General features: G+C 36.6%; 1 protein-coding gene and 1 long non-coding RNA gene across 3 annotated transcripts; one reads left to right on the top strand and one right to left on the bottom strand.

Annotated features, from left to right (window-relative positions):
* Window positions 1–44,104: 44,104 nt before the first annotated feature.
* LOC140164466 (uncharacterized) lies at window positions 44,105–83,101 on the bottom strand. The gene is made up of 4 exons (XR_011860530.1): window positions 82,564–83,101; window positions 66,169–66,273; window positions 46,617–46,778; window positions 44,105–45,632 (listed from the first exon to the last, which is right to left on the bottom strand). It is a non-coding gene; the product is annotated as an uncharacterized lncRNA (long non-coding RNA).
* Window positions 83,102–85,966: 2,865 nt separating this feature from the next.
* Window positions 85,967–139,270, top strand: LOC140164454 (uncharacterized). 2 transcript variants are annotated; one of them, XM_072187736.1, is made up of 10 exons: window positions 85,967–86,735; window positions 94,386–94,698; window positions 121,749–121,830; window positions 122,358–122,549; window positions 123,225–123,380; window positions 126,980–127,047; window positions 129,290–129,319; window positions 131,322–131,375; window positions 135,457–135,590; window positions 138,243–139,270. In XM_072187736.1, exons 1-10 carry the CDS (start codon window positions 86,519–86,521, stop codon window positions 138,653–138,655), a joined length of 1,659 nt encoding a protein of 552 aa, XP_072043837.1. In that variant the 5' UTR covers window positions 85,967–86,518; the 3' UTR covers window positions 138,656–139,270. The 2 variants fall into 2 exon arrangements, with proteins under 2 accessions (XP_072043837.1, XP_072043838.1); XM_072187737.1 differs by lacking the exon at window positions 129,290–129,319 and having other exon boundaries at window positions 85,968–86,735.
* The last annotated feature ends 4,909 nt before the right edge of the window (window positions 139,271–144,179 follow it).

Below are 144,179 nucleotides of genomic sequence, written 5' to 3'. Positions count from 1 at the left end.
GCTCATGGCCTTCTACTTGGTGGGACCAATATTGCTGTGTATTAATGTATAACACGCTCAGATTTCGACAGGGAAAAGTATTTTAATGCTGATAAACATTCTTTTTTGTAATGCAAAAGCAGGACGCAAGTAAAGGCTACTTTATCATGTTTATAGTCATGATACACATTATTTGCAAACTTGACCCAGCAAAGAGAATAGGAATTCCGGGATATGGGATACTGAACGCTCAGATGTAGGGTGCCACAAACTGACTTAATCGACATGATCAAAGGCCTGTGTATGGTCACATGCACACAGGCCGGCTTTTGCTCATCGTCTTCGTTTCTTCTTTCGAAGTAAATATCAAGATTTCAGAGGTTTAATATCCACGTTACTCATGTGTGACTTCTAACAATAGGCGCTGGTTCCCGTAGTATTCCTCATTCAAACCAATGTACGACCTCGGAGTTACTTGCATGACTTAGGCGGGCTATTTTGAAACAGTCATGGTTGCACATGCAGGTACTTCTTTGACAATCCTAAACAAGGTATATCAGTCGTTGATAGGATATGTAGAACACGGATAACCTCTATTCAGCATTTTTCCCGAATATATATAGGGTTCACAATACTGGTAGTACCGTACGTACATTTTTGAATATCCGACATTTCCCAGTCTCCGGAACTTTCGGATAGTACTGTTTTTAACGAAACTCCTGGTTGTAAATGTTTCGTTCAATAAATTAACATTTTGCATATAACCATGGCTGGTCGAAACAAGAACCTTTCAACTACTATTCACTAGCAGGATTTAACAAAATGTATACGCCTCATTTCAACGGAAATTAGTATTTTTTTCGCACATTTTAAACGTTACAATTTACAGATACCACACTCTTTTCTTGACAATTGAGCTGGATATTGAAAAGTACTTTTAATACAGCGACTGCAAAAGAATACGAAGTTAATTGTACTATGTGTAATGTTAAACATGTTGTAACATTTTCATACAAAATAGATTAGCATTTCTTTCCCGTAAAATGTTAGCTTTTACTGTAAGTTATGTCCCCTTTTAATTTAGAGCCGAACAAGTGAAGTAAAGCAAAGAAAATTGGAATTTACTACCAGCGCCAATGCGTGTTACTCCGGCGGTCGTAATACGCTACGATCCTTTGATGTGTGTGTATTACCGTCCCGTACGCCGTGTACGTACTGTGTTATGAACATCGCATACATGTTCGACTATTATTTCCATCGTAATAATAAACCGTCTTATTAAGACGGTTTATTCAAAGTCTCTGATTTTGACAAAACTGCGGCACCTAAAGTCTTTTTTACTAAAGTACATTAACCAGAATTTAAAAGATTTTTGAGGGCGTCCTCTACAGCTAATGTTAAAAAATATAGCTTTAAGAAAAGTTTTTATACACTAAGAAATTTGTGTGATTGACTAGCTAAACCATTATTTATAGAGACCTAATCATCCTGAGACCTATAAAACAATTAACCCTTTGGGATACTGTTGCCAATTTTACAACATCTATTCCAACTGGCTGACGTATTACCTGCGTGCAGACAACCAACAAAATTTCCCGCGTTTTTTATCTTCTGTACTTTGCAGTTTTGCCATTGGCAATGGGATTCCCTCGTGGCGTTAGACTCTTCCTAAATCACCCGAGGGCTACCTGTGTTAGACAGCAGTTCAAGGTGTACAAACACGGAGACTAGACTGATTACAATCACAAATGAATATGCAAACAACGATAAGGTATAAAATTGGAAGCAGAACAGGAATATGATAGACAGGAGAACAGACAGGAAGTCACGTGATATGCATATCAAACCACCTTTACAAGGTATTGATGGATCTGGAGATGTCAGAAGTGACTTCACACTAAGATCCACAACATGCTCATCAATCAGGGCACAATTCTTTGACCCCAATACATTTGTACATTCATTGAATGACCTTTGGAAATTTGGGATCAAAAACTCATACTCTGCAACTTGAGGTCAAATTTTGTACTATGATTGTTTAATTGAGGTTATTGAACTACGCCATTGGGATGAGGCCATTGTGGTCCATAGTGTTAGATTGGGCCATCAATGGAGACACATTGACCTGCGAATACCTACAGGAAGTACCTTCTGACAGACGAATCCTGAAAATGTAAAATTTTTAAAATGAAATCATTTTGTGGAAAATGTAATGAGGGTTATTGGCATTTTTTAATTATTCCGTGTTCTCTTTCACTATTCATACCACTTCGACGTTCCTTCTCGAGGATGGGGTAATATTGATTGTACTCGACTTTTGTTCACTTCATAGGCGACATGGTCATTGTATCTGAGTTTCTCTGGTAAAGAAAAGATAAATTTACACTTATACTTTGTATCGATCACAAGTTCATCATGAATGTTCTAGTATTGATAATACATGATTTATGGTTTGAATTACCTTTCTTTGATCGTAAGCTTTGCTCATTAGGCAAAAAAGTAATTTCTGCAGTTTCCGAAAATACTTCTATATCGGTAATTGCTTTGACGACTGCATTAGAATAAAATGAATGATTCACTGCACAATTAAATGATGAACCCATCATAAAACAGTGTGCATAATGGGGTACACCTTTCCAGACATACTCTAACCGCAACCAGTATTTTGCCCCTTAGGGCAGGGTTACTAGGTTTACCCCATCCCACTCTGGTGCCATATTTGCTGACCATTGGTACGCAACATTCTTTGTATACCAAGTCGAACCTCTTCTTACTATGGACCACAGTGGCCTCATTCCAGTGGCATAGTTCAATAACCTCAATTATACAATCAGAGTGCAAAATTTGACCTCAAGTTGCAGGTATGAGTTTTTGTACAAAGGTCATTCAATGAGTGTACAAATGTATTTGGGGTTAAAGAACTGTGCCCTGATAGATGAGCATATGTTGTGGATCCTAGTGTCAGTTTTAGATAGCAAGCCCAGTCTATATTCAGCACGGGTTTCTGCAAGGCTGAATTGTTTTCTGATGGATGTGTTATCCAATGATGCGAAACGGTCAGGAAACCCCGTTGAATTCTGGGGAAACCTTATGGCAGAGGGCGACGCCCGATAAGCTTAGTCTATCTACGGCACTCTCATTCAACCATGGTATTATTCCGCCCTTTCCACATTCCTGCGGAAGAGATTAATTAACATTTTACGAACGTGATTTGGAAACAGTGATAGGTTACCATGGTTACCAGGTAAATAAATTTCATGTAAGTTGTTACAAAAATGGCAAGAATGAGAAACGATGGATATGTTTTGAAACGTTTTGGTTGAGCGAATTTGTGATAAATTATTTTGGCGGGAAGATTGTGGCGCGTCACGACAGATGTGTAATTTAACAGTTGTTTTAAAAGACCCGTACTTGTCAATTTCTTTGAGGGAATCTTTTGCTACTCAATATTTCTTACAGAGTATTGCAACAATCATTAATCATATACGATTATTATATTATACTTGGATAAAATTTCGTCCGAATCTGCAGCGTCAGGATGAACAGACGTTTCGTCTTCGTCCTCATAGTCCTCATACAAAAGTTTTTCATTTTCAATGGCATTTGTTTAACCAGTTGGTCCAGGTGGATACACACTTGGGTCCTGATGGGATTATAGTTATATAAGCATGCTGACCTATATGAAAAGAAAACTAGAAACAGAATAAAGAAGAAGAGCAAGAAAAAATCAATACAAGTGTACTGTTAGCCCTTTGGTCGAGAAATAAGAAATTGCGAATTCTTATTCCGTGCCCCGAAACAAATTAATGCTGTAATTTATTGGCATAGTTCATGAATCTCCTTCCCAACATTCTTAAACACATGAGAAAGTTCCTGCAATCTTATTGATTCACAGCTGTGTTATATGAGACGATATACCACGGTTCAGAGCGTGCGCGTCGACGCGATACGCGTAAGCGCTTTTTGAACCAGTCGGAGGCGCACAACAGGAATGCACTGATAATCGATTCAAAGCGCTAGGTAAGTCCTTGTCAAATGTAGGATTTTAATTTCATTAAAATTAGGTATGCTTATGATTAATAGTCTTATTTAAGGCTACATGCTCTTTTTGGTTGAAATTTTTGGCGGGATTTTTAAAGTAATCTTTTCCCAAAACTAAATATCATAGTCAGGAAATTAATGATGCATCTGGTAGCTTAGATCCTAACTTTCATTATACTTAGTTGCAATAATCCCAGATAATTCTTGATTTGTTTTGACAGAGTCTTGAATTGTCGATGTTTTTGATCAAAAACATCGGTATTTTGAAACTCGAGGCATTAACTCTTCTCAAATTAGCCCCAAATCATAATTTATTATATGCACGTGTAGCAAACACCAATGGGAATAATTGGACGTTGTTTGCGGAGCCTAAATTTGATTTGATTTTATTTCACAATAATTCTAAGGTGAGAATTTTGACCTGACATTTCCTTTTTGGATTTCCAATTTAAATTCATTGATATGTGATATTTTGAATAAATAAAGAGTACGCTTACCTTTCTGCAATACTTCCCGGTATCATTGAGCATCTGCTGATAGCCAACATTTTAGCTGAAAACAGTCCCTTCCTATCATTTTTGAACAAAATATGGTTCAAAAGTACGTACACTGCGCGTATATTCTGGCACAACGAGGTAATGAAGAGAGCTATTTACGGTGGGGTATCTATTGTAAGCTATTAGGGTAGGCCTATAGTACATGTATATCGTCCCGCAAGTGACAAGATGTGTCAAGTAGGTGCATACATAAGGGCGGTTTATTCAAACGGTATTGTCTGGATCACTGAGTATCGATTGCGCACGTATACACGGATGTGTGTGGTCCTCCCCAGGTTTTGACATGAATTACAAATGACGTCGTGAATGACCCAGCGTTTTCATTTTATTATTACAAAATTAATCGTCGTTTATCACGAGTCCTAAGAGTCGTACCAGTTCAATTCATCAAAATTAATTTGTATTAAATGAAAAGCAAACATACACGTAGAGTCATATGTCTTTCTATGACTGTATTCCTACCAAAATCTGATTTTCAATACACTAGAAACGTGTTGATATGTATATCTTTGAAAATCGCCGAATGTTAAGCACAGTCACCGTGGCACAATAGGCATCTTTAGCAGTCCTGTACAATGATTTTATATAGTCGATAATATATTATCGAGTAGCGCTCATGGAGGCAGCCATTAGCAGACCACCCATTGTCAGATGGCTGGATGATTTTCAGCTGCACACACAAATGAATAGAGAATTTTGAAAATGAATCATGACTTTTTGATAAACCGCTTACGGCAAACATTTTGAGCACTGGGCGATTCTAAGTTTCACATACAATGCACAAAACAATATTTGTAAAATCTTTGTCGAGAGATTAAAATAGTTATCGAGAGAATTTTCTGTAATATTGTTTTAAGTTAGCACAAAATACAATTTTCAAAGCAGAAAAATGGCCACAGTTCCTATCTTGCCATTGAAAACTACAGGAAGACCACCCGCAGAGCTTCAAGCACATGCCAGACAACCTGGCGCCAACTGCAAATGGCTGCGCCCATGTGATGTAAGTCGATAATATAATATATAATAATATTATTATCGACTTCATAAAATCATTGTACAGGACTGTTTAGTATTCATAGTGCCTTGGCAGTGGTTCGAACCCTGGTGAAAATTTTACCATTTTTTATTCTTTTTACTAATGCGCCGTGCCGTTTTTCAAACACGCCCCTGAATGAAATTGATGGGCAAGTACCCTTAAAGTGAAATGTTTAAGAATGAAAAAGCAATTCTTTTTAGCGCTTTTTGAGTAAAACAACTGGGCTTCAGCGGCTTAACACAATACCGTTATTCTCATTATCTCAACATGTGAGAGTATGAATTTGCGTTCCCTAATACAAGCAGAGGTCAATCTATGATATAAGAACTGTTGAGCATATTTTGAGATCTCAATGATACACGGAACCAATGCCCAACCAGGGCAGAATTTCGGCGTGAATCAGATAATCGATTCTCGCAAAGATTCTCGTAAACAGATTTGCATGAATCGCAGTTCATCCCCGCAAACGTTTGTAGTTTACACAGAAGTTGATTTGCGAGAATCAAATGATTCCCGCAGATTTATTCTGCAAGAATCAAGATTGATTCTCGCACTGTGAAACGAAATTCCGACCCTGCCAACGATAACTTGAACGAAAACTGAGAATATGCACAATTCAGGAGTTTTTTCTGCAGAGATTTTGTAACACTCTGAGGGAAATTCAATTTATCGCCATGAGAGTGGAAGGAAAATGGTATCCTGAAAAAGTGAGCATTTTTCCACCTGTGGTCTCATTTATTTTATCACCCATGGGTCCAGGTTTCCGAAGCCACGCTAACACTTTAAATCCCAAGTTGTGTTGAGAATGATTATTTTCCAGCAGGGTAATTTATTATAAGAGGCTTAAATGTCGAGTTAAGGGAGGTATATTATAGCATCATTATATTAGTCGACTGCGGAGCAGGTGACAACAAATTTCCTCCGACTGCGATCTAATCGGGTCCATTGAAATAACTTGGTCCGGTTGTAGGATTCCATGTTCCATCACCCAAACAGGCGCTGAACATACTGTAAAAAACAGTGTGCGCAGTCATCCAAATTTGCTCCTCTCGTGTGGTGGAATATAAAGGTAAAATCCCTCATAAACCTATTGTCCGACGGGCTAAGTACAAGGTACAGGAGTTTTGAGTTGATGTGACCATAACTGGATGGTAGTGTTGGTCAGATTGTAAATGATTTCATTTGGATTACGGTCCACCTGCTTCATGTTAGTGGTCCGATAGCTGGATGTACCAAAAGCACTGATTTTGCTTTCCATGTCTTTGGTGATAACCCACAAGATTCACAATCATAAACATAATAAAGGGGCACTGATACACAAGTGCTCTCAAACAGCTTTAGGGATGAAATCAAAACACCGGTGGTTACCGGCGGTTGAACCGCGTTCCATTGTTTAGAACAATATAAACCGCTCCAACCGGACGGAACCGCTCACACCCGGCGGTGGACCGCTGGTCGACTTTGATTTTATTCCTTAATTTATTGGTGATTGGTGGGTAAGGACTGGCTCAGTTTCCAAAATGCTGCATATGCTAAGGCTTTGTGACTCTTAAAATCAGCGATGCTGAAACCCTTCATAGAATCCAAGTAATTGAAGCCAGAAACATGGTTGATGGGACTATCGTAACTTCATGTACAGGCCCAGGATGACAGTTTAAAGTCACATAGGCCTATTCCGTCTTTAGTGCCGCAGTGATTCGCCGCTTCTACTGTAGCCCTAGAAAGCTGACTGGGCCAGGAGAATTGGAGATTCTAAGCGGGCGGTGTCATCATCAAAGTCCAAGTCATTTAACATCTTTGCTGGATATCTTCATAATCATCGTGAGTGGGTTGACTCCATGTCAACCCAAGAAGAGGATCTCTTCAGCAGGTATATTACAATGATAATAAAGAAAAACGGAGGCAGCGCAGCCCCCGGGTCGCAGCCTCACTCTGGCGAACTCCAGTTGTTACTTGGAAAGGTGCGGAGATATTTTCGTCAACCAATACAGCATTGTTAGAGTTTGGTTTGGGGGCAACAGGGGGGGCAAGAGTTCTGACTGGGCATTTGCCCCCCACACATGCCCCCCGTGACGCCGCCACTGGCTAGTATATTCGCGAGAGGGATGATCACATTAACCCATAGAAGTGTTGGCGACACTCCTGTTGAAGCGTTGGCGACACTCCTGCAAACACTTCTATATACAAATACCGTGAATGATATCAATTAATCTTTGTTTCTAGATGCCTATGGGATGTCCTAACCCGGCTGACTCTAATCCCAACTCTGACCCTGACCCTATCCCTAACCCTTACCCTAATGAATAACCCTAACTCTAACATTAACCTTAACCTTAACAAGTTAACCTTAACCCTAACTCCAACCCTAACTCTCAATGCTCTCAACTCTAACTTAAACCATTTTAGGACTTATGGCCTGTTCCCGTACATAACATTATTGTGTGTCAATGTTTCGTTACAGATCGCCCAATTTGTAGGTACATATATATTACATAGTTACAAAAGCTGCAACTATTGCACTTGGACAACATTCCATCTATAGCAGCTCATACCTAGGAGATTTTATTGTAATTCTTGTGTCGCAGATGGATTGGACGTTAAGGCACACACGAGGTATACAACAGTATCACCTGTTGCACATGGGCAACATTCCATCCATTGCAGCTCGTACCCAGGCGATATATTGTAATTCTGGTATTCAGATCGATTCAACGCTGAGGCACATGCAATGGTTTCACCTGTTGCACTTGTGCAACATTCCATCAATTGCAGCTCAAACCCATGTGAATGTATTGTAATTCTTGTATTCAGATCGATTCAACGCTGAGGCACATGCAATGGTTTCACCTGTTGCACATGGGCAACATTACATCTATTGCAGCGCAAACCCATGTGAATGCATTGTAATTCTGGCCCGGGAATTCTGGTATTCAGATCGATTCAACGCTGAGGCACATACAATGGTTTCACCTGTTGCACATGGGCAACATTCCATCTATTGCAGCTCAAACCCATGTGAATGTATTGTAATTCTGGCCCGGGAATTCTGGTATTCAGATCGAATCAACGCTGAGGCACATGCAATGGTTTCACCTGTTGCACATGGGCAACATTCCATCTATTGCAGCTCAAACCCATGTGAATGTATTGTAATTCTGGCCCGGGAATTCTGGTATTCAGATCGATTCAACGCTGAGGCACATGCAATGGTTTCACCTGTTGCACACAGTGGCGTAGATTTCGTTTTGACATTGGGGGGATGGGGTTGGAAAAAAGCAGCACTTTTTGGCGACAGATTAAGTTTACTGAACAAATGGTCGCGAAGCGCGCGAAAAATTTTGCCATTTTGAAGCTAAATTGATGAAATATGGTGCAAAAGTGGGATAAATTCGCGCGTAGCGCGGAAAGTATTGCAATTTTAGGGCTAAAATGGCCAAATATGAGGTTACTATGGGCAGAAACCTACAGGTCTCAACATTGGGGGGGATGATTGCATGGACCATCCCCTGGCAAAATATTGGGGGATTTATCCCCCCCAGGGATCTACGCCTATGGTTGCACATGGGCAACATTCCATCTATTGCAGCTCATACCAAAGTGAACATATTGTAATTCTGGTATTCAGATCGATTGCACGCTGAGGCAGGAATACCAGGAATACAATGGTTTCCCCTGTTACACCTGCACAACATTCCACCCATTGCAGCTCATACCCCGGGCTCATACCCAAGTAAATATATTGTACTTATAATATTCATACAGGCACATACAATGCTTTCACCTGTTGCACATGGACAACATTCCGTCCATTGCAGCTCAAACTCATGTGAATGTATTGTAATTCTGGTAGCAATATCGATTAGTGCTATAGGTACACTACAGAAATACAATGGTTTCATCTGTTGCACATAGACAATATTCCATCCATAAGCAGCTCATAAATGAATATAATTGTAATTCTGGTATTCAGATCGATTGGACGATAAAGGTCCGTTCATACTATGCCGCAATTGCGGCGCGTTGCAGATATATCGATTACTTTTTACCGCAACTCAACGCAACTCGTCGCATTTCCAAGTTTAAAAGTTTTTAACTTTATTGTGATATCGCAATGTAGTAGTTTGCAGTACGATGCAGTGCGGCAAGTCGCCAGCAACGCACCGCAACGCAAAGCAATTGCGGCGTAGTGTGAACGGACCTTTTTATGTGTCTTAAAAGACACATACCAGGAATACAATAGTTTGAACTGTTGCACCTGTACCGTCAACATTCCATCTATAGCACCGCATGCCCAGGTGAATATATTATTATTCTGGTATTCAGATCGATTGGACGCTGGGGCACATACCAGGAAATTATTAAAAGTCAGTATGGGGTATTAGTCTCCCGTAGCCAGTACCTCGGGAAAAATAGTTTGCCCTCCACACAGAGAAAAATGTTTTAGTATAGGTTATAATTTACCTCATACTAAATCATGTAAAAGTTTAATTAAGTAAAATAAAATTCTACATTATATTAGTAAATAATAGTTTTGAGGTTTTTTACTTAATTATTATGAGGTTCTATACTTACATAACGTTATGTAAAAATTTATCTGTGTGTATTAGTTCCCCTCTACATGTCTACCATTATTATTATTATTGTATAGTACTTCTTCGCCTATATGCTGCATTACGCGTACACGAGGAGGTTAGTAGTCAAAATACGCGGATTTAGGGCTTTTCTACCGTATAACAAAGAATCTTGTTTAACCTCCGAACTGTATCTATTGTTATGCAAAACGCTTACTGCATTGGCATGATTGGGGGAAGGAATTTCGGCACAAATTGACTTCCGGTAGAGAAACCCTAAATCCGCGTATTGACCAAGAAGATGTTGGGATTGCCTAATGTCGATTTAAGTCCCATGGGAATGAGATGTAAATCTCATAAGCCTTTGCGAGTAGACCTGAGATGTCGTCATCTGACGTCACGCCCATTGTTTAGTGAACATTGTTACTGCGCATTTCAAAGCCATGAAGTCAAATGACGACATCTCAGGTCTACTCGCAAAGGCTTATGGAATTTCAAAGGTCAATTGTGTGGCTGAATACTGAATATGAAAGACTGTTTTGAGTTTTTCCTTGTAATCATGTTTACGTCTATATCACACTCAATACGTAACGCGGTTATTAGGTTATACCGTGGGTCTGGCGCTCTGCTGTTTTAAAGCTTGGTCTCAATCAATGACCATTATTTTCCTCATCATGTCCTTTGAAACAACTAATAACATTACAAAGTTTGAAATTATTTTCATAATTGCAATACCATTCCTATTAGCAAGCCGTGACATGCCGTATAATCAGCCGCATCGTCAATTGATGAACTGCCACTTATATCATGCATATTGTAATAGTACTGTTTTACACGTAACACTTCAACACGTTTATATGGGTAGATAATAACAATTATTAACACTCCAACATAAGAAGAACGTAATTTACATTGGCGGAGCAATGCAAGCCAAGTAATTTTTCCAGAAAATCCAGAAAAATTAGAAACGGTTATCCCAGCAAACACGAAACGTTTTCGACATCATTCGCAAAAGGTTATAAAAGGTTGTCAGAAAACGTTTAAATGTCGGGTTATATAAAGGGTATAAAAACGTTTTAATAACATTCCAAAAACATTCTTGAAAACTTGATACAAAACTTTCTAAACAGATGTTATTTTGGGTTTGAAAAAATGTTTTGCAAAAAAGTTTGCCCAAAATATTTGCAATAACGTTTTAAAAACGTTTTCATGACCTTTTTATAACCCGACATTTAAATGTTATTAGAAGGTTTTGAAAAAAACATTTTAAGAACATTTCTGTGTTTGCTGGGTTCAAATATTTTAACATAATGTTATTTAAGTATTGATAAAATATTTGGCAAAACTGTTTGCAAAAAACGTTATAAAACGTTATCATGACCTTTATATAACCCGACATTTTAATGTTATTAAAACGTTTTTACCTAAACCAAAAGCCAAAATATAACTTATTTAAAACGTTTTTAAAACGTTATTGTGTTTGCTGGGATTGTCCTTAATGAAGATTCTAATGCTATATCAAAAGCTCAGTCCATTTTAGCTCGCACTATTTTAAACGCTTTTTGTAACTCTAGTATGCAATAATTGTATGGCTTAATTTTAGGTTATCGCAAAAGGTGCCGAAATGAAGGATCAAGAAGAATACTATGTCATCTTAGCTTAATGCATTTATTTTGCAAGAATCTCGTGACTGTACTGTACGACGTGAAGGACAGGGAAAAGAATCCTGTACGCTGCTAATAATGTCATGAAGACCAAATACTGCTTTATCACCCGACGATATATATAGGGCGTATTGAATGACTTTCTTATTGTTGATACTCAAATTCAAGGCAAAACGTGTGAAATTATTGTTATTAGTCATAATTTACTTACTACAGATCACCCTAATTTGCTGAAAGTCGTCTATACACAGATCAGCAAATCCTGCCAAGAAAAGCTTTCATCATTGAAGGTCTTAAACAACGGTAATCAGAGCTGCTTTCAAGTTGATAGAACCTTTTCCTGCCAATGCGAAGGTGTAAATCAGCTACAACAGATAACAGGAAGAGTCTAGTGTCATCACGGGGTAAATAGGACACGCTATAGCTTGAAGAAGATCGCTGAGTAACCAAAGGGATATCAAACAATCCAAATGGCATCACTCGATACTGCTTTAACCACGCCTATTGTTTAGCAATGCAATCATTCAGCTATCATTCAGACATTGCTCATCCTTGCTGATACTCTTATTAGTATACTAAAGTTTTACGTACACCTGTCCGAAAAGCAGGAAAACTTTGCGCAGATCACTTCTGCAAACATGAAAGATTTGATTACGGTAATGTCACATTCAGGAGCAGCAGATGCAAGGTGATTTCCTACCTCGTAATCGAGTCTAATTTGCAAGCGAAATGTTCTTTCATGATAATAATTGTAGGTACCAGGGTATTGTTACTGTACTGCTAAGTTCAATACACTGTATTACACTGTGTTAATATCTGGTTAACTTGCTAAACAAACATGATAATTTGTAAGCATGAGGCCAGCATAGTGTGTATAACAATTGGAATTATGTTGTCCTGACTTCAAGCTTTCAACTACATTTTGCTATGACACAAAGTGTTATAATGCATCTTGCTTTTGAACACAATTTGAGTAAGTTATCTAACAAGAGAAAGCCAAAATCACACATCGATGTGGTATTGCGACCTGAAATACCATTGATTTATACATGATTGAACTTGGTCTAGTCGTCAGGCCTGATCAACCTGGAGATATGACAATAATGACAATGCACAATCAGCTACAATCCTATATTCATGAAGATCGACAAAATGTGTCACTTTTCAACTCTACTAGGTGCATACTTTGAATTGCAAAACAAAAGATGAACTTAACAAAATACATGTATTCAATATATTGTTGGCTTAATTCAAGAGGGAGATGAGAAGCGAATCGTAAAGAGGAATTATGAAAGAAGTGGAGATGAGAGGAGAAGAGTAGAGAGGAGCGGGGATTGGAGAGGAAGAGGGGAGGAGGGGACTTGAGAGGAGAGGACATGAGAGGAAAGGAGAGGACAGGAAATGGGATGAGAGGAGAAGAAGGGAGAGAAAATGAGAAGGATCGAGAAGGGAGAACAGTGGATGAGAGCACAAGGAGCTGAGATTGAGAGGAGAGAAGATTGGGAGGAGACTGGGGAGGAGAGGGGCCGGAGATGAGATGGTTTGGAGAGAAGTACTCTTCCTTTTGAGATATTTTCAGCAAATTGACATGAAATTTATAACAAAATTTATTTAAAACCATTAACATAATAGACATTGATCCTTTGCGGACCCTAATCATTGCTCATCCTTATTGACACTCTTATTAGTGTTTACTAAAGTTTTACGCACACCTGTCCGTAGCAGGAAAAACTTTGCGCAGATCACTTATGGAAACATGAAAGATTTGATTACTGTAATGTCACATTCATGAGCAGCAGATGCAAGGTGATTTCCTACCTCGTAATCGAGGCTAATTTGCAAGCGAAATGATCTTTCAAGAACACCGATTCGTAATAATTGTAGGTAGCAGGGTATTGTTAATGTACTGCTATAAAGTTCAATATACTGTATTACACTGTGTTAATAGCTGGTTAACTTGCTAAACAAACATGATAATTTGTAAGCATGAGGCCAGCAGTGTGTATTTCAATAAATTGGAATTAGTTTGTCCAAGCTTTCAACTACATTTTGCTTATGATGACACAGTGTGTTTATTAATGTATCTTACTTTTGAACACAATTTGAGTAAGATATCTAACAACAGAAAGCCAAAAACGTACATCGATATGGTATTGCGACCTGAAATACCGTTAACTTATACATGATTGAATTTGGTCTAGTCGTGTTGAAGGCCACACTCTACATTCCTCAGTAAACATCTAAAGAGAAGATAGCTGTAAATTTGTGTAATGAGCCATTGCCCTGTTTGCCAAATATGGGCATTATAGCCAAAATTTATGAATATTGCAATTTGGTCGATACTATCGAGTGAGTTTGATATTTCTATGAATGAACTGTAGTATGAATGGTAGCAATGGCATTATCGGGCCTTGATTCACTACAACACAGTAAAAATGCTTGGTTTAAATTACACCGGTACGTGAGTCGGTTTTTAAAGTTTTTTTCATGAAATATGAAGATAGCATAATTATTCAAATCAATATTAATTGTGATATTTTGGCCTAAATACATTTGTTTAGCAAGATACGGCTTTCAAAGTGGATACGTGTAGCTGGCCTATACCCTTAAGTGTATGATTATTACGTAGTCAATTCACCACAGACGGGTGAATGGGAGATGTACTCCAACTTTCTCTAATGATTTCAATTGGAATTATTATGTCTTGACTTCTACTCAGGCTTTAACTACATTTTGCTGCGACAGAGTGTATTTATTAAATAGGAGAGGAGATGAGAGGAGAGGAGAGAGGAGAGGAGAGGAGAGGAGAGGAGAGGAGAGAGAGGAGAGAGAGGAGAGGAGTTAACGAGTTTCACTTTAAATTATGTACAATATCTTCTACACAACCTATGTAATTATTTCTAAAAGTGTAATATCAAAAATTAAACTTGAAAACGTGAAAATAAGATGACGTAAAATGCAAATAGTACTTTAACATTTAAAAGCACGTGGTGATTAGTTTATTTCTGAAATCAAAGTGTTGTTAGATTGTCGAGTAAATCCAACTGAGCCTGCAGGCCTGGAGTGAAGACAGAAAGAAAACCCCAAATGGTGCTATGCGAATGAAATTTAATAACACACTTCGTGCTATGTTTCATTACAATCTAAACGAACCAATCTTGTAAAGCAAGTGGTCACTTCTGATAGCAAATTTGTTGGTGTTTAGTGACTTAAAGCCATAATGTACGATTCTACCACTCTACAATATGAAATTGGTGGGTTTTTTCAAACATAATTCAAGTTTTTTGGCATATTTGTAATGTTTACATATGTCCCAACTTACACCTAATTGTGTTTTAGGACAACATATCAAGTTCGCATGAAGGTGGTACTACAACCCTTGATAAATTTGTGACTATTTTTACATTTTTCTCAAAACCTAATAAAACGCCGGTAAAAAAAGTTATGTATATTATAGGGGCAAGGAATCCAGTTACTACATTGGAATTTCAGTGACTCAAGACAAGTAGTTATTGATTTATTGATCAAATATTGATTTTCCTCATTTTTGACTGTAACTCCACAACTGTTGTCTGTGCTGAAATAAAATTTTCTGTGCAGTAGTTGTAGTCCTTGCCCTATAATATACATATCTTACTTGTCACCAATGCGCTTTAATTTTTGAGAATTAAAAATGCAAAAATAGGCACAAAAATTGGCCAGGGGTGTAGTACCACCTTAAAGCTATAATTCTGAATTTAAATCTCCCATAGATTACCACAGTGAGTTCCCTTTCATTTTACCTCATTAGTTTGGCTTCAAATGACCAAAAATAATTCCTAATGGTTGTTACTAATAATATTTTATAATATTTGGCAAATAATGACCAAATTATAAAATTTGACCGAAATCGTACATTAATTAAGGCTTTAACTTGTGTTTCAAAACCAAATCAATCTAAAAGAGGCCATATAACACACAACCGTAGCCAGGGGTGGGGTTGTGCGTACCCCTATCTGACAAAAGTCCACTCTTTCGGTAAAAGACTGTTGAAAATCAGCCTTTTTTTTGCCACAAAACTGTTTAGGCCTCCAGCACACCCAATTAATCCTGGCTACGGGCCAGCTCATACATATACCAAAGTATAATTTGCATAATACACACTCATAACCCACTGAATTTTACAAATAAACAAAACAACACTTCATATATTAGGGAGCTGTATGCAGCACATCATCAGAATTGCGAAATCGACATAATTATAGCCTACTTGATGCTGAAATATTATTGTGTGTTTTCCAATCAATATGGATGGACTCTTCAGATAATGTCATATTCACAAACGCAACATGACAAAGAGAGTTAATGGATAAATCATAGAATGGTTCATTAAAATCAAAAAGAGAGTCAGACACGGCTGTATCGTGTAACCTACACTTTTTATTGAATATTCTGAAATAATTGTAAGAAATTACATCTGTATTTACATCAGTACTTGATGTAATGATGGCAGACTACGTTGCAAATGTGACTGCGATACGAGGAAGTATAGAGGTTATCCACTTTACTCATGTGTAACTTCTAACAAAAGGCGCTGGTTCCCGTAGTATTCCTCATTCAAACCAATTCAATGCACGACCTCGGAGTTACCTGCATGACTTTGGCGGGTTATTCATGATGCAGTCATGTCTACAGTAGAATTCATCTCGACCTTTGCAGGACTTAACCCCATTAAAAGCTATTAAACCAAGATAACACTCATTGAAACAGCTCAACTGATTAAATCGGATCTTCTCTGGTTGTGCACAAGTGACTGTTTTCATGTGCGATATCGCAATAAATCTGGTATTCATAGCTTCAGTTGGGTAACCGATTATAAAGGAAACGAAAGGAAACAATGTTATGTGTGGCTTTGTTCACGAAATCAGACAATGTCGTGCTTTTTGTAAACCAGCATTCTTGAAAATGAGCAACATAATGATTTTTGACTTAACACGGTTTAGAAATAATTTCTTCATATTTTGGTGTTATCTGTCGTTTACATATCCTTCCTAAAACACCAAAGTACGAGTATTTCCAAACATCTAAATTTGCTAAAATTTAGGACATGTTACAAAACTATATTGTCTAGAATTTTAGAAGAGTACTTTTAATATTGGCCGGTTATTTTTCACACAGCGACGTTAACTAGGCAATGTACTATTACCTATAACATTAACTAAAACACCAAAGTACGAATATTTCCAAACATCTAAATTAGCTAAAAATTTAGGACATGTTAAAAACTATATTTTCTAGAACTTTAGAAGAGTACTTTTAATATTGGCCGGTTATTTTTCACACAGCGACGTTAACTAGTCATATCCCCATACTGTTAACGTAGGGCTATTTGTAAAGGTCACGCGTCAATGGGAAAGAGCACTGTGTATTGTGTATAGGAAAACGGACAGTAACTGCAGTATGTTTGAAACAGTCATGGTTGCACATGTAGGTACTTCTTTTTAAAGTCCTAAACAAGGTATAGCAGTCGCTGATAGGATATATAAAACACGGATAACCTCTATTAAAATTACACAAAGGAGATATTTAAACAACAAAAGGATGAATCGGTTTATACCGCTACAGTTGGTGCATTTGTTTTCTGAAGAATGCAGACATTGTGAGAATGGTAAGTGCGCAAAAGCAGACACCATTTTAGCAAATGCAAAGTCAATCACATAAATATTGTAAAAATTAAAATTAAATGTGTTTGATGCTATAAGTATCATTGTTTGGTTAAAATATTGAGGTGCTCATGCAGCAGAAACAATATTTTTGTAAATTCAACAGAAACATGGTCTTTCAAGGTCAATTTCCACCCTGTTTCTCGCCTTTTTTGCATTCTTAGATTTTACTTAGATCGTACTTAGCTTACTTTATATTTTCTTTCTGATACCGACACGCTCAATTACCCGGTTAAATTGGTCAAAATTACCAATTAAATTTTGATACGTTTCCGATGATTTGACAATTCTAGTGTTAATCAAAACAAGATCTAACCCTAATACCTGATAATTTTTCAACTAAATCACCATTGCAATTTTCGCCTTAATAGTTAGCCTAAAAATTAATGCGACAATTGTATCGTTGATTGCTAATTGTACTAACAAATTACTAACAAAATATCTTCGGTATTATCGAGGTCATTTCTTATAGACAAGACACGCCAACGTGTGACTACACTTCCTTTCGAGTTAAGCTTAAGTTTCATCAAAATCAGTTCTGTTTAACCGTACCATCTAAATACCGGTGCAGCTAGCCATTTGTTCTCACCAATAGTATGAATAGAATTATCACTGAGGCTACGGTTTTCCATTCCTGTCATCGTACAACAAATTATGTGGAAAGGGATAGCTTACAATATTAACGCCCCAGATATTTGTGCCAAAATCTCAATTAAAATAATCTTCATTCATATGCTAAGGTTTCTAGTTAAATCGTATCTTCTCTCTCGGTGATACTGCTACCCCTGGACTGCTACTAGGAACAGGTGATGAAACACACTTAATGGCATTAAAGCGATGAACCCCTATCTATCCAGATGGACTAAGGCGCCGACTTTTAAGCCCTTAAAGAAAATTTTGAAAAGGGGCTGGCTATCAGCTCAAGGTGTTGAAATTCACAGTAATACGATTCTACTTGAGTCTGAAGTGCGATATTGTACTATAGCTCGTTTCCCGCGTTTTCTTAAGTTTCGACGACAACAGACCTTCAGCAGATGTTGTCTACTTCACTAGGCTTGGCTTCATCTTTAGCCTCAGCTTTTGGCGAGTGATGAGGAGCACTTGGAAAGACGGTATATTGTAGATGAAGAACATGCGATTGGAAACATTTTGTATCCAACCACGTGTCGAAACCATAGATATAACAATTAGATGACGAGCATCACTTGGATTTGGCCGAGCTAGCTGGAAGAATTCGGCTATATGCAAATTAGGATATTGATGTTTATGTCCGTGACGTCATTTTTTGCCAAAATCATTTGTGCCGAATACGATAGGAAATATTTTTCCTGACGACCCCATGTTGACATTAGCTAACTAAGCTGTATTTTGACTCGCAAGAATGTCAGTCTACCCAGTTCTTCAAAATTTCGCAATTTTTATTTTTCACAAACGGCTTGACCTTTTGAGGTCATTTAGTAGACTTTATTACCAGTCGTTTTTGTCATCGTAACTAAAGTTCGCTCTTTGAAAAGTGAACTTTGACGTACGCTGTCATGACGCCAGATATTGCGTATTTCTGTTCCATATTTTGCAATTGTATAAATTTAAAAAAAGATACATGTAGTTTCAATATATATTTCAATATCATTTAGCCTATATCTTATAGGTATGCTAGGTGAATTCAAATTTGCCATCAAACTGCATCATTTTATATATCAAATTAAAGCCCTTGAGTAAACAAAGCCAAAACTGAAAACCCTTTTTTCATAGCACTTTCCGTAGCAAAGTTACATCTTGTCAAAGATTGACTTTCATCAAACAATGTCAAAAAGATTCAGCTAGCAAAATTCCCCAAAACGGCATTTCAGGGGTGTTTCTAGATCTTTTGTCTCATTATGATAGCAGGTTTTTTAATGGAACTGCTATCAAAATCCTCTAAAATTCCATGAGCGAGTGTCTTATCACCATAAAAAATCATATATTTGGGTCAAGTGAAGTATAGAAAACATATTTATGTAGGTTTCCTTCTTCGGCCAGTTGTTTTAAATTTATATGTAAAAATGCATTGACATTTTCGGCGAATTTGGCTGACTAGCAAATGTGTTTGCCTGGCATACCTATATCTTATATGTGTAGTGGTTCAAATCATTGGGAATATTAATGAAATGCAGTCCAAAAATAGTTGACGCAAGTGAGATAAAAAAACGAAATCTTCATAAACAGTCGTACAGGTTGGAATCACAGATATTCCAATATCTGTGTTGGAATACTATATCGCTCCTTGCCGGCAGCAGTATGTGATGAAACATGGTCTGATTACTTAAGTATTAGTATTTGGAAGTAAACTCCGATGATTGTATGTGTGACGATGCGTGCTCGAGCCACACACGTGTTCCAATATCTGTTTACACGTACGGAAATCACCTGGGAAAGCTGATCCAGGTTGCGATAACGATTCGTTTTTATGTAGGCTGATTAGGATACTGCGCCCGAATGATATTGAATGGATATCGTGGACCACGTCAGCATCTCTTTATAAAGAACAATGATCTTCTATGATTGCGCTTTACAAAGTCGCTGTGGTCGGATGTAATTTCATACAAACAAAGGGTGAAGTCAGGTATCAGTCGATCCACACTAGGATCCACAACACTAGTGCTCATCTATCAGGGCACAGTTCTTTAATCCCAATACATTTGCACATTCGTTGAATGTGACCTTTGACAATTTGGGTACAAAAACGCATAATCTGCAACTTGAGGTCAAATTTTGCACCATGATTGTTTAATTGAGGTTATTGAACTATGCCATTGGGATGAGGCCATTGTGGTTCATAGTGTCGGTAAAACTTTCCTTAGTCACTTTGAGTGAGTGAAACACTTAACCTTATACATCTAAGCTAACACTATGGACTACAATGGCCTCATTCCAATGGCATATTGGCAAAACCTCAATTATACAATCATACTGCAAAATTTGACCTCAAGTTGCAGAGTATGAGTTTTAGTACCCAACTTTTCAAAGGTCACTCAATGAATGTACAAATGTATTGAGGTTAAAGAACTGTGCTACTGATAAATGAGCACGTTGCGGATCCTAGTGCAAGTCAGGTTACAGGAATCATTCACTCAAATAACACCCATCTATTGGGAACATTTGTGTATATCTAAATAGGCCAATTATGCAGCCGTCTGATAAGGGTATCAAAGAGTATCTGCTTAAAGGTGTCGGCTTTACTGGGACTTACCACGGGTACATAAGGGAATGGGGTGATTACACATAGAAGCACAGGACGTCCGTGGACATGATGTGAAACATAGACTAGAAAGTGCTTAGAATACTTTACATAATGTTTAATATATTGAGTATGTTAAATGGGTCATGTCATAAAATGGGAATTAAGAGAAAGGATTGACGTATAAACCGAAATGATATTGGTTTCAACAGATTGTTTTGTGTGAACCCTTTGCTCATGTATTCGATATGACTGGGGTGCAACCTTAAATTAATAACACACAGATTGGAATATTCCATGTCTGTGCTCTCTAAGGGTACTTGAATTCAGCTGACGCCGGTACAGCGTTCAGACCTTGCGTCAACGCTCATCTCACGCGCAAAATTTCTTTTGTGTATACGCTGGCGCTATTTTTGAGTTCGCACACGCAAACCTGAATTAGCTTCGAGCCCCATAGGAAACATGCCATGCTTCCGCAGTATGGGTGCAACAATATGTTTTGACTTACAATTCTCATCTGTTCTAGACTCTCTAATTATTCGGCAATAATGATGCCATGCCAATCATGTTGCAAGAGAGGAGTCTAGACAGTAGAAGTTTACGCAAAGAGGGTATTTGTTTGTTTTTCACCAGTTATGGGCGTAGCCTTGGGGCCCATGTACAAGAGGCAGTACGGGCCCCTTAAGGTTACACGAAGAAACGTATAAAAAACGTATAAAAGACGTATAAAGTTGTTCTCTAAAACCGCGTTTTCTCAGCAATCAAATATCGCAGTGAGTCAAATGTTGGTGCATGGATGTATCTTAACATTATTTTTGTGTGTTTATACACATTTTAGAATCCGTTTGAAAATCCTTCGTTTAAATCATTTTTACGCACCATGTTCACAAGATCAAAAACACGTTCCATGCAGTTTTTTTTCAAATATTCGCTCCGTATAAAACTACGCCGAGTGATTGTTTTCTCCTTTTTTGTATTGTGCTACAAATCGACCAAAGAAATAATGTTGCCATGGGGAAGAACCAAAAACAGTACCGATTAAATTTTATTAGCCCGTTTTTGGGAACAATTTTCGAGAATCTTGTACCACAAAACACTGTTATGTTACATTATCGATATCTGGATTGTGCAACATTGATTTTGATTTCTAACTGCCTACATTATTTCTCAAAAGTATGTCGATTCCTTTACCATTTGAATTTCACTCCAAATTTAAGCTACGTTTGCAAAAATCGAGGTTTTTCGCCATCGATACCTCCGACATTTACAGCGGTGATGAGATTGTTTATCATAAGAGCCTGGTATGCACTATTCCATAATAGTCAGTTGTTTGAGATCAATCGATTTCACAGATCACTCTGTAGCTCAATCGGTTAGCGCGCTCAGACTCACGTTCGACTATATAATACTACAGTTTTGAGCTGGAAAACTTTGGTACGTGTTCGAGTCCCTCTGTGGTCCATTCCATCTATTTTATTTTATTTTATTTTTCTCTCACTTTTTTCTTGTTCGTTTCTTTCTTTCTGACTGCAGCGATTGATTGTTTTTGCCTTTTTTTTTCATGATATAATTCAGAAATTTTTAGGCTTTTCTAGTTTAATAGGCGCGGCATATGAATATATTTTTTTTTTTTTAGATTAACAAAATATTGGTTGTTGGTTTTGTTACTGTTGTTGTAGTTATTGTTGTAGGCCTATATATTGCATAATCAGGGTATAAATAGGCATACTAGGCCTATTATAGCCTATAGAAGCAAGTTGATTTATTTCACGACAGATATCATCCAGGATAATTTTAAAATTGAAAATTTAGAAAATCCAAAGGAAAATTGCCGAAAACGGCTGCCCACAATCACACCCCCTCCCCATCAGCCCATATGGTCCTATCATGGTCGCCCCTGCCCTATCCCTGCAACATATAGGATGACTCACGAGCCGCGGTTTGTCCGTGGCCCTAGTTCAGATTGAAACACTATTGTACGCGTGAGTTCATTCTTTTCTGCATGGCTGTTTCCATTATTAACTTACGCCCCTCTGGAATCAAGCCTTGAAAATCAATTGTATTTAACCTTAAACATCTCCTTTATCAGCCCTATCCCAAACACAGCTGTGTTAGGGATAGGGCTCCTCGGGCCCCTGGACTTTGTCCATTCGCTTACTGCGCCATTGAGCATGTTCAGTATACCCTGGCCAATATCCAATATACATCACATTATTTTGTAATGCGCATAATCTCAATTTCATGTTACTCATCCATCTGCCCATGTACCATGATTGAATGACGTCTAAGCATAGATTCTATTTGAATACCTAAGTGGAAGAAGGGCCCAACTCCATTTTTTTTACTTAATGAATTTTATTGCCAGCAGACTGTTCTTCAGTGTGTGTGAAAGATGAGCCAAAATCCACTCTTTAAGGTAGTTTTCCATCATCACTTTATCATGGTTTTCATGAAAGAAAGGCCCAACTCCATGGAGTTGGGCCCTTCTTCCACAAATATTAGGTTAGAACTAGCCACACCCAATAAGGTATCACTGTAATATACCGGAGACATTAGATTAATAAAAACACAGACTCGAATTCAGCTGACGCCGGCGCGCCGGTACAGCGTTCAGACCTGGCGACATCGCTCATCTTACGCGCGAAGTTTCTTTTATGTACGCTCGCGCTATTTGCGCTATTTTTGAGTTTGTTCACGCGCTACCTGACTTAGCGTTGATCCCCATAGGCAACATGCCATGATTCCGCGGTATGCCTGAGCCTATCATAGAGATGATAATTATTCTGTCCTCTGGAGTACACCATCCCATGCGTTTATTCGGTAGAGAATACGAGAGGATATTCTTGCGTGTTCCTACACAGGAAATGTTGCACAACATACCATTCATGTTCAATAATATACAAGTCTACTTCAATGCAGCCACTTTCAATTTTATGATCTCGTTCAAATGCCCATCCATATAGCTATTTACACTGTCGGCCCGTCATTCTGAACTGAGCAAAACGTGCGTTATTTCGAAAATTTATGTTAGGGGACGGGTTAGGGTACGGATACGAGTTAGGGTTATGCTTAGGTTTTGCTCAATTCAGTATAAAGACCCTTTTGCTCAATCTGGAATCATGTCCCTCGGACAAAACTGGTATAGGAGCCTTAGAAAGATGAGCAAGGAAATATTGGAGGCACGAGACCGGCACACGAAGCAAAACGTTGGCTTGTCATCAGCTAGTTCTCTAGAATTTGTAACTGTTTATGGTAGTTCGTACGTCACACATGCACCTATGCTGTCGATGATGTATAGCAAAGAAAACTAGCTAGAAGCATTCCACAGATAAATAGGTTTAAACACACACTGGTCATGAGTGAAAGCATACAACAAATAGGCCAAGGCAAAACTGTGAACGCATTCAACAACGACAGACGATCGGCTGACAATGTGAATAACGCATTCATGTACTTTTGCGTCATGCCATTCATTTGCTTTCTAACTTCACGCATAAAAGAGGTAGATTTGTACCTTTGGTAGTGATGCTTATGTTTCATCATAATCAGGATATTTGTACATAGCAATAGTTCAAAATTAATAAAGATGAAAGCAAAATGCGTATAGTCCATTTTGCTTATTCGAGTACGTGACGTCAGTGCGTGACCCAGTGCGCGAATAGTATTAAATCGCTCAAAGAACTGGCGTGTTTCACACTCGATATCAAAGGATGTACATCTGTACACGAGCGAAGTAACTGCGACAGAGTACTGACGTCATTCTCTCGAGATTCAAAACGGACTACAGAATTGCATGAAACACGTGCAAAAAAGTTTGCCACAGTTACCATTGCGTTAAAATTAGAATATGTCATGGGGATTGCACGGAGCTCTGAGAAAATTAGACTAAAAGAATTGCTAGAGTCTCTCTTCTCAACCAACAAACGTTAATTGACGGCTTTAAGTATAGTGCAATAAATTATTTTGTTTTCTGACAAAATGGTGGCTCTGAAAAGAGCATTTTCACAGTTACCAATTAAATGACGATTTTGCGTCACAACCATGACAAGTGGTCTCGTTGGGAATGAACCGGAGATATTATGCACCAATAGTTAGTACCCTACACTAGGGTCCACAACATGCTCACCCATCAGGGCACAGTTCTTTAACCTCAATACATTTGTATATTCATTGAATGACCTTTGAAAATATGGGTACTAAAACTCATACTCTGCAACATGAGGTCAAATTTTGCACTATGATTGTTTAATTGAGGTTATTGAACCATGCCATTGGGATGAGGCTATTGTGGTCCATAGTGCTAACGATGACTGCGCGATGCTCTCGAATACCAAGGCCCGTTATTTTCTTGCTTTGAATATCATCTTGTTATGTTGTCTCACATATTATTAATTCGTTCTCTTTTCTGTCATTACTTTAACAGTAATCTACCAGAAAGAGGACACACAAGGTTGTGGCCTGAAATGAAGGGATCAAAAAACAATTGGATTAATCCTGATGATAGTGTAGCAATCACAACCATTCGACAACGACTCATCATGCAACTTCATTTCAACATTAGTAATGATTGGTATAGAAGCTATCGAGGTGATGCATACGAGGAGTTTGAGACTGGTTTGATGTAGATTCATGTTAGTATGCATTGGTGTACATGATCTTAAACTTCAGGATATAAATGTGGAAGCGAACTTAGAACGTTCTAGATAAGGTAACATGGCCCGTTCCAATATGAAGAACTTTAATACTTTGGCAGGTTGGGTTATGTAAGACCATTAAAAACTTCCTTTACTTTTCAGTCAGTGTTTAACGTTAGTCTTAAAAGAACCGAATTTTTTTTATAGCTTCTGCTCACTACATAAGCTTACATAGAAACGATAGCTCTTCCAATCTCAAAAAATATTTATCACTACGCATATGATAAATTTGCTTTTCAATGCAGATAAACCATGTTTTCAGAAAGAAAAAACAAACAAACAAACAAACAAACAAACTTCATTTACTGTTCGAAAAACATGACGCTTTTTCAAGAAAATACCCCAATCAATTGAATATTAGTTTTACAACCTATGTGATACAAGCTACAAAAAATTGTTTTTCAATAATGACAAACCAATCAGAGGACATGTGTTTTCGAGAAGCAAAATCCAAAAGTTTCGACGACCAGCGAATATGCCGATTACTCGAATTATACTACCGAAACGAGTACCGAATGTGGTGAGTCAGTATGGCGGTCCAGTTCTGAACTGTGAAACATCGTCTTAATAATAGCCACATAATGACCATTATTGCCAACCATTGGCGCTCACTATAACATTCTTTCTGATGAACTACGGATAAACACGAGGGACAGGTGGAGATTTAAATGTCTGATTAACAAGCCAAAAAAAGTGAATCACATGGCTTCTGATATCTTTATCATCACATTATGGAAAAAAAGAGAGAAAAGGTTTAAACCTTAAACTCAGACAAATGGTCTTACATCATGTAAAGGAAACTAAAGTGGAAGAATATTTCAACTAATGATCAGAGTTTCGAATTGCTACCAAAATTTAGATGATGATGTCAGATTATTATTCCTTTAATTGTATTGTGATGTAATTTCATTTCATTAATTCACTTTGTTTATAATTTAAAGCCATTTCATGAGAGATGGGAATCCCCTTGCAAGTAATCATGCAAGAGTGTGTGTATAAAGACATTGGGGAAACCCGCTTTGAGCATAAAAACAAATTCAATCCTCATATCTATTTTGGATCCTGGAAATCCCCATGTGTCTCAATGTAGCCATTGCATTGAATCATATAGGGAAAGCAGAGGTGGTAATTTCCAGTTTTACCACTTTCATATAATAAGAGAGTTTTTCTTGAGAATGTGAAGGTAGGCTTTCTTATGTGTTTTATAGTTTTTGTGCCTTTAAAAGAGGTACCTGTGAGCCAGTCAATTTGCATAGCAAATAATGTGCTATCAATCCAGTAATTACGAAGGAGATTTCGAATGCAAAAAAGTGCGTTTCTCTTCCCAATATTCTTCTGTCGACTTCCTGAAATCTGGTTTATGAAACAATACATAATTAGGTCAATACAGTGGATCAGTGCAAGAAAAACATGTTTCCTGATTGGCGGTGAAAGCAGCACCATTCGGAAATTGCCATCTGTGCAAGGATTTTGTACACAAAGGATATATACACTCAGGTCTTCAGTGGACTTCGCTGAACAGTCATCTTCGCAAGACAGTTTGAATCAGGATTACATACCAGTCGTGTCCGAAACAGTGAGTGCAACACAACTTTGTAATTAACAAGAAGTTAAGTGTGATCTATATTAAAAGTGTATGCTTTTATCATTGTCAATCATAATTATACTTTTCACTGAAGATTCAGATATTGTTAACTTAATCAAACAGTGTGTTTTGTTGTGCATCCTGAAGTGAATTTGAGTAAAAGGTGTTGTGGCCTTGAGTCATTTACGACTCGTAACTGTATTAATATAATTCGATTTGGTATGTTAAAATAGCTGAATTCATTCTTGATATGCGATATCTGGTTGGTTCGAGCTTCGAGAATTCGGCCCCTAGCATGCCTAGTGTCTTGGGTAGTGTATATTGGAAAAAAGTACTTTATGGACAACTTAGTTATATATGTGTTGCTGCTTTAAATGAATGTTACGCCAATGCAATCAGGATCGCATCTTATTTGTCCACCCATAATGTTTATAGATCATCGTCAAGGTGTATTAATTCTTGGTGGCAGGCATGGATGTGATACACATCAAGATATACCAGACGAGACGTGTTAATCCGAAAGTGATTTGAAATCGACTCAATTTGGTGTTTAAACCATCAGCTCCAATAATAATAAGCTCATCATTTATTCCGACGCCTGTTCTGTGTAGCTTGAATAGTTCATTCGTATTCTGTCTCGATAATGAAAATGAATTAGTAAAGAAATGTATTTACAAAAAGGAACTGATAAAAAGGGTGTGTTGTGAGGAACCTTGCCCAAAGAAGAAAAGAAGAAAAAGAAGAATAAATGCAAATAAAGGACACATGATAGAATGAATGATAATAGACAAAGAAAAAAACAACGAAATGAACGAGTGAATGAATGGATGAGTAAATGAATAAATGAATGAATGAATGAATGAAAGCCTTGAATGAATAAATAAACTAAAAAATGAATGAATAAACGAATAAATGAATGAATGAATGAATGAATGATTGGATGAATGAATGAACGAATGAATAAAAGGATAAGGATGAATGTACGTAGGCAAGAAAACGTACCAAACAAAAGCCTTATCCAGGAGACACGTAAAACTGAATAATTAGCATAACAAAGATACACAAAAATGCATAGTGAAAAAAAACCCAGAGAAAAATTATTTTTCAGACACAAGGCATATCAGAAGCACTTTGGACCACGGCCCCATCCCAATGCCATAGTTCAATAACCTCAATTAAACAATCATATAGCAAAATTTGACCTCAAGTTGCGGAGTATGAGTTTGTGTAATCCAAAATTTCAAAGGTCATTCAACATGAATGTGCAAATGTATTGGGGTAAATAACTGTGTCCTGATAGATGAGCATGTTGTGGATCCTATTCCTAGTGTCATATCAGAAGCCTGTTCGATTGCAACTTCCTTACAACTACCCAGCAAACACAAAAACGTTTTAAAAACATTTTAAATAAGGTATATTTTGGCTTTTGGTTTAGGTAAAAACGTTTTAATAACATTAAAATGTCGGGTTATATAAAGGTCATGATAACGTTTTAAAACGTTTTTATGAAAATACACTACAACAATATTTTTTAATGTTTTCAAAAATGTTATTGTAAACTATTTTTGCAAACATTTTTGCCAAATATTGTGTCAATACTTAAATAACATTATGTTAAAATATTTTAACCCGGCAAACACAGAAATGTTCTGAAAATGTTTTATCAAAACCTTTTATAACATTTAAATGTCGGGTTATATAAAGGTCATGAAAACGTTTTTAAAACGTTATTGAAAATATTTTGGGCAAACATTTTTCGCAAAATATATTTCCAACTCCCAAAATAACATTCTGTTTAGAATGTTTTGTATCAAGTTTTCAAGAATGTTTTTGGAATGTTATTAAAACGTTTTTATACCCTTTATATAACCCGACATTTAAACGTTTTCTGTAAAACATTTTTGTTTGCTGAGCAATAGATTATCAAAAAATGTTTTTTAAGGATATAAAAATGTTTTATACTCTTAATATACCCTTTATATAACCCGACATTTAAACGTTTTCTGACAACCTTTTATAACCTTTTGCGAATGATGTCAAAAACGTTTTGTGTTTGCTGGGTACATATCATTTGCACTTAGTTTTATACCTTTTGATACCACATGAAATCATTAACACCCTAATCCCTCTCATAATCCTATCATTTCGTTTCAAATTAACCACATTTTCAACTGTGATTTTAATTTATTTGACAAAACCAAAACGCTGTCTAATGACTCTATGAGATTGACGGATTTGGTAAGCAACGGTATTTGACAATTATAGGCAAGTCTGCCTTCATGCTTGAACACCTAAGCACGGCTTGATAGCAATACCAGCGATCTGTACTTTCCTCATCATGCCGTTTCTATCTATAAGTATACGACATTTATGCTTTCAAGTATATTATTATCTTCAATGAGCTCACATGCAGGGGCGTAAGCGGGTGGAGAGAGTGGACAAAGTCCATGGGTCCGAGGGTTCGGGGCCCCGAGCATAAGCGAAAATGAAATAGGGCTGATAAAGGAGATAATAAAAGGGCCCTGTATTGCTTATTGTCCATGGGCCCCGAAGCTCTTGCTAGGTCCCTGGGAAATATTAGCGAATTATGTTTCCTTGAAAAGCAAAAACGTTGACCCCCCCCCCCCAAGCTCATGGGGCAAGTTGAAGCCATGAAAATCGAAAATCTTACACAAGAAGCCTAAATTTCATACCTAAGTTTAACACCAGGGTTTTAAAAAAAAATATATAGTACCAAACATTATAGTTTTGGCCGAGAAAGTTAATTTTACAGGAAAAAGGTGTAACTCAAAATTTTGCTCATTTCAACACCAAATTCGATCGTTTGTATGGCCTCATATAACAATAGCCATCGATTCACTAGCGTTCTGAGTGTATGCAAATATATTTGAAACTATTCACGAGTATTAGTATAGTTTTGAATATGTAGGTATTATACTCTCTGTTATATTTTCTTGTGCATATCAAAATACAGCTGTTCTGTGGTTTTCTAAGAACATAATTGTGGAAATCGCCGATATACTATTATTTCAACACCAACATGTAATTTTTAAGAACAATATCACCATGATTAATGCCAAAGTCCCGTGATTTATTTGCATATTTTTCATTTTGTTTCTTATTATACGTCGCACTTTTTCAAAAGTTTAACGCTCTGTAATCAAGTAATATGTAGGGAGCATTTTACTGGCACCGGATTTTGGTATTTCCAAAGCATTACAAAGACCTTAACTAAGGAATTAAATCGCATATCGTTTCTCTCATTACTGTTGTTGCGATTTTATCCACATTTATGTCATGTCACTGTTACGACATGAAAACGAATTAAATGTTACAAAAATAAAGTATTTTATTTTATACAGGTCTTCGAAAAATGAAAGTAACTGATGCATATTTGGGTGTTGCTTTTACTTAAGGGCTGGGGTATGAACGTTTGGACAGTATTTATTTTGGGACATTAGAGCACAGCAGACATATCGAATTGCATTCTGAATACGAAGAATGTCATTCTGATATCAAATAATTTTGATTTTTGAAATTCGCAATTTAATACACATTTTATGGCAAATCATTAAAATTGATATTTTTGATATTTAACAGTACTTGAAGTAAACTTTATAAATCTGATGATTTATACTTAAAGTGTATGTAGGTGGGATGAAAAGCCGACGATCAATTGAAAATTTTGACCTTTCGTATTGAAGATATGGATTTTTTTCCCAAAACACCAAAACAAATTAGGTCTTTTTGGGAAAAAAAAGGTTAAAATTTTCAATTGACCGTCGGCTTTTCCTCCCTGCTACATACACTTTAAGAATATATCATTAGATTTATATAATTTACTTCGAGGACTGTTATATATCAAAATTTGAAAAATATCAAATTTTTATAATTTGTCATAAAATTTGTATTATATTGTGATTTAAAAAAATGAAAATTATTTGATATCAGAAAGACATGCTTCGTATTCAGAATGCAATTCGATAGGTCTGAGGTGCTCTCATGTCCCACAAAAAATACTGTCGAAACGCAATAAACGCTCATTTTGGATCCCTTAAGATTGACTGGAAGATCCAAATGGACCTATCCTCATGTTTCAACAAAGGCGCTCTTAATGGACATGCATTTTGGTGCATAACTTCCGGTACAACGTCTTTATATCATCTGGACGATTATGCAATATTCTACTAGAACCTGTTAAATAATGTGCGAATAATATTGTTCTATAAACGATAAAGTATAAGGCTTGTGATGGTTTGGTTGGCCATGATGGTTCCTTTAAATGAACCTAAGAATGATCAAGCTTTGTACCAGAATTGAAATGCAAAATTAAGATTAAGCTTCTGTAGAACAACGGATTAGCCTTACCCTAAATCCCGGCGCACTTACCCAGACGATGGTAGTCTACCACATTTTAAAGCGGCAACAGTCAAATCGTATAAAACAAAAACAGACATGTGACGGAAACATACTGCCTGGACGTTTATGACGTGCGATCGCTGCCATAAATGGACAAATTGATTATGTCAATTTCTTTCAGTGAAATCGACATATGTTGATTTCATCCAATAGCAGAACTTGTAATTGACATAAGTAAGCTAATTTTCGTAAAATGTACATATGTCAATTACCTTAGGAGAAATCGACATATGTTCATTATTTAAAAACTAGTGTCGAATTTATTAATGTTTATTGGTTGCTGCAACCGGCCTTCATTCTCATTGGCTGAAATAACCACCAGAAAGATTTAAACTGTAATCGACATATGCCAATTTAGAAATTGACATATGTCAATTTCCAAATCGCTATAGGCCTACTACGAATGCGCCCAAAATACACTTTGGAGTACGAGCTCTATCACCGTTTATGATCGACCCTCTTGTCATCGTTATATGTGTACAACCGGTCGTTTGTTGCAATTTTTACATCATTCTGTAACTAATTCAACATGAATTCCGTTCTAGAATGCGTAAATATCGTTTCCCATTGAGTATTAGCTTAGAAAGTAAATGATGGCCTAAATAGAAGGCCTGCTTTTAAAAATACAATGTACGACATAACGTGTTTATGGTGTAAGACTCTACATGGATTTCCTGAGCAGGTCTTGGGAGTGGTGCAATAATGATGGGTACCCCGGGGTAGGGATTTAAGGGGGTGTAGGTGGTCAAGATTTTTAGGCAGGGCAAAAGCGGTCAACGTATATGAGCCCTTAGGATTATGCATCGAATTCAGTTGGGCGTATTGGATATCTTTTCGGGTGTATTCTTTTCTGCAACAAATCACATATCTTCAAATTGACATATGTCGATTTATACCATAAAAATGATTGTGAACAATTTCAACCAATCAGATATGCAGAAGCAGTACGCAGCTATAATTACACTACGTAAAGTTGACGCACACAGCACAAGTGGTTTTAAATAATGGACATATGTCAATTTCCATCCTTGGAAATGACATGTCGATTTTATGTAAATTAGCTTACTTATGTCAATTACAAGTTCTCCTATTGGACAAAATCAACATATGTCATTTTCTTTCAGGACATGTTGGACCAATATTTTCCCCGAGGTGCGTTTTTGGCTCCATTTGCCCCGTTACAGAAAGAAAGTGCACACAGCCACACAATATACATGTATTTCCCATTGCAATGTATACATTTTCACATAAAAATAAACAATTTTGGATTAAAAATGAACAGGAAACAAAAAAGTTAAAAATTATTAATTATGCCAATACTGGGTTTGAATCCCGCTTGGTAGTCTAGAGCTCTAACCGTTGCAAAGATGTGCAATTGTTCACCTTTTTGCATTTAACTGAAATCAAAATCATCAATCAGGAGGCCCCATCATCATCATCATCCTCAACATCATTATCATCATCATCATCATCATCATCATCATCGCGTCATAACATTTTTTTTATCACAGCTTGAGTAAGGAAAGGTATATAACCTATAGCCTATACCATGATACAGCCAATAATTATGCAAACATCCTAAAAGTTAAAACTCGAAAATTATTTATAATTTTCTAACATTTGTAGTATTAATCACATTTGTGTGTTGGGAATTTCTAGCACAAATCCAGCCTAAATATGTCTGTAGGTGTATTGATACAATATAGAAATCAAATCACCCTTCGATGACAGCCCACGTCTTAGTATTAAGACCGCTTATGATCTTTTCGTACTTTTTCCCGCCATATTTGGAAAACACGGAGCCGGATTTAAACTAGAGAACGTCACAAGAACGGAAACTAAATAAAACTTAAGAAAACAAAATTATCCGTCAAGAAATATTAGATTTGACAGGGTGATATTATTTATGAAATAAAATGTAACCAAATTAATTTGGAAAGAAGTTTGCACTTTTCTTTTTCTGTACAAATGATTTAAAATTTGCAACTTGTGATGTCAATGATTTTGTTAATGGATTACTACCGACTTTCATTAATTTGTTTTCTTCAAAACTTAATTTCAACTGAACATTCTGAAACCTGTTTTGAACCATGTCGGAAATAAACCGCAGAGGGCTCTTTCTTCGTCAACTGAATGCAGAAGTCCGAGATATATATAAGCCATGAAGTTATGAACAAGATAACGCATAACGAGCAGATGTGATTTTGATACATGTCAAGCGAGAATACGATGATACCTCGCGATTGTTTGATGGCGTGTAAGATTGTAATCATTTCATTTTAAAGTAAAGTTGAACAATGATGGCGCTATTTATCTTAAATCTTGTTTGCATCATTACAAGGGGTAAACGCTTATTTAATGGTATTAGAACATCAGAAACAAGACTAACAAATGGCAAGGAAATTTTCCAAAAACTTTTTATCATGAAATGTACAGAATAACATATAATATTTTGCTAATTTAAATTAAAAATATATGTAAATAGCGCCCTCAATGTGCACACAAATGTACATTTTATTCAACAAAATTACCCCAAAAAGACAGAAAAATTTGAATAATTTGATATATAGAAATGAAAATCTACGTTACAAATAGCTAGAAAATATTTGTGTATATTGTGTGATAACTGTTAATATTGTCCAGGTCTATAATTATATATACGTTATATAATATTTTGTTAGAAAAAATAATAAATGACCCACATCAAACAACCGTGACCTCTCCCCCAATGTTATGGGTCATTCCACGATTTTAGGACAAAATGTACATGATACATGAGTAACCAAAACTTTTTCCTCTATCTCATACACAGGATATTATAATAATGTAGCACGTAGTAAGAATTCTTTAATACCATGCCAATGTTGAGACTCAAAGTATTGACCGTGATACAGGTATGATATTAATAAAAATTCCCTTTAAAAGGGAAAGCCAGCCTCAATGTAGAAGAGGTCTTGTAATTAGTTTTGGTCAATGTGAAAGGCATTTTAGGATCACGGCTTACTACATCCATGTTACATGACAGTCCACCAAACCATCAACGGTGAGAAGATGTACACTGAAACTGCAGAAAACATTAACTCCTAATCTCCTGTCAACTCTTTAATTCATTATTGTTCATTATTATTAATTCATTATTGTTCTGTGTGACTTGTTTCATGTGCAAGAAGGAGGACCCAGTGTTGGTTACTCAAGTTACCTACCTTTGTCCCAAACTGTGGAATGCCCGTGTGACGATGTATGGAATTAACATGAACAAACCTGTAAAAGGGGAATAACTTTGGCATACAGGGATAACTTTGGCAGGTTTTTTACCAGTCAACTCCGGCAAAGCTGATCGCTTATTGAGTAACCCTAATGTGAACCCTAACCCTAAACCACCCTAACCTCTAACGCTAACGCTAACCCATTGACTTATACGTTTCACATTTCGCACTTGCCCATGTGGTGAACATGGTGAAAGGCTGCCAAAGTTACCCCCTTTTACCATGTTTACGTTATGTTGTTATTTATTTCACATTTTTGGGTTTTGTTTACTTTCTTAATATGCCAGAGAAATCAATCAAGAATTCAAAGTTAACGCTAATATACAGGTCATATGTCATATACTGGCATAATTGAATAATTCATTTAGCAGAAAGTCCATTTAGTAAGAAAGATGGTGAGTATGAAATCATTTAGTCAATTAGCCTGCTAGTTTTAGACATGAGACCGGAAGACAATTTCCCTCATCAGATCCCAAGATTTGCCCTCCACCTGACCCAGCGCCTCAATACTTGTCTTGGTTAATTAGTTTGTTAGTTACGGCGTAATTTTCTTATTCCTGTCCACTGTGTCCGTCCCATGGTAAGGCTGTAATGGTTTGGATTCTTAATCACCGAGTGATCATCTGCGCTTCATCTATTTAATGCACATTTAATAATTTAATCTTAGAATATCATCATGTAAAAGTTGATTGTTTTGCCGTTGCACCATCTCATGATTAGAATTACGAACAAGTACACATGTGTGTACCAACCACTTTCGCATCATGTAAAGCCCAGCAAATTTCTAATTAGTAAAACTGTTTGTGATTATCATTGAGAAAACAGCACACTACAACACGAGTATGGCAGCAACGGCCAACGTCTGCACTACAGCACCAGTAGCTGTGGCAGCACCACCATATAGTTTACTAGCTTTTACTGCCACCAAACTTTTCTACAACAACAGATGACGAGTTGACGACATAGACAAAGACAACAAGACATGGACAAGACATAAATCATGATAAACACTGAGCAACTTAAATACCACATATTATAATAACAATAACAACAACAGAAACAGCAGAAGAGGCTACAGCAAGTAACAATGACAACAGCAGAACAACAGCAACAACTACAATGGTCTATTCCGGTTCATATCTAAATACCCACTATGGAAGATATAATGGTCTTAATCTTCCACACAGGGATTAGTGTTACCTGAGTGGGTGACTCCATTTGAAATCTACACCCCTGTGTGAGAGATTAAGGTCATGTTTTTCATGAGGTGTGTGGATTATGGATAGTCCAATGACAACAACTGAACAACAGCAGAAGAAGCAGTAGCAACATAAACAACAACAGCTGAAGATAAACAGCAACAATAAGCAACAACAATAGCAACAGCAGAAGAAGCAACAACAACAACAGCACCAACAAAAAGCAACAATAGCATTTCTGACAAGTTAAACGATTTCACATGTTGACGTCATCATTTTTGTTCATTCAAAGTTTGCGTAGTGACAAACCCAGCTTAAGTTCCCAGATCGACTAAGGCAATTTGAAAACGGATTAACGATTGATTTGAAAGATGATGTTTTCTGACATTTCGCGTCCTCTTCATGTCACCTTTCTGGGCACCTTTCTCACCCATACACACTGCGGTGACTTGAGGCAGGCCGCGGCGAGGCATGGACACGATATAGGATTAGAATAGTGTCACCCTTTTGGTTTCGGGCCCTTCCACAGGCATCTAATAATAATTCCCATTACCATCGCTTTACAAAACTTGTGCAAAATGATTTAGACAACATGGGTGGTTATTCGTTAAGAATGGTTAGGGCGATTTCCTGTTGCGGTCTTTGACCTTAATGTCCTATCTATCTCCTCTGCAAACGCAAGGCCTGAAAGTGAAAACCAATGATTATCCTACGATTATGTTACTATATATAAAGAAGCTGTTGTACTCTAAGCGATTTTCCATTTCGCAACAATCGAGATACAAAGGCATAATCGAATCATAGGATGATAATTTTGACAAATTGTTGACAAGTAAAGGCTATAAAAGGTATCTTGCAGTTAGGCAGTACATGAAAGTGTCATAATGCACTCTCCTTACTTTGTCATATAAACGCATTACAATGGATGGATAATAGGAACTCCAAAAGTGACACATATACCAGCGGGTTCCAATCACTTGGGTTGAGAATCATTTCTTACAAGATCAATGCATTATTTATTATTGTTAAGAATACTGCAGTTTTTTTAGTAAAATGGCTAAGATGGGAAAATGGGCTATTCCAAAAAAAGAAAAAAGAAAAAAAGTGCACCCCCCCTACAGAAGAGTAACTTTTCAAAAAAAGAAATGTCTGGATTTCCAAGTTAGCTTTCTGAAAATGACTGGAATTCCAGTTGCCAAAGTTACTAGTATACTGGAAAAAGCTTGGAAATGCAATTAAATGGATGAAAAATCACGGAAATATCCTAAATGAGCTCTGAAATTGAGGATTTCCGATTTTGAACTATATTCTGCTGGATTTTGTCGCCTTTGGACACTTTATAAGTCTGGATTTCCAACAGTCACGACTGGACAAAAAGTTCGGAAATCCAAACTCTTCTATGGTGGGTTTGCATCTATTTTTTGGAATAGCCCAATATAGCTTCAGTCATCCCACGCGTCCTTTTAAAGACGTTCACTCGTGTTGCTTGTCCTTTGGTAAAGTGGTTCGTCGAGAGTTGTCTTCTCGAATAGGACTGATATCACAATGTTATGACAGATCTTTCAAAAGGCTTCCTTATGAAGTAATCGCAAAATCCATTGCTCCGCTAGCAAAACGTATTATTTTGTAGACGTGATTAAATAAAAGTCTTCAGGTAATAAGGAACGCAAGAGGTGTTTCGGTCTCAGGTTTGCCAAATACATGTCCAATTATGTTTTGTCATTTTAGCATGTTTAGCAGATGTTGAAGATGTTCATCAAGAAAATAAGCAGAGGAGGAGAAAGAGGAGGCGGAAGTTGATGAAGAAGCTGAATGTGAACATCATGCCAAGAAGAAAAAGATGATAATGAAAGGGAGGAAGAGGAATAAGAGGATTGGTATGTCATTTCCACGTATGACTGTTCTTGGGAGGTAAAGTCAAGAAGTTAAGAGTCAGTTAAGAGGGAAAACGCCCAAAACTGTCATGACTGTAGTTTTGATATATTGTTGGCCTTAACTCAAGAACCGTAAAATATAATGTAAAAGTATTATTGGCTTCTTTGAATTATTTAGTTAAATGGCTAATGTAGCTCCTACCATCACACTCGCCTGTTTTTAGGCATCTATTCGTTTGTCTTTTGGTAAAGTGGTTCGTCGAGAGTTGTCTTCTCTACTGATACTGATAGCACAATGTTATGACAGATCTTTCAAAAGCTTCCTTATGAAGTAATCACAAAATCCGTCGTTCCGACAGTTGTTTGGATTATTATATACGCCGCTAGCAAAACGTATTATTTTGTAGAGGTGATTAAATAAAAGTCTTCAGCTAAGAAGGAACGCAAGAGGTGTTTCGGTCTCAGATTTGCCAATACATGTCCAATTATGTTTTGTCATTTAAGATAACAAATAATTACGAGATACTAATATAGCAAAAACAAGGAAAATATGGCAATTTGGGCATAAAATAATGAAGCAGGAATAGATGAAACTGAGAAAAGGATGAAAAAGAAGAAGAAATTGAAAAAAAAAACCGCAGCAGAAGGTGAAAATTTACATCTAGAAGAAGAGGGCACTAGGAAGTCCAAAAGTCCATGTTATGTCAAGAAATGGCCAATTTCTTGACTTTCTCTTCATTTTGGTTACTCTTGAATTTCCTCCAAAATTTAATTCAAGACATAGTTAAACAAAAGTCAAGAAAATTGACCGCTTCTTGACAAAACATGGATAGGAGGAGGAGGAGGAGGTGGAGGAGGAGGAGTAGGAGGAGGAGGAGGAAGAGGAGGAGGAGGAGGAAGAAGAGGAGGAGGAGGAGGAGGAGGAAGAGGAGAAGGAGGAGGAGGAAAAGGAGTAGGAGGAGCGAGGAGGAAGAGGAGGAGGAGGAAGAGGAGTAGGAGGATGAGGAGCGAGGAGGAAGCTGATGAAGAAGCAGAAGATGAAGATGAACATCAAGTCAGGAAGACGAAAAAGCTGATAATGAAAAAAGAGGAAAAAGATTATGAACTTCGAGAAAAGAAGACGAAACCGCAACAGCAAACAGCTAACTACCGGCACAAGAAACTCTATACTGGACATGCATGTGAATATGAAGCTCCATTCGTCCAAAACAGACTTAAAATATGCCATCCTGTTAATGTCTAAAGGCGAATACGCAAAATTAAGTTTGAAGCTGCAAAAAGAGTCCATCACTTGTCTGTTTTGTTTTTATTTGCTCATAATTGCATTAATATTCTGACATTGAAAGTGCAACTATTATAAAAAACAAGACTTGATTTATAAGTTTCGGCATCTTACAAAGATTTTTATCTCTTCACAGCAAACATACATGGCATTTTTTATATTACATAAGGAAGGAAGGTACTTTGTTAATAAAACTAGAAAATTAACATTGACATCGTCTCCAGAAAAGCGCTTGTCGCCTCCTGCTCCATACATTACTAATCACAGAGTGTGAAACTCAATTACGCTACCACTAAATGAAATAAATAAGATACCCCATTATAAATAAATGCTCTACCCATGTTTTTCATTCAAGCCCAATTGTATGGCATTCATTAGATAGTGATGATATTTTAATAATTGTCGTCCTGGTTGTTTATGTTAAAGAAAAGAGGTGAAATACTTTTGCCAGATGAATATCTGTAAGAGGTTCCTCATCTGCATGTGTTGGTCATATGGCGTGTTCTGGATCACAAAGAAGTTATTAATGTGAAAGCACTAAGCCGAAAAAGCGGGGACATTTTACACGTGCATTTCTCATCTCCAAAAATGAATTTCAGGTCTTCTCGGAGGCACACCAATATTTAGAATCATACGGGCGAAAAACAACAAACAACAACAACAACAACAACAACAACAACAACAAACACCATTGTCAAAGCAATGTTGTAAGATTTCCTAAAAATTATATCTTTCCCATAAAAAAAATGTTCAGTTTTCATCATGTCACTATCAGATATGCTCCCTCTTCATCATGTTCATTTAGAGCTCTAAACCGCTATGTGTACCAATCCGGAATAAGCTAGTCTAGTAGAAGTATCTCGCATTTTGTGACTTCCAAATCGGTGTTAAGTTACTAGACCACTAATAGTACTAGTAAGAGCTATTAATTGTTATTTACTCGGCAACTTACTTTAATCTTTTGAGTAAGTTGGCGAGTATCTCGCAATTTTGTGACTTCCAAATCTGTGTAAGTTACTAAAATAGTAGTAGTAAGGTTACACCGCAACTGTTGTTTTTAAATTGGCAGCTTACTTTTCATCTTGTGAGGAGTACGTTGGTGAGTATCGATCGATTCAATGAGAGTGTGGAAGTAAAATAATAAGATATTTAGAGAGCTTGCGATTTCCAAACGTACGTATCATACGCCCGTGCATCTATTCAATCAGATCTATTCAAAGTCACTCTCATGTGACGGTATTTATATAGTATAGATGCACGGGCGTATGATAGGTACGTTTAGAAATCGCAAGCTCTCTATTGTGCAATATAGAACGTATTCAGTGTGTGCGTGTGGAGCACCTCGCATGCATGCGTCCTTGTCGCAACCCTTTCGTGTCACTGACGGGACAAGGAATTTGGTCCGTTAACCCTGGATCTATGGCAACTTTTTGGCCTCATAACTGCTAAATTGTTGGTCTAACGTACGCCTATATAAAAGTATAAATAGAATTGCAACACTTGATGAAACGGTGATATCATACTAAATGGTGAATGAATGAACGAACGAATCAATAAATCAATCAATAGAGCATAGATTGTCAATCAATCAATCAGTTAATCAATCAACCAATCGATCGATCAAAGAGGTCAACCAATCGATTAATCAAAAGTCACTTCATATTCATTCCCAATGATATGTCAAAATACATTTTGGATTCAATTTGTATCTTCAGTAGATAGCAGAATTACATTTCACTATAGAGTCAAAGTTCTGTTATTCTATATGTGTTTATTTTGTGCCTTACATTTTGTGACAATTACATTCTACTAAACAAAGTAATAATTCGAATCTACAATAATTTTATGTTGGGGAATTGGGAAACATAATTCAAAACTCAAGATATTGTACATACTTTGCTATTTAAATGATCTTATTCAGGATCTCCCCAAGATTTAAGAATGAGGAATAACTAGATGAAGCTGAGGTCTCATCATAAGACCACGGACACAGCCATGACCTCTGTCCCTAAATCTCTGAACATCCCATAAGACACTCGCTGACAGACCTTGTCTTTTGAAAATTGCTGGCGAGTGACAAATCATTCTTCTCAAAACTTGTCAGGTGAGCTGTAGGCGAGTAATTTTAATCACTTTTATTAGTATTACACCAAATGTAGGCGAGTGATAAAAAGCTCTCCTCAGCTTCATTTTAGGCGAATGATAGCGAGTGATCACTCTCACTCGCCCCAAAAGACAAGGCCTGCGCTGATGTCAATGCATGTGTGCGAGTCGCATCATCTGCCTGTTGTTTGTGGCAGAAGAGTGAAGTATTTCGTCTCGGACCGGAAGTGACCCCTTAATGATCTTTAACCCCAAATAAAACCTAATAGACACTGCCTAATGCATGGGTCACTCTTCTATGTTATTTGTCATAAAATATCTCAGATATGGTCACAAACACTGTCAGCACCGAATATCTTGTTGTTGTTTTTGCAGTTTCTGCCCTTCAAGCACTGGATATGAAGTTACGAACAAAATGGGCAGGATAGTTTGTATCACGTGATAATGAGCATGTGATAGTAGTACTGGTTATTCTGTCCGCTGGAGTAAAGCATGTAACCGATGTTGGTTTTTCCATATTGAGAATACGTGATGACACTGGCTTGGTTCAAGCCCTTGGTAATCTGCTTCATTAACCCTAACAGCCCAAAAGTCATAAAAAACTACAGCAGCAATAACTGCCAGCGCAAGTATCCCACGTGATGTGATTGCGTCATCATAAGAAAGCACATTATGGGCACGGAAAGGTTGCAGGTAATATCCCGTGGCGCGCTATGGCCCTACGTGTGTCTACTTTGAGCAACTATATTACTGATACAGGTGGCTGTACAAAATGTGTATTATTATTATAAGATCGACCAATATGTTGTTTTTGTGGAGAGTGTCTGCTTTTTTCCTCTCTTTTTGATGAATATTGTCAAAAGAAAGCAAAGCAAAACAAAATCCGAGTATGTAAACCTAACTATACGCGTATTTAAAATTTGCACTTAAAGTTAAACAATACACCGGTCGTATCCGTTTGAACATAATACAAGAACTGACCTTGATATATAAAATTCACATTGTACATACATTAATTCCATTGCATCAACCAAATTTGTTAAGACACTTAAAAGAACACCGCACAAGTCCAGCAGATGAGAAACACAATATTGCAAATCTCTTATTTCCACACTTCACTACCTCAAACTCAATCGACAACATACGACGCCAAATTTAAAAGGTGATTAGCCCTTAATTGCCGGATTGACCAGAACTTTCAAATGAGTTCAGGAAACAAGAGAAAGAAAGAACAAACGGATGAACTTTGAATTGATCACGTTAAACATGGATCTTCATCAATTCTCATCTGGTATTAATTTGACTCGGAGTGTGGAGATTCACGCAGTAAATGAGCTACAATGAGCATTTCGCTGCGCTATAATTCCCCGTAATGGACTGACCAAATGGTGTGCTCCTTCACCGTGGATATCCTGATAGAACTCAATGTCTTCTTCTTATGTCAACCGTCATGACCAATTTTCATGTACCAACATTAATTTACTTGTTATTGCCGAAAGGTGCTTTGCTTCTCAACCAACTTCTTTTAAAACCTGTTATCAAAAATGCTCTTGTGGTAATGGGACGTTGTGATAGAAACAACATGTGCGGCATGCACCCTTTTGTAAGTTTACTTCATCATGTTCATCGCATTTTTTTACTGGATCGACTGGTGTTTCCCTTTGCTGGATGCTTTCAACATGGGGACCCTTTGAAACAAAGTAATTTCGAATCTTATATAGCACTAACAAAAGCAAAACCACATGCACAATTAATGTTGCAAGCTGACCTAGATGTCTGGAATCCATTGTAATGTCCTCAACATGCACATTGTTAATGATACATGGAATGGGGGTACGAGTTAGTTTGATGGATCAAATAAGAAGCTCAAATTGGCGTATAAGTTCAACTCTGTAATTGTTTTTTCTTTCATTTTAATTTGTGTAAGAAAATGCAGCGACAAATTAGTCAACATTATGCCTAACATGCCGCTTTATAAAAAGAAATACGTACATAATGTGTATATATCATGTATTTTAAAATTATACATCTCTTCAAAATAAAAACATCTGCCGAAAAGTTATAATTATACAGCCCTTAATGAATGACCATTATCCCAAAACGGATAAAGTATGCCAAATTTGGGATATGCATTCGAAGCAAAATTGATTTCTGTGCATTATAACACCTTATTTGTTGCAATGGTCCCGATATTGATGTCGCAGCGTACATTTAATTGAAAGTAACCCAAGATTTAAAAGTCGCGGCAAAATTCCTGTTTCGTGAATTTGGAGGAGGTCTGTAGCCCATATGGGATAATCTATTTATACAAAATGTCATTATTCACATCACTGGTCATTGTTTACTTAATACCATTATTCCCATATTAGAACATTACAAGCTGAATGTTTTCTGGGACAAAGATGGTCATAAGAAGTGGAAGACCAAGACCTCCTATCCGGAAAATTTAAATCTAGCTTTCTACCACTAAAAAGATACTTTGCAATTGTAGGCCATTTATATGACCTTGTTGGTCAGAAAAAATATTGAAATCTTCATATTTCAATTTGACATTACGTGAATAATGATCACTGATGTGAATAATAAAATAAATAAATAAAAATAAATGTAGACATTTATATAGCGCTTTATGCCGTAAACAGCCTCTAAGCGCTTTACATTTATTCCGCCGTCATTAGAATATGTCGGAACCACGTTTGCAGCCTACAAGTGGCGCAGGGTCCATCAGTACAACGACTGTGACTACCCCTAACAGCTTCCCATTGCACCTGGGTGGGGTGAGGCAAGCGAGGCAAAGCGCCTTGCCCAAGGGCGCAACACGGTGGTGGGACGGGGATTCGAACCCACGCACGTCGAGCAAGCTCTCAGATTATGAGTCCAAGGCCGTAACCACTGAGCCACCGTGTCCTTGACAATTGTTATTCATTATCACACACTAGTATTTGATCCAATTGAAATGCATGAAACAAAAAGGATAATCCAATGAGAGCTGAACAGATTTCCTTCAATGGATACTGAATACAAGGCAATATGATTTTACTGCAACTTTCATTATCTTGAGTTGCGTTCATTTAAATATTTGCTGCGGCATCAATATTGGGATCATTGCAACAAATGAGGTGACTCGTAATCCGCAGAAATAAATTCTACTTCGACTGCATATCCCATATTCGGCATATCAACCGTTTTGGAGTATTGGTTATTCATTATAATTCACGACCGAATTAAAACGACTAGTTTGCGTTTGGCATCCTGTTAACTTGACCTAAAATGTCGTCTTGCGCAGGTCAACAACCAATCACGACGCGCCTTTGCCCTGACGTCAGTCGCAAACTAGTCTTTTTAATTCGGTCTTTGGGGGTAATTACTTCTTGGTATAAGGTGTTTATGATAATATCTGTATACCAAAATACCGGTAGGATGTGAGGTACACGTATAACCAAGGAGGTTATATAAAAATGGAGAGCAATAGATTACATAACGCATTATTCCTTTGAAGCCGATTTGATTTGCCGACAGGCTATTCAATAAAAATGGTACCATTGTTTCGAACAAATGAGTTCCAACACTAAATTGGTAACTAACCCGACAGCAAATTAACGCTTTATACAACAGGCGAGTATCAATAAGTAACCACAAAGACGTCATGTGTGTAAGCGAATCACTTGAGAAAGTGGTAACATTCTTACACACCCCAATAAGCCCAATCGCCATTATAACTTCCGGTTTTTGAGAGCAGTTTTGGGGAAATTGACGTAATTATTATTAATTTTCTTATTATTGTCACAATTTTGATCATTAAAAATACCAAATAATTAATTTATAAAATACTAATATTTTTTCTATTGTTTTAAATATTGTAAAACATTTTAGATTATATTTTGTACGTACAAAAACACAATATTTCTGAATTTTCTGAAAGGTCAAAGGACAAAGTGTCCTAAAACTGCAAAAAACTGTCCTACAATGCATTGCAAACTTCCAATGCCGATTGGGCTTATTGAGTTATCTTCTATGTAATTCCATGCGGCACTCCAAGTGGTTTGTGCGTCTAATTTGAATAAAATTATGAATGAACACGCTAAGACCTGACGATACAACTCGATACGCCCAATGTATGAATACAAACACTCATTAATAAATTCGATTAATTGGTGCCTTGTCAATCGCACCGATTTCATAAACATTGATGAGCAACATTTTCTAATATGTCAACGCTCAAATCGGACACAATAGATGAATAAAAGCTTCAGTCTGCTGCGTATAATTGCGATTTCATGTTCATACGCCAATACTTGCTCAGTTCTTCGTAGCCTAAGTAATTCAAAATCACGTATGGAGAGGCACAGATCGTGGCCGGGTGGTAGAAGTAAGGCTTATTATTCATGTCGTCTTTAAAACTCATGCCCTTTTATGTATGTCCAATGACCACTCAAGGTGTTTCTGGCGAGAGAAAAACAAACAAACAAACAAGAAAATGTAATAATCCTGACGCGAGTATAGTCCCACCCCGTTTATGGGTGAACATTTTTCAAAATTGGGGTGGGGGGGTGGGACTATACTCGAATTTAAAAAAAAAAGTGTTTTGAATAAATTTGTACTCATGTCATACTCTATTAGGCCCTAATGATTTCAAAATGCATAGGCCTACAATATTTTTTTTTAAACTCAACCATGAATGATCCTAGCATTTAGGTCTAGGTCCAGGGACACTCCGAAGCCGAAAAAAATAAATAACTTAAAATTTTACTCGAAGGTGGGACTATACTCACGTCAGTTATACGGTACTACAACAAAAACGTGTGCATACGCTACAATGTAATTCTTTTTTGTGTGATTTCTTGTAAAAATAAAAAACACAGAAACATAAAAAAAAAGTTTTAAACCAAATCTGTGGTATAATAGAAGTGATTTCTTAGGTGGAATTCATGAGATTGGAACCAAATGTTAATACAGTCCAAAAAGTACACATGAAATCTGGAAATTCTATACGGTTATGCCCGGGTAACATGATCAGATTTCTTTGTCAGATTTCATTGAACATTGTCTTTGCTTGTCATGCTTATTGCTGCGATCATGACAATGGGGGCGTATTTATGTACATAATGTGTTAAGCGATTTAACAGGAACTCAAACCATTCGGCTATAGCCTAAATATTTTCAATCTAATTTTCTTTTCGAAATTCAACTTTACTTAACATAAAATATAATACATCAATGGATAATTCATTGATTTCATCTACTTTTATTTTTATATAGGCACCATAATACTTTAATAGACCTCTGTTTGGTGTTCGTAGGCCTATCTTGTATATTGATATGCATAAAGGGAGTGCATCGTTTCTCATGAAGTGTGGAAGATTAAAGTCATATCGTCCATAGGGGGTGTATGGATTTCAACTGGAAGAGCCTATTCATTGCCATTACCTTGATCATGTTGATGCACTCAATTGCTTTAGCATTCTCCATAGACGATGACTAAATGCTCACGGCTCCTTAGGCTTTAACATCTTCCATCCCCCTATTTATCCGATATGGATTCTGGCGTTGGTCAATGGCCAATTGGCCATTGTTGGTATAGTTTTTATTCTGTGAAGAAAAAGGAGAGAGAGAGAAAAAAATCCAACATAAATATTTGGCGTATTTTGATTTTTAACACAAACTGTATAATCCATGGGTGAGCGTTTACGTTAGACGAGTACCATTTGATTTCCGGGAGGAGGGGGTAAAGAAAAATCGCCCCACTGATGAGTAAAGAAATCCACCAAACTCTATAGGAGTCGATGAAAACTTTCCGCAGGACATCTGAGGTCATCGGATGCCGTGAAGTTTTCTTTCCTCAAAGTTTCACTAAACATGCTAAAAACTCAACATATAAACAAAGATATGAAAACATAACTCCATGACACATGACTGATCCATGGTCAAATACAAGGCCACCATGATTCCCATATCCTATCATCTCATGCAATAAATATCAATGCAGATTGATACAAGTCATAAACACGAGTCGGGTGGGGATATGTTTCTCAACGCCGCCATCACATCTTTGGGATTCTAACCTACCGACATCAACACCCTACAAACACATTTCTTTCTAATTCAAATCGTCTTTTCGTTGCTTTTATCTGTCAACGCTACAACTTTGGTTCATGCCTGCATATGTGATTTCTGACATTATATTGAAATATTCAAATCGAGCGAGGTCTCCCTCAATGTTATAGTCATTGACTCCCAAGTGCAAACGTGCTTTTAAAATGACTTGACCTTGTTTGAGGTCACGGCACAATTTAGACTGGGGAGATGCGCTTCCAAGTGTGATGTGTATGTGGCTGCAAAAGTGAGATATCGTCAACACATAGCACCCACGGAGCTGAACAAGTTACAACCTACCCTAACACTAATTTTGCACTAACCCTAACCCTAGTACTCTAAGAGCGTTATGTGTTGACGAAATCTCAATCTGCGTTCGTGGATTGCTACGCATGTAATTAGGTGCGTGTAAAGGCCCTTATATACTTTAAACTTCGACGATATAATGTATGCTCTTTAGTGTAAGGGAATAATAATACTATAGCCTATTTGAAACAAAACTAAACAGAGAAGTAAACAAATAGCTTGAACAAGAATTACTGAAAAAAGACACCCAATTCTCTTTTTTCTTTAGAAAATGAAACATGAAACAGTCAATACGGATATATTTCGTTTATTGCTACCCATCAATAATTTTATTTTATTTGAATTTGTTGTCTTAAAAGCATGTGAGGCTGCTGCTACTTAGTTTTAGCCTTTTCGTGAAGGATAAAAGGTTTATGGCCGAAGCTAAAGCACAATGTAGCTAATTTCTCTATAGTTCATGTAAAATGAACTAATTAGCACATCTATATGACACTAACAAAGGTGCAAAAATGAATTTTGATGATTCTTAGGAACAAAATCGCTGAATATGCCTTTAATTTCAAATGTGTACTACTATTTCCACTGACATTACAATCAAATGATATCAATTATTGTTTGTCAACGACGATACTTGATGAAGAAGCATAACACCATGTCATTGGTTAGTAACAAGATTTCAACAAGAGACCGAGTATCATCGGAAACTCATTTGTATATAAAATAAACAACAGGAGTAACTAATAACAACACTCTCATGATGAGAGACACATTTACGTCCATAGAGTTAATGATTTCATAAATTATTTTAGTGTGAACAAAATGTGCTTTATTTTGTTTGAAGTTCAAGGGGCCATACGTGTAGTGGAACAGTATTTGGATAGATCGGTCGAGCAAAACCATGGCCTGGCCGGTCCCAGCAGCCTGATTATATAGGATTCACAGCATGCTCATCTATCAGGACACGGTTCTTCAACTCCAATACATTTGTATACATTCATTGAATGACCTTTGAAAATTTAGGTACAAAAACTCGTACTCTGCAACTTGAAGCCAAATTTTGTACTATGATTGTTTGATTGAGGTTATTGAACTATGCCAATAAGATGAGGCCATTGTGGTCCATAATGTAGGCCTATATTATGACAAAATTCTGGAGACAAAATTCATATCAATATACATCACTTGAAACAACATTCGTGTCCATTTATGACGCAAATAAAACAACAAAAGGGGATAATAATTAACAAACTATAATTTTTCAACAATGCATCTGTAATGACTTATATTGGCCTGCAACTGCCGTGTATGTTACGAAACTATAATATTGGACGTGTAATTTGGTGTTTATATTAGCATAAAATATCACATATTATTAATTAGCATGATTAAGAAACACTAAAATGATTTCAAGATTTCAAGAAAAGTTGTCGATTACACCGAGTTAACGATAATTTCGTTAAACGCATACGAAATAGTTTGTTTTCATGCATCAGCAGGACTCGCACAATAGGTGATGATTGATATGATCAACTCTCGTATATCATATTGCTCCTTCTAGGCCTATCTTAAATGTTTTAACTTATTTGAAAAATTGAAATTATCTATTGGATTATTAATAAGTAGTTATTGAAAAGCAATAAGAAAACAAACACATTATTCACTTAGTTTATTAAAATTCGTTAATTTGATTATTTTTGCATTATTGTATATGGCCAGCTCTGCAACAGCATGCATATGCATGGCCTTGTCTGGTTGGTTCACTCCCAAAGTCAGTCACTGTGCTATTCTATGAAATATACGTCCTCCCTCATGATTCAGGTTATTTATAATTTCATTATTTGTAGTGCCATGCCCCCCGGGGGGCACTTCAATATGAAATGGATATAGGTGTAGGGCTGACACTTTCGCACTATTGGGCATACGGTGAGAGCAAAATGTAAAAAATATGGGGTCATTGGGTGAGAGCATGAATTTTGGCATTCGGTGAGAGCAAAATGTAAAAAATATGGGGTCATTGGGTGAGAACATGACCCTTTTTCGGCCTTTTTTTTAAATGGAATCTTTGGGTGAGAGCCGAAACAGCGCCACAGAAACCTTGAAAATTGAATTTCTAGTCAGTCTAAATGGCTTCAAATTTCTTTGTTTGTTTTTTCAAAATAAGTAACAAAATCAGTGATAAATGAAAGTTGCTGTTCAAATTGAACTTGTAAGGGTCTTTGGGTGCAATGACAGATCAAATGAAAAAATAGGGGGTCTTCGGGTGACAGAGCACGTGTTCGTTAAAAAATATGGGGTCTTTGGCACGGTGACAGCGACGCTGAAAAGGGGGTCTTAACAGCCCTACATACGCGTCACCTCCAAAGTTGGAGTGCCCCCCAGGGCCATACCAGAATTCGAGTCTTACTCTTTGGTGCGGCATGCCCGGCTTTGGGGCTCTTCTCGGGATGAGTTTGGCCGAGGAGTTTGGTCCTTTGGTGTGAAAGATTCACAAAATAATTTTGGATAAAATGAGGGCATAATTGGGGGGGGGATTCTTGAACAAATAAAAACATTTATTCCCGGGTTAGATTCTGTGGCAAATAGGCCCTATCATGCCTATTTGTAGGAATCTCCGGGTGTAATCTACACTCCTTCAGGGGGTGCAATTCTTATTTTGGAATAGCCTACTACGGGACATGGACACATGGTCGAGTCAAACATGATAAACAACACATTAATGTAACGGACATGAATTATGTTTCTGGGCAATTAAAATTGAGAACATATATCACTTTTATTTGAAAACCGAACAAACTTGAGGAAGTATCAATTGTTTGACCTTCGACTCGGGGTCAAATGTCATTTTTAAAGGTGATAACGACATTTCACATGAACATAAATGTGCTTTGTCATTTTTGCAAGTTCACCATTTGCGATCTGGCAAAAATATGAAGGGATATTTTCGATGGAAAAAATTCGTCAAATTGTAAAATATCAGGGGGCTTTTTATATTTTATATTCATGATTTTGTATTTCAAAAGGTATAATATAGGCCTAATTCTATAATTTTATATATTCCACATTTTATATTTCAATTCATGGATAAAAGTCATGGCAAGAAGAAATGGAACCCATATTCGGATTGGAGAGAAAATATAAATAATTACTCGGGTCATATTTCATTTTGAATATTAATTTTATTAAATGCTCGAGTCCATGCACCATCTCTATATTGGGAAAATTAAGAAGAACAGATAGTTGACCGTTGAGATTTAAACAAGGAAGCAAATAAAAATAAATGAGGTTAATTCGTCGATTATAAAAAGAAATCAAAAATATTTAATATCTTTTTGATCTGCAAGTACTTACATCTGGGCTTTACACCTTTACACGTAAAGCAATATGACATTGCAAACAATTAACACTATTTTCAACAAAAATATTAACACCGTCAAAAAATTAATTCTCATTGTACTAGTAATTCAAACCGTAATCCTTTAGATATAATATTACAAATGAGTTGACATTTTCAAATCAATTTAAATGATACCCAATTAAACCTGATCATTTATCTTTTTTTCATGACAAGTAGTTTGCATGCATGCTTTCACGGTAACTCACAATACATGCCTTTCACCGTAATTGCCCCTACAAATCTACACCAAGACCCGCCGGGTTGCGTGACAGGGCAAACACTCCTTCCGCAGGCCCCTTCATGTTAATTCCACATAGACCTATTAGTGTAAATTTACCACATCTTGCACACATTTTACGCCTGATTTCCGACTTGAAGTTGAATTTCATCAGACACAACACCTGCCACATGCCTTTTGAACCAAATTGGCTAAATTAAACCCGAATCTAGAGAAAACCTGTTTAGATGATGTAAGTCAATAGGGGACCGTACGCATTATAATAATTGTTTCAAATCGTTTTCAGTGTAAAGTGACAATTTTTACTAGTACATATTTTTGTTAAAATACTTAGTATTTAAGGGATCGGATAGCAACGTTTGCACAATACTTTTTGTGGGAACATGGGAGCACATCAAGCATATCGAATAGCATTCTCAATATACGAAGAATGTCCTTCTGATATCAAAATAATGTTTATTTTTTGAAATTCACGATATAATATAAATTTTATGGCAAATTATTAAAAACTTTATGAGTCTATAAATGATATACTTAAAGTATATGTAGCTGGGAGGAAAAGCCGTTCATCATTGGAAAATGTGGACCTTTTGTATTGAAGATAGGCCTACATTTTTCCTCAAAAAGACCTAAAATTTGTAGGTCTTTTCGTAATATGTCTGATGCGCACTCATGCATGCCCCACAAAAATACTGCGTAAACGTTGCTATCCGACCCCTTAAAATGTCTTGACACTGACGTTAACACCAGGCGGAAAATATTTTGAATCCTGCAATCGATTACTACAGTACAATCTTGTCGCATTTCAATGGGGTGTGTATTGCTCAACACCTTGTTATGGATTGGAACCTGGGTTTCAATCATCGAAATGTCGTTATTATATAAATTGTCTATAGGGTTGACACAAAACATGGTATACCAAACAACATTTATACCTAGATCATAAATTCATATTGGCGTCGGCTATCATCTTTTTTCAATGTCAGTTTAAAATACTGTGTGCTATACCAGCCTGGTTTTCTAATTATTTTAATATTTAAAATTGAATATTATAAGTCATGAAAATATGTTGAAATGATGCAAATTAATGTGAAATGCTATTACTGCTATATAGCATTTAGTGCATTACAAAAACATAATTTCACTTTTCAGCATGATTTTTCTTGAATAACAAAATTATATCTTTAATTAGACCCTTTTATGACTAATTAAATTTTAACAGCGTATAGATATAATGTATAAACCTGAGTGAAAAAAGGTATTTTTGTCTCAGGTAGCCTATAAAACAACACACAGTTCTTAATAGTTATAATTGAACCTGTTTACAATATTACGGATTTCATCAAGGCCCGTTTTTTTGGTACACCCATATGGAAATTTATTATAAAAGATCTTCGAACTAATCTTGGGCAATTCATTTCAGTACACTGTATAATTACGGTGTTTAAACTTTAAACACTCTTCTCAACACTTTAGTAATGCATCTATGACCTTTAGGCTATACGGTATGAAAAAGCAAATACTGCATATTGCACCTTTCACCATGTTCACTGGTAACTCTTTTCCTTAATGTTTATATCATCACTCATTGACTCAATAAAGCAATTTCTATTGTTACCAATATTAATATAAAACATAAACACATAATGAAATGGAAAATATTTCAAGAACTGTTTCAATTTCAAATCCCTCCCCTGAGCTCAAGCATGTTAACACGTATGGCAATGACGGTTAACCTGAATCAGGTCGATTTGATGTTGATGATAACCAGCTATTGTTACTAGGGAATTAAATTGGAACAACCCATTCATTTGCACATTTCAATATATTATATTGTTTATAAATTGTGTTAAATTATATTCTATACAAGCACCAGGCACTACGTACTCTATGTTCCAGAAAAATACAGCACTAATTGCACAGGAAGTGGACTTCATCCACCTAAAATTTGATTTTTTTGGGGGGGGGGGGCTATTCGGAAGTTCGGAACAGTTTAACATGAAAAATGTACACATGATGTATACACATGATGTACGAGTAGGTATACCGGTACGTTTTGCGTATCAGTTTGTTAAATTGCCCTTTATTAAACTAAAAGGTATAACTTATTAATTTTAATTAATTAATAATTATTTATCCGTTTGGAGGCCTCTTTATTTATTGATTTTTTACAACTTATTTATTTCGTTATTTGTTGAACATGATTAACCAAATGATGAGCAAAGATCCACACGAATACATGCATGGGTGTCAATTTCGGGGAGGCGGGGGACAGCTGGGGGATACGTCTCCCCCTCCCCCCACTTTTCGGCAAAATGACACATTTTTTATATAAATCACATCGACCTTCAGCTTGCATTCTCCGTATCATGTTCATGTCCAAAGCCATTGATCACTGCAAATATCATGGATCAATTTCCATACGGGATTAGCCAATGACCGCAATATCTCATTGAGACCTGACCAGGGATGGAAGTGATCGACAAACCACGGATATTACAATCTGGGCAAATGATTGTCAGTTATATAGAGGTGATATAAGTCTTCCCGTCGTCCATCGCTGGAAAACATGCAATCTGGACAGTGCCTTGCCGGGGGAGGGGGCAAAATCAATATCTGTGGAATATCCTGCTTCTTCCCCTCTTTCCCCTACGCCACCTGTGGGATGGCCGCCGGAATGTTTTAGATTTTGAGGCCTTTTTTGACAATATTTGTCAAATTTGTGCCCACCCTGAAAGTCAAATTTCTCCCCAGGCTCCCTTCAGAACACAATCTTGGTTATGCTACTGAATCTATGAGAGTCGAAAGGATCTGGAATATTTATTTCAATTAATTATTTGTCACTCTACATGTGGCTCCGTTATGTGGATGACACATACGTGATCATTCCTCATATTTTTTGTCGGACCGTATACAATAGATTCCAAGCATATAAACGAGTTTCAAATTATCATTACTGTACCATGGATACACATCTATTATACTAGACCCTATTCTTCGGAAAACATCTTCTTCTCACTATTTGGATATTTGAATTACAATGATACTACAATACATACAATTTGACCAAATTTATGACACTGGACGGTCTCAGACAATAGATGCAAACCATATAAACAAATGTCCCAAATTATCAGTTTACCGTTCCATGTTTTCTTTGCATCACAACTTAACCCTCAAATGGCAGTATTCAATTTTATGTCAAGTGTCACAATGGATTGTGGGTAAATATTCATTTTACCACTAGCTAGTTATAAGTTCACCTGAACTAAATTGTCATAGGTTGTTGCACTTATTGGAAGATTTCAATGCTCAGTAAGCATGATAAAGCAAACATTATTTTAGCCTGCCCATATATCACTATGCATCAAGCTTTAGGCTCAAGTGATTTTTCAATCTGTCCAAAGATGATCTGTCTCATTGTTTTCATGTTACTGGTTTGAGCTGAGCATTTAAACTGCTGGCAATGTCGATGATAAGACAATGGTGAGATGGTAGTCATTGTCATGGTCGGGTATAAACATCTCAAAAAAGTAACTAACCCCTCTTAAATAATGGCCATTATTCAAAAAGGGGCTATTGTATTGCAAAATCTGTAAAATGCGTTGGAAGCAGAATTTATTTCTGCGCATTTACAGATTTGTAATACAATCACCCGTTTTTGAATAATGGTCATTATTTAAGGGGGATCAGTTACTTTTTTTGAGATGTTTATTTAGTTCATCATCATATCATTGTCATGAAAACTGTGTATTCGATTTATACAGAAGCAGGGGCGTAGTCAGGCTTTGAAAAAGTGAACCCTTTTCCCCAAAAGTGGACCTTTTCACAAAATGTTGGACGTTTTTGACCAAGAAAGAACCTAAATTATTTCGATCGCTACGCTTGCAAATGGGCAAATTTTGACTCGCTTTTTTTTTCATTTCGCTCGGTATACGCTCGCAAATTGGATCTTTTTTGGCCTTTGGTGATCGGGGCCCTCAGTCCCAGGGATACGTCCATGTATACAGTAGACTGCATTACTTAAACGACCGTCGAAAACACAATGGACTTATAAGTATATATAATAAGCTCCCCCCTTAAAAAAACCCAAACAAACAAAAAATAATCCACGTTACTTTTACTTTTCGTATACAATATAGGCCTAGATCCCGGGCCTAGATCTTAAAATTAAACACAATGATAAAAGCTGCATGTACGTTTACAATGTTGTTTCTGCAATGTTTAATTGTTGAATGATACATTTTGGGCAAAAAAAACGTGATAGAGGCCCGGGATAGAGGTCCTCAACGAAAAGCCATGATACATTGAACTGACGTGTTGTGTTCGATTGATTGGATTCATACAGCTCGATGTCTTTTGCCAAAACAATGATTATAGCCTATACCCATACATATTTAATTAAGGAGTATAAAAATGGAAGAAACGGAACAGGGAAGACGAACATGACGAAGGAGAAACAAGAATTGACGACATCTAAATGACCATGCCATGCTCATTGCTCACGACAGATGCCCTCATCAGTTCATTGCAAGTCTAATTCAACAACATCAAGGTCATCAGCAACATGCTCCTCTTGTCACATCCAATGGCCTCGTTCAGGTAAACTCTCAAGACATTCATTACAACGTATATCTGTCTTCAACCTCACATAACATAAAACATTTGATAAAGTAAACCAAAGATGCCGTCCTCACAAACTGCATCTATAAGGTCACTGCGGGCTAATGAAAAGGGGCGAGTCGGTAGGGTTCCGCTTCATAAGGAGGTGATGGAGGGGGCAACTTGGTGCTTCAACGAGACACGTAGGTAACAAGGTTATGAACGAGGCTAAATCAAATTGCCTCATTTTCACGAGGTAAAATTCTGTTATTCGTAAGCGTAAGTGTATTTTTCTTCATAAAGAGATGATGTTTAGGTCATAGAATACATAAGGTCAGGTCATGTCTTCGTTAGTGTTCATATACTTGTCCGAACTTTGTCTTTGGGAGAGTCGAGTGTATAGAAACGTTTTGTCGGTTTCTTCTTGGTGTCGCTCTTGAATGTAACACCTGTGTATGTGTGGAAACATTAATGATGGAACACATAGAAAACAGTATGACATTATAGATATGAAATGACATTTAAAACATACGACTGTTCATAACTGTTACCCAGGGATTTCAACATGCTACTCTTGTTATGAGTAGATATGTTTTTTTTTTTTTTTAAACGAACTGAAGCACAGAAGTTCAACATTTATGATGTTTGACTTTGATGATTGCGTTTCAGTATAGACGGATACATTTCTTTGTTTTCCCGTTTGGTTGAAACATTATAGTGGTCGTAAGTGAATGGTCTATGCTTTACATAATACTATTTTTAGTAACTGAATAACGTAATAATTAATTTTTGGAACGATGCTTGGGTGAGGGTACCTGGTATGTCATACAGGATGTCCCTGAAAGAACTGCATCGTCGGAAACTGAATTGTTTGGGTATTTTAACGCCACAACTAAAAATAACTAATAAATCGGCGTGGTTTAGGAATAAATCAGCTTTCACATACTTTTTGAATTTTGACAATTAACCACACCGTTTTTGAAAGTATATTTTACGAAACGGATCAAAATATCCATCGATGATCTGTAGGCCTATTCGGAGTGCTAAGCACTGCATGCTGTGCATCATCAGCGTACGGCCGGTCGTCTATTGTCATATAGGCCTATAGATGGAACGGATTGAAAATAAGGTAATTTCGTTAATTCTTTTATTTCAAAAACGGAGCAGTTATTGTCAATATTCAAAAAGTATGTGATAGCTGACATATTCCTCAGCCACATCGGTTATTTAGTTACTGTTTGGTTAATGCGTTAAAATGCTTCTTGCAATATTGAATCCTTTTGAAAATAGAATTGATAGATTTTGATAAATAATTTTATAATTATCTCCAAATTTGTATGTCCATTAGGTACGTCAGCCTCGTACAAAATCACTGGAAACTGTTTGGTCCCAATACTTTTGATACCCCTCTATTTATGCAATTCAATTCAATATTCAATTTTATTCACCAATCATCGTAATAAATTAATAAGACAAAAACATGATACACATTTAGAAATACATCAATATCTTGTAGAAGGCATAGAGAAAATCAGGAGCTATCAGGGGAGAAATTGTATCGGGGAGTGGACACTTTACTGTGTAATGTTTGTAACTTTGTATGCCACAAAAAAAAAAGTTGACTTCAATTCCCATTTACCAACTGTTTACCATTTGGTGTGATATGCGCCCTCTTTTTTCTAGCTTGGAACTGCTACATGAATAACCCTTGAACATGATGAAACATTTCAGTTCCTTTCCCGTGAGTCGCTATACATCATGATACTTATAGAGTCGGGCAGGATGACTTTTGTGAAGTTGCTGGTTGTTTTATATCGCAGGTCATTGTAGTCATTTATCATAAAACTCTCCCCCAGTAAAACCACTATTTGAAGACTTCTCAAAACTCTTTCCTCATTTATGACGGGAGACAGCTATTAGGACATTGTGCTTCCTTGTTCGTGTAGGAACAAGGTAGTGTGAGGCAAGACCTGTCCGCATGAATCAATAATATTGTGATATTTGGCGGAATTTCACGACACCTGAGACCAAATGAAATTTCCTTCTTGCTTCTATTTCAACCCATCTTTTGAAGTCCTCGTTACACGCCTTTCCTGGATAGCATTTACCTCAAGTTTTCTGAATATGTTCACAGGTTTTGATATTCGAAGCGCTACTTTAACAGGTTATTTATTATAAATATGTTTTTAATAACACTACAGCTAGCCAACAGGGTGGTTACGACTTCGGCCACGCATCAGTATGCGTATCACAATGATTACCGCTTCTTTGGGCACCACCCAATAGTCCTATTGACCAACTTGGGTGACATTTGTCCACAGCATTTGCAAGATGAAGAACTTTGCAGAAACAGCAAATACTATAGGCATTAGCTGACAAATGTTGCGCATTGGCTAGGAATGATCCCAATGACTTCGATACACGTCCTCTGACACTACTATTTGAAGACTTCTCAAAACTCTTTCCTCATTTATGACGGGAGACAGCTATTAGGACATTGTGCTTCCTTGTTCGTGTAGGAACAAGGTAGTGTGAGGCAAGGCCTGTCCGCATGAATCAATAATATTGTGATATTTGGCGGAATTTCACGACACCTGAGACCAAATGAAATTTCCTTTTTGCTTCTATTTCAACCCATCTTTGGAAGTCCTCGTTACTACGCCTTTCCTGGGTAAAATTTACCTCAAGTTCTTGTTCTGAAGTCCTATGCCTGATTTTCAAATGCCTACCAGGTTATACATTATAGGTTTTTAAAGTTTGTAAGAGAACGTGGGTCATCGTGATTCTATGGATTATAAACTTTAGATGCGGTTTTGTTCCTTCCTTGGTGGGGTTTTGGATCCCCGTTCAACCGATTTCAACATAATTTTAACATACCTGTCGTTGTTTAGGATATATAGGGGTGAACATAACTGGTAGCTTTAATTATCTTGCTGTCTGTACACTTTCCCTGTCATCTATCTACTCTATAGGAATCGGCACGTTATGCAAACTTAAAAGTTACATAAACTTGATGAAGAACCAGTAAATAGGTCATGATAATAGTGGCCTATGACCTTAAAAGTGGGTCTATGTGGCTCATAAGGCTTCCAATCAAATTCACACACCACCAGAGAGTCATAACCATTCTCCGGCAAATTAGATGGTAGCTTTGATCACCTATGCAATACCAATAGGGATCATCATTTACTCCGGTATGTCACTCCAAGGTAAAGTGCACTTTGTAGGAATTTGACATTAGGATTTTGACACAAATCTCCATAGAAATAAATGACTTGAAAAGACGCTTGTAAAGTCTTGTCACCTGTGCCTGTGATTGCCTACGGGTGTGTGGATGAGCTAGGAGGACACATCTGTTTCTCAAAGTTCAACTATCAGCTACTATCCTCCTACTTTGTCTTCCAACATGCTTGCTTGTTTGTGCTAGTCGTTTGTTGTATTCTAATCTCTAAATGTAAAGAGTGAAAATCCGCTCTTTTGGAGTGATCTGAGGGCCACTTCGGGAAAAAGAGTGAAATTTCACACACATTAGCATGTTTAGCATGATTAGAAAAATAAAACATGGTCAACTCTACTCTCATGCTCAACGAGTTACAAAATGAGAAAGTCTCTATTAAAATAGCACTCTTTATCATGGAATTGAAGTTCAATTGATAATAGTTAACACTTGCACTTCTTTTCAAACATTGAATCTTGAAGTTGACCCATAATATTTGTATTCTAAAAGGTATGAAAATTCACTTCTTCTTTGGAGTGGTCCCGGAGAAGACCCTCATTCATCAATCCAAAATTTTCCCTTTTTTGCAATACACAGCTGTTTGATGTGATCATTTATCAGTTTTTCAAACAAAATATCATGTACAACCCAATTTTAGGCTTAAACAGCAAAAAGCGATATCATGCTAATGTATACAGATGCTTTTAAGTCATTTTCAACTTAAAATTTCCTCTCTTTTACAAAATTATTCACTTTTACAGCACATTTTAAAGCTTTTTGGATATAAAATGTATCTATTTATGACAAAATTGGTGGCGCTATTTAGTTACTAAAAATTACTCTTTCAAGCTTTTATGACAAACAATTTCTTTTCTTTTTTGATGGAATATGTTTATAAAATTTCTTTGCTGCTTGTTTCACCTATTCCATCTGTTTTAAATGCAGTATTAATCACCTACCCCTTGCCAATTAAGAAATATGATTTGGGATGAACAGCGCCATCTATAGTTTGCATTTAGTTAATAATGAAGCCAATTCTATATACATCAAACAACCGTGAATAAGAGTGCAAACGAGACAATCAATAAGAACATAGAACAAGCTTCCGAATGCTTTATCAGCCATGCACTCTTCACTCTTCAGTAAATGTTCACCAACATTGATCACCAGCAAACCTGATATTATGAAGGGAGGACATCAAATTCTAAAATAGGTTTCAATGAAGTCATGTCTGGACTGCAAGATGGTTGCTGAGTTACTTGAAGCATCTGTCACGAATGACAACTTGCTGAATTGAGAACAGCGCACAGAATCAGAGAACAGCATCACTTCAACCACCAACTTTCTTCATTTGATGGCTTAGTGCTGATGTAGGCCTATGCCTATAATTGTACTTTTATCAAACATCAACATGATCAAGACTGCCCTTGAATCTCAGAAAATATGCATGACGACCTTGCGCAATGGTGGTGATCTTCTGCAGGGGTGGATAATCCAGATGCTTCTGTGATCTGTTTTATATCTGGTGCACAAAGATTCTGGGACCCCCATCCAGAAGACTATAGGCTGAAATACACAAATGTCAATTGATTTATTGAAAACACTTTCACATATGTTATATACCTTTTCATTAGTGGTAAGGACCTCATTTCAGTCCTCCTTTGTCACGAACGAATTCCACAATTATATGTGTTCAATTCTGGTTGTACCTGTGATTTAAGGGAGGTAGGCCTATTCTTCTTCCTTATAAGTGCCTCCCTCATATGTATGAGTATTGTCGTACTGCGTACAGACAAGCTGTACTTATTTTTTACTCTGGAACCTAGAGTAGATGAGTGTATTTTTGAAGTACAATCAACATGACCGGGATGATCCCCTGCTCTTTTCGAATAGCCTGTGACGTTCTTTAACGTGCACACTACATTAATGTGAGAAAATATGCATGTACACGGGACAGACAGCTTAAAGTGCCCTCCGAAGCACTAAGCAAGTAAAGTGAAGTGTCTTGCTCAAGGACACAAAGAGCCGGACCTGGGATTCGAACCCTTGACCCTTGGGTTCACAGTCCTATGCCTTAACCGCTAGGCCACGCTCTCCTTCTATTATACTCTTACTCATAAGTTCTGTTATGAAAGAACAAATGAATCCAAATTCATTACCCCGTGACAAAGTAAAATACCTTACTCTACGAACTTATTGACTGCACTGAAGAACATAAATTTTTCATAACCTTTTCTGATTTTCATGCTTGCTTACCGAAAACCTCCTGTCCGAATTTTGGTTAACACGTTTCTATTGCAAATAGCTATGATAAATGTTCATCATGATTAATGCTCGAAATAATGTAAGGATAAACGTAAGTGTGGAAAATAGGGGATAGTTTACATAAGAAAGACATGACTGTATTCGGGTCATAAGAAGTCCTCGGTAGCACCCATACAAAGGTTTAAGATACTCTATCACGAAAGACACATGAGTAAATGTTGAAATATTTGTTTTTATAATATACAGAATCACGCAAATATAAATCATTTCTCTAACATTCCGCGTTTGGTATATGTTTAAGAGTATTTTATGTGTTGTGTGTTTGCATAACCCCTTCTTGTTGTTTGCTATTCTTATCAGGTACTTGGATTTTGACATTATTTCTCAAAATGTTATTATGTGACTTGACCCGTTTTAACAGATACATAATTTACATGAAAAAGAGGAAATAACGAATGTGATTTACTAGATTATTCCTTGATAATGTGAAATGTGACATTAAGACATGGTTAGGAGTGCGTCAGTGTCTCGAGAAGGGGTTGGATTGGAGTATCCCAGTTGAAAATGCATATCCCCAGACAGGACCTTAATCTCACATACAGGGGGTGATATTTCAAATGGAGGCACTCAGGTAACCCCTTTTGAAGATCAGGTCACGTCATCCGTAGGGGTGTATGGATTTAAAATGGAATAGCATTAAAGCCATATTATAACATTTTCAAACAAAATAGATTATCATTTCTTTGCCATAAAATGTTAGCTTTTACTGTCAGATATATCCCTTTTATTTTTGAGCCGAACAACTACGGCAAAGCAAAGAAAATTGGAATTTACTACCAGCGCACATGTCGCCAATACGTACCACTCCTTCGGTCATGTTGTGGTACGACCCTTTGTTGTGTATATCACCGTCCCGCACGCCGTGTACCGTACTGTGTGTTATGAACATCGTGTATGCGTTCGACTAATAATTCCATCGTAATAATAAAGCGCCGGTTCCGGCGTTTTATTCAAAATCTCGGATTTTGACAAAACTACAGCACCTAGAGTCTTGATTTTTGCAGGGTATATTGGTTTAATAAAGTACAATTTAATCGTGTAAAAAGGAATTTTAAAAATTCAGTGAGGGCGTCTTCCTCAGCAAATGTTATAATATGCCTTTAACAAGTTGATGTCGCGTCTTGGTTTAGGACAAACTGCAACAAAGCTATAAATGTGACCGTACAGCACGCATGAGCCGTAAATGTCCTAAATTGTATTCTGAGTTACAGTGTAAAATTTAGGGCTATATGCACGAAGGTCGTATTCATCGGTACCTCAAGCTCGACAAATATCTCATTAGATCATAGTCAAACACCTTTTAAACCAATCAATAATCCTATTGTTGAAGAGGATAATACATGTAAGCTTCTACCTTGGATGTCTATAGAATTCTTCATAGCTCTGGTCTTTGTTTGCTTTGGCTATTAAATCCTGTTCAAGTGGTGGGTTCAATGACCGCCAATTATGACTGTTTGATATTTATTACCAGCAATGTGGAAAAAGAGACACATGTAGAAACGAAAAAGGTACCATTTTGTTGAAGGAGCGAAGTTCAACAAAGCATAACCCCGCTACTGGATATCGTTTGAAGTCAAATACCATTTTAAAGCTTATGATACATATTTTCTAAACACGAAATAAAACAAAATTGACCGGGGGAGGAATTTACAGCTCATTCGTCGTGTACGGTCACAAATGTGTATGATGCGGATGCTTTTACAAGCCCCAAATAGAAGGAAATCATGATCCAAAGATTCATCTTTGGAGAAGATCTTGAAATAAATCATATCATATACCATGCATATTGACTTTACATAAAAATGATACATGAAACTAAATTAAAGCAAATATAGTACCATTATTTTTAACATGATTAACCGAGCATTAATTCCTAGAGTTTTTAATGCCCCAAAAACCTTCCCTTTTAAAGGTTTAATTTCATTGGGTTCCTTTTAAATACTTTTAGTATACAAATTCAAAATATTTTTGAGCAATAACATTCCATATTCTTCGCGTCTTCGCATCAACTGCATTTCTTACTATAGTCGTCGACAAACCATGAATTTAAAATGACCGATCCCTAAAGTTACCACCCAGACCTAGAAATATGGGAGATTAATGTGTGGCTATATTTTACAATCCAATAAGATATAGTGTGTTATTTACATGACCTAATGTAACCCCACAGTGTATATCTTGCGCATATTCTATCCAGCCATACGTGTAGCTTGCCCTAAAAACCCAATTCTTTATAAACATAATCTGTCGATCCATTAGACACTCTCTTACGATATTTACAATGTGTTTGTATTAGGTTGAAAATTACGTTAAATGTCCGACAGGTCAGACACTCATTGTCCTGACTGATTGAAACATGTTTTATCTCCTCCAATTGGGCAAACGTTTCAACCTACTTATAAATTTGACTTAGTGCACCGTGCCACTTTTCACAGCTTTGTTAATAAATTCCCGCCAAAAGACAAAACAACAAATTTACAACAACTGTGAAAATGCGTGGTTTGCACGCACACCTCGATGCTCATGACAGGATTTGTTTTGAATACATAAAATCGATAAAAGGGGGATTTAACCTGCCCAAAACTGTATCTGATATGAAAAATGTAATTCCATGCTCGGCAGCTTTTATACAGCATTGGGATCTGCGTTCAACTGTCCCTTTAATATTACGCTATAAATCCATTGTTATCCTTCAGAAACGAGTGATGGTAATCACACATTGGGACATCGCTCCCGTAGAGGAGGGGGTTGTGTGGTGCAATAGTGTTGTTCGCCCCATTGTCTGCTGCCCTCTATTGATGGATTTCTACATTATAGGAAATGTTGCAAATATAATTCCTTCACCTTCCTGTTTATGTGTTCTAAATTTAAGTTAATTGTGTGCTAATGTGTTATCCATTGTTCCCATTTATTAGGTGTGTGTATCACAACATATGGATTATCAGCGATCACAGATAGGCTGCTTAAGCAAGTTTGGCTAGCGAAAGCTCGTCGCCCCGGCAATTATTTCTTTGTTGTTTAAGAAGAAAATTCATCGAAATCTGCATTCAAAATGTTCAGTAGAAATAACTATTACCATTTACAGTAGTAATCAAAGTTATACATGCCAACATATTACTATATTTGTCTTACTATATTTTACAATAACAACAACAACAACAACAACAACAACAACAACAACAACAACAACAACAACAACAACAGGGGCTACCCAAGGAAAACATTCACTCATTTAAAGTAACTCCCAATATCTATTCGACACTTCTGATCCTCTCATTTACCTTTCTCTAATGAGATTGATTGAGTGATTATACGTTAATTTAAGAAGCAAATGGTCATGATGGTCACGCGGTCTCTAAGGTACATACCGCGATGAAGGTTTTCCCGCCAGTTTTCGCACCTTGGGATGCTCACGTCCGATTCATTTGCCATATACATGTAAACTTAAAGGAGGGTGCTCCAGTAATATCAATCCATTTTGATGTGTAAGGTAAATAGCGCATAAGTCTCTTGGAATGCTTTTTGTAAATAACATATCTTATAGGCGTGAAAATAGTACTACTATATACACATTACAAAATAAAGCTAATTGGGATATTTTTAAGAGGTTGAATTATTAACTAACTAACTAACTAACTAACTAACTAACTAACTAACTAACTAACTAACTAACTAACTAACTAACTAACTAACTAACTAACTAACTAACTAACTAACTAAACAAACAAACAAACAGGCCTGAAAAAAAGCAGGATTTCCCTCCAGATTACCAAATTTCCTGGGAATGAGATTCCCGAATTCCCCCTTTTTTCCAGGCAAATAAATAAATAAATAAATAAATAAATAAATAAATAAATAAATAAATAAATAAATAAATAAATAAATAAATAAATAAATAAATAAATAAATAAATAAATAAATAAATAAATAACAATGAACTAAATCAACTAGATATACAATCTACGCGAGAACATGGTGAATGTGATACATATATTTTTCGGCACGTCGGGGCAGGGCAAATGCATTCTTTCTCCCCCTCCCTTTTAATAACCGCTAACGTTCTTAGAGGTAGACATGTCTCGTGGCCAGCTGAACAGGAATAAATCATCCGAATACCGTGAAGGGGAAACAAGTTTTTGAATATAACATGACTAAATGACAAACAATGCACATGATCAAAGCCACAAATCTCCATAGAATTAGTTCACATTGGAATACCACTAGTAGTAAACATAAATGTATCGAAGTCTCAATGGCCAAATTTATGATTGAGGGTGATACTGCTGACTTGTTCTTGCCATGATAATGATGATGGTTAATAGGTCCACTAATTCGAGCTGGGCGTGCAAGAAATCAGACGAGGGACTATTTTCTTCTGACCATCTGAAAAAGTTGCTTTAAAATCACTGAAAAATACAGAATAAGATAGCCAATGTGCACTCTTCATATTGACATGATGAAATAATGTTTTCTCTAATCATGTCACAGTTTTGATGAAAAAAGGTGCGCGCCCAAATTCATCCCCTCGCAACTGTTCTATCCCTTACTACTATATAGTATACAACTTTTGAGGTACACCGAATCGCGGGCGCACTGCAATTTGCAGTTTTATCTAGCGATGATGTCTTTTCACTAATCATGCTCGAAATCACCTATGTTTCCATTGCAAAGGGAATTGGTGGTATTGAACCTAAAAGCCCCACGTTGAACGTATTAGTAATGGTGATTTACCACTAACGGTGTCCTATATTATCAAAATACATTTAATCATTGCAGCGGTGGATAAGAATGGTTCACTACTTACCAAACTATGATATTTTAGATTTCAGACTTCATTACTCTTCCGGTTTAATTTAATTTCCTCATCTCGATATCAACTTAGCTAGCTGCTCTAAACAAATGGTGTGATCTAAAGTACAAGAATAGATAAATGATTATCATGATTATGTTGAGCAAAAGCAATATAAAATCAGCAAAAAGATAAGTATCTTTTACACCACATATTGCTGTTCACATCATTATGTTGTGACTGGCCCAAAAATCGATCCCTGAGGTACACCAAATCACAATGATGTGAAACAGTGTATGAGGTTACTTCGGGAATTGTTAAAGCCATGCTTGCTAATCAGTAAGTACTAATGAATTATTATGACCATATGAATTATGATGACCATTGTAATAATAATATTTATTTAATGAAATTTTGAGTTTGACTATTTTCAAAATGTCGTAAACATAATGTATGGTAGTATGGTTTATATTTAAACATATTTATGATGACCAGAATTATACATGTTTTCGATTTAGAAGCCCCAGACTCTACTTTCTTCTCAACACTTGCTTTGAACTCTTACGAGTTATTAATAAAAGATAAATCCCTGATCAATAACCTAGTCTTTTCTCTGGATATCGATGAAATCTGGAATACATATATTACAACATAGGACAGCAGGCTGACAGATAAACGCAAACTATCATCAATGTGATCTCGCCAAGTTTAATTTAGTTGACTGCATTATTCATACAATGTGATGTGTAGACGTGTGAACGTATAGACATTATGTAGAACACGAGCAATCGGTAATCGGATACCCTTATACCATCGTCTGTATCTCGGGAGGCACTGGATGATGATGGTTGCAATGGGGCCATGGCAATGAAGGAATCGTTAGAAACACTATGCATGGACCACAATTAGCCTCATCCCAACGGCATAGTCCAATAACCTCAATTATTCCAAAAAGTAGTCCAAAATTTGAACTCAAGTTGCAGAGTATGAGTTCTTGTACCCAAATCTTCAAAGGTCATTCAATGAATGTATAAATGTATTGGGGTTTAAGAACTGTGCCCTGATAGATAAGCATGTTGTGGATCATAGTGGAATATATGAATGGCGCGCATAGTAGTACCGTAAGACATGCAGAACAGGTTCCGACAAGTTCAAGTTGATACATTTCAGACACTAACGTCTGTTACAAATTTTATGCTGAAAACAGTCACTATAGGATCCACAAATCATCAATCAGGGGCACAGTTCTAACTTCAATACATTTGTACATTCATTGAATGGCCTTTGAAGATTTGGGTACAAAAACTCATACTCTGCAACTTGAGGTCAAATTTTGCACTATGATTATGTAATTGAGGTTATTGGACTATGCCATTGGGATGAGGCTATTGTGGTACATAGTGAGGTTTCTGGTATACAGAAATGTTGTCCAATTTTCAAAATACGTAAATCCATATTTTGTTGCTTTTAAAAGCTATGTTAATATGTTTGTAATGTTGTTTTTCCGTTTCCAGAGTCAACTTGCTCTCTAGTAAATCTTATGCTATTTCAGACCATTGTGTTCAGACATTGTTGTAACTCGGCTGGGCGACCCCTAAAGAAGAAAATCAGAGTGAATGATTTCTTTTGCTTGCAATATGTAGCATTGGTGCAGGCTAGGGGGTGTTAGTGAAGAAAGCATCCCTTCTCGTTCTCGTGTTTTAAAATTGAATGAACTGTGGTGCTAACAAAAATATAGCACCCAGTGGGTCCCTCCAAAGACACTTTACTCAGTTTAGTATTGAGCCATAATATGTGATTTGTCCACAGCGACCCCCTCAATTTGTCAATTTAGAATAAGAAACGCAGGAGCCGTCGTTTTATTATTACGATGGAATTATTAGTCGAACGCATACACGATGTTCATAACACAGTACGTACATGTACATGGCGTGCGGGACGGTGATCTACACAACAAAGGATCGTACCATAACACGACCGAAGGAGTGATACGTATTGGCGACATCGACGCTGGTACTAAATTCAAACTTTCTTTGCTTTGCCGTAGTTGTTCGGCTCAAAAATAAAAGGGGTATATCTGACAGTAAAAACTACCATTTTATGTAATGATGTATATTTTATGGCAAAGAAATGCTACTCTAGTATGAAAATGTTATAATATGGCTCAAGGGGACATAAATGTGATCAGTGAAAACTAACAATAATACATTATGTGAAAATTAAATAAGAATATATACTCTCTAATGAAATCGCACATTATTGCTGTTTTTTATATTCCAAAATCAGGAAATCAAAATCACCAAAGGGCTACATTAATATTACCCGTAACCGTAACCAATAAATACAAATCATTTCACTCACAGATACTCAAAGTACAGAATCTTTCAAGTGACTTTCATCGATACCTTGATTCCTGATGATATACTTGTTGTTATGATATGATACCATGTATGATTTCTATGCCACCCACAGTGAGGATGCATTTTCATTTAGTCCAATTAGTCAATATGTTTCAACACTAACTCTTCTTTTGGTTGACATTTGGAGAGCAACTCTGCCTGTTGTCAGCTGCTATGCTGACTACCAACTCTTGAAAGACTAGGGTCAGAGGTCTTGTACGTCCATGATGTGAGCAATAGACATCAGCCATTGCCGTTTCACAGAAATCGTATTAAGGATGTGTATAGCATTACTATACAGTGCGCAAAATAATTAAGATACCAGTTATGTTCACCCCTGCATATCCTAAAAGAAGACAGATATATTATAATTGGAATCAGCAACCAAATAGCTGCATCTTTTAGCTGGAATTTACGACCTCGTTCGTTGAAATCATTCAAGAAATAAATACGATGATCCAAAAACCTGAGGAAGATGCAAATTCAAAAGTGCTTAGAACATAAAAGTTCAACTTTTGATTTAGTTCCTTCTTTAGGTTTTAGATCACCGTTTCTTTAATTTTAAACCAAAAAGGTCTTAAATCAGAGCAACTGAGAACAGGTATGATTGTTTTATTTTTAACATATCTTTATTTAGGATATACAGGGGTGAACATAACTGGTACCTTGGCTAAGCAGGGCGGATTTAGGGGGGCGCAGCCGGCGCGCCCCCTCTATTTTTTTGACTAGCAAAGGGCGCCGGTAACTTAAAAATACAAAAATTGTAAGAAATTAAAAAAAAAAGGAACAAATTCGGCCATGAACAGCAAACAATGGGCCAAAACCGTTGAGTTTTCGAGGGGTAACCCCTTTAACACATTTTTTCGTCGTCGACCAAAAGGCGCCCCCTTTATCAAAAATTCCTGGATCCGACCCTGCTAAGTATAGCTTTGTTGTGGTGTTGGAGAACAACACTTGAAAACTTGAAGACCTTCATTCATTTACGCACTGTACATTTACCATTAAACCATTTACCATTAAGCAGCATCTGTGCGAGGATTTTATACACAAAGGATACATAAATGCAAGTGTGGAGTGGACTTCGCTGAACAGTGATTTTCGCATGACACGTGAACAAGGATACATACATCACCCATCCAGAACATTTGATATACCGACAAGTTCATCAAGTGAACGCTGAATGTACACTCTCTTGAATATTGATTGGCAATATTTCCAATATGTCAGCGTTCTATCGGACACAATAGATGAATAGATGCTGCAGTCCGTTGCTATCGATCATCGTCGTTTTCTGTCAACCATAACATTTTACAACACATTGCCGTGCAAGTACAAAACACATAATTATATGCATCAATGTTATGACGATGTCACATAAGAATGTGTCATAATAACAACATAGATACATGAATATGTCATAAATACATCACCAAGAGGCTGATACCAACAATGATTCTGTTCACGCTTGTGCTTCCATGGGTGTTCAGCACCTCCTCAAAGAGAGTAGCCAAAATATGGGGTCAATCGACGTACTCACTTGTCTTATTGACTACTGTATTAACACGTGGATGAAAGATCTGAATTTTAAGTAGCGCATGTTGAGGTATGAAATTAGAAGAGTTTGTGAGCAATCACTATGGACCACAATAGCCTCATCCCAATGGCATAGTTCAATAACCTCTATTAAACAATCATAGTGCAAAATTTGACCTCAAGTTACAGAGTATGAGTTTTGTACCCAAATTTTCAAAGGTCATTCAATGAATGTACAAATGTATTGGGGTCAAAAAAACTTTGTCCTGATGATGAGCATGTTGTGGATCCTAGTGAATTCGTGTGTATCAACAAGCACTATATAATTTTTAAAAAGTTGAACAACTTAAACAAAAGTGACATGCATGCAATTTACCATATACAGGCTTTATTCGCTGTAGAAGTGAAGCAAGGCTACCATAGCAATAGATGAATACAATGTTTGACTATATCGCCCTGCACTACAACGTTCACGCGGTACCAATGCATTGAACCATATCATGCTGATCACTCGCACCTGTAAGATTGGTATCTTTGAAAAGAGGGATCTTTGAAAAGAGCGGTATTGTATTCAATCTATGATTGCTGACATACACAGGTGATGAGTGCAACCTGCTTGTAGTGCAGGGCAATATAGTTTTAAAAAAAAGATCATCCAGGTGGTTTGGCAATATCGTAATATTAGCAGAGAAAGCTTTAGGTCGTGGTCAGATCCCGATGGTCAGATACCAAAAGTTGTTCAGGATGCTGAGCTTTGTCGAACCAGGCCGTCGCTAGACCGAAGCATGAGCTCAAACGGTCCAGGTCCCGCCTTAGCCCCTTCACGATGGGGAACAGGGATGTACCGGAGTCACCGAGGGGAGGGGGAGGGGTTACATTTCCAAATTGTCCCACTGAGACAGGTTTATGGAGAGCCAATATATTACGTAACGCATTGTTCCATTAATCATGTTAATCCCGATATGATTTTCCGACAGGCTAATTCATTAAAGTGGTACTACAGTTCCTCTTCAGTCTTCAGTCGGTAGCCTCAGGGATCGATACAAAGGGATAGGCATCCTAGTATTACATAACAAACAGTCTAGACAATAGGCGGATTAGCGGCCATTTTGTCTTCTACATGATTTTATTCACGTGTCCTTATACTTTATAATAATATAAGTTAACAGGTTTACAATTTTAAAATTATATTTTGTGTATACAATATATTCTGTAGTAAATCGATCAAATGACGGTGATTGTTCAGGTATTTATATGGTTGATAGAATTAAATTGTCTGACCAGTTAGTATTCTCCTCCGCCGTCAGTGTGATTCCAGTCACTCCACGTACCGTGTTGCGAAGGTGGAGGAGACTAAAGCTGTATTGACGAACACGCATGCGTTAAAAATGATGTAGCCTTAGTAGAACAATAGCGTGACGTAGTTCCGGCAGGGGCGTAACCAGCTTTCTTGGTCAGGAGGGGCAAAATAAAAATTTTGGGCACAGACGAAAAAAATTGCAGTTGGATCATACAATACATATACCGGTTTTGTTTTTATGCGTGTATAGCACGCAAACTATTTTTGTAATTTACACTATTTTCGCCCGTGATCGGGATGAAAAGGGCTTTATTATCACAATGTGCGCGCGCAGCTCGCAAAAAATGTTATTTTACACTATTTTGGCCCATGATCGGGGTGAATTTGGTGGAAAAGGGGCTCCTGAATTGACCCTTTTCTGGCTCATTGCCCCTCTTCTTTTCCTTTGCCCTCCAGATTTTTTCTTTCATTTTTTGTTATTCAGAGGGGCACTTTTTTCTTTCATTTTTTGTCAGGGGGGGCACTCTGCCCCCTTGCCACCCCACTGGCTACGCTACTGAGTTCCGGGCATTGTTCCTATGCACTTTCACCCTCCTGGTAGCCTACTCCAAAACAGCAGCCTTGAAGGCTAAACTAGGAGGAAAGGTGCAGAATGAAGAAACCCAGGAGACGGGTGCCATCAAACAGGTGTATAATACAGGAAAACGTGCTGGTTCGGATGCTGTGCTGCTAGTGCTAAAAGAACTGGAAGCGCTGCCGACCGGAACATCTGGATGGATGGAGCATTAACTGCTACTGAGGGAAGTATGTTCCAGATTCGGACAGTCCGTGGACATGGTGGATAAATTCATTTCATTCGGCTGCGAAGAAGATGTACTTCGATTTGAAGTCAAAGTGGTAATGGCATCTGCCAGTAAAAGTTGTCGAAATCCCCCAACAGTTTTTGCACATAAGACAAGTAGGATGTTCTTTGCCTTCCAGGTCTTCTTTTACCATGTGATGGGGTGTAGAGAGCATATCTTCTGCATGGTTCTCCCTGTATCCTCGGGATATGTTCCAGGAATCGTAGTTGTTGTGATTTGACAGAGTTGATAAGAGGCACAGTGTTGGTGATGGAATAGATCATTTCATTACCATGATTACTAACCTGGTCAGTGCGCTTGATGTTCATGATGTTCAGCAATCAGCACTATCCCGTAACATTATGTACCAAAAGCGTTAATCTTATTTTCCATGTCAATAGATATCACCAGGACTCACAGCCATGTAACACAAGTGGTGTGAAAAAGCTTGACTTTTGTTGCAACAGTGATTGTTGGACTTCTCCACAGATGCTCCAGTTTCCAAAATGGATACCATGCAAGCGCCTTCCGTCGGGAGAGGTCACTTGTGCTAGAGCCCATCATGGAACCAAAATATTTAAATTCAGTATGTACTTGATGTGTTCTCCGTGTACTTGGAGTGTTGGCTGTGGATTGCAGTTGATGGTCATGTACTCGGTTTTAGGAACACTGATCATGCTGATGATGCGACCCAGGCTTTCTGCTACAGCCGCTGTTCTGGTTAGCTGTGCCTGTGCCCGCGGGATGGAAGATTCAAGCAAGGCAATATCGTCAGCGAAACCCAAGTCGTTCAAAGCCTTGGTATATAGGATATCGCCTGGAACGACGCGGATGTGTTTCAACACCACTACAGTCCCCTCGGTAGCCATCTTCATCAAATAGTCGATGAGAACAATGAATAGGAATGTAGCTAGAACACCCCCTGCACTACTCCAGTACTCACTAGGAAGGGATCCTAAATGCCATCTACCAATACGGCGCTTTGTGAGTTTGTATACAGTTACAGTACATGTATTGCCTTTACGATGATCTCTGGGATACCATAGTGCCGCAAAACAGAAAATATCATATTCCTGTTGATTGAATCAAAGGCTTTCTTGGAGTAAATGAATGTTATAGTGAGTGGGAGTTGTATAACTATGGAAAGCCTCCATGGTTCCGCGAAGGATATGCTTTTGCTATTGGGGACGAACAAGCGACAGATAAGCTCTCTCCACCACCTCTTAAGAAAGCGTTCTCCCCAGGGTGCGGCTGGCTTTAGAAACAGTCTTCTGGCAGTGAGTAGTCCAGCTGAGGTCATCTGATGTGGCTCCTTTACGGTAAACATGTAAACATGCTGTTTAACTCTTTGAAGATCCACTCCTTGATGTTATATTGATGGAGGCTAGGTTTCTTCTTTAGATGGACATGACGGCACATTTGTTGACATTGAAACTCATTAACCAGGTATCAGCCCAGGTAGATAGGGTGTCGAGGTCATTTTGTAATGTGATGTGATCAGATGGGTCTTTTATTTCCTTGTAAATTATACTGTCGTCCGCGAAGAGACGTATTTGTGAGCTAAGATGCTAATTGATGTCATGTAATGCAAAGGGTCAGTCTTGGGCCCAGAGCTCTTTTTGTTTTACATGACATCAATTAGCATCTTAGCTCACCGTGTCTCTTCGCGGACGACACAGTAAGCAGTATTTAATAAGTGCCCACGACAAAGTCATGTGTAAGCGCGCCACTTGAGAAAGTACATTAGTACAATGTAGTTTCATTGTTATTACACAGCCCACTATTACACGCACACAAACCTTTTATGTATTCTAATTCAAAGCCGGCACCCTTTGTATATTAAAACACAACACCTAATAATAAAAGTCGCATAATTGTACAACCATACGTGCCGATTGCACGACTTCATGAATATTGATTGGCAACATTGTCCAATATGTCAGCGCTCAAATCGGACACAATAGATGAATACCCAGCAAACACAAAACGTTTTCGACATCATTCGCAAAAGGTTATAAAAGGTTGTCAGAAAACGTTTAAATGTCGGGTTATATAAAGGGTACATTAATGGTATAAAACGTTTTCATAATATTAAAAAACATTTGTTGGTAATTTACTGCACAGCAAACACAAATGTTTTACAGAAAACATTTAAATGTCGGGTTATATAAAGGGTATAAAAACGTTTTATTAACATTCCAAAAACATTTTTGAAAACTTGGTACAAAACATTCTAAACAGAATGTTATTTTGGGGTTGAAAAAATATTTTGCAAAAAATGTTTGCCCAATATATTTACAATAACGTTTTTAAAATGTTTTCACGACCTTTATATAACCCGACATTTAAATGTTATTAAAACGTTTTGTAAAAAAAATTAAGAACATTTCTGTGTTTGCTGGGTGCAAATATTTTAAGATAATGTTATTTAAAGGGGCATTTCGTGATCCACATCCTCATCCCCCCACTTTTCCCAAAAAAAAGTTGAGATTTTTACACCACTGGATACCTCTGGCTACATAATGTTTATGTACCAAATATTTCTTGCAGATTAATTCGTTTAGCAAAAATATCGCCAAATTTGAATTTCGTTCTGGTGCACCAGAACGAAATTACAACACATTGTCTATGGAGCATTGTAATACACATAATCATGCATAACTCACAAACGCAAAATCGGAATCAACTGAAATTTTGGAAATAAGCTTTTTTCGTGGATATCTACTGAAAAATGTCATAAAAAGAGGATGCTAGGATCACGAAATCCTCCTTTAAGTGTTGACAAAATATTTGGCCAAAAATTTTTGCACTGTTTAGAATGACATTTCGAAAACATTTTAAAAATATTGTTGCAGTGTGTTTTCATACAAAATGTTTTAAAACGAGTTCATGACCTTTATATAACCCGACATTTTAATGTTATTAAAACGTTTTTACCTAAACCAAAACCCAAAATATAACTAAATAAAAATTCCCTTTAAAAGGGAAAGCCAGCCTCAATGTAGAAGAGGTCTTGTAATTAGTTTTGATCAATGTGAAAGGCATTTTTAGGATCACGCTTACATCTACATGACAGTCCACCAAACCATCAACGATGAGAACATGCACACTGAAACAGCAGAAAACATTAATTCCTAATCTCATGTCAACTCTTTTAATTCATTACATGTACTCCAAATTGTTCTGGTCTGTTTGTTTTGTTGTTGTTGTTGTTGTTGTTGTCGTTGGTTTTTTTGTCTTTTCAGCTTTTTACCCACGATATCTCAATTTCCAATTTTGTAATACCAGAACTTACGAACTCAATATCTTCGCTTAGGAATGTCCGATTTCACTGCTTTCGATATATACACTGCCGGTTTGAGTTAACTTACATGTACATTTTATTTTAAAATAACTTAATTAATTCGCAATGTATAGTTTAAGCCTACTATATTATAATAGATAGTGGCCAGCACATTTATAAAGGACTGGTTACTCACTACAATCTTCACTCTTAAACTGTGTTTTTCTGAATGTGCTGATCATGTTGATTGCTAGTCGGAAACTCCTGCGAAGCTATGGACATGGCATCTTACATACTCCATTCTATAACAGTCTGCCTAGTGCCTTGTGTGTTTTCTCTTCAATCATTTTGTTGAATGTAATTTTATGAATCAAATAGTTATGTGTCATTTTATTTATAATAAAGAAGTTATTAAATTAATAAAGTAAGACAATTTATTTATCTATAAGTGCATGTCAAATGGGGTACATTGTTCAATACTATATGCATAAATTATGCCCATATTATAGCTAGGCCCTAAAAACTTTATTTTGCATCGGATTTTTCCTGTTGAAAAGACAAAACTGATGTTTATGATAGCAACCATTTCATCAATAACATTTTGAGTCATTTTTATCCATAAAACGACACAGGATATGATAGATAACTACTTTCACATCAATATGGTCCATATGATCACAGATTGTTGAGAATCTGTGATATGATCCGGGGATATGATGAAGATTTTGATTCTATAGATCTGTTATCAACATGATATCACGCTGTTCAGTGGTCAAGGAGTAAGGACCCCGGTCAAGGACACTGATATGACATCATAGGTGATGTCAGATTTTCTTCTGCTGACCATATGATGCTATATATATTAACTATTATTGTTACATTTAGGCCTTTAAACTTTTAAAGTCATAATTAATTAGTTCAAACATAACTTTGGTAATACTCACTCGTTTTCGTTCGTTGAAACGGCAAAACATACTTACTTTTCCTAATAAATCGAATTAAAATATTTTTAAAAAAATTTAACCACAAAAAGTAAAAAAAAAAAATCATTCCAATACCACTAAAATATAATCTCTTGAGTAAACTGACCCCAAACCTGAAACAGGTACCAGCCCCGAATGGGCTGGCGAAAATGTTAACGTTTTTGTGTTTGCTGGGATGCTTCCACTATTTAATCTTTTCCGTTCCCACGCGGGCCGCATCAAAACACATGTTTCTATTTTAATGAAACTTCCCGGCCCATATGTAGTTCAAATTTTGACAGGCTTTAAAAATTCTGGTCCATAAAATTGGCCGAAATTGCATTCAAATTGCAGGGATAGGAAAACAATTAGATATGGTGTGAAAACACCCATGCAGTAACACATCTGCCGAGGCTGGTGATGGGTAATCCTGGTAAACATGCAATAACAGGTTTATAATGGTGTATGATGAGATTTGAGTATGGAAAGGAAGTTGGACAAGCTTTTGAACTGAGTTCAGAGGGTTGTCCCATTTGCTTGAGGCTTATCTGCTGTGGCAGTACCCCCTCCTTTCACATAATTTAACCATAGACCCTACAACCTACATGTATAGGGTCTATGATTTAACATACTTTATAATATGTTTTAATAATGGCATTTTAGACAGGGAAATGCTTATTTGTACACATAGCCCATTTGATTGGTACAATGTGTATAGCCTATATTTGTGCTACAGGTTGTACAAAAATCTGTTATTGACACGATAATATATAAACACACTTTGAATTGGAGGCTATTCGTGCTGAATATAGTAAATGCTTAATAATTTCTACTTTAAGGGTGGACGAGGTATTGTTGGTCGAAGCAACCAAAAAAATTGATTGTCATCATCTAAATCAATATATTATTGAAAAATAATACTCTGATGTTTTGCAAAAGTGCATTCTACAAATCATATACTTTGAAAACTAGCTTAATTTATTGTTGCTAATGAGTTATGTACGTTTTACAAAAGTGTTGTTGTTTGAGCCCTTTTTACAACATAACTCAAGAACCACGGGATCTACAAAAGTATATCTTTGATAGTTGGATTCTTCTACCCGCTCGCTATGAATTGAGCAATGCAATTTATGCCAAACCTCACTACCACGGGCAAGATGCTGCGAACTACCAAATCGCAACAATTTTAAATAGTTGCTAACCTTAAGAAATTAAAGTTTTCCCATGTGAATTATTATAACGAAAATAACAACACTGTGAATAGACAGATAATAATATAGCATAAATAAACACGTTTTAATTACCGAAAATTAATAATTTAAAATAGATCTATATTCATATGATATTAGCTCAGTACAACATTTGACGGCATTGAAGTAAGACTATTATATAAACATCAAAAGTTGAACATTTCCAGACAAATTTTAACAGTGGAAAATTGGGTGGAATGACAACTTGGAAAATTTGCAACAAATTTTGGTTTAATGAAAGACTATACAACGTCAACATGAGGTAAATAGCCACACAAATGTAGGCCGATTAAATAAATTTGGTACGGAAGCGTTTAAGTGCCATCCGACTTGCCGACATGGCGAGATAAATTATCTTGACATGTCAACTTATTATCAATTAACACTTATGGCCACGCGTTTTGAACTCGCCACCCAAAAAGGGTGGTGGTGTTACGTATTTTCAAATTGTGATCTGTTCAATTCATCATACACTAGCTAAACAAAAAGATTATGACATGGTTTTGGTCTCATTTAAAAGCTAAATAATACCACTAAATAACCTGTAAATATGAACAATATAGCTTCTCAACTAACGAAGCTGTGGTCGATTGAATTGCGAGTAGTCAGGGTGGTGGACCCGGGGTGGAAGCGGAGGGGGGGGAGGTGGAAGCGGTACACACAAACTCTATGGGAACGCGACGTTTCACGTGTGTAACTTGAATAAATTCACTGCTACAGGGGCTATAAACTTGGTTTTGGTCTTAATTTACAGCTTAACAATTGTGCTAATTATTTTTAATCATTTTGAACTCTTGATGATTGGTTTAGTCTATAAAATTCAAACTTTCACGTACAAAACTATCCGTTTTCATATTAAACACTGTAGTAAGTAATACGGATGTCTTTAAAATCTAAAAGTGTCTGTAAAACTGTTATTACTTATCCTATCATAGTCAAAGTATACATTTTCTGATAGGAAATTTGATGAGGAATCTAAATATGGACTTACTTTTCCTGTATGGGTTAGGGGAAAAATGATTCAGTTCAAAATATGATGAATTGTAAAAAATTCTAACATACTTTGGGACACCCTGTATTCCGAGATTACCAAACAGCTGTGATTTTTTTATCTTCCAAAGTCTGTAGGCTCCCCCTATCCTCTAACTAATTAGATGTTATTTACTTTCAGTTTATTACTGCAAGTTAGTAATAAGCGCATTAAGTAACCCTTTTTGTATCCGCATTTTTTTTATTCCACCCTGTATAACTTCAAGGTCACCCTGTATAATGAGTCGAAATATGTATTGTTAATTGTGGAGATATTCTAATTTGAAACTCAATTGGTGTAAAAATTCATATATTTGTGATGTAACGCTACAGGTGGCGAGTTCAAAACACATGACCTTATGTCGACATACAGGGTATCCCAGAATGATTTATACCGGGAAAGTTTTTTAGGTATGAAGGGCATTATTATTTGCAGTATTGTTTTAAATTCTAATATTTACATATATTTAGCTTTCTTAGGAATTTTAGATTTTTTCTCAGGATATTGCGTAAAAATTATGAATTCCAAGTTTTGAGAAAAAAAAAACCTATTTTGAAAACAAAAAAATTCATATACTTGCCGGCTGCAGTCGACACCCGCATGGTTAAGTAGTATATAGGCCTATAAAATGTAGGGCCTGTTATATACGATATAGGCCTAGGTCTAGTATAGGTCTTTCTTATTAAACTATCATATTTTGATCATAAGCCTATTCTGCAATGTCACATAGAATACCCGATGTGACACCGCAGTACTACATGACCTACCAGAGAACCTATTATAGACATGAACTTGATGAACATTAATGTTCAACTTTTGACCCCAACAAATCAGAAAGGGGTGATCATGTTGATAGACAAATTGCTAGGATGATGGAGTCACGAACTATCACCCTTTATAAATATGGAACTTGGAAGCTATAGTATATTACTGGTTCCATTATAACCTATAGCCAATTCTAATAAAATACAGCACTGTTTTGACATTTTGCCAAATGAAACATCCTAATCCTTAGTAGTTCTAACTGGCAATTAAAGTCAAGTTTTAATATTTGTGTAATTTGAGGGGAAATAGGCCCCAGGCCCAAAACATACAATTTTGCATTGTTTTCTTACAATTGTCACAAAATTGTAAGACTTGGTAAGTTGGTACAAGTGAACTGAGAAAAGTGACCTGAAAAAAGCCTTGTCAACAAAAAGACATGAAAAAGCCCTCACCAATATACTTGAAAAAGCCTTTATTCAAAAGATCTGAAAAAGCCTGTCACCAAAATACCTGTCACCAAATGACCTGAAAAAGCTGGTCACCAATAGACCTGAAAAGTATGTCACCAAAATACTTGAAAAGTCTGTCACCAAATGACCTGAAAAGGCTTGTCACCAATAGACTGGAAAAAGTCTGTCACCAAAAGACCTGAAAAAGCCTGTCAACAAATGACCTGAAAGAGCTTGTCACCAATAGACCTGAAAAAGTCTGTCACCAAAAAGACCTGAAAAAGTCTGTCACCAATAGACCTGAAAAAGCCTGTCACCAAAATACTTGAAACAGCCTGTCAGTCACCAAATGACCTGAAAGAGCTTGTCACCAATAGACCTGCAAGTCTGTCACCAAAAGACCTGAAAAAGTCTGTCACCAATAGACCTGAAAAAGCCTGTCACCAAAATACTTGAAAAAGCCTGTCAGTCACCAAATGACCTGAAAGAGCTTGCCACCAATATAGACCTGAAAAGGCCTGTCACCAAAATACTTGAAAAAGCCTGTCAGTCACCAAATGACCTGAAAGAGCTTGTCATCAATAGACCTGCAAAAGTCTGTCACCAAAAGACCTGAAAAAGTCTGTCACCAATAGACCTGAAAAAGCATGTCACCAAAATACTTGAAAAAGCCTGTCAGTCACCAAATGACCTGAAAGAGCTTGTCACCAATAGACCTGGAAATATCTGTCACCAAAAGACCTGAAAAAGCCTGTCACCAAATGACCTGAAGGAGCTTGTCACCAATAGACCTGAAAAAGTCTGTCACCAAAAGACCTGAAAAAGCCTGTCACCAAATGACCTGAAAGAGCCTGTCACCAATAGACTTGAAAAAGTTTGTCAACAAAAGACCTGAAAAAGTCTGTCACCAGACCTGAAAAATTCTGTCACCAAAAGACCCCAAACACTCATATATTTCTCATTCACATATCGTGGACATGGTTAAAGCCCTACCTGTGATGTTTTGGGATTGAGTGGGTCAATAGGAACACGGTCAATGAAAGTATGCTTAAACTACAAGAAACTTGTAAATCAAATAAAAAATAAAACACATCCATAGAATTAGGTCAAAGCAAAGCAAGCTGTTTTAAAATAGGCTAATTGACGGCAAAAAGTGGGTTAAAACTAAAGTATCCAAAATACCACCACATTGCAATCCTCCTACGACCTTATGATAAAGGAAGCATCACTATGGACCACAATGGCCTCATCCCAATGGCATAGTTCAATAACCTCAATTAAACAATCACAGTGCAAAATTTGACCTCAAGTTGCAGACTATAAGTTTTTGTACCCAAATTTTCAAAGGTCATTCAATGAATATACAAATGTATTGGGGTTACAGAACTGTGCCTTGATAGATGAGCATGTTGTGGATCCTATATAGTGCATGGAAGGAAGACCATTTGCAAGAACCTTGATTTACATCGCTACACATTTCTTAAACAATATTAAAAGACGATTTATGTAGGCCTATCATAAATTTTCGGTTTCCCAAGGTACTTCAGGTTATAGCTCGGTCTTGGGGTATCCCGTGCATTGACCTCACTCGCCAAAAGTAACTATTTTATGACATGACATGGCTATTTATGCCATTCCTACATTGTAATATGAAATACATTAGGGAGCCATATTGGTTTTATATTGTTTTGTAACTATTTTGATCGGCAAGCCGTTTAGCATTGCATTGCAGGCAGTTTCAATTTCTTCACAAGTTTCTAATTTCCAAAACTTCACGGTAAGTTAACTTTGCATTATGTTGAAACTTATTATTTTGTTATCAATTTTAATATATAGCGCCTTTCATTCCATTTTGCGTGTGTTCGCCTTGTTTTTGTTTACCTCAACCCGTTATCATTTCCTAATAAAGTTTACTTTTGCCGTATTGCTTTCTATGCATGCAAAATGAGATTTTGAATTGTTTAACGTTTCAAGTTTGTATAAAGATTTGTATATTAAAAGCCTATGTCATCTATATCATATGTAATTGTTTGTTTAAACGGTTGCTTTTGGTGAAGAGGAACGTTAATGGGACCAGGCTCAAGTAAAATGATCAAGCCAGGCTAAATCATGTCATATTCAATTTATGTCTTTTTCATAACAAACATTACCCGTATTAAAATGATAATATTATATGAGCATCAATCGGGCAAGGCAACACATTGTTTTAGAGCATCCTGTAGCCTGGCATACGTGAGATGTAATTTTGAACATGGCGCCCGTGCAAAACATTTGCCAATTTGAACATTACATACAAACTGTACAGCAATAAGATTCGTAAATACAACTTAATCCGATAATGAGCGATTTGGCTTAGACAAACGTTTTAAAACATATTAATCTGGCTTTAGCAGATCTCAACCTGCTGAGTACAAGTCAGAATTTATGGTGAGAAAGCCGTAAATTTTGAGGTCTGGTTACGGTTTACAAGGTTGCTGTGACAAGGACACAGCGTTCAACGCATAAATTTCACCGCTTTCGCTATCTTCAAAAAGTAAAAGTAATGATTAAAACCACATTTTAGTTCTTTCAAACTCTCAAAATAGCACAGATCTTACCTTGTTTCTTCAAAAGTAGTCTTTTGTGGTTTGAAAAAACCCGATGATTTGGTAAATTTTTTCACACAGTCGTGTAATGCCGAACGGAGGCCATTTTGTCGATAATAGTCCAGTTCCAGAGACACTGCAAAAGTAACCCAGACGCGCGCATCGAAAGGTCACAAATTTTACCGACATACCCCCACATTTTGAATTGTCAAAATCCATGCTATGTAACTGTGAAGTATTTCCACTATTTCCTGAGAAATCGTAGACAATTATTCTACAAAGATAAGACAAAAATGGACTCGTGTGCATGTATTTTTGCTATATTTTTAGCTCATGACGTGCACGGCGATAGACAGAGTCACCCGGGAGAAGGCAATAGAAGGCAGGCAAGTCGTTCCGCGTGTAATGCCTGGTACATATCCGTCAACACCATCCACAGCCGTATGAATTGGCGCGTGAACGCAACCAAATAAAATACTACAAAAATACTCGAAAAAGTGTGAAAAATTTGAATATTAACAGCATTTTTTCACTGTGATCATTACATGAGAACATTCGGAACGGAAATGGTACTTTCTCTGCCCCCTGTGTGGTAAAATACGTGATTTCATTTTAAAGCGCAAGTTGGGACGTCATTTTGCATTTAGCAAACGATATTTTGGCAATTTTCATCAACGTGCGGTCAGAGCAATTTGACCTGCACATTGTGATGATTGAAAATCCGCCATGTTTGATAATATTACAGGGATTTCTAAACTTTTGAGAAGTATTTTTCTTAAAAACAATAATACATCTTTTCCATGTTTTCACCATTTAGATGATATTAATGTAATTTTTGTTTGTATAAATCATGTGTGCTGTCATGTTTTAAGATATCCTTGGAAGTTCCATCTCATATTAAACTGTAAATATTTGGCACAAAACCCCCTTACATTACACAAAACTGTAGTACTTTGTAAATTTACGATCACAAAATTACATATTTTACTACGATATTCTATTTTTACATTATCAAGCAGATTTCTGCGATTGTGGTTTACCCCGTTATGGTGATGCATATCAGATAAACGCATACTTTTTACGTATAACATAACTTTTCACATAATATGATTTATGATATATCATGATTTGTTTAAATCATTTATGTTGTCCTCCAACAACAACTTCACGGCCATTTTTTTCAGTTGTTTCATAATTTGTTGTTTAATTTTGTTCAACACTTTTTATTTATGACATCTTTATCATGTTTATAAAGGGTATACCAGTACCAAAAGTATTGCATTCATGGGCCCTCTTAAATCGGGAGGGATTGTGAGGATGTAGGGCAGGGTTTTTGAAACGGACTATGCTATACATATAAAAGAGACCGACTGCTTAACGCCCCTCCGAATGACGCGGAGTAGGCCTACACTCATGCTTCATGTACCCAATTCTCATGAAATGAACCATGGGGACAGTAAGGTCTTTTCTTTTTGAAACTGACTAAACGAACCAAGGGAAGAGCCGAATTCTGAATTTAATCTACCATGCCAACAGGTGCTGTCAATAAAATTAAGATTTTCCCCCAAGCCAATACCCCAGTAAGTTACCACTGCCAGGAATTGAACCCGGGACCTATGAGAAACGAATATATAGCACGCTCTCCCCACGAATATGCTCATCTGGTACTTTTGTGTTTTGTTTGATAGTGTACGATTTGAATACATTTTAAACTAGACAAACTAACTAACAGATTCAAGACAAAATGAGTGAATAAAATGAAAGAAATTAAATCAAAACCAAAACAAAACATATAGACTTAACTATATAATTTAATATGGGCTTTACATAAGATAGTTGATACTCTCTTAACGCCAAAAGTGTGAGAAGAGTGAAAATCGTTCTTTCAAGGTGTCCTATTAAAGAGTGGGTTTACTCTTTTCGGAGTGATTTTCACTCATTTGGAGGGATTTTCACTGGAGAATGATTATGACCCTCTTAAATTAAGAGTACATAATGTGTAAAACATTCCCCAAGATAACCACCGAAACATTTTCTTTTATTTTCATATTAAGCCAGCATGCTTTCCATAGTATAGAGCATTTTACTTGAGCCTGGTTCCTATCAGGACCTAAGTGTATTTCCGCATGGAGCGGGGGTAAACAAGCAAGCAAAGAAACAACAAGAATAGCCAATATTGTCAATTAGCTCATCCTTTCTCAGATGAAATAATACATAATTATAACTCCCTAATTGCCTGAAAATATTAAACTGCAAACCCACATTGAACATCTATAGACACCCCGGATGATGAATCAAATTTTGAACAGAAAGTAATCACATATCTGTCTCAAATTAAATTCATCATCATCATAATTATTTCTGATATCATGTAGACATAATACGGCCAATTTCGTAGACTATATATATTGTTAGTATTTAAAAGGAATTTAATAGGATTTTGGACAAATCAATTCTGAGATAAATATCAAAATCCATATATATTTAACATTCTATGTTATTGTTCCTAAATCACAATCCTTTGCTCAAAATCAAGTGTATAGTCCGAATCACCACGTAGTCCCAGTTTAGCATACAAGGATTAATAAGTGGAATAGAACCACAGGGCCACAGAGCATAATGCCTGCATTGTATGATGATCAGCGCACACCTCAGGCATTAGGCCCCCTGGCCCTGTGGGCCTAACCCACAAACCGATCCTTGCATGTTAAATTGGGTCTATAGCAATTATACATGGGTATCTAAATTTCGAAAGATTTTAATATGAACAGTTTCAATTTTAAAGTTCTCAGACTTCAAAGTTCATGCAGCACCCCAATACCATGTACACATACCTATACCTTGAATAAAACGTGTGAAATAGAATTAAACACGAGCAAGGCATCGTACAAATAAAATTTACTGAAATACAGGCCTAGTGATTGTTATTTAAATACCTCCAAGATTTTGTGAGGGTATAAAACTCAGAGCAAACCTGAGATCGTAACAGTATCTTCCAATAAATAGGCTATTTTACATCATGATATTATTACCATGATAACTCAGATCATACTTTGCTCAGATCAGTACACCTTAATTCTACAATGATCATGATAACAATATCGCCTCCGAACTCTCTGACAGTGATACGGCTTCCATAATAATATACACATACTGAAATGTCAAAAGTGCATGCAGTAGTTGAAATTTGCATAATTGGTTCAACCGACCAATCGACAAGCACGATTGATTTACGAGCCTGTCTAGTAGAGTAGAGTACGCACTGTACGACGTGTCATGCATGACGTTGACCTCTACATATGCACCAATCACAACGCTCCTAAGCCGAAGATAATTAATAACTTGTAGTAAATTCCGCCTACTTTTTGCCCCCATTCCCCGTGCTATGACACTGTGTATTTAGTAATGTTACTATTACGGAAAAAATTACCTTTATGACAGAGCATTGACCAGGACCAGAAGTTGAGGTATAGTTTAGCATGTGATGCTGCGTTTGGGAACTGTTGCAGCGATTTTATGTATATAAGCAAAGATTTAGGATATGGCCTAAACATAAGCTTGTGGAACTAGGACTGAAGTGGCGTATGCGCTCTCATCTCAGCCGTTTACTGTTACTCGATACTACCAAAGGCTATCAGTGTATTTTTACATCTGCACATCTTGGATACTCATTCCATCTGTCGAGAAGTCTTTTGGAGAATTATATTTATTTGTAATCTTTTAGAGATTTCATTGGTTTTATGAGTCTATATTAAACAGTTGTCATCTTTTAGGACTTGCGATCAATTCTAGTTTTATTTTTTGCGAGTTTTCTACCATCGCATCATCATATCTTGATGACTTGTGGATAACATATAACCGCCGCAACGGACCCGCCGGCTGGGACGGGTAAACCCTCATCTTCATCTAGCGCTCGCAAGAGGTATTACACCCTTGCATTTATTTCCCCTGTGTCGCTCTGGCTGCTATGGAAGTAACCCAAACCGATCCGCAAAATCCACTGTCACCCCGAGCCAACGCATTCAGTATTGCATCGCTTATTTCACCCGAGGACAGAAGCCGGGCAGAGGAGGCTTTATCGGCGGCAGCTAACGGCAACGGAACGCCAGGGAGCACGGGTGACGTGACCGTAGAAAGCCTGGAAGAGTGGAGTCTGAGATATAACACTGATTTCAACATGGAAGGTTTGTATTAAGCATGATATCTTACAAATCATACAGTGCGAGTTGCAGATTAGGCTGTAAAAGTTACATTTCACATTGTTTTAATCGTTTATCTCGGATTATATATATGTCACATAACATCCTATACCCATAAAAAGTTCACGAACGTAAAGACCTATCGCCACAATCAGTGCTGATTCCTGAAATAGAAAATACAGTATATTCCCAAAAATCTTGGCATTTAAAATTTTTATTCAGAAAGCATAACTTCTATTTCTGAGTCACACCGATAAATAATTATTTCTCATCCGCCGAAAAAGATGCCAATCCCAGGCGAGATAGTGTCACAATTTTCACGCAATGGCAGCCCGGCGCCACCTTTTCATCCAGCCTGTAATGGTCCCGTAATAGTAACGGTGGCCATGGCTCGCTGATAACGTATTCCCCTTCTCCTTCCTAATATGTTCAATTCTGACAACCGGACATAACCTATCCCATGCTAAACCGACACATTTTCACGCAACATGGCTTTATCAAATCTGTGACCAAATTGGTAATGTCGAGCTTTTTCATCATCAAGGATTTTTAACCTTATGCATGGTTATGCTTACGCAAACAATCTTCTTATATGCTACTGTTTGGGAGTTATGTTATTAACCGAAATTTCGACAAGTTGGCGTTTAAGATTGTAGAAGCTTGCTGTGACGATTATTATTACCACATTTTCCATAAATGAAAACAAGAACTTGAAGATTGTGAACATTGGATTTATGTTCTCTTAAAACGCGGCCTCATGTCGCGCCAAAAATTATGATAAACAGGGCAAATGTTCTGCCAAATGGTGTTAGCCCTCGTCAAACCCCCTTTCGCGTACCAACAAGAGAAACTTTATCATGTTTATTGGTTGCAAGCAATAAGTTTCAGACATTTCATTTATACCATGATTTAACCTAGTTCAAAGTCACCTTATAATTGTATATACCTAAAACGGTATCATAAAAAGCTAAACAACCTATATATTGTAATAAACCCATAATAATTATTGTAGTAAGCCTTACTTGTTTGTGGTTTCATATTGTGGTCGTTTCTTGTACCTCAATGCTCCTCAATAATGTTAGGAAATCGCTGCAAATTATAATGAAAATCGCTTAACATGTAGTACATTATTGTAGTAAATGTTTAAGCTAAAGTTAGTTCGGCTTTTACTTGCATCTATCTACAATATCTGATATTTGGCGTAGTATTGTTTTAGTATTAAAGTTCAGATCCAAACTATTAATCGCGCCATGTACAATTCCATCAAGACGCATGGACCGGCAAATAGAGAGAAATGACAACAAACGCTCGAAGCCCAAGTTATAATTTCCGCAATTTAAATCATATCTGCAATACAATCCCGGAATACAATTTTCCTCTTCAGTTTGTATACAAACAAAAACAGTGAAATTATATTTCTCGACACATTTACTCCAATCACAACAATGAAATGACGTCGCCATGTGCACGTAGCCTACATTATAATAATGTTTAGCAAGTTGGCATGAAATCGCCTTCATATTGCCAGTCATACATATCTGGTTTTGTTTTTCACCCCTCGTCTAACAAGCCATGCTCTAATCAGGCTGATGACAGACTTTGAATACAACAAATAATCATACACAGTTTGCATGTCGGTTGTTCTATAAATGGAACTAGTAGTTGTACAAGTACAGAATGTGCTGTTGAAAGCGACGTGTTTTATCATTGGTCGAGACATTTTTTAACAGGTTTATCCATTGATATGATAGAGTATATTATAGGGATGTTTATTAATTAGGCTAAAGTTTAAGAAGTTAATGAGTTTTAATGTTGCTCTGTATGTGGTACATTGCAGTTGTACACACTGTTTAATTAACGATTACCAGATTAGACTACTAGATAATACTGTATCTTAAGGTTACAACATTGGACATTGAATTACTAGTACGTCTAAGTTTATATATATTGCGAAACAATATTTCTGGCTATTTCTGTGACATAATTATATTCTTCCATCTGATATGAAATGGAATTATGGTTCGGAAATCTGTATCCAACTACATCACCACTGCAGTAGTAAATTGCCTTTTGATTAGATGTACAAAACCACATACTCACCAAGTGTGCTACAAACAAAGAAGGTAAAACCACTGGCAGGCCAACAACCTATTCAATGTACACCGATGATGATGAAGAAGATGATGATGATGATGATGATGATGAAGATGATTTTTCATTAAAAGTCAACGTTATACCTTGCGTAAAACTATTCTCATCTTCTCTGGTGAAATGTAATTGATAAATCCCATTTTTTAAGCTGGCACCAACAAAGATACATGCCTAAATGTAACTTTATGCAACAGGGAGAAAGTAGAGACTGCCTTACTAATTAACAAACAATAACGGCTAGTATTTACCTCGCCACAAAGACTTTTTAATTAATACATTACTTATATTATCACAATAATTTCTCTCAATTCAAATTCTACGTGGACCAAATTTAATAACATGTGCATGGCTTCTGTGTTTTCGGTTAAGCTTTCAGAGATATTGACAACACTGTTTACCTTGTTCACAAAAGTATCAATGCTGTCAAACTTTTTGACACAAGCTGCATTTCAAAGTCCTATTTTCATGCATGCCAAACAGGAATGTAATGTACAACATGTACAAATTTTTTTTTTAGTGGATGAAGCAAAATTTTTTTTCAACACCTCGTTTTTTTTTTTTGCATCGTTCCTATAATTTTCAACAATTTGTTTGTCGAGTTGTAAAAATTTGTCCATATTTTTAATCATTTTTAAGCAACTAAATTTCGAGTGCCACAAAAAAAAACATCATTATTTTTATGTGTAAAATTTTCTTGAAGTGTAATGAACCTCTTCTGGTGCGAAATATTTTGGCATATTAAAGTTAAACTGGTGAAATATGTAATAAATTCGCGCGAAGCGCGCTAAAAATTGGTGTTTTTAGGTTAATTTTTTTCAGAAACCCACATACAGGCGTCAACTTTGGGGATGATTGTACATGGACCACCCCTTTGCAAATATTGGGGATTTACCCCCGGATCAATCAGTCATGTGGCACAGATTTCATAATTTTTGACAATGGGGTTTTGGAAAAACTGTGTAGGTTGACAGACCATAATAACTTTTCAAAACAAATGCGCACAAAATACGTACGGAAGCTAAAATAGGCCCTATTCCCATTCCATGCAATATAAAAAGCTATGAGGTTAATTTTTCTTCACTATTCTGTGACAAATCACCCTTGACATCAAATCTTTTTTTCTGGTCCGAGGTGGATCAAATTTTTTTTTTAGTCTGAAGTGGACAAATTTTTTTTTTTTTTTTTTGCTCAGATGGTGCACAAAATTTTTTTTTCAAAAACTACCCAGCCCCCCTTGGTATCTATCCAATGTACAATCCCGTACACGTATTTTTGGTAATTGCGCACGCCCAAACCAATAGAACAGTTTGTTATTTACATCTCGCTATAGGAAATAAATGGTCAGGGCCCCTTCCCAGATATTTGATACCACGGTCGACGATCGACTCTGCATCTTTTTATTTTGCACAAAACGCATCTAGAACAAGAGATGACTCTGCATACATGGTATATACATGGCGTGTCTTCATATGTTCATGCGCCCATTTTAGCCATCAAAATGATTGGCACCCACCAGTTTCTAGTGTTTATGTACAAAACTACTAATAAAACTATAAACTGTGGTCATTTCAAGAGGATCAATGTTGTATTTGGAAGAAGAACTCTTTTCCAATAAAACCTCAAATGATCGTGACACAGCCTATACGATCGTTTGGAACAAATCATAACTCATAATTAGAGTCATTAGAAAATGAAATAATAACTATCAATTTTACGATTACTCATTTTTCATTTACCTATGGGTGTTTAGACCATCTCGGATTACACACACAATGTCGTAAGAGTTGGCCTGTGAACATGATGAAGTGACATAACAAATAAATAATATTTCAAGTCTGTTGTTACATTCATCTTCATGGTTCGGTTCCTGATACCGTCAATCTTTGACTTAAACCCGCAAGTGTCGAGACGAGATGTTCAATTTTTTTAAATTTCAAAAATTTCTTAATCAGAATTGTCCATGACCATATTTGGAATCAGCATGAAAAATGCATTAAAATGAGTACAAACAAGCCTAGTATTGGTTCAGTGGTTCTTCAGATAGCTCTTGATATTTTTAAAAATAAAATATCTCAAAAACGTATGGCTAGCCTAGGCTATGGCTAGCATACAGAGAATTAACTGACTGAGACGGTGAATGAAATACATATCAATGTAAAATGACGGATGAGGGACTTGATGTTAGGTAAATCATAAATTGAAACTATTTGACATCCAGTCCATGTTGTTGACCATGACCAAGGCCTGGTGAAATCAACATCTTATAACGTACATGTCTACAGTCTATATAATATCACTAACAGGTTAGAGACAAAAAAGTAATGTTTTTACCTTCTGGATCAATGGAATATGTGTTACCTAGTAAGTTTTACACATCAATACAATGTAAACACCAAAAACTATTGTGTCCAGAACATTAAAAAGATAAACATGTTTTACAACAATGTTGGTGCGCTCTCATTCTCATCCAAACACTAAATACTCTGCTTGTGTTTTTCCAGAAAGGACTGTATTTATTGAGGAGCACAAATGAACAATATCAACAGTATTGTGCAACATCAGTTTTACATTTGCACGTTCCCAAAGATCCTTAATGACAAAATGTTGAAAACGAACACTAAAAGACTTTAATTTTGGAATGGATGCACTTGCATGCATGGGCATGTATCACCTTCTACCACTACACATATTAAAATGAGGGAAAGGGCTCCCCTCCCTCCCTCCCTCCCTCCCTCCCTCCCTCCCTCCGTAGTATCATGTTAATTATCAATGGTCAGAACTTCAATGATCATAAACCAACACGTCAAAAACGATTTTGGGATATAATCTTTGAATGGAGTAATGCAAGTTTGTTTATATTATTATGGCGTAGATTTTAAATGATGGACGTGCTTTAGCATTTACCACAAAATACGTGTACGGGTCATACATGTACATTACATTCCTGTTTGCATGAAAATAGGACTTTGAAATGCAGCTTGTGTCAAAAAGTTTGACAGCATTGATACTTTTGTGAACAAGGTAAACAGTGTTGTCAATAGCTCTCAAATCTAAACCGAAAATTCTCGAGTATGATAGCCTCACGTTTTTAAATTAGGCTAAAAGTACTTGAAGTAGAATTTAAAAGAAATTGTAGAAAAGTAAATATTAATTTGTCAAATTTGCTGAACTTTACCAGTTATAGTTTGGAAACAAACTCTTTTTACAGGCCCGAACCTTTACCTTTTATGAATTTCCAATGTGACTCTCTCAAGATAGATAAAATCTCGCAATGTGCCAAACTCTACTATACGATACCACGTCATTTTGCAATATGATTATGATAGAAAAAAATGATCCCGAACGGATGATTGCCTTCATGAGGTTGATGACCTGACAGCTATATCTTCTGCTCTCAGATCTGATTTTTATGAGTGATGGCTTCGTATTAATTTTTTCCAAGTATTTCTATCTATCATTGTCTAATAATATATCAAATAGATATACCAGGCCATTATTGTGGTACTCGTAATTTAGTATCAGCCCCCATGTTTACAAAACAGGCTCATTTATTTGTATGATATTTATATAAGAACAGGGACATGCTCTGTTAAATTTAGCAAGAGTTTTTAATTAAGTGTGAAAGCTTGACTTTATAATGTCTCTTATGGACATCTAATGTTTCCAACTCGGAAACCGTATTATCATTAACAGTCATTTGATAGCTGGATATATGCTATACTTTCCGCATAAATTCATCTCCTTATTACATACATGCTCTACTCCGTAAGTTAAAATTTCAGTTTGAATTAAGAGTTTAATTAGGATCTATAAGTTAATACATCATCTATAAAATTGTTTAAAATCAGCTGTGATTGTGTTTCAATCATTACCATATTAGGTATACCTATAATTTTGATTTAGATTGAATATTTTCCAAAGGCTATTAAATTTAATCTACTTAGCATTTTGTTTTGTAATCAATTGACGTTGTTCCAATTTGTTAATTGTTTTGCTTATGTAACGCTATGAGCTAATATTGGCGGTAATATTAATCGCTTATTAAGTATTACATGATTACTATTTTTTGGAAGATGACTCCGACCAAATCATTGAAGAATTGAATAATTATGCAGGTGTGTCACCCTTAATTTAGTTCAATTTTTATCCTAGAAGGTATTCGTAAATATCATAATGCTGATTTTTACAGGGATCATTCTCATAAGTCCTAGGATTTGTGGTTAAACCATTACTCAGACTTCATCATTCATGGATACCAATCTGCATTTGTTACGTAATTAAGTCTTTAATTGCCAATTTTAGTGAGAATACAAAAATTGCTCAGTCACTTGCAGTGACATTAATATAAATTGGTTTCGGGCTCACCAACACATTAAACATTTTAATTATGAACTTCTTGCAGATCCCATTCATATCATTTCAGGCATTCCGCATTAATTTTTAACAGGAAGGGGTATGATCACTTGGGGCCTACATCAAAGTTTAAAATGTGTTAAATCGGCGGCATCATTCTCAATTCTCTGCGTGCAATCTTGGCACATCATGTTATCAATTTCAAATGAAAACATTGCTTAATTAATGGAGGAAATCTATCTGCAATAAGAGATAGTACATTACGTAATGTTCTTCCCCGTGTGTTCTGACACTATGCAAGGTTAATCACGGTAATTACCATCATGTACCGACACAGGTGGACCGCTGAGATGGGAACATGTCCTCACCCGTGTCTTGAGTATGACACCATAGGGGACGCACCATTTGATACTCAGGGGGGGGGGTAGGAAGTTAGGGTCGGGGAAGAAATTTTTTTCGCCGCCGAAGATGAAGTTTTTTTTTTTTGCTGCCGAAGGCGGCAAGTTTTAATTTCATGCATTATACACCCGGTGTGGAAAGTTTTTTTTTTTGCTCATGTTGTGGGTGAAGTTTTTTTTTTTTGAAAACTTCCTACCCCCACCCTGAGAATCTAATGGTGCGTCCCTAGACAGAAGAAACCAATGACACCGGAAGAAAAAAACATAACACTGTCTCAAGCTATTTTTAGAAACTACAATGTCATTAGCTGTTTGATCGCCGACAGACAGGTGTAGTTGGAATGATTTGACGCTTCGTTCGTATATTAGTTGATGAGTTTTCGGTTAATGTCCGCATTCTGGTTTCACGCAAGTGTTTTCTCCGTTTATATTTTCCTTCTCTGACATTTTTGTAAGATGGTGGATGGCGAAATTGATGTTGGTATACCTGAGCTCATAAGGACAAAGATGTTGCTGTTTCGATGTTAGTTAATACGGTAGCCGTTGAAATGATGATGGAGATTGCACTTCGCGAAGTATTCACTCTTCAGTGATGGGATGGAAGTTTGTAAAGTAATAGGGTCGGGGAAGAACGGGTATGGTCTTTGGGGCATCAGAGCCATGATGTAGGCTAAAATGGTATACTGTTATTACAACTAATTTGAGTGAACTGTTTGATTTTGTATTTTTACAGCCCAAACAAAAAGCAATGACTACGATGAGTCTATAACGAACTCTAGTCCTCAAAGCCAGAATGGTAACACAAATCTCAATGATCACAAAACTTCTATTCCGTCTCCTACACATAGTACGGGCGAGAAAAATACAAGAAGTAATGAAGGTAACGAATCAGACTGCGAAGAGCCAGTGGCTGCAAAGAGACGGAAATTGGACGAAAAACCCATGAGCGCCAAAGTGTCGAACGTTGAAGTCAAGTTGGAGATGAAGGCTCTTTGGGATGAGTTCCACTCACTGGGGACAGAGATGATTGTCACAAAGGCTGGCAGGTAAGTCGCCTATACATTTCTTTATACTAGTACTTTGTGTTACCCAAATATCTTCAGGCTTTTTATAAGACTCACTGTCTTTTAAATCTTATGACTTTAAGTTTATGTGGGCATGGCAATTGGGCAAGTTTGATATAATAGAGGTTTTCCAGATGGAAAATAATTTCTTGATGTTTTGTCAGCGATGGCTTGTCCCGTGACCACAGTTTCGTACCGTAAAATTCGCTGGGAGAAGCCACTGCGCAGATGCGGAAGTACATAGCAGAATAATTTCACTGTTCTGCGCACATACGGGACCTCCGAATCTGCGCAGTAAATTTATTGGCAGGTATCAAATGGAATGCGCCATTTATGGTGGCAAATGATTTGTCATCGTACTACAGTAGACGATGCCATGGTTTGAAATTTGCTCAAGACCTGCACAATGTTTGGTTTCAGTGTTTGGTACATGTATAAAGTTCATTTACCGACTGAGAATCTGGGCACCTGTATTGAGTGATAATTAGCGAAGACTGACGTTTGAGTTCGATGTATCGGTAACTGCCTTCCATAAAACCGACTGCGAGTTACCTTTAAAATCTTGTTAACGTTTCCATATCATATCCAGTTTAATAGTAGATAGAAAATCTACGCTGCAGATTGGTTTCTAATCATGTTCTTGAATTCAGTTATTTTCCTTGTCATATTCCGGGTGGTGTTCCTACATTGGTCTCATGGGTGTCTACTTGAGGGTTACACCTTCCTCTACTCACATGGTCTAGTTATGACTTTAGGTTAGCAAAAGTTCAGATAATTCTTAATTTCAAAACATTTTATGACTACTTCCTATCTTGTAATATAGTAGCCTACCTTGGGTCCGGATGAAGGGCGAAATCTGCCTAAATTTGCCGCATTTATGGCACACCTGTACTGGATGACAAATCAAGTTTCAGGCCCCTATTTAGATATAGCAAAAATATCAATTTGAGTTTTCGACAAATTTTGACAAGCCATCACTCGATAATATATCCCCTGTCGGTTATGTTTGTGTACCGTGAGGGCTTGTCAAGTTTAGTTGTAATGTGTAATAAGCAGATTACTTTTGATGCATTAGCTAAAATGTCTTATGACTGTACAAATTGTACGAACGAAAAGGGTAAATCCCAAGACAAATTAGGCCTTCAATTCCTGTTCCCTCATTGATATTTGTTTTGATGGCATTTTACATGTTATTGGACCTAGAATTGACGAGAATCTCAATATTTGTGGTTGCTAATGACATTTATTAGGGGAAGGTGGGTGAAATTATTGATATTAGTCCATTGTGGATTATGTTGTAACAATAAAAATGTATGAACTGAAAAATGAAACATCAAACATAACGATTTAGAAACCTTTTGCGCGTTGGTGGTTGCACTGGTTGCACCGCAATGTGACTTGCCTAATTATCAAAGAAACAATGTAAATAATACTAACGATAACAAAAACACACAGTAATTGATAAATTGCGAGCAAAAACACGTTTTGTACAACCAATTTGTCATCATAATGTTATTCAACATCATGTCTATAAAATTTTCGGTTTGTTGAGAGTCATCTCTGTGAGAAGGCATGGATTTTCATATCATGAAAGACAAATAACCAATACATGATGCAATACATTCGTGGTCCGACGTCCATCATTGTCCATGCACAATTTGTACATCTGTACATTTGTACAATATTTGTCTTAAGTCCCTGGACCCAGGGTTCGCAGGTTTTTGCCGCAGGTGGAAAAAACCGTGGTTTTAACCGCGGTTTTAACCTAAAAACAGTTTTTGCCAGTTTTTGCCCAAAACAAAAACAAAAGAGATTTATAGTCTCAGTTTTTTCATCTCAAAACAAATTATTAAGTTACAAAAATAAGTTCCCAAGTGTAACAAGGCCAGATTTTGTAATTATAAGCAATATATTAAGAAATTAAAGGCATGCATTTTCATTGCTCAAGTGCATTTAACTTGTGGCATGTATAAAATTCAAAACTTTTTATTTCAAGGACTTGATGAGACAAAAAATATGTTGAATAATTCATTAAAAGTTTTGTGTTACTGTTTATGATTCTTGCCACTTTTTAATATTTGAACTATACTACCTCCATTTTTGCCATCCCGGCCTTTATGTGAACAAACAGGATTACAACATTTTTGCCACTTTGCTATCAAAAACACAGTTTTTGACCCCAAAAACCGACATTTGCCTATATTCATTGAATGACCATTGAAAATTTGGATACCCGTACTGAATAGTCACTGAATGTTCCACTGGCTGTCATATTTGTATGTGGAGACTGAGTTCAAAACCATTTCTTACAATTCATGAGCGATTCTTATTAATAAGAACTACTAGCTTTATGTCCATCCCTGCCTTGTAAACACTAGGGCTCATTATCAAGGTCCATCTTTGACCCCAATCTTTGCATATTCATTGAATGACCTTTGAAAATTTGCAGACTCATACTCTGATATTGAGGTCAAAGTTTCAATGATTGTTTAATTGAATGAACTAATGCTTGGGATGAGGCCAATTGTCCATAAAGTCTCAGACGGAGTCTCTTTAATAAAAGAAACTTAGAAACTCTCTTTTATTAAAGTAAGAGCCTTTGCTGCAAAGGAAAAACAGAAAAAGGTGTTTGAAAGCTTTGATATTTTCATTGCAGCAAAACGCTACTTAAATGTTTAATACCTAAGGTGTTCAATCTCTAGTCGGGAGGGGTCGCTGACACGGGAAACGCTCTTAATTTCCCTATGTGCCGCTTAGTTGCTAACAAGAAGTAATTCATAACAGAATTATGAGGACTTCAAATGACTTGTAAGGTGTGTTACTGTGTTGCCAACATAAATAGGCTGCATGGTCGCTAATTCTGGAACTGAAAAATGAATGCTCGCCGTAGATGTTTACATTGCCACAGACTATAATAGTATTGACAAGTATTTTCTCTATAATGTGTTATTGGCAATAGATAAACAATAATTTAAAAAAAATATATAATTATCAAAGCCATATTCTACAAGTGATTAAAATATTTATCTATTCATGCAAGTATCTGTGTCCAGGAGCTGGCATAATTTGATATTATTATCATGATGATGCATTTAAAACACAATAATTTGGACCGGATATCATTCCTTCATGGGTACCAACAAGTGTTGATGGCAGGTAAACTATTGTCAAGCCTGAAAAGGTGTCAACATGGTCAAGATGTCAAGGACGAAGGCTTTCAACATGTTCAATCTTTCAAAGCCAAAGATCTTGAATATAGGGAGCTAGCTGCGTGGCCCAGTGGTTATTGTTCTGTGACCATCGTGCTGGTGACTCTGGTACAAGAGGTGCCCGGTTCAATTCCTGGTGTAGGCAAATATCAAAGAAAATTATTACCCGCTCTTTCCACTGCATGTATGTGAATTGTGGGGCAGATGCAGTGAATGACAAAGACCTCACAGTCAGTTCCGATCAGAGTAACGTCTGGCTGGCTGTACACCTTACCCTGCAGGACATCATGGGAGAACAGTGTCTCCCTGTGTCTGACATTCAATGGTTGACCAGTTAAATGAAGGGATAAGAAAAAATAGATATATAAATTGTCATTCTGCGCATGGATCATTGGCATTTCACATCAGCACGTTACAAATGCAAAAGTCTAATCACATGCAAAGTATGTATTCAGTGGAGCTCATTGTTTTAAAATGACATTCCCTCCTTTTCGCATCGTGAGATTTCTTTAAACCAGTGCAAAAACGATTGCAAAATTTATACCATGAGTCATCGAACCGCTTCGCCACCATTGCCTAGCTATTAAAGATAGGCGTCTTGCAATATATTGCTATCACATTTTTACCTAGATCTGTAATATTACTCTCTGATTCAGCTTCTTTGTGTTTTCTTCGGAATGATGGACCACAATGGCATCATCCTAAAGGCATAGTTCAATAACATTAACTAAACAATCATAGTGTAAAATTTGACCTCAAGTTACAGAGTATGAGTTTTTGTACCTAAATTTTCAAAGGTCATTCAATGAATGTTCAAATGTATTGGGGTTAAAGAACTGTGCCCATTTAGATGAGCATGCTGTGGATCCTAGTGTATGATTGTCTTTCCTGTAGCAAATACGAAGATTTGAAATATACTCGTCTGCCAGGACACGGTTCATTTAATCCTATTATGAATATACTAACATAGTGACCTTGGTATTATTATTGCGTGCAAAACCTCCTCAACGTGAGGTACAAGTTTTGAGCTGTAACAATTGCATAGAGTTAATGTAGAACTCTGTCGTTATTAATGAGGCTATCTATAGCGAAACGTTGGCAGATAAATCACCTAGCCAAGGACATCTTTCAGGACAATCTTTACTATAAAGAACCATAGATTACCGCGTGAGCTGTGAAAGCTATCCGTATGCTGTAGAAGTGACATCTAAACACAAAGGTCATAGCAGACATTTTGTCTTGATTGGACTGCCAATCTTCGGGAACGCTTTTGCTCTGTGGCATGTGGCCATTTTCATTAGTTTTCCAAATATTGTTTTCAAAACACGTGCATGATAATTGTTTCAAGCTTCGCCTCATTCCGTAGCATTAGGCCCCTAACAGTCAATTTTGAGTTTCCCGTCACATCATTTCTGCAAGTGAGGTAACTTTTTCATTATTCATTATTTGTCTGCCTTTCATTATATGACCAACACTCATGTAAAATGTGTTGTTATTTTTGCTCACTCACTTGAAGATGGATGTTTAGCCCAAATGAGATTCAAAAGTATATTACAAAGAGTCTGCAAGGTTGACAGCAAAATGTATGTTTTGATTTTGATTTTTCCACAAAAAATAAAGGGATATTCATAATTTTTTTGCAAATATAACCAGTTTTCATTGGTATTTTTTGGAAAATCACAATAATGAATTCAAGTGAGGGTCAGAAAATGAAGTGAGGGCGGGTGACGGGAAACTCAAAATCGACTGTCCTTGGCCTTAAAGGAGAGGAATCATCAACTATTTCACTATTAAACATACTGTCTTGTACTTGATCCAACCACATCCAAATACCTTGACGATACAAAAATACAGTTTTCCTAAAATTTCTGCATAATGTCTGCATTATGTTTACAGGATATTTTGATGCAACAAAATGTTCATGAAGACCAAGACAATGGCATTACATTACACCAATATCTGTGATTACACTCCGTGGTTCTGCCGCAAACTTACTCGAATATTAAATGGACGGGTCACGTGCAATGTATTGCACAAACAGACAGAATAAATTTCTTTTGCACAAAACCAGAGTTTTTGCTCGCGATTGACGCTTTTCTCTATCATGGTCGATCTGATGGTCGATAGACATCTTCAGAATGACGATGGTTGATCTTTGCCGGATCCCGACTATAGGGGGTGTATTTCCAGTAAGTACACCCTTAACAGTCAGGTTCTCGCAAACCGGAAGAGAAGATCAACCATCGTCATTCTGTAGATGTATAGGCCTACATAAAATGAAAAAAAAAAGAGAAATCTAAACTTCCAAAATTGTCATTGCATTTTTAGGTACATTTGTTTAAGGTTGGATCAAGTATGTCCTTAAAATGGATCTGGTTTGTTTTTCTTTACCCATACTTCTCCTTAAAAACACTATACACATCCGTACAGCGCATTGGAAAAGAAAGCCAGGTACGTCATTAAAACATAGCGATGTTGTTGGGGAATGACAAAATAAGCAATAAGCAAATGGTCCCACATATATTTAAGAATGAATAAAAATATGAAACCGCTTCAAGTAGAATGATAAATCTGTGCTTTTGTTTCATACCAATTGTCTAAGTTTTAGATTATAGCCCAAGAGAAATCGACATTGCTAAACATTTTGATTGTTTTGCCGAAAGCGCCATTTATGTAGGGTCTCAAGAAACACGCTCACCCATCAGTACGCAGTTCCTTAACCCAAATATGTTCATATATTCACAGAATGACCTTTGAATCTCTTGGAGATACAAACTCATACTCCATGACTTGAGGTCATCATTTGAGCTACAATACTTAATCGTAGTTGGTGAAATGTGTACTCGGAAATGAGGCTGTTATGGCGCTTCTGTTTATGATTAGCCTAGAAGATGGGATATGCACCAGTGGAAATAGAAGAAGGTAACACTATTTTCCGGGAATATTTGAGAAAATATCTTCATAACAATATACTTAAAACTGTAACATAATTTTTGGAAGAAAGCAAATACAAAACTGGATTTGTAGTGTCATCAAAATGTTCTTTCAATAATGCACTACATTGTCACGCAATCATCTGAAATTAGAATTACTTAATTTTTTTTTTATAGCAAACGTATCTTGGTCTTTTTGTACACGAAGTAAAATTTTAATAATAATTCACAGACAATTCTGTTTGCAGCGAGATCGTTCGTGGAGTATTATTTTGATTGAAAATAGGAATCCCGAACACGAATGTACAAAAATGAAACATCTATAATAACTCTTTAATTGAAAAATATATCCGTGAGATATTGAACGACATTTCTGACGCAGCATTTTGGAATTCTTTGCTATCAATATCAGTAGCACCAAGAAGTGCAGTCACATCGAGTATTCTGATAATACCATGACCTCAGTGACCCCAATGGTATAATCATCGGCAATGAATTCTCGGATACCTGGTTCTATTTTCTATGCAAATGACCCGCAACCACCCAGCCTGCTAGAGAAAGTTCGCTTTGGCATCTTGACGGGCCATCTACAATGATCTACTGTTGGGTCTTTTTAAGGTTCTCAAAATTGACCTGATAGGTTTTAAATAACTAATTCAGAGATTTATATCATGGATTTAAGTGACTAATTTAGAGATTTGTACCAGAGCCTTCATGATTGATAATGTTGTTCTAAAAGTTGTGGTGTCTTTGATAGTGTAAGAAATTTCCGTGGAGACAAAGCCTTCAACTTCAAGGTGTTTGTGTACAAAAAGAGCAACTACACAAACATCAATGTGTGTATCCATGTTCGGTTCTGTGGCACACAATTCAAAGTGTGTTAAAGAGGAAGCCTTGCCAGAGCAGTTCTTCTGGAGTGAATCAAACCTGCCTGGTTATCAAATTAATCAATGATAAGTTCATCTCTGAATTGGATAGAGTTGCTAGTAATCAGCTGTATGTTTTAATGTTATTGCATCTGTCAAATTCAGAGATAACCTTGTCACTATTAATTTGATAACCAGGCAGGTTTGGTTCACCCAGAAGAACTGCTCTGGCGAGGCTTCCTCTTTCAGGTACACCTGCATGAAAAGGAACGGTACCATTGATTTCAAATGGTATCACAGTAATTGTTTACATGTGTGTAGTGTAACATGGGACAAACCAACATAAAAGCAATTAAACATGATGATAAAAGTTTCAGTAGTTGATCTTTTCACAAATGGTTTGGGCAAACTTCAAATGACCTTCCGGCTCCTTCTTCATGATATTGTCCTTTGACTTTGACCTTCACCCAAGTGTTGCATACAACATTCAAACATAATCCAATACCATGTTCACTATGAGTATGATCCACAACATGCTCATCTACCAGAGGAACAGTTCTTAATTAAACCCCAATACATATGTACATTCATTGAATGACCTTTGAAGATTTGGGTACAAAACTCAAACTCTGCAACTTCAGGTCAAATTTTGCACAATGATTATGTAATTGAGGTTATTGGACTATGCCATTGGGATGAGGCTCTTGTGGTCCATAGTGGTTTATATGTAACAAGCAAAGTTAGTCAGTTACTGCACGTACTTACTAGCGACACCCTGTACTATGTCTGAGAGGGGTACAATGTACTACAAAGACCCTTGCCATGTCCAATAACGCACAGTAATCCAGACTCGACTTAGCTGTTGTCCCAGCAGCATTAGATATAGGTTGATTCTCAAATACTCTATTCCAAAACGGAAAGAAATGTGTGAAAATAGGAAATTCGTAAAATTGACAAAAGATCTTCCAGGAGTTGAAAACATCCAGTGTATTTCCCGTAATATAATAGGGCCCTAATATATCGGTAGCACACAACATTGGAAAGACTTCCTCCGTGTCATGGTGAATATCATATAATCCATGTGCAATATGAACTTCACTAAGCCAGGCTGTAGCAGGTTATATACCTTAATTTAAGTCTGTAAACTATTAATTCTTCCCCCAGCCTTTCGTGGATTTGATCAAGAACCGCTGGATCAAGAATAGGCATTATTGTTTTCGCTTATCCGTCGTGCGTGCTTTCTAATTTTTGCTTCTTAGATAATGAAAGTCTTAATATGTGATTTTCTTGAATCTATAAAAAACTGCGCGCTCTGTCGTTTAGTGAAAATTGAAATAAGAAGAACATTCTACAAAAGTCTTAATTTAAATGTAAATTAATGTAATGTAAATTAGCACACATATTTCGCTCACTGAGACAGTACTCTCTTCAAGTCCTTTGATGACTGATGTTCACAATATTTTGGACTAGCACATTGCACAGTTCTTATTCTTCAGATATCTCATTACTTTGGTGTACTTTACAAAACACTCTAGACACAGAGGTTGTTTTTACCTTGGTATGTTCTAGGATGTTATCCTTGAAAAGGTTAAGGCCTACATAGGAATGCATGATCTTTTGAAGAGTGCTGACTGCTGTAAACCACTATACATACCACAGTCCTACATCTGGTCCATACATAAACTGGATGGATACCCATAATGCCATATGCTAAAATATGAATAATCAGAAGACATTAGTCTATAAACTGTGTCAATGTCAAAGCTGCATACAAACAGTTGTAATCCGTAAATCGTGCAGTAGTAATGATAAAACCAACCTAGGAACAGGCCTAGTTTGATGTATGATCTTATAAAATGTCTTTAGCGTTAATTGTCTTTGACTTGTGACTGTCACACTATATCCCATCCAGTAGCCTCTATTTGATGCCATTAGTATGCGGAACTCAATCACGTACGATGTATAGGTTTAATAATATACTGGATCAGTTGGCGCAAGACAATTGTCACATGCTAAGATGATGTGGTCAACAATAATTTAGATATTTAACACTATATGAAATACCACATTAGATACCGTACATCTTTACTTTTCAGAGTCTACATAATGATAGTAACTGTTGTACTTATCATACGCGTTCTACGCGTTTACAAATAAGGCTTCATTTTCTGTCAAAGTCTGTAGGCTATACATTATTTTTCTACCAGTATAGTGACTTCTGTGCCTGCATATCATTTCTTTCACAAAAAAAAAACATATAATAATTATAACACCATGATATTCTCTTGATCAGTATCCTACATAAAATTTACGCTTGATTTTCAAACTGTCGAACCAGCAAGAGAGTCTTCAGAGAAATGTCTGAATTAAAATGGCTTAACTTCGGGTAATAGTAATTTTATAAGGACATAACTTGAGGTAATAATCATTCAAATGTTTTACGGAATATGTTTACTAAAATAGCATTTATTATAAGTGATGAGATTGGGTAAAACTTGAGGCGACGTCTTTATGTAGTCGACGCCCATTATTTTGGCTCAATGCAAGATCATACCATGAGAAAGAGGAACTCATCTGATCAAGGTCAGGTGCAACGAGTTGAAGAGAGACACCCTTTGGCCCACATAGCACTCATTAATGGTTTAGGAAACTTTTAATCTGCTTAAACCCACCCTAAAGGTAAATTGGTGCCATTGAAGAACAGGGTATTCACCACAAGTGTGATTCATCCTCGATCATAACTTGACGTAGTAGCTTCAATTCTTGTGGCTTCATACACCATGTCACATTCAGAGTGTCATGCAGACTATCATCTTCGGTTGTATTGTATACGAGTAAAAATGTCTTGACATAGGGGAAACCATTTTATAGAGTCAAAAGTTCCATTTTAATAAGCTTTAATATTATTGCCATCGTATTACAATACTTGCCAATTTGTTTTTACGAAGGTTTACATGTATAGGCCTATATCTCTTGCTCTTGAACTAATATACATTACAATATGAAACGTTTCTGCCAATTTTATCATCTTCTATTATGTTTGGTAAGTTCAAGCTCATGCTATTTGCGTATAAATCCACTGTTTCTATTCGGTCATTAATATGACCTGGTCTACTTTTTCGCCAGAATATAATTATAAACATTACACATGTCAAATAGAATGACCTTCGAAGGTGTCGGGTCCAAACCCTCATACCCCGCATCATGTCATTAGGTCAAGTTGTGGGCTATATAGTTTTTGAACTGCGACAGTGGAAATGGTAACCTTTTTTTTTGGTTTGTAATATTTAGCCATTAATCCAATGATGAACTTCCAAACCAAAATGATAAACCTTCAATCACTCTAAAACGAAGACGTCGTAAATATTGTTAACTCGCACAATAAACACACGGGTTTCACTTCCCATCCATATCGAGTAAATTATATTGTTTTGGAATATAACTTATTATCTATCAATTTTTTAAGCAAATGATTGATTAAGATTTTTGGACGTCCATCAGGGTATTATGTATGTCAGATAGACAGAGGTCGTGTAAACAGTGTGTCTGCACTTGAAAATTATTGTTTCGCTAGTAGTGGGAATCCATTACTATAGTGATGCTATTCAGGAGTCAGTCAGATCATCGTTTTCATTGTTTATCGTGTTGGATTAAGATGGTTTTGCTATAAAATGACGCTAAGATAGCAATAGGACTTTAGGTGATGCACATACAAAGGCAAAACAGATTGTCATTGATCAGTATTTTCATACAACGAATTTGGGTATATAAGCAAGCCTCAAAATAAGCAGATCTGGACCAGGAGCCACTCATGTGGAAAAAGCAGCTCCTGGTCCTGAGATTATCTAGTGAACCAGGAGCCATTTTAAAGAGTCATTTAAATTTCAATTGTACATAATTAAATACAAAACCTGCTTTAACTACCAGGCTCTTTTAAAAAAAATGTAGAGCCTGGTTCATATGATTTTGGTGTGGACCAGGAGCCAAAATGTTATGACCATTGGGTAAATGGCTCCTGGGTGCCTGGTTATTTTGAAGCTTGTATATAAGACTACAATTCTTTTCAAAATCATTGGTATACCCATCAGTTCCCAGCATTTATTTCAATCGTATGAAGTAATCATTGGGCGATTCGATTGAATTTGAATATCTAAAGATTTACGTACAAAATATATACACAATCTTATGAAAACCTTTAATTATTCAAATTATTTTGTCGTTACAAGTTGCAATGGACACATTGTAATGTTTTTTCTCTGTATTTGCAGCCTACCATGATGGTGTTAAATTCAAATGATTAGCAGGAGGTTCTGATCAGCTTCCACTGTTCGCTGATATAAAAGTCTTGTACGAGGATTCATAATTTCTGACTTCTCAATCTCAGAGCTCAGATCACGAAAGTTGAAGTGAATCTAATGTCCGAGTCTTGCAATCAATATGAGTGACATTTTGACTTACGATTGTACAAACTGTCTTCGTAGTCATATTGGCCATATGTATCATGTATAGATACATCGAGTACATAAATTACAGTGCAGTCTTCCCGCCAAGAAGAAATCAATTCTCTAAAACATCCATAAACACAAACTTCACCTCAGAATGACCACTTTACACAAGCAATCTAATAGTTTATTGGCCGAAGCAAGGGAGATAAGGTGAGATGTACGATGATGGATAACATACAAATCTGTGAGCACCCACTTGACTGAATTGTGTGGCTGAAGATAGATGGGAATCAACTGGAGGGAATAAAGTATAAGGAATAAGGACATGGTTATTAATCAGTGATTATAGTTGTCTGTCCGCCATTGTTTGAGGTTCAAGGACATTGTGATGGTGAGGATGGATGGATGGATCTTCGACCTTATTTGGTCAAATTCACATTGTCAGGTGGCATTGAATTTGAAGACTGGAATTCGTTCGATATAATTCTCAGGATAAAAGGGCACAGAATATGCATTCAACAGGCATGAGAATTTTCAGGTTTAAGCCTGAATTCAGGCTTTTTTGTTGTCTACATTTCCGCACTTTCTTTTAATTTCAGCCCATTTTTGGTCTTTTTAGCCCAATTTCACGTGCTATTTCAGGCTTTTTTTTAAACACTTTCAGGTTTTTTCATGGATGTTCATTCTCATGCCTGATTCAACCATAGACTCTTCCAGGGTCTATGATTCAACTGGTTGTACAGTGGCCATTCTGTCCTATGGAATACATGCCAGAAGCCCATCGTGCTACTGTGCTGTTTACGCTGCTGTTTGATCCGTTGAGAACATGGGGGAAAACTCTCTTATAATTCTAAACATTACATGTGACGTATATATCATTTCTGTCGTTGCCTTAAGTTCTACAATTGTGGGTTTCATTGCCTACATGATTACAAGTTTTCTGGTTTAGGCCTATAAGTATTGATGAGTTAATAATGACGAAATTGAAGATACGAATCTTCCCGTCTAGAACAGATTAACGCAGACTATGATCACTGATAATACTAATAGTGGCAATTAGTACATTTAATTGTTTGTCTCTTCAGTTAATAGTCTTAGTGTTAATAGCTTTAGTGATAGTTATAATGACAATTAGATACTTGATTGATACGATTAAGGCTAATTAGTTAATTAGTTATACTGACTGTCATAATTATGATTCAATGGTTACTAAATAATTATGCCGACTGCTAAACAATATTTGACCTTAAATGTTACCAATAATTACATAAAATTTTGTTAATCATATCTTTTCGATTAGTATTTACAGACTTGTAACCAAGATAACGAAAAAAAAAACCCCATTCATATTTTGTGGCCCCAATCCTGCCTTTTACCAATTTGTGCAGCGGAAACGAACGAAGTAGAAGAACAAATTTAATTATGATGATTACCGCGCTTTTTGTAGGAAGAAAGCGCTTGTAACGGGAAGATAAAACCTTATTGAGAATGGCTAATTTTTCCGGCTACAACTTAATGGAATGTGCAACAACTTCCTAAATAGCTATGTTTTTCTTGTACCGATTTAACATGTATTAATGTACGAGGCCTGTTTTTAAATAGTCACCACTTTGGAAAGTATGGATAGGATTTTTATTGAAATCTGGCATATCACCTATAGATAAAAATAATAATATCGTATAAACATAGTATGCTGGTTATTCCGTCCTGTGGAATAGGGCGTCACGTGTTGACAGTAAATGTTTGGCTTTTCCAGGTCCAGCTATGGAAGATGTGATCTTAAATCTTCCATACAGTGAATTTCAAATGCATGGGGTTACCTGATTTGGGGACTCCATTTTATATCTATACCCCCTGTGCATATATGTGGGAGATTGAGGCGAAAGGTGATGTCTTCCATAGGCATGATAGGGGGTATATGGGTTTGAACTTGAATAGCCCAATGGGACGGGGTGTACAAAGCACTTGATTAAGGCCTATTTGTAGGCTGATCATGCATCCATTTTATAAATTGAAAAGATATCAAAATTACAAAACTGACGGGTTGCCTTATCTTGTTGTAGGCACTACCTGGCACTTGCTATGTTATAAAGTTTAAGTTAATTATTTTATAAGCAGATTGTCATTACTGTGAACAGATGGACTGCCGGGTGCCCTGCCCCATGAACCATGCAGCCAAATGCACAAAACGTCAAATCAAAGAGCATCCGCTAGACATCCAACATGTTTTCTGTAGCTCCACTATGGACCATAATAGCCTCACCCCAATGGCATAGTTCAATGACCTTAAATATACAATCAGGGTGCAAAATTTGACATCATGTTGCAGAGTATGAGTTTTTGTACTCCAATTTTCAAAGGTCATTCAATGAATGTACAATTGTATTGGGATTAAAGAACTGTGCCCTGATAGATGAGCATGCTGTGAATCGTAGTGAGATGGCATTTTGAAATGTGCATCCGTACGTCCTGTCTTTGAGGGTCTATGGTAATAGCCGTTCATCAGAGTCAATTGGTTAAAACCCATGCAATCGTCATGTTCCAATTGCATTAAGGCATGTTTATTCCTGGTTGCGCGTCAGACTGCGCCTAGATCATTGCACAAGATGGCTTGTTAGCTCGCTATACTAACCTTCTTACCGCTAGCAGACGATGGTTGAAATATAACAAAATATTGTCAATAATATCAAAATTATATACTCGTCTGCCTATTTACAATGTTTACGAATGGTGGGATTCAAATGAATACAAGCTTCACTCCTTTTGGTTCAACAACTTAAAGATAGAAAAAAAATAGGGCCTAAAACATATCTAAAACAGCTCATAGGGTGTGAACCTTCGTTCTACACGAACCCTACTCTCGGTGTCATGGTATGTCATCTCGTACATTCACCGTGTATTGAACTGCCATGTTAAACCGGCAGACATGACACCAGTAAACATGCAATTTTATGTGGTGTGCATATGTGCATGCACACGTACTGATAAAGATGTGATTTGCTAAATTACCACATCATGAAGGAAGACGGAAAAAAGCGTGATTGCAGTCGAGCTTAGGTAGTGTGTCTACTAATTATCTTCAGATGGGAAGTATGTTAATATTTTGCCAAAGCTATGTAATCAAGACGTTTTAGAAAAATATTGAAATCATCATTGGACCCATCTTACACCTTGCTTCATTTACTTTGACACTACAAAAGATTTCACAATCTGCCCGCCTGCAACTTCTGGTTATAAAGTCTATTAGATCTATTATTATTGGTTATAAAGTCTATTAGATCTATTATTTTGTTCAGATGTCTTGTTCAGAAGAGGTACGGACCTGTTTACCTGTTTATATATATCCCATAGAAGTTCTTCCAAAATACCAAAGACATTTCAAGGACGCAGAAGATCTTTGCGTTTTTCTCTAATCGTTCATAATTTTATGTCCATATTCGTCAAAATGACATTGCCACTTATTCTTGTTTAATCTTGCAATAAATGTTAAATGTTATGGTGGATTTTAATCGACTATTATCATGTCGGTCAATGCAATTAGAAAGCTAGTATCATTATGGACCACTATGGCCTCATCCCTATGACATAGTCCAATAACCTCAATTAAACAATCATAGTGCAAAATTTGACCTCAAGTTGCAGATTATGAGTTTTTGTACTCAAAATTTCAAGGGTCATGCAATGAATGTACTAGATGTATTGGGGTTAAAGAACTGTGCATTGATAGATAGCATGTTGTGGATCCTAGTGTATATTTACCTGTAATGGCTGCAGTACCAGCCACATAAATCTTCCACCCCTATCTGTAAGTTACAAATGATCTCATTGTTAAAGTAATTGATGTGGTTTTGAAAACTAACATAGACTTCCCGTGTATTTTGGTTTCATCTGAGCACTTCTTATATTATACCTTCATTGACTATGCAAGATAGATTTCGCGAAACTTTGACCAGCTCCAAATCATCCATCATCATCGGATTTATTGCGTTGACCTCACATGCCCTTTGCATGTCAAAAGATGGTTTTAGTTTCTGAAATACGGGTCATTTATAACACTCATACCGTCCACCGGGGCACATAGTACACGTATGACTATAAAGATATACACCCAAAGTGGAAGTAATGCCCTACTTTTTGCTCTCTCATGTAAATACGCAGTAAATACAAGTAAATAATACAGTGGATACTGCCTTTATCCATGGGAGGAGATACTTTTGGTGGCTAAGATGTTACATTTTCTTTCTAAGTTTTTCGAATCTAGGTTATGTATGGGTTCAGGTTTGATCTATAGGTATTAAATGTAGGTTACAAAATATACAAAAATGATTTCAGCTCTTTGAAGTAGATCGCAGCTCGCAGGAGACCCAACATTTTTAGCATTAAGAACATTAAATCATTTGAGATCATAAACGCCATTAAAGCACCACATTAAAAGTACCACATACCAGTAGGACCGATAAAATTTGGATGCCTTAGTAAACTTTGTATTTGAGGGCTATAAAACAAAGAAATATTCAAATTATTACCGATCTTAAAGAAATCATGTGAAATCATTTCCCTTCTGACGTAGCATTCGAGGTACAGGGCATAAAATGAAACAATTTTGTAATCGATAATTTTAAATGCATTACATTTTAATTTAAGCATTCAATTAATGCTTAAAATATTATATCAAGTAATTGATTGATTCACCCACTTGGACATTGTTGTATCATACCCTAGGAAAGGCGTTTTGAGAAACCTATCAGAAACGCGAAACTCGAGATAGATCCCTTGATGGGAAAACCGATGCCCTTTAAGAAGATTAAAAACTCCTCCTTCTGGGTATTTATGTCATGTGCGTGTTGAATATAATATCAAACAATTAAAATTAAAACGCCAAAACGTAGAAGGTTTCAAATTCTTGATTTATGTGGTCATTTTTCTTCCGAAGTCATCATTAAGTGTAGTCATTAATCATCTGACTTGGTTGACGACGGCAAACATTAAAGCAGACCCACAATCCACAGGTTGACCATTGACCAATCACAATTTGTAGGCCTTTGTAGGTACTAACCCATGTGTAATCCAGAAGGAACAGTCATTATTCTTCTCTGCACAGCTTGCCTGTCACAAAATAATGGTGTAACTCGACCTAGTTTATTGGGCAGCGACAGTACAATGGCCTCCCCACAATTTGTGGCCCATTTGTGCTAGTACCAGAAAATTAGCACTGGTCATGTAAAAGCATAAACAAATATATTTATTGTCTATAAATTAATGCCGTTATAAATTATATTGTCAAGTTGATATCAAGTTCATGGTAGTGTGTATTTAATTTAGTGGCTAGTTCACAAGCTATTCTGAATGGTCTTTATCCAATGATGTTTGCTTTTTACACATCCGATGTACACACTAAAAGCTCGTGTTGTATTGAATCAGAATCGGTGACATTTCTGACAGTTTGTAATTAATAATTTTGACCATATTGATATGATAATTGCGACCATCCACTTCTCAGAGGCGTTCTTATTTGATTTGCCAGCAGCACTAACCAAAGTATACTTTGCACTAACCAACAGGACATCTTCTTCCCGATGACATTTTGTAGGTATGTCCTTACACTATAGGATCCACAACATGCTCATCTATCAAGGCACAGTTCTTCAACCCCAATACATTTGTATATTCATTGAATGACCTTTGAAAATTTGGGTACAAAAACTCATAGTCTGCAACTTGAGGTCAAATATTGCACCATGATTGTTTAATTGAGGTTATTGAACTATGCCATTGGGATGAGGCCATTGTGGTCCATAGTGTTAAACCTCCATCTGTATGCTCAAAGCAGAGAAAATGCATTCATTAGTGGAACATAGTGAAAGCTATCTCACTGATGTTACCGTCCGTGTTTTTAATTGCATTTGATTGATGTTGTACCGCCTTAACACTAGGATCCACAACATGCTCATCTATCAGGGTACAGTTCTTTAACCCCAATACATTTGTACATTCATTGGATGACCTATGCAAATTTGGGTACCAAAACTCATACTCTGCAACTTGAGGTAAAATTTTGCACTATGAGTGTTTAATTGAGGTTATTGAACTATACCATTGGGATGCGGCCATTGTGGTCCATAGTGTAAATGGAGGCTAATACAGGAAGGCACACATCTGCAATAGTTGCCAGGTGTCAAATATTTTAGATGTGTACAGTATTCGCCGTAGAAGTGATGATGTAACAGGATTAACTACCATAGCAATAGGTGAATACAATTTTGGAATATATCGTCCTGCACTACAAGCAGGTTGCGCACATCACACACAGCATTAACTGCCATAGTAATCATGGTAATAGGTGAATACAATTTTGGAATATATCGTCCTGCACTACAAGCAGGTTGCGCACATCACACACAGCATTAACTGCCATAGTAATCATGGTAATAGGTGAATACAATTTTGGAATATATCGTCCTGCACTAAAAGCAGGTTGCGCACATCACCTGTGTATGTCTACAATCATAGATTGATGCCGCTCTTTTCAAAGATAATGTTACTCAGGTGCGAGTTCGAGTGATTTATAGCAATATTTTATATAGAATTACGATCCAGGTCTTTATCCGTTTTGGTTCAATGCAGAGGTACTGCGTGAATGTACTACTACTAGTGCAGTGCGATATACTTAAAAATTGTAGTCACCTATTGCTATTGCATGATCACTTACGGCGAATATCATGCAGAAATTATAAAATTTATGTACGGCAGCTATTTCAGAAAGGGCCTTCTTGCAGGAAACCCTCGCAATGTTCTCTCTCTGAATGTCAAAATCATTAGAGGTTTTACTATTGGAATGAACCGATCAATTTTACCTCCTCATTTTGCAAGATCACTCCTTTTACTTGATCTCATCTGATTATGATACCACTGAAAAATAATGACTTTTACATTTGATAGATTTAAATTGTGAAATTGGAACAAATTTCAACAGAAAATCATGATCGTGTCGCTCCGAGCTCAAGATGTATTTGTATGTCATCGAAAAACAAAATCTATTATCCTTCTTCACTAGTTCACTTCAAAGGCAAGTAGATTTGTGGAACAATTAATATTTGAATTGGAATAAAATTGATTCTAGATCATGATGCAAAAGCAGCTTTGCTTGCTACTTATTGATGAATGAAGTCGACCTTTTAAAAAACAAACAAACCGACAAACAAATAAATAAATAGACTCGTCATTAGGTGTAGTAACATGTTACGGCAGAGCTCAAAATTTAAATTCAGCTATATTCCATTGCATTACTAGTACATTAACATTGCTCCCAAACAAACTTTTCTGTAAAAAAATCGAAAGCCATTCGAGGGACTTAGCTACCTGTGTACATATTTTTTCTTTTCTTATTTTTATCTACTAAAACCAGACTAAACGACGTTAAAATTACTAGGGACTAACATAACATACCTTAGTCATAATACATGATGTGCACGTCAGATTTGACGAATATAGAATCCATAAATTCGCGTGGAATTTGAATTATTACTAAAGGAAGGAAATTTGAAAGTACTACAGGCTATACCATGGGAGCGTTTCCTCCACCTTGTTCTCGGCTTAAATCTGTTGAACCATGTTGCGCCTACAAGTGCTCCCGAGCAAACCGGAATCATAGCATTGACATTGCACGCTGCCGTCAGGAATTACCTGAGTTGTATACTCCAGTCGTAAGCAACAAGCGATTGACTTCTGACCAATCAGGTGGATCGTCTTTTCTAAAGTAACAAGAACCGATTCTGCGCATTGGACAGATCGTAAGCGCTCGTCACAATTGAATCAAGTAGGACAATGATTCCTGCCACAGTAGCTATAGTTACAATGAATTGTCTTTACAAACGTGATTCTGGAAAGAAAGGAAACATAGACGCCATAGAGTCATTGTATTTGCAAATCAACAATTTTGACAACATTTTGGAATTATAGTGGGCTTGTTGAGTGAAGTGATCGTTAAAATAGGCCAAATGTTGAGAGAATGCTACGGTCCCTTCCAGAATGGTAAATATTTCCTTCAGTTGCAGGTACTGCTGAATACAACATTTTTTCGACATTTGAATTTTACTGAATGATCGCCTCTATTGATAGTTGACTAAGATCTTCCTGGTCTTGCCTATTCATGTAGATACTATATGTTATTATTATTATTATTATTATTTATTATCTTTACCCAGGGTATACCCGAATCAGCTTAAAGCTGTTCTAACCGGGGCCCTGCAATATACAATTAAGTTACAACAATATTAAAAGACACTCTTATAAAATACATGTTATATGTACCAGCGGGAAGCAGATCGCTAGTTCTTGAAAGATCAAGTAAATACTCTAGATCTGATATACAATGCCATCATTTAATATGATCATGACCATTGCATTCTTGAAGTCATGACATTGATATACAATAAAAAGGGTCTTGACCAAAATGCAAGTTTCCATTTACCTGCTAAAAGTAAGTCACCTTCTACCATGGTCTATGTACCAACCAACTCCCAATTAAATTCAAGGCTACTGTTCGCCTTGACAAAAGGTCTTCTTTGTGATCATGGTGATGGAGTGTGACATCTCGGAACTCTTCCTTCATTTACGACCATTGCATCTACCACCTTTTCTCAGCAATGTCCCGCCTCATAATCAGGTGTGCTATGATATAGACATAAACATACCTTATGCCATGTATTTATTTTTTTTGACTGTTCATTGTACAACGGTGTGCTTAATTATAGTTTAATTAATACATGTATTTTGGCAATACCTTCAAGACTGGAGATGGCATTGTATGACGTAATACGCATAAGATCTGAAATGACAGTTGGATCAATAAGGTCACGACCTGAACAACTGGGACAAACATTCGTGACGATTAAAAAATACAGAATGATAGATTCATCAACATCCAGCGTGACTTGTATAGGATACGATCGGTTTGAAGTAATTCCATCTTGTGGACTAGTTTATATTTGAATAGTCTGACAAATGTATGTGGATCTGGTACATGGTCTGTGACTGTGTGATGATCCGGGACCTGGGTAATGGATGATGTTTGAGCAAACATGGCAAAGGACACATGTAACAGATCAATAAAGTCCAAAATACCTGTAATGCTATGTTTTATTATCTGCATTATCTGACTCTACATACATGTTTGGCAATACCTTTTAGATTGAAGGTTTTGTACAACGTAACGCACTAAAACACAGAAATTACGGTTGGATCAATAAGGTCACCTGAATAACTAGGAAAACATTCGTGATGAACACAAGTCAAGTTATGAAGATCGTGGTACGTATAGGTTCGCAACAAAAGGTTTACCAAAACATACGATGATAAAACACAAGACCCAATCCGTAAAACATAAAAGTACAAGTTGATTTTATGCAACATGTGAATACATTTGACCTGATACCCTTCTGTCATCATCCGCGGCCATATTGGATTTGAGATCTATAGCTCTATAGGATAGTTCGGTTTGAAGTGATCCCATATCTAATTGTATGAATTGTGTAATACTCTTTACAAAAGATCTATCTGGTACACTGTGCGATGACCAGAGCAAACGATGTTTGAGCGAAGGAGGCATGCATTTTGATTTGATACGAGTAAATTGGAAACAAAATATTGAATCCGTACGATGTAAAGAATGTTAAATCCTTGATTTCTAGGTTAGCACAGTGATCCATTCTGTGCGCTTCTCCCTCATTCGCATAATGTATTCACTTCAAATTGCGATCACCAATGTCATAGGATGTCGCACCGGTGCAGATACGGATTTGACTGGTGCTGGGATTATTGGAACATTATTGTTCCAAGCAAATTCTGATCTGCCTCAGCAATCAATTGTCAAGGTCACTTATGATGCTTGATAAGGCATGATAAGTTACCCATAGTGAAAACATCTTGAGAAAGTGTGCAATAATTTTTCATCAGCTCCAATTCAATTCACAAACTGACCACGTACAACCCGCAAAGAACCCAAGCCATGTCATTCCCAATCCTCCTCCACCAAACATTACATCTCTCGTGAACTTTCTTCCCAGTCACAATACCAGATGTGTAACACGGTTTCTAGGAGTAGAATTTAACCGAGATCACGTGATAGTAATTCCTGTTTACATCTGTCACAGATACACATACTCTATCGAATCCTTTATGCCGACACAGAAAGGACAGGACCTCATGACACATTCGATTAGGTAGGAAGGCTTGAGCGTTACATATAAGGTCAATGTCGAGAGAATTTGATTGGACATACAGATGACTATTAATTCAACATCATTCCCAGCTCCCACACACAAAATGCCACCACATTATCAGGATTATGGACAAAATAACCATTCTTGATGTTATTGTGAGAGCATAATATCATTACCTATGTAAAAAGACTCAAATTGAACAAAGCCTCTGGTAGAATCGGTTGCTGATCCACGCCTTATTATTGAACTTGAAGCATATTAAACATCCCCGGGATAGCATCGTGTCACGAATGTCACGACAGAACATGATGAAATGCAAAAGAAAGGCGGTATTATGAAATGTGCGTATGCTGCGCATGTAGGCCCATAGCTTTGTTTTGCCACAGATTATCTTCTATGGTTTTGCATTTCGGTTCAATTTTATAAATGATGGAAGTTCGGCTAAAGCTGGACTCTTGAAGCTACTACTGAGTACTGTATGTATATCCTGCCATTTCCATTCAACACTGTTCAAGAATTTCAATAACCCCCGGGGGGGCTGGTTGAAGGTATACGGGGATGTGCCACGGGTTTGGGGTACCTTTTCAGCGATTTTGGTATATCGATGGGTGGGTTTTCAGTGGATACCAATGCGCCCAATTGGGCGCATTTGGGCAAAAATGCCATTAAAGCGCCCAATTATAGCAAATTTGGGTGCTTTTGGGTGCTTTTTCTTGAAAATTGGTATACTGATGGGTAGCAAAAACAGCAAAAAGTAGGTATAGAGAAAGTCGGCATCCGAAAGACTGCGTGGCACACCCCCGTACAAAATGTTTCGAAGAACCCCCCCGGGCAATAACCATTGCAGCATGTACATCATTCTACAACTGATAACCAAAATACACAATGTTAGTGTTAGTGTATAACATAATAGTTGTGTTTGTTTAGTACAATCACGTGCTACAATGATACTCTTCTGAAACTCGAAAGCATTTCAAACCATGGTCAACGCTATAGTATTATGACCCATGTGCCACAAAACACAACTTGACGAAAGTAGGCCAACAGTTGACCATGTATCATTTCATCACTCAAGTACACTAAGCCAGTAATTAAGCTTAATCCAATTCGGATAAAATAGGTAGAACAAATTGTATCAAAAATTAGACTTTTTACTCCATATCTATTACCATCTGATTAGAAATCTTATGGAAAAGTTAATGGGTACTTAATTGACGGAATAATTGAAGGCGGTTCCGAGACGCCCCCTTCTTCCTCTCTATTCTGTAATATTAGAAGACATTTCAAACTCAATCATATCATAAAGATCTCTTGTAGCCAATATGGAGGCTGCTGGGTCCAAGATGGCCGCATCTCTGTCTTGTTTGATTACAGGATTCCCCTGTGATCTAATTATCAGATGGCATATACACTATGGACAACAATGGCCTCATCCCAATGGCATAGTTCAATAACCTCAATAAACAATTATAGTACAATATTTGACCTCAAGTTGCAGAGTATGAGTTTTTGTACCCAAATTATCAAAGGTCATTCAATGAATGTACAAATATATTGGAGTTGAAGAACTGTGCCCTGATAGGTGAGCATGTTGTGGATCCTAGTGATATAGTCTTAGCCAAAAGACCATGGCACTACCATTTTTAATTGGCTTGTTAGGCATCTGGAGCGTCCGATGTCGACATTAACAGCCAGGAAGACTTGGTAACCTCCGTAATCATATTAATAATTTTGGTCATAATTGTCGATATGTATTTGGAGCAGATCATAATCCTATTTGTCGTGATTTTGATTTATACTTCAATACTGGAACGAGCCTGATGATAGTCTCTCTTGGAGTCGGTGGATAACCAAAATGCGAAAGTATTGCAGTTCCTTCTTAATTACTTAATTGTTATGTACTTCGCGTCAACACTACTTGTATCAAGTTTGAATGTTTTAAAAACAAGAGTCTCTCTGATATTCTTTATGCATTAAAATGAAAGAATGCTAAAAATAGTAAAATGTTTCAAATTATACAAATTGCTTTGTACAGGTCAAAGATCACCCATCAGCCTCGAACGCGGGAGACAAGATTCTGTTCAAGATCTCCACATTATATCTGTATTTAACCTAAGAATAGTACACTGAAAAGACAGTACAATAATTTACATGATAATAAAGACATGGTTTTATGGTGTTTGCATGGGTCTATTGAAATATTACGATACGTGCACTATTAGTTAAAACGAATCAAAGTAAAATTGATGGCAGTACTTTTAAAAGTCCTTCTGAAATTTCTATATCGTTTCACGCATCATGCACGGTTGAATGTTAAACTATAAAATGTCGTAAAATCATCCAATAGTTCTCTGTACTTTCCAAACTAATAGTGAACCACCCAATGTTACATTGGCAATGAATGTTGCTGAATCTAAAAAAGCTTAAACCGTGACATTTTCTCAACTCATAATCGTGATAATCTGATGAAATAATATTCCGATTCCATTTATAGGGGAAGAGAAACTGAAGACCTGAGCGCAAGAAGATCGTAAGTCCACTTTGCCCCTCAACATGTATACATTAAAGTTGCGTATAGTTGCGTATAGTTTGGTAATGTTTTATTCATGTTCAGGGGCCAAAACAAATCTTTCACAACCTTTCATGATGTTTTCACCCTGGAACATGTATTTTAAAAACATTATAAAACCCTAAGAAACTATACGTAACTTTAGTGTATACATGTTGAGAGGCCAAGTGGACTTACGGTCTTCTTGCGCTCAGGTCTTCAACTGTTCGTCATATTTAAAAGAGAGAAATATGTCACACATTGAAGATTTCACGTAATGGAGGATATCCTTGACAGTTTTCTTAACCTATCCTTGTAAGGAAACGCAAGAGACATTTAGCAAAACCTCAAACATGAATAGAAAAGTGTACATTATATCTTTATGCTCTAGGTCACTGCAGTAGATATGTGTCATGAGATTGAGAATGATGAGTCTATACCGTTTCGTATGTCCTTAATCTTCCACAGAGTGTGACTTTCAAATAGGTGACCTAAATGGGTGACTCCATTTGAAATCTAAACCCCCTATGTGGGAGATTATAAGGTCATGTCTTCCATAGGGTGTATGGATTTCAACTACAATAGCCCATTGAAGCACATAAACAGATACCGCTTGCAACACTGAAATACAAAGATTCATGAAGCTTGGTCCTTTCTCTTTGGAATAACATCATGCAATGCCGTGTTTTAATGCGGTACCTTCGTTCTATACCCTCTTGAGAAGGTGATGGTGTTTGAATCAGGAGATGCTTTCGACCAGGGATTTCCCCCTAGTCCCTGCATTCAGATGCAACATCTTTTTTGGTCATACAGCGCTATCGGTGCCCGAAGAGGTACCGATGGCACTTTTTATCGTACCCTGTACAGTACATTCGTTTTTTATTCAAATGAAAAACAATAACACTATGGCTATGCATATGTTAATTATTATGCTTGATACAATGTATTACATCTCCAGGGAGTGATGGTAAGAGTCATCGGTACCTAACCGGGCACCGATAGTTCTATAGGACCAAATTGGATGTGGTGCCTGGGAAAGTATTACAGTCAACAGGATAGACAGAGGACCAGTTAGGAAGCAAATGGCTCCTGATAATTTATTCACAAATACCGGTACAAACAAACTTGATATAATACAGAAAACAAATCACTAGATTTTGTAAAATAGTAGAATTATTCGTGAGCTTCCGAAATTTGAATGTCACAATTATATTATGCACAAAATGTTCACCTAGATTCACTGCAATTGTCAACCATGTCTACAAACGTGACCCAAATGCTTACGTCAAATTCAGCAAAGATAAATCTACGCAAAATCCCCGTGAGCTACAGCAAATCTCGCGCCTTTCTGCCAAACAATGCTTCTAATATCGAGCTATTTCCGTCCTCATTTTCATATGTTCATATTCCTATCTCTTTTAATGTTTTTAGAGCAGAAGTTTGTGTACATTTGCAGTTCCATGACCCCACCGTGGCGCCTTCACTGACAGATGTTGTCATGAAAAGCCACCGGCATCATAATAGAAGTAAAGTCAACTTCTGTATATGCATGGCCATTATAGACCTTAAAATTATCTCCGGTTTCCCGCGTTTTCTGTTTGTACTCATGACTTGGTTTCCTACGTTTAAAGTGTGTCTATTCAAGATTAAGGCAATTGATGTGGTTTGAAAATAGGATTATATGTTTGTACTGGAACTATTCCATCAACTAAAATGTCTTTGGATTCATAAGATCATGATATGGATGGAAGTACATGTACAGTCATGTAGCATACCGCTTCCTGGTGAAGGTATTAGTATCTTGTGACATTTTCACTCTGACCAATGTTGAACTTTCTTGTGCGGCAAAGTCTAAAGAAGGAAATCGACCTCTGTAACCTCTGTAACATGGAACACCTACGTTGTTGTCGTCGTGATTGCCGTTCTATTTTCCCCTCCAGATGAGACAAAGTTGTAGACTATGAACGAGAATACCATATGACATTATGTATGTTTCTATCGGGGGATAGTGGTAATAGACCTAACGCCTGTCTGCTTGTTGTACAGTTGAAGTAAACAATGGCTTGTCAGAGTCAGTCAGCTATCAGGGTCATTGACACGTTCGGGGAAGGGGCAATAGTAACTTGAACTTGACGAGAATTGATCATGATAGTAGGTTTTATAGCTCCACCCAGTCTTGGACGGAAGCTTTATTGTTCGAATGGCGGAAAACATAAAATGATTATAGCCTGGTTTAGTGTTGAAATGCGTATTGTTGTGGTGGTACCACGAGATGCGCCCTCGTTCAATGATTATCCCAGTATTCCTTCAATACATTCAGATTAGAAAAGCATTTTAATACAAATAACATGAATAATGATTGCACATCGTGTATTACTATATGACCGTCGAAATATCAAACCTTATAATCACTTCAAATTATTCGATCACACAATCTTATTCGGTTAATAGTGTTATCATAGTTACACCACCAATGTATTACGTTTTGAATGCAAATTTATAAACAAAAGCAGTACATCTGACATGTCTGAGCAGGAGGGGATTTGGGCTACTTGCAACCTGCAAACTATTTCTACCTGTTCCTAGGCCAGATTTTCAGCGGTTAAACCATGGAAGCTCATGGAGGTAGTAGGTAAACTCAGTGGCCATGATCAATGACCCATCAGTTAACTAGAAGAATCTGGAACCAGATTACCTCTTTCATACATGAATACACCAAACCTCACAAGCCCAATAAACATGATAAATAGTACATTACCTAGTCGTAGACCAACTCTAACCTTCCTGGTATCGTGTTTTTATTCTTTACAGACGAATGTTCCCTACCTTTCAAGTGAAGATCTCCGGCATGGATCCTATGGCTGAGTACATTCTCATGATGGACTTCGTTCCGGTAAATACCTCCTCCCTTCTCTAACGATCTTGTGATTATGATAATCATAGTCAAATCAATTGCATGATTTATCATATCAAATCTGAATGAAAGAGATATTGAATTATGCACACCACTTCATCACTATTGCTTGAAAGATCATGTTAAACATGGTATATTAACAAAGGTTACAAGTTAACAAGAATTAAGAAAACATTGACTGTAACTTGGAAAGTCAGAAATGCTTCTCTGGAAGTTTGAACTACATCAAAGATAATGTTGCATCAACAATTGTCATCTCACCACTGGACAGGTGGAGCGAATCTTTTGGATCTTTTGTGGACTGGCAAACGTTGCTTAAATCATGCAAATATGAATAGACCAATTTGAATACCGTTTATTGAATTCCTGTGTGAGATCATAGGGTCAATGATGAGATGATGTAATATACATTGGAGTGGCGCTCAATGCTAAAGGTAAATTTAGACCAACCCAACATCTACCGAACATTGTCGTGATCACATTCTCACAATTCCTTTCTTCTGCAGGTTGATGACAAACGCTACCGATATGCTTTCCATTCGTCCAGTTGGTTAGTAGCTGGTAAAGCTGATCCTGAGATGCCAGGCAGAATCCACGTTCATCCAGACTCACCAGCAAGGGGTGCTATGTGGATGAAACAAATCGTCTCATTTGATAAGCTAAAACTTACAAACAATCTTCTGGATGACAATGGTCATGTAAGTATTTTGGACCATCAGCCAATTCAGGTACCAAGTGAAGTACTTAGTAGTACATGTGGGACTGTCTATTTTACAAAGGTTGTATCTCCATATTATCTTGATGATAGCTGGACGTCATGATATACATGTATTCAAGGACATAACGTTGCACCCCAGATTGTGTAATGTCCGTCTTCCCATCACGAGTTCTGCTATTATTGCTTGGTCAAACATTTTCTGTTGCTTCAAGCAAATCAAATACTGAACATTTGCACTGAATCGTTTAAACAATTTGAGCAACACATTAAAATAAAGTAGACCTGAATCAAGAATCAAAACACGCAAAAATGGTTCCAGAGATTTGTTTGAACATACTACATTGTACTAGGAAAATGCTCTTTGAGCAGTAAGTGTTTAGGTACATGTACTTCCAGCCATTACTTGGCATGATTGACAAAATGAAACTACCACTGTATTTCTTGATACTTATATCGTTGATGGGTGCAATTCCCTCTCTATTTCTGGGACGGATCAATCTACCAGTTAACATTATAGTTAGGCTATAATGCCTAACACGCCACAATTACTGAATTTCTCAGTATTACATTATTCATCAAAATGGTCCTAGTAACCAATTATTTTATGACATATGTAAATGTCAAATGACATGGTTTATCACTTTATATTTTTCAGATAATTTTGAATTCCATGCATCGCTACCAACCTAGATTTCATGTGGTTCACGTAAGCGGTCGTAAGGACTTCGACAATGCACCAGAACGAGACTTCAAGACTTTCATCTTCCAAGAAACTCAGTTCACCGCAGTAACAGCTTATCAGAATCATAGAGTAAGTCTTCCCAGCATGCACTACAACACCTTTGCGTTCAAATCATGCACAGGATGAATCATTAATTTTAGAGGATATTATATTCATCAAGACTCTCATTTGAATTGATAAATGGATATGGATAATATTTTGGAATACAGTCACTGTGATACTAAGACAATTACAAATTCATGTAATTTGTTATCGTTGTATTTTCCAACATTAATTAGTGTCCTCTTGTTGTTATATTGTCTATTGTTAACAGTTACACAAATATGTAGTTGAGTGCATTGTTCAGACCATAATTGGTTATGGTTTATCCCCTTTTCCACTAGTAAATGAATTTGTTTGTTCTCTTAATTCCTGCACTTTTGCAAGAACCTGAAACCCGACCTGGAGAGATCAGGCCATACGCCAATATCTTGGTAGAATATTGAACATGCGTGACGTTTTTTTAATAGGAAATAGCTTGCATTGCATGCTGGGATTGCATTTAATCAACATGTGAGAACAAGTAGTTTTACAGATGTCAAAAACCAGTAAAATCAGTAAAGCTAACGATGGAAGCTCACCTTACATAATCCTACTCATCACCTGAGTTGAAATGATAGGTTTACAAGAGCGTGAATATCAACTTCATGTGCAGATTTATTTAGCAACCAGGGTTTAAAGATAAACAAGGCTTAAATGAACGTCCAGCTCGATTAGAACCATGAATGTCATGTTGATTTACTCTCTCCACTCCAGTCGTTTATGCGGCAATTTGACCATGGTGAGTAAATTGTCTTGATGTGAGTGTTGAAACAACTCTTAATGGCCATTAGGCTCTATTGATCCACCAAACCATTAGGTTGTAGGGAAATTTTGTTGATATTTTTGAGATGCAAACCGTCAAATGTACTAAATTGGCTTCCTCATTTATATATAAAAATTGATCTTATGAGTTGTAACTTGAACTTGTGTAGACTTTAATGATCAAAGAATGCTAAGTATAAGCTAATTGCATGGGAGGAAATTGTTGAAAAAAGGGTTGAAATTATTTCTTACATTTGAATAAGAAAGAATAAGACGTTATAGGTATTTTAGGCCAAGCCTGTACAACGAAATTAACATGATTGCAAAGGTTCCTACAGCATAAAGACAAAACCACTAATAATTGAATTGTTCTTGCAGTAAGTACATGTTCATAATGTTACTGAGTTAATTATAACGCGTACCCGTAAAATATACTGCTATAATAATATGAAATTGACGTGTTATATTGAAAATGACCGTGGCCATATAATATCTAGGCTTATTAATAACGGTTAACAGTTACTTTGGTACCTGTAAATGAATAAAAAATGACCAGGATTAGTCTGACACTTCATAGTGAGAACCCATGATGATGGGTGTTAATCCCCTCGTTATAACGTAAATTTATAACCTACTTTCCTACTTTAGACCGTTATATGTACATTTGAGTGACATTGTGTGATTAGCGGATTTAGATAGATTAGTGGATTAGCATCAACAGGATATTGTTCTGACCTACACTAGTGTTTTTGCAACACAAGTTGTGCAGGAACAAAGGAACAATGATACCGCAATAGGAATACACATGCAGTGCAATTGCAGATGGTACAAGTGGTACCATATTACGGTTGTGTGTGGTTGTTGCATGGCCAGTCCATGATACTTGAGGTAGATTGACCACGGGAACTAGAGAAGCTGACTTTGAGAAGAAGGCCTTCCAAGAGTTGGCTATCCTTTCTGTATCCTCTCTGTTGCATTTTTGACGAAGAGTACAAAAGTTGTGAGGCACGTATAATTATGATTCGAAAAATCCTTGTTTTAGGCAATGCAGCCAGTAACAGCCTAGACTTTAATATATACATATATAGGCTAATTATATAAGTATCTAGATATACGTACTGTCTTGTTCTTGGGTTGTTTTCTCTTGCAAAAGAGTACACATCTGCAAATAAAATGCACAAATACATAGTAAGTAATGACCAAAAGAAGAACTTGAAAATGTCAACTAAATTCTAAAAAGGCTATTCGCCGTAGAAGTGAAGTAATAATCGGATTAACTACCATAGCAATAGATAAAAACAATTTTTGATTGCACTATTAAATCACCTGTTTATGTCAGCAAATATATATTGAATGCAATACCGCTCATTTCAAAGATACTAATCTTACAGGTGCGAGTGATCAGCCTTTCTTTGGCATATATGGTTCAATGCATAGGTACCGACGTTGTAGTGCAGGGCGATATATTCAAAATTGTATTCATCTATTGCTATGGTAGTTTTTTCGATTAATTACGTCACTTCTACGGCGAATACATGTATGATGATTAAAATGACCACACGTCTGCTGATAATTGATGGCACCACTCATATCTACAGGCACAATTAACTCCCGGAATTTCATATTTTATAACTTGCATAAACTCTCATTACCCCTATAGCCTAATAATGACCTGTCTAGTGTAGTGGGGTGGGGGACTTGTACTTTATAGCAAGCTTCTAATACACATTAATACTCACTTAAATACCTAGACAATAGATAACCCCACCCAGCCTCACAGATACGGAATTCCCCTAGGGTTAATAATCACCTAAACTATTAACAAGGATGGTTATTCTTTTCAGATACAGTAGTTCTTTATTCACCCATATTTACCTGTAATTGGTAGCAGAACCTGTCCGTGGGGGTTGATGGGGGATGCGGTGATTTCCTCTATCGTCTGGTCACTGCACTAAAGCCCGCCAAAATCGGGTCACATAAGAGGGCGCCAAATCGTAAATTGAATATTTCCAAAACATTGTCTGTCTGAATCATCGGCAACTTCCAAAATATTGAATCCATCCAGTATTAAATGGTAGGCATGATGTGTACCCTGTCTTGTGTCATGTAAATTGAATCAGGCAGATAGGAGGATGAGGCTACGCACCTTCATTTCCGGATAAAGGCAAAGTTACATATGAATATAAATTGTTTAGTGCTACTATGCGAAGGTATTTGCTGTGCTACCAGGCATATGTGTCATGAGAAAGGTGGCATACTTTGAACAAAATACTTTCTGGATAATACATTAAATTATATTCATGTATAATACATGAAATGACATTGTGAAACGGACACTAGGCCGATAGCCCACATTTTGACCAAATACTTTGTTTACAGGATAATTACATAATTACGTACGTATCAGTTTAAAGAAATTACATTTTTAACGGACCCTACAAACAGCTGCTTACCTTTGACCAAATATTTTCTTCACTGGAAATTATATTGTTAGATACTTACACAATTATGTATGACTATGTAAACAGACCCTTCATGTAACTGCTTACTTTCGACCAAATGCTTTCTTTACATTCTAGCATCTGTGATCAAAATAGAGAAGATGGCATTACAACCACAATCGCTGTAAATTTAGTATTAGAGTTAAGAAACGAGTGACACTGTATAATTATGACTTGTTGTAGCGAACCACAATAGGAAGCAAAACTGAAGAGAATTCATTGGGCCCCAACACCTTAGAATCAGTGGCCCACCTGTCCCTTGATATGGTCTGAATTATGTATTCACGTGTCCGATTGTTCTTATTTCTTTAAATGTTTAAACAGATAACACAACTAAAGATTGCAAGCAATCCATTCGCCAAAGGTTTCAGAGAATGTGATCCAGATGATTGGTAAGTTCAATTGTTATTATTAATATTATATTATTATTCATATTGTTATTGAATGACTAAGTCGGGCTCAACTTATAGGTGCTTACCTTAGATTAAGACTAGGATCCACAACATGTTCATCTACCAGTGGCACAGTTCTTTAACCCCAATACATTTGTACATTCATTGAATGACCTTAGAAAATGTGGGTACAAAATCTCATACTCTGCAACTTGAAGTCAAATTTTGCACTATGAGTGTTTAATTGAGGTTATTGAACTATACAATTGGGATGAGGCCATTGTGGTCCATAGTGTAAGAACACTCTGCAGTCTGCAGGTGCGATAAATAATCATCATCATTACCATCTGGTTACTCATCAGTCTTAGTCAACCATTCTGGTGCAAAACAGAACAATTAGCATGATAGTGATGATGTCATTAATGAGAGGTATCTTATAGATAAGGTAATTAATTACGCAAATCTGGAAATTAGGAAGGATTAAGTCGGGTTTCTATTGCCGACTATAATTGAGTTGATGCTATCACATATGCCATTAACATGATTACGAGCACTCAGACTTGGTAAGGACCCTTGGTTATATCTGCGTTGTGGACTAATGAGAAAAAAATCAACTCCTTCTTAAAATGATATTTTGAAGTATGTAATGGAAAATCAGAATTGAAGAATAAGATTTCGGTAATTGGCCCAAATGAAAATAGATTAGAAAGTGAAATTTGAGGCTTCATGACTTAAGTATAAGAAATGTTCCTATTAACGAGCCACGAGAGTGCTTTCTCCTTCGAAGCCAGTAGGTCTTGGTGTATATAGACTCACACATGTACATGCAGCATGCAGTCAATTCCGAAAAGAGTAGGCATACCGTAAAGGTTCGCTTCATGGCGCTATGGGCTCCCTTGACATTAGTGGAATGGAATTTTAGGCACAACCTAAAAGTGCCCTCCCGTAAAATTCCCACCAGCACATTAGAGAACAGAACCTTAATTCTTTTTGGAATTTCAGAGGAGGGAGCTCTCTATTTGCACTAAAATTTACCTCAAGGCAAAGGAGCCCAAGTGCGCCATTAGGCGAATCTTTATGGTATTATGATGAACACTTTTTATGTTGTCTCAGCGCTGTTTGCATTATAAATGATGTGCATTATGGCCAAACTTGTGGTGGAAATGGACCGATTTTGATGTCCAATACATATGCTTTAATAGCGGAAGGCACTCTAAGTTGTTATGGACTAGAATAGAGTGAAACATTATGATGGGTGTGTAGTTGTGGATATATGACTTGTGACAAGTATTTGCTCAAGTTATGATAGCTTGGTGTTAGGGGATTTATGCCATAGACTGCCGTGTCCGGGTGTAAATGTGTTGATGAATTGGCTTATATATCATGTATTGTACATCTCATATCACACCTATGTATGCACAACATGCATGAAATGATAAACATTTCTCTCGTCACAAACTTGTCATAATTCAAGTGATTTCATGTTCTGTATGGTAGAGGTAATCTGCAAGTAGAACCAGGTTATTCAAATAAACAAAATATGATATTGGTATGTTGCTATATATGAAGCATCGGAATGAGTTTCATAAACATGTGCTACCTATTTAGAAACATGTAGTCAATATGAGAGTAACCATGTCTCACACCAAGAGCTAAAGTGACCTCATTGCCACGGTGTAGTTCATTATATCCATCTAACAACCATTGCTAAAAAATTTGACCCCAATTTGGGTCGTATGAGTTTTTGTATCAAAGTCATTCAAAGTAATTATCTGAATGTACGTATGTTGGGGTTAAAGAACTGCGCCCTGACAGTTGAGCATGTTTGGTAATGATACTTAGCAATGGCTTGGAAGCATTCCTGCCATCCTCATTTGAATACATACGACTGGAGTGAAGACTACGTGTATATATGTATGTAGCATCAAACTCCCATAAGTTACGTTTCACTGAATAAGGTTGAGCCCGCATAATCCTGATGCCATTTTCCATATCACCTAAGCTCGCAATTTTCCATATTACCTAAGATCAAGTAATACTGTTTTCCTTTAACTGTCATTTTGTTCAATGTATCCAAAACAAGTCAGATATTATTATGCATCAATCAATTAACTTGGAGACTCAGTTTTAATTCATGATATTAGATTCGTAATGTTTTTATTGTTGGGTTAATTTCAACTGTTTTGGAATCTATACAACTTACCGTGCTTTTTCCATTCTCACCATTTCACATTTATAATAGGTTTCCTTCGGTCATGTCTTCAAATCCGAAGTACGTAAGCTTAACATCATTTTCTCAGTATAATCAATTTATGCAATGTTGTAATTACACATTATGAACATTTTACATACTAGAAACATTAAACGTCCAGCGATTCCAATAAACAATTAAAACTGGGTCTCTAAAGCATATGAAGTACAACATAACAGGTTTTGCAACTTGTATGCGCTTCTGCAAGTGCGCCATTCCATGACTTTCACTAGGAGCCACAACATGCATCTTTCATTTGTACATTCATTGAATGATCTTTGAAATTTGGGTACAAAAACTCATACTCTGTAACTTGAGGTCAAATTTTGCCCTATTGTTTACTTGAGGTTTATTGAAGTATGCCATTGGGATGAGGCCATTGTGGTCCGTAGTGTTTGGGACAAAGGTAGGTAACGTGCGTAACCAACACGGTGTCCTCTCTCTTATACATGAAGCAAGTCACACAGGTTTTGATATCATATCAAGGTGAATACATATTGGGTCTCGTCATGACTTGCTTCATGTACTAGAGAGAGGAAAAAGCATCGGTTACTCACGTTACCTATCTTTCATTTGTCACAAAACCTATGGATGACTTAACTGTTAATGTAAAATATCTTTAAAATACGTATGGAAATGTTTTGTTGGGTACCTCGTGTTATACTATATCCAAGCGGATGCACTTTCCTTTTTATAGATAAAGGCAACACATTTACCTAGCCTATTTGAAATGCTTTTTTAGCGGTAAACCTTTTATATGTTCTGAACCGTTACTCTAGAAGTTGTTTTGTCAAAGATCAAAAGGGAAAAACATATATAGCGACACGCTCCAAATGAAGCACATGTTGGTCTTTTTGGTAATTCGGAGATACAACATAAATAGGCGCAAAGTAACCTGACTGCTAAACTTAATCTAGGCTACTTTGCTTACGTTTTCTTTCCATTTGGTTGTGGTTGTGTACTACAACGGGTCAAGTGTTTTCAGTCGTATACTTACTCCAAAGATTCCCTCCAGCAATTCATGGAATAAGTTCAGCGTACTTCACTATGGTTTGAACGATAACATCTGGGGGAAAACAGAAGATCATGTTCAAGATAGTATGTTACATTAGCTTAGCCTTGTCATTGGAGAAGTTAGTATCAATGGGCTATTCCATTTAAAATCCGCACTACCCCTGTTGAAGATTTTGGAAATATCTTCTACAGGGAGAGTATGAATTTCAAAAGGAATGAAAACATTAGGCAGCTCCATTTGAAACTCACCCTTCCTTGTGGAAGATTCAGGTTGAATCTTTCTCAGAGGGTGTATGAATTTCAAATGGAGCTGCCTAATATGTTCATTCCATTTAAAATTCATACTATCCCTGTGGAAAATATTTCCATCTTCCACAGGGGTAGTGTGGATTTTAAATGGAATAGCCCATGTACATGTTTTATGTTTGATTTCGAAAAATCGAGTACTGACTTTTAAGCTTGAATGGATGTAGGTCCAACTGGTCCATCACATTTCGCGTTCAGAATTTGTGCAAAAATCTCTTACATTCAAAGTTATAAAGAGTTGACGAAAATGAAAATTGCGACTATCATGGCTATAAAAGTTAGCTGTATTTAACAATGTAAATGTCGCTCTTGCTAAAAACCTCTTGACGCTATTTTGTTTCTTTGCACAATTTTGTTTTTAGCAATTAATATTCTTTGTGTTTTATCATTTATACTTGCATAATTGTTTTAATCACATGTAGACTCTAATTAATAAGACCAAGGATGTGCTTACATCCCTGATATCATTTGTTTCCTTATGGTTATGAATTTGGCCGCCGCAGACAGTGTTCGTGGTAGAGTGCCTATTCAAACTATATAGACAAAAATGCTCATAAAATGTATTTGATTACGTAATGATGCTCAAGCAAATCATGGTAACGTTTCTGTCTTAGTAACCTTACTTCTTTGTTGATGTTTTAACCACGTTTTTTAACACCAGATAATTGCAACATTTGCACGTTATAATTTTGATTATTTTCAGTTTGATGACCGGTCATTTAGGGGCACTGACAAAGTCTGCGGCGCCTTGCAATGGGTAAGAAAAACAGTAGGCCTAATACAATAATTATTAAGATAATTGAGAGGATTAGCTTTTCGTCCGTGGAAGCGGCGTTTGTACGTATGACGTCAGTTAAATGTAACCTGTATGCCTACATAACCAATCGGCACGCTTGAATGACATAACATTGACGTCACACGCACAAACGTTGCATATTCGGACGCTAACTTACTCCTATCAAGTACATGCATGCAGGTTGAAGATACTCAAGTCTACTGAGTCGTATTTTGATTTATTTTAAATAATAAGAGGAGCTCGTATAAAATCTTTATGAATTGATGCTTATTTTCGTAAACTTAAAAAGCTTAGTAATACTCTGCCACTCATGTTGTACCGCACCGAAATTAAATGTTGCGCAATACCATTTTAATATTTCAGTGTTAATCAAATCCCAATCCTCGCTAAAATGAACTAACATCATTAGGTTTTGCAGTTTGAATAATTTTGATTGATGTGCAATACACCCCAAACGAAATTATATTTTGAATTTATGACATTTCACTACCGGTCCGAAACATCTATTTTCTATCATTAAAAGATGGACGAAGCAGAGATGAAAATTGGAGAACCGGACATGCTCATCTGTGTGCCATCTTTTAAAGATGTTTTGTTTTCCAAGACAGTTTATGATGCAGGTTTAAATACATTAATTGGGTTTTGAAGAATTTCGGTATAATAATTATGAATCAGATGTTGATGAAATGTGTATCCCGGATATGGTCCAATGACTCAAGCATAATTCAGGCATACTCCCTTATAATCGTGTCTTAAAGGGGCATTTTGTGATCTATAGCCTCATCCCACATTTTTCTCCAAAACAAGTTGCAAATTGAGATTTTTATACCACCTGAAACCTCTGGCTATATGTATAATGTTGTGTGAAAAAATATTTCTTTTTTTAGCAAAAATAGCGTCAGATTTGTATTTATGTTCTGTGGGCTCGGATAGCGACGTTTTCACGTATTTTTTGTGGGACCTGAGAGCACATCAGACATATCGAATAGCAAATTAATATACAGACAGCAGAATAATTAAGGTACCAGTTATGTTCAACCCTGTATATCCTAAATAATTATGTCAAAATTCAAACCAGTAGCCAATACCTGTACGCTTTAGCTCGGATAGGGCACTGATCCAATGGAGCAATCTGCAACTTTTGAATTTGCATCACTGGGATTTTGGATGGATCACCGTTTCTTTATTTCTTGATCGATTTCAATGAATGAGGTCTTAAATTCGAGCTAAAGGATGCAGCAATTGGCTGCTGGTCACAATTATTACATATATGTCTTTGTTCAGGATATACATGGGTAAAAATACCCGGTGCCGTAATTCTTTTCATGTGCATAACCTGCATAACCTGCAAACGCAAAATCGGAATCAACAGAAATTTTGGGAATAAACTTTTTTCGTTAATATGTACTCAAACATTATAGAAAAAGAGAGGATGGTACAATGACAGAATACTCCTTTAAACATGTTCAAAATGGCACAAATTATAACGCCGATGTTGTATCCATGCCCTTATGCCTGCATGAATTAGGCTGAGAATTGAACTTTCCTAACATAAAATGACTGACATGTAACAGCAGTTTGTCATACTTGAAAGTTTTGTTGCCAAAACACTAACCAATTGGTGCACGGTAGGTGTGAAAAACCTATTTCTCGTAATGCCTACTTTTCACATACAATTTCCCTATCATGACAGTGAATGATAATCTTGCTGTTCAGCTGGGCTTTCGAAGTGTATGACTATGAAATTAAAACTGGAACTTTCGACACGTGGTACTTTTATATGGACAAGTGGTTCATTATACTTTACATAACACTACGTTATATTTTTAGATTACCAGCACTGTCGTATTAAGTTAAACCGTCTTAATCCTATAAGTCCGAAACATTAATTTCACATGATAGGTCCTTTTCTGATTTCCTCACCATACTGTTCTTATGCACTACTTGTCATGAAACCAAACTTATTATACGCAGTAGTATAGTGAAAGACAATGGCTATAAACACACACATATCCATGTATGAACATACAGCGTATGAAAAAAAATCCGAAGTGGCTGGTACAAGAATCATTAGGACCAAACATGAAAATGTGTGTTTGTTAACATTAAGTAGGTTGAGAAAAATAGAACACTAGATATTAATAATTGAAAAATTAGATTATTAAAATATTAGAATGTGTTCCACTCAGCTAGTTCATTTTGCTGAGAATGCTTTCATCAGCCAACTAAACAGCCAAGAATTCCCTTCCGTAACACCGGGATTGCTTAGAACATCGTGTTGAACGGTTGTCAAACTTATTCACACTTCCATGTATTCTCATTTACACAAAACAAAACTCTAAAGCAAACCTTTTGCCAATATACTAAATTGAAAATAAAGAAATAGTTTTTTGAGAATCAACTCCTTGCTACTAAATGAGTCAAAAACTGTGTCAACTGGCAACCCATTTCTTTAATATCACCACATTAGCGATTTTGATGTGATATTCTTAGCGTGACGTTGTTGAAGGAGTATAATAACCACCGGGTATTGCACATCTGCGGAATACCGTAAACACACACATCACAGGGAATGTCTTAAATACATTGTGGAATTGTCATTTCTGTCACCAACTATGTGAAATTTTTTTTTTTTTTTTTAACTTATCCCTAATTGCTACGCATGAGTAGAAATAATTCACAAACATCCATTTCCAATTATGTTCCGAATGGAATAATCTAATTTGTGATGAGAACATGCCCCTGAAGGATTGTAGAAAGCCTAGAATCTTAACTCTATGGTGTGAACAAGCTCTGTCCTACGATTTCCTTGGGAAATTTGATTACAAATACTGAGGAGGTACGATTGATTAGAACAGGGTGATCCAGGCACACATAACTGTCACGCAACAAAATAAAATCATGGTCATTCAACCTCACCGATATATTTGCTCTATTTTTGTTTTTTGCAACAATCTATACCGTCATTATGACTTGTGTATTCGAAGTCATTTGAAGGGTAGATTTAATTTTGATAATCGTTATGATCATGTTCAATGTGTTCACGGTAACATTACATTTGTGTTCTTGGTCCTGAATAGAAGTTAGAAATGAACTAACTATTGTCTTTTGACTTAAACATGTGTTGGATCCTCTTCCCATTTGTCTTTTTTCAATATTCAATAATGTTCTTGAGTTATATTACATTTGGTTTTTACCTCAAGCCTTATATTTTGTATAATATTATGTAAGGGTCATATATATCACTGCACCACTTTCAGGAAAATAAAATCAAACTTTACAAAGCACAAAATAACCAAGTGTACCGGCCTCCAATCCATCTAAATGGAACTCCCCATGTATGTTAAGAAATTGATCCTATCAGGAGGTGGTTGAAGGGCCACACAGGATGGTATTTGTCAATCCCAGAAATCAGGATTTACCACCCAAAATGAACAACATTTGTGCTACACTGTAAACTGAGTTCGCTGTACTCTAAAGATAACCGTATTTGAATAATGTACATGACATGTTGTACGTTTTCAAAAAGAAAGTGACGTTGCATCACGATGGGTTTACTCTCATCAAATTTGTTTTGTTTATCCGTATGTTTAAAGAATGTTTTTATCATCTGATGAACTTCTGCCAAATTGCCCCAAATTATCAAATTTGGGCACAAATGCACCAAAATATTGACATATTTGTACTGACTTACCTGAAGCACTGTGTGAAATGTGCATATATTGTATCTGTGTAAAAATAAATCACATTGTATTAATGTTATTATAATCTTCCTAATCATCAACATTTTCTTCCTCCTTCTTTCGTTCGCTGCCTCTTTTTCCTTTCCAATTCTGCCTGCCTCTTTTTTCCCCACACATGTCAGATATTTTAAAAACTGTTCATCATAACTTTAAATCTAAAAATGCATTTTGCACTTAAGTACGCCAAGACTTACCTTGCACAAACCTTTTTTGCAAAATTACTAATTCCAATAACCAATAGCCAACATAATAATGCTTAAAATTTAACTTTGTTTCAATATTATTTTGTTTCATTTCAGCATCATTGAGATAATGCCACATACTAACGGCCCCAGAACGCGGAATCATCACCGGCCGAGTTCACTGCAAATTGTTGGCATCAGTCGTAGTCGCCCACTCGCTCACAGATCACCGTCACAGACTGATCATCAAGGTGAGTATTCATTCCATGGGTTACACCTGTATTCTATTTTAGAGATTAACATTATTAACATTTTGTCTAAGATCTGTATGTATAGAATAGTGAATAACTAAATGAAGAGTTTGTTTCCAAAAGGCGCTAAATCCAACGGCTGCTTTATGTAAAATTCAATTGCAGATATTCCTAAGAGTAGCAGTAACCTTGCCAATCTAATAACATTGGACCACTAGGATAGTTCTAACAAGTCTTTGGATATCTTTAAAAAATAATTGCAAGTCTCTTTAACCTCCCACGTGCGAAGACAAAAACAATAAATATAAAAGAAAATAATATTTTTTGTTCCAAAAGGCGCTAAATCCAATGGCAGCTATTTCAAAACGTTGCATTGGAGAATTTTTAGGGGACAAAATGATTTTGAAAATAGTTAGAAAATAAGATAGAGTTACTAACATATCCATTCCAATTATTAAATGTCATTTAAACTTTAAAAATGTTAAAATATACCATAAAAATGTGACACAAGGCAGCTATTGGATTTAGCTAAATTGGTCCCTAAGCACAATCCTCTAACATTTACATTTTTAAATCTTTACCAATTTAGAGCGAATTCCTTTTAGAGCTGAAATTTTCTATTGTTCTAAACAATGGAAACCGGACGGAACCGACGGTCAATCACCGCTCGAGTTTTGATTACATCCCTTACAAACATTATACCAAAGGAGTGTTAACAAGACTTTAATAACATTACAATATAACTATTGTCTGCTATGAAAACGACAATTGTCCTGTTCATTTCTACAATCTTCCGCAAATGTATTTATTATCAAGTTGTTTGGGTATATCATATTTCATTTTCCCACAAATTCCAACATTTTCTTTGTTTACATTGATATTTATTCACTTAGAATAGGCCAATATTTATTTGATGCTACTATATCAGTTGCCTTTATTGATGCAGAAGTGTCGATAAGAACATGCTATGAAAACGACAATTGTCCTGTTCATTTCTACAATCGTCCGCAAATGTATTTATTATCAAGTTGTTTGGGTATATCATATTTCATTTTCCCACAAATTCCAACATTTTCTTTGTTTACATTGATATTTATTTACTTAGAATAGGCCAATATTTATTTGATGCTACTATATCAGTTGCCTTTATTGATGCAGAAGTGTCGATAAGAACATGCTATGAAAACGAAAATTGTCCTGTTCATTTCTACAATCGTCCGCAAATGTATTTATTATCAAGTTGTTTGGGTATATCATATTTCATTTTCCCACAAATTCCAACATTTTCTTTGTTTACATTGATATTTATTCACTTAGAATAGGCCAATATTTATTTGATGCTACTATATCAGTTGCCTTTATTGATGCAGAAGTGTCGATAAGAACATGACTGTAATTTTGTGTATATTAAATTACAAAATAACCAAAATTAACACCAAAGTAGGCTGTTTGTGTTCACAAATTACTATTTAGGCTGTATCGTAGAAAAACACGCTTCCTGATTTCTGAATCAACAAAAGTGCGATTCAAATTCTATACATCAGAGACATTATAGGGTTGCCATTATCTCATCACTAGGCTAATCATAATAGGCCAGGGAAACTTGTGTTATTCACCAATGTTCACGATTAGTTACTGCGTGCTAGCCATGCGCTTCAATGGGAAAAGTTCAAGTTTTGAAATATTTTCTCAAAATATCAAGAGCTATCTTAAGGATTACTGGATCAATATTACGCGTGTTTGTACTCATTTTAATGCATTTTTCATGCTGATTCCAAATATGGTCATGAAAACTTACATTTCTGAAATTTTTGAATTTTTAAAAATATTTTGAAACTTGTCGTCTGCAGTCGACACCCGCGTGAAGAGAGTTAAGTTCCTAGTCCTACGATAAAAAGGGAATAAGCAAGGTTTATGTTTACAAATTTTGAGATACTTATAGCCTGATGTTAGTTTTATGTGGATCTGGTCAGTCACTTTGACGTAGAATAATTATAGTGTACAGTGACTAACACCTTGATCGGACTTAATTTGGTCTGGTTTCCATTGATTGGTCAAACCAGCTGCTAAAATGGAGTTTTTCCTTGCATTTCAACACTTTTGAAAATATATAATTTAAACCTATGGATACATATTAAATTGAAGATATATAATTTAAACCCATGCGTACATATTAACTTCAGATGAAAATTATTAATGTTTCCAGAGATGATGTGCAACCACGTTGAGAACACAGATTTGGGGCCATGATTCCCATAAATGGTTCCAATCAAAGGAATTTCCCCAATTCATATAAATTCTGATGCATGTGCAAAAGTGTCAGCGCAAAGATGTGTCAATTAATAATACTGTTACTGGTTTCCAGTTAAGTCTCAGCATTATAGTTTGTATTTGTAGCCACTCAATCTAGTTTAAAAAAAAAAAGATTTTTCAAAAGATTTGTCACGATGAAAGTTTTTGTTAATGTAGTTTGTTGTAAACTTGGACGGGTTTGAATTATTGAGGGTTGAACCACCCTTGAACATGATAATGTATTGTTATTCATTTTCAATGTCGTAGTATTTGTTCAAACTGTTCAAACGTGAAGTAAGTTGATCAAGTTATAACATCCCGATTGACCTGTTTTTGTTTATCTTATTCTTTACATTTCAGGTATAGAAAAAACTCGAAATTCCTCGTGTACTTCCGTCACCCCGCCAATCACAACAGAAACATCGAGCATGCCGAATGCGTCGTCCCTGGTTAATCCCAACGCCACTTACCCCGATCTTTCGCAAACTACTGCCATGGCGAACGGCTCATGTGCCGCCGAATCTACCGGGGCATATCCCACCTACCATCCCGATAACCAATATGCCAACTACGGACCTACTAGTTGTTATTTTAGATCTAACACTAGACCGACGCCGTATTCAAGAGACGTTTCGTATATGAGAGATAGTCGTTATTGTACAAATGGACTTGGTACATATATGGGTCGCACTAACCCTACACAGTTTGGTTATGATCCATCTACAATGATGACAAGCATAGCTGATCCACGAAGAAATTATAACATGGTGTAAAATACAGAACAAAGCTAACTGTAATAATTGCTGTACATATTAAGAACAAATTGAGTAATCCAAGAACATTGTTTGTTTAATGAAATATTGTGTGTGCATCTGACAATAACATAATGTGTTGTATCTCTATTCTGAACGGATTGCTAACAACCACATGGCTACGGAGTGATTGGCTACTCGAGATTCAACTTGAAATGCGATGGATACAAAAGTACGCGTGTCTCAGATACATATAAGAGGAAAATGGAATAAAACGGCTCATTTTTTATGAAGATGAGGGTAAATTGTGCAACTAAGCAGTGGTAAAATAGCCAAACACTTAGCCACCCGATGACAGCCTAAAAAGACGCGCAACTCAGCCAATTTCACTAACTCGCTCGCTGTCGTCTTCTTAAATTGGGCCTTAATGCTTTGAGCCACTGCGCATAATTTGTCAAGTAACCCCTAAAGCAAGTCGGAGATTACACGCCAATGAATGAGGTAGATTCTTTGAGGGCTCAATTCGCCCGCAAGCAATCAAAAACTGGAGTTTTCTGTCTACAAGAAAGTCAGATCCTGTGTTTTCGTTCTATAAAACCAGCTACAAAAAACCCTGAAGCATTCAAAGGTTGATTGTTTTTTTTTTTTTTTTTCTACGCTTCGTTAGTTGTGGATAGACTTAAACAACACACGCTCTATATGGATAATATCCTCCGATTGAATATGCAAAGGACTCTGTACTTTCCTGCATACTTCCACTATTACCCCATCACTAAATATTGCTCTGTGACATTCACTTTTACCGAGAACTTTTAAGAGTGAGGAAAACATAGCAACTTAAAAGTTGTTGTATATTGTACTTTGTAAAACGCAAGTGCTGAATGGGAAATCATGCAGAGCATGCCGCGTAGCTGATCACTCAACACTACGGCTGTCTGCCACAAGCAGTTACTGTATTTGCAATGAAGTACCTGACGACAAGGCAGTGTAGACCACATATCAATGGATAGCCTATGATCAGGATAGTGTCTATGTTTTATCATCAATGACTTTCTTGCACGGGTGTTAATGTACTTTCTTTCTTAATTAATTGCAATACTTGATCCCCTAATGAAAAAATAAAAGTTAGCCCTGAAATGCTTTTGTTTTGTTTCGTCGATGAGCTAGGATGCATGTTAATTTGTAATAGGTGCTGAGAATGTAGCTCGACTTCCTACCACAATACAGGTTTCCATACCTTGTAATAAGACATTTTTCTACTTAGGTAATTTCAACTTCCAAACTTTGACTTAAGTAGCGGCAATATCCATCAACAACTTAGTGGTATAGTGCCAAATATAAAGCAGTTTGGATTAATATGTTCGTTAAGTGTCGTAAATTAGGAAATGTAGCGCAGATTTTGATACTTTAAGCATGACTTTCATTCTGGAATTTACCTGATTTGACCTAACCGGATTTTTTTCTTAAAGGTCATAAGGGTAATTACTTCATAACTCTACCATTATGGTTGCTCGTTACTGAATTTCACTTTGATATACATGCGTAAGACAGAACACCCTACATTTTTGTTAATTCCTGAACATTGATGTCTAATTTGGTCACCCATATGTAGCTACTACTTGCCGATCTAACATGGCCTTTGATTGGTCAATTACATGATATCTTCCTATTAATCACCAATCAGAATGGAGCTTTGCAAATAATTCACCCCAATGTTTTGTGTGGTGAAATTATTCTAACAATGTTACTGATTGGTCCAATTGATAATGAAAACTTCTTTTTGACCAATCGGCAGGTAGTTCTCATGGGGTTTTAAAAGCTTAGTCCTCTAAAATGTGTGATATATTCCGTATAATGATTTAGGGGACTACGGTTAAAATCCATGTTGCTGCATTGGCGAATGAACTAGTTCTTGTGGAAGAGATCGGTGCTCGTCCTCCGCTATAAAGGTGTAAACCAGTTCAAGCAGGTTATAAACCAGTTCAAGCATGTATAGAATAAGTAAATTTGAAATAGAATATGGCAAGGACCATCTGGTAGCAAGTGATTTTCCGTGCCCAATTCAAGTACAACCCAGCGAGCCTTCCATAGCGATAGGATTTAGCGATTACCGGATAGGATTTGCTTCTGTATTTTTTTTCACCCAACAATCTCACCTAACCTTAAGTAAGGTTAATTATTAGTTGATATCTAACACAGATATAGTAGGGGACGCACCGTAAGCTTTTCGTCACCCCCTCGTCTCATATAGTTTCCCTAACCGATCTCAAAATGCTTCAAATCATCCAAACCTATCGCTCAGTATCAATATGGTGGTGATCAAACATGACACTTTTGGCACTTCAGTTAACATTAAGCATGAGTTAAGTGTGTCGAGACGAACGCCATGTGTGTACGTGTACCGAGGTTTACTGGAAAGGCGTCGTGTTGAATGCATGATGGTATAGGTGGCTACCTATTGGTGCTATCTGATTTGGTACAGTTTCTTATGTGTCGATTTTACTTGAGTCATGAAGATAAAGTCACAAGGATGTAAAGTGTATTTAAAAATAGATACATTTATAGTGTATGCAAACAGTTTGTAAACATTTTGCAAGTACTTAAAGGTATGTGCCCATGCATGTTAACATTTCTGGCCAGCCATCCAATGTAGGTATAGTCGGTAGAACGTGCAAATAATCATGCGAGAGTGTGTCTTCAATGCACATCATTGTTAATACTGAGATGCTGTACTCCCAAGGAGAGAAGTACGAGAGTATGTCTTCAATGCACATCATTGTTAATACTATACTGGGATGCTGGTGACAGTACTCCTAAGGAGAGAAGTACGAGAGTATGTCTTCAATGCACATTGTTAATACTGGGATGCTGTACTCCTAAGGAGAGAATTACCAGCATGCCATATATAGCAATGCGATTCTATATTGGATGGTCTGGTTTACCTCAAGTTATTGAAGAAAGCATTACGTGAATAACTTTTTATTATATATCGACTGACAGCAATGTCTTGGTTAATGTATAATTAACATCTGATATTCTTACAAACAATGCTGAAAGATATCAATCTTGAATGGATACAATGAGGTAAACAATAACAGAAATGTTGAGTTGTAATGCACTTTTCCGTATTTTATTAATTAATCATGTAATAAAGGACACCTTTACGTAGAGATTATAAGGTTAATGAACATTTAAGGAAGTACTAGTACTTGATGGGAGTGAAGGGAGAACTCAGAGAGAATGAAGAGAAATCTCATTGGTGGCAGCGGTGGGATTGATTTTAAGAATTGCATCGTAGGGAAATGGCGGGACATAATATGGTGCACGTTCCTTCAAAAAACTCCATCGCTGCAACAGACACACGTAGAAAGTCACAGAAATGAACAAGGCTTTCTTCGTTCTTTGTATCGAATTGGGAAGATTTATGTAAAATGATTTCGTTAGCCTCAATTCATAAAAATTGCATAAATTGCGACTCCTTTAAACTTGTATTGAACAGATACATAACCATGATAACAAGAGGAACTCTTGCCATGCTTGCAGTCACAACGGAATTCGGCATTGCCACTTAAAAGCATTCAATTTCACTGCACGGTTCAATTTCAGATACATCAAACCCACGCGTTACGCGGGCTAATGGAATTGAAAGCAACTCCATTGCCATGCAAAATTTATTTAATTATCTATTCCATTACCCAGAACACTTTAATAGACGTTTTATAAAAGAGGAACACTGAACGTCTCAGTAAAGTAGCATTTGATACCGTAGCTTGTTTGTAGCGTATGTGCTGGTTCAGCGAGGTAGATTGTAACATGCACTGGCCCCTAATCCACGATGTCTGTCGTCAACCAAACCGATGGAGTTCTCTTTTTTCTCCAGATTGATTTTGTCTTGCAAGAGATATTATAAAACATTTCGAGGATTTAGTGGAAGAATATCCTATCTGCAATAGCTGCCCTATAGATATTTGACAATTTCTGCATTCTATGTCGAGTGCATTAGATACCTGGCAGCTATTGCAGAAAGGACCATCTGCACCAGACCCTCGATTTACCTTAATCTGTTTGCTGACGTCACATATGGGTTTTGTTCAGTAATGTGATATACGTATAGAGGCCTGATTCTGTACATTCCACGGAACTATTGGCAATCAAAATAGTATTGGTTTTGGGATATTAATATTTTGAAATGGTAAGATGTGTTCAAATGGCGACAAACATAGTTTAAAACTGTAATGAAATTATGTTGACCACTAAAAGGCAATTACTATCAATACTATGCTCCTCTAGTATGCATTAACAACACTCGGATGGTATTATACGTTGACAAATAGTCACCAAATAGTGAACCATTTTGACATGAAATTTATCCACATCTAACATTGCCTCTGATTGGTCAGTTACATGATATCTTCACTTAAATCACCAATCAGAATGGAGCTTTGCAAATAATATTATTCACCCCAATTTTTGTGTGGTGAAAGTATTCTAACAAGTTACTGATTGGTCCAATTGATAGTGAAAACTTCTTTTTGGCCAATCGGCAGGTAGTTTTCATGGGGTTAATCTGAATGTTAAAATTCATAACAAAACTTTGGAGGACGTATGGCATCATCTAATTTGCCTATATAATAATTTATTACAATATATTTTGTTAAAATACTTATTTAAATACAAATTACAAATAATTGATATGATGGGGAATAAGAATGAACTTACGGAGATGTTGCCGTATTTTGGCGACTGCATTTCACATCCATCCAGCTGTCCAGAACCCTGTTTTCTAGGTAAACAAGAAAATGTTTTGTAAGATAATTTGATATGCTAGCTTTTTATTCAAGCGATAATTTATTTTCTTTTGTATATAATATTTTATCCAAGGATCTATTGAAAGGATGGTATAAACCGTGCATAATTGTTTAACGATGTAAGAATTGTTGTAAGAGTCAAGAACGCCAACATTTCAACTATAAATGAGATACATGTGACTGTGAGCGTTTGTGTTGTTAGCGAGGGTTTGATACGTTTGTGTATTTTGCGTGTGTGTATGTCACGATATTCATGTATGTTGTCCATCAAGGTAAATAATAAGAGAGATAAAGCTCGTACCTTTGCGTATACCATCTTAGCTGCAGGTTGTTGTGGGCCATTCAGTATACATGCATTCTGTACAGCCTACCATTTTTGGTATCAACTTGGAATTCCATGACTCTTGAACTCCAATAGAAAGAAACTAATGCTTAAAGCTTAAATTAAAAGTAACAAAGATAATTTCCTCTGTTTAAATGCTCTATAAGAATTAGTTTCTTTGAAAAGAGCATTACGAATACGAAGGAAGGCGAAAGCAAGGGAATGTACCTGACTGTTCCACTCATCAGCAACTGGTTTACTGGATGGAAAATACTTGTAAAACAGAAATCAAAACTTATGAAATACAAAGTGTCTTTTTCTTTTCTTAGAAATATAAGGTATTCAGTATAAAAAGTCACCAAAATTGAGTTGTATAGATCAAACCTTACCTTTATCATTGTGTTTATTCCTTGTG

This window comes from Amphiura filiformis, chromosome 11 (assembly GCF_039555335.1).
Source record: "Amphiura filiformis chromosome 11, Afil_fr2py, whole genome shotgun sequence".
NCBI classification, from domain to species: Eukaryota; Metazoa; Echinodermata; class Ophiuroidea; order Amphilepidida; family Amphiuridae; genus Amphiura; species Amphiura filiformis.
Note: the sequence above shows the minus strand (reverse complement) of the source record. Positions and strands in the feature narration are given on the sequence as shown.

What these genes read in the sequence shown, in the direction of transcription:
- LOC140164454 (XM_072187736.1), top strand. Translation starts at nt 86,519, where the DNA reads ATGGAAGTAACCCAAACCGATCCGCAAAATCCACTGTCACCCCGAGCC. An exon ending in CACTGATTTCAACATGGAAG is followed by an intron (nt 86,736 to 94,385) that starts GTTTGTATTAAG and finishes GTATTTTTACAG; the next exon opens with CCCAAACAAAAAGCAATGAC. An exon ending in ATTGTCACAAAGGCTGGCAG is followed by an intron (nt 94,699 to 121,748) that starts GTAAGTCGCCTA and finishes TATTCTTTACAG; the next exon opens with ACGAATGTTCCCTACCTTTC.